This window comes from Mytilus galloprovincialis, chromosome 8, assembly GCF_965363235.1.
Source record: "Mytilus galloprovincialis chromosome 8, xbMytGall1.hap1.1, whole genome shotgun sequence".
Classification (NCBI taxonomy): domain Eukaryota; kingdom Metazoa; phylum Mollusca; class Bivalvia; order Mytilida; family Mytilidae; genus Mytilus; species Mytilus galloprovincialis.
This window is the reverse complement of record NC_134845.1, coordinates 83588770-83732948: the sequence shown is the minus strand read 5'-3', so window position 1 is coordinate 83732948 and position 144179 is coordinate 83588770. Positions and strand designations below refer to the sequence as shown.

The 144179-nt window shown below is 31.5% G+C and overlaps 1 protein-coding gene and 6 long non-coding RNA genes across 8 annotated transcripts; 3 read left to right on the top strand and 4 right to left on the bottom strand.

Annotated features, from left to right (window-relative positions):
- The first annotated feature begins 26435 nt into the window (after positions 1–26435).
- Positions 26436–42110, top strand: LOC143043596 (uncharacterized). Its single transcript, XM_076215829.1, has 6 exons — positions 26436–26569; positions 34988–35269; positions 38180–38218; positions 40159–40227; positions 40991–41089; positions 41789–42110. Exons 1-6 carry the CDS (start codon positions 26521–26523, stop codon positions 41839–41841), a joined length of 591 nt encoding a protein of 196 aa, XP_076071944.1. The 5' UTR covers positions 26436–26520; the 3' UTR covers positions 41842–42110.
- Positions 42111–51690: 9580 nt separating this feature from the next.
- On the bottom strand, positions 51691–53833 carry LOC143043595 (uncharacterized). The gene is made up of 3 exons (XR_012968492.1): positions 53696–53833; positions 52998–53288; positions 51691–51807 (listed from the first exon to the last, which is right to left on the bottom strand). It is a non-coding gene; the product is annotated as an uncharacterized LOC143043595 (long non-coding RNA).
- A 9047-nt stretch (positions 53834–62880) lies between these two features.
- Positions 62881–75358, top strand: LOC143042699 (uncharacterized). The gene is made up of 7 exons (XR_012968095.1): positions 62881–63081; positions 66134–66256; positions 66805–67095; positions 68468–68577; positions 69672–69855; positions 71734–71880; positions 73302–75358. It is a non-coding gene; the product is annotated as an uncharacterized LOC143042699 (long non-coding RNA).
- A 3480-nt stretch (positions 75359–78838) lies between these two features.
- On the bottom strand, positions 78839–86661 carry LOC143043594 (uncharacterized). Its single transcript, XR_012968491.1, has 6 exons — positions 86535–86661; positions 85423–85713; positions 84886–84998; positions 83742–83922; positions 80851–81008; positions 78839–79619 (listed from the first exon to the last, which is right to left on the bottom strand). It is a non-coding gene; the product is annotated as an uncharacterized LOC143043594 (long non-coding RNA).
- A 5475-nt stretch (positions 86662–92136) lies between these two features.
- LOC143043593 (uncharacterized) lies at positions 92137–98074 on the bottom strand. Its single transcript, XR_012968490.1, has 7 exons — positions 97968–98074; positions 97377–97493; positions 95567–95857; positions 94991–95112; positions 94156–94339; positions 93425–93579; positions 92137–92405 (listed from the first exon to the last, which is right to left on the bottom strand). It is a non-coding gene; the product is annotated as an uncharacterized LOC143043593 (long non-coding RNA).
- Positions 98075–109023: 10949 nt separating this feature from the next.
- Positions 109024–112117, top strand: LOC143042697 (uncharacterized). Its single transcript, XR_012968094.1, has 3 exons — positions 109024–109139; positions 110864–110925; positions 111664–112117. It is a non-coding gene; the product is annotated as an uncharacterized LOC143042697 (long non-coding RNA).
- A 22018-nt stretch (positions 112118–134135) lies between these two features.
- LOC143043592 (uncharacterized) lies at positions 134136–140535 on the bottom strand. Of its 2 annotated transcripts, none has more exons than XR_012968489.1 (4): positions 140385–140535; positions 138649–138761; positions 137939–138093; positions 134136–134372 (listed from the first exon to the last, which is right to left on the bottom strand). It is a non-coding gene; the product is annotated as an uncharacterized LOC143043592 (long non-coding RNA). The 2 variants fall into 2 exon arrangements; XR_012968488.1 differs by lacking the exon at positions 140385–140535 and adding an exon at positions 139069–139217 and having other exon boundaries at positions 134213–134372.
- Between the last annotated feature and the right edge of the window lie 3644 nt (positions 140536–144179).

Here is a 144179-nt window from a genome sequence, read left to right as displayed (position 1 = left end):
TGCATTGTCAAGATGAAGCAATGAATTCAAGTGTGGTGTTTAGGAAGTATCATTATATTATATAACATATTGGATTTTTTTAGTCTTTCCGACTTGTCATTCAACTAGTCTTCATATTCCCCTCTGAAAAATCGGGACCAAATCGTTAAACCTTACGCGCGGTTTTGAACTTCTTTTTTTTCTAAAACCGATAGCAAAAATCGTTATCGTGTTCATTTTATCTGACTTTAAAACAAAAAGACTAATAATTTACCTCTGATCAGTACTGTTCATAAATGTGTATGTTGTGTTTAGTTATTACAACAAGCGGATACGAATTTAATGTTTAGGTTGTAAACAAAGCGAATACAGTGGAATAAAACATCCATTCCCCTTGGCTTCGGTAGATATAAAGATACGAAGATTTGCTCACCCTCGACAAATCATAGTTTCCTCGGGCACATTCGTCGGGAAATTTAAAAAGACTAATAATTTACCTCTGATCTGTACTGTTAAAATATATGTGTATGTTGAGTTTAGTTATAAAAGCAAACGGATAAGAAAAAAATGTATGGAAACTTATATTTTATGTTTAGGTTGTAAAAAATGTTTAGCGTTTGAATAAAACATTCATTCCCTTTGGCCTCGGGAGATATGAAGATTTGCTCACTCTTGACAAATCATATTTTCCTCAGGCACATCAGTCGTGAAATTTTAATATTCGTGGTTTATCTGACTTTAAAACAAAAAGACTAATAATTTAACTCTGATCTGTACTGTTAAAATATATGTGTACGTTGAGTTTAGTTATAAAAGCAAACGGATAAGAAAAAAATGTATGGAAACTTATATTTTATGTTTAGGTTGTAAAAAATGCTTAGCGTTTGAATAAAACATTCATTCCCTTTGGCCTCGGGAGATATGAAGATTTGCTCACTCTTGACAAATCATATTTTCCTCAGGCACATCAGTCGTGAAATTTTAATATTCGTGGTTTATCTGACTTTAAAACAAAAAGACTAATAATTTAACTCTGATCTGTACTGTTAAAATATATGTGTATGTTGTGTTGAGTGATAAAAACAAGCGCATAGAAAAATGCTTTATAATTATTTTGATGTGAGCGTCTCTGATGAGGTTATGTAGACGAAACACGCGTCTGGTGTATCAAATTATAATCTTCGATCCTTTGATAACTATTTACACCACTGGGTCGATGCCATAAGTGGTGGACGTCTCATCCCTGAGAATTTCACCAGTCCAGTAGTCAGCTCTTCGGTGTTGACATAAAAACGAGTTATATGGTCATTTCTAAAAATTTCGTGAAACAAAACTTTGAATTTTTTTGAAAAACGTAGTATTTTCTTATCACAGGAATATATTACCTTAGCCGTATTTGGCACAACTTTTGAGATTTTGAATCCTGAGTACTCTTCAACTTTGTGCTTGTTTTGGCTTTATAACTATTTTTATCTGAGTGTCACTGTTGAGTCTTTTGTGGACGAAACGCGCATCTGGCGTATCAACTTATAATCCTGGTACCTTTGATTGCTGTTTGAACAGCTAATGTGTACGTATGTTAATGACGTTATGCAAATTATCGTTTTTATTGTGTGTCTTTTTTCTCATTTATTTTTGGTGTAATACTTTTCTCTTTTTGTTGTCGATGTATTTTTTAAGGAAATTTTGTTGAATATTTTAATCGATAAAGGTTAGCAACGGGAATAGCAGCGATATGTTTTGTATAAAATCAAGGAGACGTTTTAAAGGTATTTGCGCTAATACTTGACAGTTTAATCAGTCTCAACTGTCAGTCGATACAATGACTTATCTATTCTGAAGACACGGCTTTTACCCTCGGTATAAATGTTTTATAATCACTGTAAACATCTATTATGATGATAAATCATGATTGCAACCACATCAAAGGTCAGTAATTGTATAATAGCAAATGATGAATTTTGTTACAGGGTATGAAACTGTTAACAAAACAACATCACTCTTTTAGTATAAAAGATGTATTGTACCATGGCACATTAAACATAACGTCACGTACTCAAGACAAAATATGTGAACGGAACTTGGCCGTTTTATGTGATTTTGGAAGTTCATATGCTGATGTTATTGCGACTTCTATTCTCCAGAACTGTAACGGTAAATATACTGCCTACGAATGTTTGTACATAACCGATTAAAATGTTCACTCTGTTCTAAAACAAAACATGAACCCATCAAATACGTGTGATAAACAAGACAGCAATTGCGTTAAATGACTATAACAAAACACAACTCTCCGTACTAAACAATTTTCAAATGATCAACTTTATGGCCTACATCATTTGAATACTTACAACATGTACAAGTAAGACATGTTTTAGATGAGCAACTCATAGGTTAATGTTCAGTCTTCCACAAAACACACTTAGTCTAGTGTACAACATTGCAAACTCTACAAGTTCTTACAAACGTGAAGATACCAATAACAAATAATTTCAATGTCATCATATTTCACGGTCACAACTTCAAGTACCGAAAGTTGTTAGAATGTCATATCTAACTGTAAAGTATTACCAATATGTGTTCAACTACCTAAATAACTAGGAAATAGACAATATGAATATGTCTTACTGTTTTTTTAGTTGACATTAGTCAGAACATCGTCATGATGTTATTCAGACTTTTGCACAATATAAACAGTATTATATACAAGGCGTAGAGCTACAACTGAAGATTACATTTTAAAAAGTTAATTAACAAAAACGCATTAATCCATGGAAAATTCAAAACGGAAAGTCCCTTATCAAATTGAATGGCAAAAACAAAATATATTACACATAGTTTGTTTTTCGTTTGTAAAAGTGGGACGAAAGACACCAGAGGGACAGTCAAACTCATAAATCGAAAATAAACTGACAACGCCTGGCTAAACATGAAAAAGACAAACAGACAAACAATAGTACACATGACACAACATAGAAAACTAAAGAATAAGCAACACGAACCCCTCAAAAAGTTGATAGTTTAAAAATATTTTAATAGGAATGGTATTGTTAATACATCAAACATTGACATCAGATAACTGCTAATAATGTTTCGATGTGAAAATCCACTCAATCAGATCTAGGACCTTCGTTTGTTTAATGAGTATATAACCCATTTTGTGACATGCGTTTTTGTAATATATACACTGCACCTTTTTTTTAAATTCAGTAACACATGAGGAGTCTAATGATGATTGTAAGTAGACACATACATATTAATTAAAACTGTTCCACGATAGTATCAAACTTTATTGTGTAATTTGAATCAGCGAAGTATCTACAATGGTGGGTATTTTCAGACACAAAAGTAATGCACATGTACATAATTTTATTTACGGAATGGCTGTAATATTTGTTTGTCTATGAATAAATAACATCGCAAACGTGAATAACTCGCGTAGAGGAATTTTAAAGAGGGTGATTTGCGTTTTTAATGTTATTTCGTATATACCGAAAAAAAGCACAATAGGAAATAAAAGCATGCTGAACGTTTTGTTTGTATTCAGTCATAACAGTTCAAAGGATAGAGTAAAGGCACCGATCAACCTTCTTCGAAATGGTTCGTGGACATGGTGTATTGTGTTATATATCTCTTTATTATATACTTTAAAGTAAATACATGTAAATTGCATGGGTTTTACAGTCAACGGCAACCGTGCTGTATCAGCTATCCGTAATGATATCGATACGTAAACGCCTGAAATGGCTTTATCACAGAATCACTTTTTATCAAAACGTAAAAGTCATAATCTGGATGACGTCATGCATATAAAAACATCTACGTGAGGTATATAATAAAGTGAATATACTAGGGTTTTTTTCAATATCACACACCTTACCAACCTTCAACCAATATAATCCATTGAGCCAAGCTGTTGGGTTTATACTGGTGTCCCGGGTTGATACGGATGTGATTTTGAAAAAACCGTATAATATTCTTTGTCTACTGATTCTTCAAGACATAAAGATAATTATCAAAATCTTTTAGTTTTCATAAACTTTTCGAAAAGCAATAAAGCTTGTTTGCTTTCTAATTCTTCTCTGACTTAGTTATGTGATACTAGTTAGTGAGGTACTGTCTACATATCGTTTGTAAAATTATTTTCTTATGTTTTTTCTAACGCAGGTATCGGCTTTCAAATCTCTCTGTGAAAAATGTCTATTAACGATCATATATACCAAAAAGTCGATATATTTAATAACGCAATGTTTACAGCAAAAGTGCTTAGCGTAACAAAATTCCCAAAACTATCGTCATATATTTATTCAATTGCAAGCTAGACGTACTTCACAGTATTATATGTGTCTGCTAAATGATGTATAAGTTACTCGCGTTACTGTAAATATAAAGATAAAATGTCTCAAAAAGAAAAAAAGAAAATTACAAATATATTCTTCGTATGATTCAATTTGGTTAATGTTACTTAAATATACCTCCACAAAAGAGTAGTTATATCGTTGAATAAAAGTTTCATTGTATTCTGATAATTTATTGAGAACTTGTGTCAGATTCATAGTCAAAGAAATACGATTGTTTATTATAAAAGAACATACAGTTATTATACTGAAAAACTTAATTAAAAAGAAAACACTTCTCACAAAATAACTGTTGCAATATTTAATGTTTTTCTTTATTCTAGATATTGAACATGTTCGGATTATTACTGGAGCATTTGTTTCGTTTATTTTCCTATTTATTATCACTGCTGTTTGCTTGAGTTGTATATGTTCTATCAAGAAAAATGGTAAGTGTGAAAAAGTCAAAGATAACAATTAACTGCTGCATTTTTAAGACAAATGTTGATTTTTTTATAATTTGATTTTGCTAGTGACATATGTCTTAAAATATAAGACATTTATCCTGTATAATTATAGTGATGGTTCACCAGTGGTAATGTAGTAACAGCGATATATATGTCGTTATGTAGAGATTATTCTAAAGTTTCAGTGTTTGCGTCCGTAATGTGTTAATTTCCCCCCATTGAATACGACTTTAAATGATATTTTCCTACTCCATATAATAAATTAAAAAAATGTCATAGCAAACATAAGAATACAAACATGGACATTATAATTGGAAATAATGCACGGGCAGATACATATATATATATATATATATATAGAGAGAGAGAGAGAGAATACTAATAAATCCAACATTCCCGGTATGAATAGTTCTAATTCACTAGTACTTTCATGTTTTAAAAATAACAATCTTTAGGTGAAACTATACATGATTAACGTACCCATGTAACGGTAGGTATGTAACGTCATAGTTGTCGTTGAGTATCTAAAGGGAGATAAATCGTATTACACTTAGTCTATATATGTATATATATATAGAAGTATGGAACGTCATGATTACACAATAGAAAATGCATAGTTTGCATTCAATCGTGATTTAAATTTTAAAATAAAATGTTTTTCCTTGACTTCTCGTGTAATGTCACAGCCCATATTCATTTTATAAAATGGGAATATTTAAAAGAAATCCCCCGCCACATTCGTCTAAATGTTTGCTAAGGGGGATTTTTCTGTATTGTGGCTGCCGTATCTGTTGTCTATGAATGCTCACTATTTCCAAAATTGGAGTAGTTCACGGGGTTATTTTTTGACAGGGTATTTCCCATCTGCACTGATGGAAATGTATTTGCTCTATTTAATTTTATGATGTCGAATACAGCAACACAGAGAAGAAAATCTCAATATATAAACAATGTAATTGTGAAAAATTCGATTTCTCTTATTCAATCAAAATACAGCATTATAACATTAGTTGGAATTCAATTTCCTATTGATATTTTCAGGTGGAAGTGGACATTTTTTGTGTCGGAAAAATATATGTTTCATGCTATGTTGTCATTTTGAAAGTCATCGCTGTAATGAAGTTTGTAGAATGATTGGTTTGTTTCCTGGAAAATATACTGCTACAGAAAGATCAGAGAGAAGTGAAAGTAATTCGGAGTTTGGAGGATGAAGAACAGAACGAAATCGAAAACAAAAATCTGAAAAACATGTAGACAACAAAAGTATTATCATTACCAGATCAAAAGAAGTGTGAAGCTGTTGATATTAAATAGTACATATTGTTTCAACGGGTGTGTTAACCACTGGTGTTTCCAATGGATAACATAAGCAAAGTCAACTCGGATCTATACTTAAAAATAGTACCTTGAAGTTCATGATAATTCACCACATACTTATCAAGTAGCTTATTGTCACCATGTTAAAAAAAATATACATCAATGCGACAATTTATCACTTGATGACAAATCGTTCTATTGATTTTACACGTTATTTTTTTCTGTTCACTAACTATATTGAATATTTGCCACTGGATGTTTCGCAATAAATAGTCCATCAATTAATCGATCATTACCTTAGTTGATGTTTTGAAAAATTAAATACTTTTACAATTATTTTTGTTAGATGTTTACTGCTGTCTTTTTTGCATTGAAACTACGCAACTTAATATAAATGGCCATCGAACAAAATTTCGCAACTACATGAATTTAAAGCATGTGTATTTAAAGTATAAAATTGAAAATGGAAATTGGGAATGTGTCAAAGAGACAAGAACCCGACCAAACACCAGACAACAGCCGAATGCCACCTATGGATTTTCAATGCAGCGAGAAACTCCCGCACCAGGCGGCGTGCTTCAGCTGGCCCTTAAACAAATACGAATACTAGTTCAGTGCTAATGAACACCATACTAAATTGAAATTGTTATACCAAAGTCCAAGGTCAGGGGGAGTGTTGAGATCCCGCTAACATGTTAAACCCCACTGCATTCTGTATGTACAGTGGAGATCACTTCTAACCTCTCATTAGAACTGTCAGAATATTCTGTCATAGAACTGTTCTAACCTGTCCTAGAACAGTTCTACCTAGAACAGTTCTACCCTAGAACTGTTCTAAGTAGAACTGTCAGAATCAGTTCTAGGTAGAACTGACTAAATCAGTTCTAGGTAGAACTGTCAGGATCAGTTCTAGTGTAGAACTGTCTAAATCAGTTCTAGGTAGAACTGTCCACATCACTTCTAGCGGTAGAACTGTCAGCAGAACTTACTAAATCAGTCAGGACTGTAGAACAGTTCTAAATGACGTCACTGCAGTAAGGGCACTTTAGAATTTAGAAGAAATAAATCACTTCCAATTACTTTGCTATATATTAAATAGCAGATTTTCTATATTTTTTACTGATCAAACGACTTTTATTACGTTACATGTACAAATATCGAAGTGAATATAGAAGGTTACCCAACTCATCGGAGGAATATTTTTATAAGATTGCATACGGAAACATCATTGTTTACGTTTCTTCGTTCCCCGTTTTTAACAGTCTCTTCCTAAATAAAATTCTGCATTTAATTCGTGGAATTTTAATCGTAATTTACCTTGTTTGCCTTGGATTTACATTCATTTAAGATTCTGTTTTGACAAATGTTCAAACGAAAATTGTACAGTGGATGAATTATGGGATATTAATGAAAACAGTGTTGTACAACGTAAAAAAACTATATATGAGACAATATCTGCAAAAGTCTAATTTCCATGTCCCGCACTTCACCAGCAATTATTTTTTTATTCAACCATCTTTTTTGAAAATTTGAAGTTTCAGTATAAACTAAATTATATAATGCACCATGGCCTGCCAATTAAACACTCATTCTTATATTTCTTCCAATAAAATATTGTAATTTAAATGTTCAACCCCCCCCCCTAAAATCATGTTGTCCCCTGTGTTTTTTTGAAAACTAAATCATTCAAATAATATCCAAATTAATTAAACAGGCATCTGATTCTCACATATATGATATATTATATAATAAACTTGCCCCTAATTTGTCTTTTTATATTATAACTATAGCATGTAATAAAATTTTGAAAATTTTAAGAGAAAAAAAATTTGTCCCCAGGGGTGATTTCCTTCCTGTTACCACTGGGTTTTTTTTACCTGTGGAAACGTTTACAAGACCAAGAGTTATTTTCCCATTTTGTATTGTGAAGAGCATCATTTCCTGAATGCATTAGTACAAAGAAATAGTTGGAAAGGAGGCCAGGTTTGAAAATTCAAGCCCATCCAAGTTAAGAATTTATAGAAAAATACTTATTGGTGTTCTATCCTGTTACAGCCTTTTCTTACACTTTCTGAGAATATTTTTAAGTGTGCACCACAGCATTAAGTGTGTTTTTATATCATCTTTTTAAAATTTATATGTCACAGGAAATACACTTGCATTTAATGTGATAAAAAGGACAAAAACTATCGCGTAATTCCTTTCTGTTACGTTCTGTCATGTTACCTGATAAAAAGTAACAGCATAACCATCATCAGTAACAGGAAGGATGTTCAAGACAATTTCACTGAAGAATCGAAAAGTTAATCTACTATATGCCAACCATTTTATTTAATATAAGTTATCACCACCATATTAAATAAATTTCTAAATAATATACAGTATATTTAATAAAAAAAATAGGTTTTTTGCTTTTGATAACACAATGTAACAGCAGAGAACATTGTGCAATTCTAGTTTAGTAGATAGTAACAGAAAGGAATTTATTTTAGAATTTTTCCTTACCTAGGCAGATTTTTCATCTTGCAAATACAGTTTCAAAGGATAAATGACATTGTTTGCTGTTATCTTCTAATTGTGACCAATTTAAACTGATGTATTTTTCTTAAACTTTAAAATAAAGCAGAAAAATCCTTTCTGTTACCAACTCTGTCCTGTTACCGTTGTGCTGTTACTCAAGATTCATTCATGTTACCGACATATCTGACTATATTTAAGTATATTTCTAAACCTTTTGTATTGCAAATGCTAAAATAAATAATTGGCATTTGATAAACTATTGCAGGATATACTAGTAAACCACAAATATTGCCTTAAACTTATTCCTTATTCCCATTAGAAACTTTTTAAAATTGATTCACTTTGGTAACAGGAAAGAACTGGATTTGTTTTGTACCATTTTTAAAATAGCCATTGTTTCCTTTTTAAACAATTGTTTGAATTACAGACAACAGTTCCTAGATCCCCAATGTGTGTTCTTCGATTTGTGCTATTAAAAAACTGGGTCTAAAAAAAAAAAATTGTTTTTTCTTATTTCCAAAAATTAGACTTTTTCAGATATTGTCTCATATATACATTTGCACCATCTCGGCAATTTAGCCAGACTTATCATGCTTATCCATAACGATTATAAATGATATCTGGGAGTCTGCAACTCAGAAAAATATACTGGATCTGAACATGAATGAAACATTTGCCCCTAGACGTTCGGCTACAAACAAAATCATGCATTTTTCTTTGCCTTCTTCAAATTATATTAACAGTATACTATTCCAAGAAGAGAACTTCCCATACATGTACTTTTTATTTTATTTTTAAAATAAAGTATATGAATCAGTCATGTGAGTGTTGGATGATGCCATTAAATAGTTTTGTTTAAAAAAAAACCATCACAAACTACTGACTTAAACATGTTAAAAAGTCACTTTAGCATGTTTAATGACGGTTCATTATTATGGATACAGAGAGGAAATAACGGCGCGCTAAATTCTTAGATATGGTGTAAATACACCTTGTCGCTATTTGTCTGCCATTACTGGATATCACACAGGTTCCCGTAAAATTTTGATGTCATAAAACAAAATATCCCACTCCACAATGGAAAAGTCATTGTTGTATGCTTCAAAAGTTCAAGAGGCCGGGTCAGCCAGGATAAGCGATAAAGTGTATTGTGTTTCAAAGTTGGTGTCATTTTTATCATATGATCCGTCCTCAAATAGAAATAATATTGGTTTAGCATGTTTACAATGAGGCCATATACATGTATATTTACATGATAAAGTGTAAATAAGTTCAGTTTTGTTTGATGCGGTCAAATAATTTTTATAAAACAACTCTCACTCAGTCGAAACCACTGAAATGTGTTTACAATTCAGTATTTTGAATAAAAAGAGGACTTGTTGATATTCTAAATTGATGTGGAAATTTTTTTGTACCCAATGTGTTCCAATATTCATTGATATTGCTGTTATTTGAATTATACAATCCATCGTAATATGTATTACTATAAGTGATTTAGTATGCGGCTATATATATATTAAGATTTACATAACAAAGTGTAATTATGGTCAGTTTTGGTTGATGCTGTCACATATGGTCAGTTTTGGTTGATGCTGTCAAATATGGTCAGTTTTGGTTGATGCGGACAAATAATTTTGTTATAATCATGAGTCAGTCTGAGATAGCAAAAATACTGAAATTAGTTCAATACATGTAGTTTACGATTCAAAATTTTGATGAAAAAGAGGACATGCTGGCACTATAAACTGATGTGTGCATAATTTTATTTTCCAATATTGCTTTCATTTATATTAAACAATCCATCCTGATATAAAAATATACGTGATTTACTTTGCGGCTATTAAGATTGACATCATGTACATAATAAAGTGTAAATATGGTCAGTTTTGGTTGATGCAGACAAATTATTTTGTTATACCAGTCAGTCTGAGGTATGAAAACTACTGATATTTGTTTATTATGCAATATTTTGAATAAAAAGAGGACATGCTGGCATTCTAAATTGATGCAAATGAAATTAGGCAGCATTGTGTTCCAATATTTCTATTATTTGTATTTTCATGATTGTACAATCCACCCTTACATAAAAATATTACAGATTTACTATGCGACTATAAGAGTTACATAAAAAAGAGCAAATATGGTCAGTTTTGGTTGATACGGTCAAATATGGTCAGTTTTTGGTTGATGCAGTCAAATATGGTCAGTTTTGGTTGATGCTGTCAAATATGTTCAGTTTTGATTGATGCAGACAAATAATTTTGTTACATGATTCCATGTTACTGTCAGTCTGAGGTATGAAAACTACTGATATTTGTTTCTGATGCGATATTTTGAATAAAAAAAGGAAATGCTGGCACTCTCAATTGATGCGAGAAAAAAAATGGTTGTCATTGATTTCCAATATTGTAGTTATTTATTTACTACAGTCCCTCTTGACCTAAAATTATAACTGAACTACTGTGCAGCTATTTAGATTTACATTAAAAAAAAGCAAATACGGTAAGTTTTGGTTGATGCGGTCAAAAGATTTTATTATACGACTCAGTCTGAAGTATGAAAACTACTGATCTTTGTTTATGATTCCATATTTTGAATAAAAAGAGGACATGCACATTGGCAGATCGAAGGGGGGGGGGGGGGGTTCAGGATTTGGAACCCCCTTTTTTTTTGACAATCAATGCATTTTAATGTGAACATATAGTTGGACCCCCCCCCTTTTAAAATGGCTGGATCTGCCCCTGCATGCTGGCACTATAAATTCGAACAAAATTGTTTTCCAATATTGCTGTAACTTGTATAGTACAGTCCCTCTTGACCTAAAATTAAAACTGAAGTACTGTGCAGCTATATAGATTTGCAGAAAGAAAGAGCAAATAATGTCAGTTTAGATTGATGTGGTCAAAAGATTTTTGTTAAACAGGTCCGTCAGAGGTATGAAAACTACTCGTAAACAGATATTACATTTGGTTTATGAGGTCAGATAATTTTTTAATGTGATAACGAGCCATCCTGACTGCCAGAATAACAAATGTAAAACAATTCAAATAATAACCCCCCCCCCTATAATACCAATTAACGGCCTAATTTATGTTCAAAAAATGAAAGAAAAACAAATATTTTATGTTACACATCAACAAAAGAAAATCACTGAATTACGGGCTCCTAACTTGGAACAGGCACATACATGCAGAATATGGCGGGGTTAAACATGTTCTCTTGCCGATTATAAATCTGAAATAAAACCGGCAAAATAGCAAAACTCTATATAATATTAATCGCTATTTTGCCGAAGCCTTTATATTAAGACAAATATTTCTTAAAACTTATAAATCAATTTTAGCCGTAGAATTTATAAATTAATTCTGGCCGTAGAATTTATAAATCAATTATAGCCGTAGAATTTGAAATCAATTCTAACCGTAGAACTGTTCTAGGGTAGAACTGTCAGGATCAATTCTAGCTAGAACTGTCCAAATCAGTTCTAGGTAGAACTGACCAAATCAGTTCTAGCTAGAACAGTTCTGACCTAGCTAGAACTGACTAAAAGGTGTCAGGCTGACAGTTCTACATACTGTTCTAGAACAGTTCTCCTGACAGATTCTGACAGAATTTATGAGAGGTTAGAACTGATCTCCACTGTATGTGCCTGTCCCAAGTCAGGAGCCTGTTATTCAGTGGTTGTCGTTTATTTATGTATTACATATTAGTGTTTCCTTCATTTTATACATATATTAGGCCGTCGGTATTCTCGATTGAATTGTTTTACATTGTCAATTCGGGCCTTTTTATAGCTGGCTATGCAGTAAGGGTTTTGCTCATTGTTGAAGGCCGTACGATGATCTATAACTGTTATTTTATGTGTCATTTTGTTCTCTTGTAGAGATTTGTCTCATTGGCAATCATACCACATATTCTTTTGTTGTAACTCCGAAATATACACAAGAAACTAAAATTAAAAATTCATACAAGACTAACAAAGGGCAGATGCTCCTGACTTGGGAAAGGCGCAAAAATGCGGCAGAGTTAAACATGTATTTTGATATCTCAACCATCCCTCTATAACTCTAACCAATGTAGAAAAAACAAACACACAACAATGCGTCGACATAAACATGTTTTCGAGTGTGAACATCTTACATTACGAATTTTATGTACTAACTTTTGATTTGCAAAGTCCTAATGTAAATGCCTGCGTGTATTAGGATTATTCGCTTCAGGAATAGTTACAAAACAGAGATCAAATTCATAATAAAATCAGAATAATTATTGTATTCATGAAACCCATTGTTAACCATTGGACATCATTTCATATTTAACAGTGAACGCGTTCTTGAAATAAAAAAAAAGTTTAAATGCCCCCAGGCACCCATAATGTTTATTTAAAAATAAAACCAACATCCGGAAACATGCCCGAAGTTCAACCGGAGTCTGGCGTGAAGTATTTGGCCTTTTCTACAACCAGTATTATAATATGTAGGGACTTTCTTAGTATCTCGATTTATGTAATTTTTAAGTGTAAATTTTGATGGATTACATCTAACGTCTTGTGGAAGCCTGTTCCATTCACGAATAACAGATGGTAGGAAAGAGTTTAGATAAAAGGTAGTTCTACAGTTCATATTTTGGACATTAAATGCACTTCTAATATATTAGTCATAGACTTGATATAGTTGTTGAGGTACGAGACTACAAAGATAATTAGGAGCTTGATCATGAAACATTTCGTGAAATTTAATAATTTTATGTCTGGATCTTCTTTCACTCAGAGATACCCAACCAGTATCATTATAAAGATTAGATTTAGAGCAAAGCTTAGTGGCACCTGTGACTATACGAGCCGCTTCTATTTTAATGCTCTTTAGTTTGTCCTTTAAATAAATTGGTATATTATCCCACACAGTATCCGCATATTAAAGAATAGGCCTGATAAAACTGATATATATAACTTGTAGATTGTTACGCGATAGCTTAAACTTTAAACTCCTCATAAGATTTAAGCGAGGCGTAGCTTTATCAATAATATAGTTTACATGACTTTCCCAACAACCGTTTTCTTGAAAAATTAACCCTAAATGTTTATGTTCTTCAACCTCTTGTATCAGTGTATCATTCATATATATTGGTGGAATATGGGGTTTTGCTCTTTTTCTAGATATGGTCATGGTTTCAGTTTTTCTTGGATTAAAATTAACAAGCCATTGTTGAGACCATTGGTGAATTTTTTCTATATCATAATTCATCAATTCAGATGTAGCATACTCGTACTCAACAACTATATATAATGACGTATCGTCATCAAAATGTCTGATGTTGCATGATATGTCACATACAATATCGTTTATGAATAGTAAAAATAATACAGGTCCTAAAATTGAGCCCTGGGGGACACCTGCTTTAATGCTATACACATCAGAGGTCTGTCCTCCTATGACAACTCTTTGTCTTCTTTCAGATAAATAACTTTTAAACCATTTTAATAAGTTCCCTAGCTCACTACAAAAGTCAAAAAGTCTGAAAAGACCAGTTTTTGTCTGAATTTGCATGAATTTTTACTCGACATTCTTAATTTGTCTAAATAATTTTTAAAAATTCTTGACATTGTATGAATTTGTCTCATAAAGTTCTTGATATTTCTTGACAAGTGTCTTGACAGTATGAACCTTGTCTTAAAATTTCTCAACACTTCCTGTATCATCTAATAAGAGTCTGGATTAGTCTCGACCAATTCTTGACTGTCTTAAATTTGTCTCGATCTGTCTTGACATATTCTTGACATTCTTGATAATGTCTGAATAAGTCTTGACATATTCTTGACATTCTAAATAATGTCTAAATATGTCTCGACACATTCTTGACAGTCTTAAATATGTCTTGACACTATCTCAACAGTATAAATTTCGCCTTAAAATGTGAACAGACTTATTCTGCACTGTTTGTGACATTCTTTTGCTGTTATATACTTATCATGGCTAAACTTTTTCGTTCATTTTTTTACATGAATAAGGCCGTTAGTTTTTTCGTTTGAATTGTTTTACATTGTCTTATCGGGGCCTATTATAGCTGACTGTGCGGTATGGGCTTTGCTCAGTGTTGAAGGCCGTACGGTGACCTATAGTTGTTGATGTCTGTGTCATTTTGGTCTTTTGTGGATAGTTGTCTCATTGGCTATCATACCACATCTTCTTTTTTCTATAAACTTTGAAGAATCAAGGATTAATTTTGTGTAGTAAGATACCCTTTTGGTGCAACTTAGTTGGAATACCCTGAATAATCCCCCATGTAGCTTAATTTTGATTTATTTTTTATTAAACATTTAATTAATTGCTTTCACTTGGAATATAAGTTGAAGTTGCTGACAACCAGCATTTAGATTTTTGCCGTTCGAAAAACTGCCAGTCAAATTTGCCTTACTAAAATAGGTGTCTATAAGGCAGTTTTAAAATGTGACCATGCGTCTCTTTTGGACCCCAAAATTCATCTTTTGGGTTCGTGTGGCTAAAATAGGAAGGGGGGGGGGGGGGGGGGCTTTCGTGAAGGTCAAAGAATTTGTTCCCATCTTGATTTAAAAACCTTATTCATGTTTTAGGACAACCAAAAAACATTATTTATTCCAATTTGAGTGTTGAATTTTATAATTTTTTAACAAAAATAAATATTTTTGATAACTCCTTCCGGAAAAGAAAAAATGTTTCTATCTATATATATAATATTATACATGTCTGTTTGGGATCCATTTCATAAGACCAATGATTTTTATAGAAAATGGACCCATTATAAATACATTTTTTTTATTATTCCTGGGGTAGATAATACTTTCCTTTTAATCTTTCGGAAATATTCAATTTTCAATTCATTTTTTTCATCAAAATGATGATTTTCATTTTCGTCTATGAACAAACTTTTTAAATTGTAGTGGCATGGTTGGTCAACTGATAAGTTGTATGGCTTATTACAGGTAAAGCAGTAATTTCTATCTGACAGTTGCGTGTACTCTGGGGGTGTGGAATACCTTAATTTTATTGGGAACATGCTGTCCATGTGTAATACTTAATATATATTCCAACAGATGACATTACACAATTTTTCTTCTTTTAAATGAATGATTTGTATATCATCATAATTTGTTGTTAATGTATAAACCACATTTTTGTACAATTATTAACATTGAATATTATAAATGTAGAATGAAATATGTCTACAGTATGATTGGTTTTAATCATTTAATTTATAAGATTTAGGAATCAAAATTTGTAATTATTTAAAAAGTCAATTTTAAATTGTTTTATATCAACACATCCACATTAAATTTATTTTAAACATTAGATTTAAACTCAGAACTATCAAGTAAATTTAAGACACAATTCAAAATGTTTAAAATATGTCAAGCCACACTGAGAAAAAATAAGAATGTCGAGAAATTTCAAGACAGTATTTAAATGTCAAGAATTTGTCAAGAAATTTTAAGACCATTTTCAGAATGTCAAGAATATGTCAAGTAAATTTCATACAAATTTGATATAAATGAGAATTTGTCAAGAACAATTAAGACACAAGTCATACTTTTGGAGAATGTCGAGTAAAAGTTCATGGATAAAGGTACGGCCTTCACACTGAACAGCTAGTTATAAAGGGCCCAATAAATTACTGGTGTAAAACCATTTAAACGGGAAACCAAAGGTCTAATCTACATAAAAACGAGAAGCATGGTTGAGCCGTTAGAGCAAATGCATAATTACATTCAGACAAACAAAATCTAGGGAGCTTTTTTATATATTTTATGTGAAAATGACAATTAGTATGATGGTCGTAGTGTGAACGTAGTCAGGTCGTAAAAAGAGCGTGATGAGGACAGCAAGGGCGTGTCAGAGTCGTACTATGGTCGTGAAAGCGTGGTATAGTCGTAGTGGAAGCGTAGTTGAGTCGTGGTGAGAACGTGATAGTCGTAGTGAGGTCGTGATAACGTCGCTGTGAGATCGTCGCGCAATATCTCCGAAAAGAATCACGCTTTCGCTACGCTCTCGCGACGATTGTACAACGACCTTTACCAACTTACTACGATCTTAGTGCGCTCTCACTACGCTTCTACTACGACCTGATTTCATCACGACCGCACCACGATTCATTTGAACATGTTTAAAGGTGGCCACGCTCTGATACGACCTTACTGCGATCTACACGATCGTACTACGATCATCAAAATTTGCATTTTTTCACAGATCGTAGTGCGATCGTGGCCTAGTGGGACTGCGGTATTAGGTAAGCAATTTGTGAGCTTTATTATTCAAATAATGCAAGCGCAAATTGAGATCCACATTGATCAAATATCAAATTATTGAATATACTTTTATATATTTTATTTATAGTAATAGTAATAGTAAATTTTAATTTTGTATGATGATGTATTGTTAAACTGTTCATACTTCTTTCCGGCTGCCATTGTAGAGCCATCAATGTATATACACGTATGTTCAAGAATTTATCATTAAAGTCTTTCCTTTTTCAGAACTTTGACAAAGTTAGCAGTCTTAACCGTAAGACGTGTCGCTTTCATGTTCACACTTTGTATCGGTGTCATGAATACCTATCCGGAACTTACCCTGTGAGTCGAAATATTTTGTCATTTCAGAGTAATCCCTCCGAAACCCAAAAACCTTGTTATCGTTCCAACACCGTAACCGTAATAGGTAGAAAACAAACAAAGGGTGAAATTTGTTCAGGACCAGACCCTGGTTTTTCATTACATTTGGATCGAAAAGATTCAACGACTCATCGGTAGGGTTATGCCCCTATTAAAATTAACCGGTGTCGGCCATGTCGGCTGGCCACCAAAACTCAGAAACCGTAAGTCGAAGACACATAGGATCTTCACCATTCATCATCAATTCATGTGACTTTGAAAAATACCTCAAGGTCAAATGTGTATGTTGACCTTGACCTTTGACCTAACACCTTGTTATGGGAAAATCTCAGCAACCTTAATACTTTCAGAAGTGTTGTATAGTGGAAAATGTTTGGGTCATTAAGGCGCGTATGGGGTCTTCAGCAATGACATTGGGGACAAATTACCTTGACAAAGGTCAAAAGGTCAAGGTCATGTCCCATAGAGCGAATTATGTGTTTTTGACCTTATTTAAAGGATTTTCAGTGTTTTTTAAAGCTTTTTAAGGTTGACCTTACAACTTTTTAGTCGATATCTCAAAAACGATTGTACTTACAGAAATAATAAATAGTGAAAAACGTTGATGAGGCGCAACTTTTTTACATTTGACAGAAGAGATTTGACCTTTCTGTAAGGGGCATAACCTGTGTAAGAACTTTTCAATACATTCTACGTCTATTGGAACAGGTATTTTACATTACAAAAGGAAAGACCTCTCAATTGTTCAAGAACAATTGACATTTTAATTGTCATTTCATTTTGAAATTCACAGTATAAATATATCATCAGGTTTTTGATAAACACATCATTATATAAGAAAAAATGATTATCTGAAATTTGAAAACAAAAGTGTTCCAAAAATTATGTTTACATCTTTTTAATGTTGCTATATTTCGTTATCTAATGACGGTACTATTTTATAGCATATCCGTAACAAAACAAAACCATAACAAAAAGAAACAACTGAAAATATGCTGAATGTGAGAGAGATGCCTATCTTTCATAGGTGTGCTATGTATATACAAAAGTGATTTGATGTAAATAATTAAAACCTAAATAGCAACTACTAGTGAGACAATTTTTCATTTTATTGTACAGATAATGAAGAGGAAACACAGTCACTTCATCAAACGGAGTCGCCTTGAAATAGTTTTCAAACAAATGCAAAGATACATGGCAATTATATGCACACATTAAGATGTAGCATATTTGTTGTTATAAGACAAAAATTAACCGTAAGACCAATTCTCAATGAAATTATATGTAACGTTTTTTTAGAAAGGATTATATTTAGTCTGTTAACTTGAAACTGCTTTAACATGATCAATTGGATTAAATAAAAGTCCGAATGAAATATCTGCTGAGAATTTTACTCAGAGAAAACTATATAGCTAGTGGCCTTGTAAGTGGTGCCTGTTTTTGGAACGTTTGATAAACCTTCTACAATGTTATATTTGTAATGCAAAACTGGGTCTATACCACTGTCCAGCTTACATGTTTAACCTCGCCACATTATTAATGTGTGTGCCTGTCCCAAGTCAGAAGCCTGTAATTCAGTGGTTGTCGTTTGTTTATGTGTTACATATTTGTTTTTCGTTCATTTTTTTACATGAATAAGGCCGTTAGTTTTCTCGTTTGAATTGTATTACATTGTCTTATCGGGGCCTTTTATAGCTGACTATGCGGTATAGGCTTTGTTCATTGTGGAAGGCCGTACGGTGACCTATAGTTGTTAATGTCTGTGTCATTTTGGTCTTTTGTGGATAGTTGTCTCATTTGCACATCTTCGTTTTTATATTATCTATACTAGCTCTTTAGCTGTTTCTTTTATTATTTATCCTCGGCTTATAATATTCCCCTTTGAACGTTCCTGATGAAGAGAAATCCAGAAAGTGCTTCGAACGCATGAAATTTACCAAGAATTGTTCAAGGTTATTTTCCACATTGATTTAAATTCACCTTAGAAGTTTCAGACAATATTTAGCACTTTTAAAATAAGTTGATGCAAAAGAATAAAAAGCACTCGGACATTGTAACTGTAATAAAGTATTAATATTTAGTTTCAACAGGCGAGAAAGAGATATTATAAATTTTTGTTTTGTATTGTCTTCACAGGATGAAAACGAGACAGTACACACTTGGAGACAGAATATCACAAAGAAATGTTACAACTTTTGTTTTGAAAAAAAGCAATGAGCCTAGCTGAAATGATTGTGATCTCGTTTAATAATCATACATTTATGTTTTGCATTTCTTAAAAATACCAATACGTTCACCTATATCTTGATAAGACATTGTATCATGTAGGTGTCACTTTACAGGTATTTTGACAAATATGGCCCACCGATAAATCATAGAAGTAGCCACCAGCCACACTAAATAATAGAATTTACAAATGAAGCAAATTGTGTCCACTGGAAGAATCTATAACAATAATTATATAACTATCCTAATTATAATGTAGACACGAAAAGGGAAAACAACCATATAATTTGCTTTGATTTAGTTTGCATGTTTTGTTTATATTGTAATGATTAACACATCTCGAGTCGTTGATACATATACATGTTATACCTTACTGATGTCATTATGATTGTGCTGAAAAACATATTACAGGTTAAGATACTGGAACAATTTATTTATTGCCAAACATTCAAATTATGATGTACTTGATATTTTACGACGCAATTACTGAAGAAAGCTATCAAATTGTATGTTTTAAATACACATGAAATATATAAAATTAAATATTGTGTTACCTATTTTACAAAATTACATGAACTATTATTAACATTTATAAAACTACTAACTAAATTACGGACATGTAAATATACCCTTGAATTATTCTCAGCTTGTATATTTGTTATTGTTATGCTACATGTATTTATTGTATTACATTTGTTTTCTTTTTAGCTACCTCAAACTGTATTATTTGTTTGAGTCATATGAAATTAACTTTAAAAAAAAAAAATGTTGCGTGTTTTTTTTTTATATCTTAATGGCTAGTTTTTAATATAAAACTTAGAAGACATTTACTTTTTTAATTGTTTGCTTCCAGTAAACAATATGCCTAGAAGTATATATTTTTCGTATGTTGAGAACTCAGCGTGACCTTTCTCGTAAAAATACGATGATCGCAAAACATATGGATCTGCCATTGAAATAAACTATTATCGTATTGTTCATGCTATACACGAACTCAATATTCAAGCTTCTCTGTTGATTGTTTACTATAAAGGTGACAATTGGTAAACTACGGCTTCAAAACACGACAATTAATTAGCTGCCATATTTTCGCATTATAAAAAAAGACAGAAAAATGACGAATATGCAATATGGATGCGTACACAGGTAAAATAGCTACGGACGATTCACGGATGTGGTAATAAACGTTCGTAAAACATCAATCCGTATTACGGATGAAACAGTTACGTCCATAAAACGTCTGTAATAATACATTAATAAAACGTACGTGTAAAACCTGATGTAAAACGGATAAAATCGTACACACAAGACCAAATTTATGATATATACATGCATTGGTTCAATGATACGATAAATGATAGGTTTAACCATTCGCTTGTTTCATTTTACTCTAAATGCAAATGAAATGTCACATTCAATTGTGAGTGTTTCTCGTTTCTTCTTTGTTGTCACTGCCTTATTGGTTTAATGTTTGTCGCGTTGTACGTTTTTGAAACCATTTTTGGTAAACGAAAAGGACGATATTAATGGGACATTAAACAAACGTGACTAGGAAGACTTATTACCTCATGGTAAAAGATCACGAAAAGACAAACACGTTTACAATTCACAAAACACTATGTGTACATAGAGAAAACTAATAATTAAAAACCCCAACACACAGTATGGGATAAATCGTCAACAGATTAGTCATGTATTCAATTGTCTTTATAATCGAAAAGAACCGTTTTATTTTACAAAATATTAAAATCATGTACCTTTCCCAGTAAAAGCACTTCCATCTACCACTACTATAATACCCATATAGAAACGACTATGTCAATTTTTTTTTCTAAAGAAAAACACGTTATGGTACCGGTGCAGTTCAGACGGAAACAGATAGACGAAACAGTCCTTATTGTTCTTGTATTTTGAATCTCTTCTTCCAGACTTCAACTTTTCATTCGCAATAAGCAATCGATATATTTCATCGATATAAAATAAAAAGATGATGTATAAATAATTGTCAATGAGACAGCTCCTCACAAGAGACCAAATGACAAAAAAAATATAGGTTAGCGTATGACCTTCAAAAATTAGCAAAACCCATAACGCGTAGTCAGCTACAAAGAACACAAAAATGACAACGTGAAACTTTTCTAACGAGAAAATTATCGGCCTGATTTATGTACAATATAATGAACGATATACAGCAATACAAGACAATCACTGATGTACATGGGACAGTGGTTCAACAGTTCACCAAGAACAAACTACATAAATGTATAACAATCAGTTGAAAGGATTTAACTTATGGAAAATGATACAAAGAAGAAAGACAGACCGGACGTGACGGGGTATTTAGACATACTTACAACAACAACAAAAAAAAAACCCCACTAAGAACAGATTTTGGAAAATTGCAATTACTGATACAAGTTCCAAACCAAATCAAAAGATAACAAGAATGTGTCCATAGTACACGGATGCCCAACTCGCACTATCATTTTACATGTTCACGGGACCGTGAAATTGGGGTCAATACTTTAATTTGGCATTACAATTAGAAAGATCATATCATAGTTAACATGTGTACTAAGTTTCAAGTTGATTGGACTTCAACTTCATCAAAAACTACCTTGACCAAACACTTTAACCTGAGCTTCACACTATCTTCTTCTTTGTTCAGTGGACCATGGAATTGGAGTCAATACTTTAATTTGACAATACAATTAGAAAGATCATATCATAGGGAACATGTGTACTAAGTTTCAAATTGATTGGACTTCAACTTCATCAAAAACTTCCTCGACCAAAAACTTTAACCTGAAGCTGGACGAACGAACGAACGGACGAACGGACGAACAGACGAACGGAGGCACAGATCAGAAAACATAATGCCCCTCTACTATCGTAGGTGGGACATAAAAACAATCGTGCATCAAAAACGAAAATTCAATCATTAAACATCCAACATCCAATGGATTTGGTGTAAAGACATTATTTAACAGTCAGAGTAAAGCATGATATTGTGCAATGCCAAGGTACAGGTATCAACAGATTGTGATATGTGCTCCATGGTTGAGATGGCCACTTAAGTCAAACAAAGAAAAAAAGGTTATATGTCGTATGATAATGTATTTCATCGTATTCTAATGGTTATCATTGATGTAAGCGCATCAAACTTGCATGACTTTCATATAAAAGTAAGTTGATATGTATTTGTTCAATTTTTAATCGTAAAAACTTATGAACATATACAGTACTATTTTTTATGCTTTGTTCAAATTTGGATGAAATCTACTTTTTTTAATTATATACTTCCAGTAAACATATGAAGTCAATCTGATCAGTTAAGCAAAGCGTCATCAAAATCAAACAACCTTGCACGGAGAGCTATCTGAATGGGTTTCTCATAGATATCAATTCAAGCACACATACTGACAATATTTGACATGAACATTTTTCATGCATTGTATCCTATGAACAACACTTTCACATTGTACCATATATTAGCACAACAGTAAACCGTATTGAAGGAATAAACATATCATTAAGGACAGTGCCAAAACGTGTCCCTCCTATTTTTTTTTAATATCCTAAGGCTTGGAGTCTAAACGATATATAAAATTGAGAATGGAAATTGGGAAAGTGTCAATTGTTACATTGTATCAAAGGTACCAGGATTATATAATTTAGTACGCCAGACGCGCGATTCGTCTAAATAAGACTTATCAGTGACGCTCATAGCAAAGCGAATACAACCCGACCATAGAGCAGATATGTATTGTTGTGTATATACATTTTTTACGGAAATAAGAAGGTATGATATGAGCGCCAAAAGAGACAACTCTTTAGCCAAGTCATAATGTGTAACAAGTAAACAATTATAGAAATGTATAGGTCAAAATACGGCATTCAACGCGACACATGGGCTCACACCGAACAGTTGGCTAAAGCATAAAGGGCCACTTCTGTTGTCTGTTGTAAACCAATTCTTACAGGAAAACCAACGGTATTATCCGTATTAAAAACGAGAAGCAAGTAAAACAAGTGATAATTGATTTTCTAATTATAAGGTAAAAAACTGAACTGCGATCCTGTCATTTCATAAAAGTTAATTAACCAGATACTGAAATTTCAAGACAAAGTTCATTCGGGACACTGAAAGAAAAAGATGATATATAATTAACTAGGGATGTCAACGAGTACTTGCGTACTCAAGTATGGTTCGATAGAACCGAATATCGATTCCCGAAATCATACTCGACTTATCGGTTTCCTGTTAGAATGTTGTTGCTTTCTTAAGATAAAACAAAACAGATTTGTATTGAGAGCAACTCCCGGCATATATTATATACTATTTTCATCTGCAGGACAAAAAACAATAAACGACGTGGTGAATGAAGTGTTCAATGCACCCACTTTCTGTTAATCATTCTACCTGCTATTGTTTGAAACAATGGATGACACATTACATAGGTCAAAACTGAAAATTGTTAACAAGGAAATAATACAAATTATTTTCGATGTTTACAACTGTAAATTAAATCTATCATTTGAGTATTATTTAATCGTGGTAGATATATTGATTGAGGTAAAAACAAACCAGTAATATAATGATAGATTTAATTTATAGTTGTAAACATCGAAAATAATTTGTATTATTTCCTTGCTCACAATGTTTTCTGTCTGTAAATAATAACACTAAAACTAACTTTCGTTTTACTAGGAGGTACACATATCATGTCTTCAAAATGATGAATGTGAGCAGTATTTTCATTATTATTCTTTCGCTATGCAAAGGTATGTATAATATTATATCTATGAACTTATGTACTTCGAAGCGGACCTATTATCGGCGTTCGAAAGGTATCAATTTTGATTTGACGAAGTCAAAACGTTATAAAGAATCAACCGTTTCACGATTAGATATTAAACAAATACATATCAATTTACCTTTAGAATTATTTAATTTGATTTCTTAGCCAGCACATGAACAAAGATGTGCATTTTGATTTCTATGTTGTTAAAACATAACTTACAAAAAGTAAAATCACAAAAATACTGAACTTAGAGGAAGATCAATTGGGAAAGTCCATAATCACATGGCAAAATCAAATAACAAAACGCATAAAAAACGAATGGACAAGAACTGTCATATTCCTGACTTGGTACAGGCATTTTCAAAATGATGGAAATTATTATAAATTAAGGAATGTATCTCCCTCATGCAAAGCTCTGATTCCTTTCACGGATTTGGCTATACTTTTTGGACCTTTTGGATTAAAGCTCTTCATCTTTTATATAAGCTTTGGATTTCAAATATTTTGGCCACGAGCATCACTGAAGAGACATGTATTGTCGAAATGCGCATCTGGTGCAACAAAATTGGTACCGTTAATTTTATTACTACCACTGGGTCGATGCCTCTGCTGGTGGACTATTAGTCCCCGAGGGTATCACCAGCCCAGTAGCCAGTACTTCGGTACTGGCATGAAAATACGGATTTTTTGTGTTATTAAAATTTGCTGTTACAAAATGATGGAAATTATTATAAATTAAGGAATGTATCTCCCTCATGCAAAGCTCTGATTCCTTTCACGGATTTGGCTATACTTTTTGGACCTTTTGGATTAAAGCTCTTCATCTTTTATATAAGCTTTGGATTTCAAATATTTTGGCCACGAGCATCACTGAAGAGACATGTATTGTCGAAATGCGCATCTGGTGCAACAAAATTGGTACCGTTAATTTTATTACTACCACTGGGTCGATGCCTCTGCTGGTGGACTATTAGTCCCCGAGGGTATCACCAGCCCAGTAGCCAGTACTTCGGTACTGGCATGAAAATACGGATTTTTTGTGTTATTAAAATTTGCTGTTACAAAATGATGGAAATTATTATAAATTAAGGAATGTATCTCCCTCATGCAAAGCTCTGATTCCTTTCACGGATTTGGCTATACTTTTTGGACCTTTTGGATTAAAGCTCTTCATCTTTTATATAAGCTTTGGATTTCAAATATTTTGGCCACGAGCATCACTGAAGAGACATGTATTGTCGAAATGCGCATCTGGTGCAACAAAATTGGTACCGTTAATTTTATTACTACCACTGGGTCGATGCCTCTGCTGGTGGACTATTAGTCCCCGAGGGTATCACCAGCCCAGTAGCCAGTACTTCGGTACTGGCATGAAAATACGGATTTTTTGTGTTATTAAAATTTGCTGTTACAAAATGATGGAAATTATTATAAATTAAGGAATGTATCTCCCTCATGCAAAGCTCTGATTCCTTTCACGGATTTGGCTATACTTTTTGGACCTTTTGGATTAAAGCTCTTCATCTTTTATATAAGCTTTGGATTTCAAATATTTTGGCCACGAGCATCACTGAAGAGACATGTATTGTCGAAATGCGCATCTGGTGCAACAAAATTGGTACCGTTAATTTTATTACTACCACTGGGTCGATGCCTCTGCTGGTGGACTATTAGTCCCCGAGGGTATCACCAGCCCAGTAGCCAGTACTTCGGTACTGGCATGAAAATACGGATTTTTTGTGTTATTAAAATTTGCTGTTACAAAATGATGGAAATTATTATAAATTAAGGAATGTATCTCCCTCATGCAAAGCTCTGATTCCTTTCACGGATTTGGCTATACTTTTTGGACCTTTTGGATTAAAGCTCTTCATCTTTTATATAAGCTTTGGATTTCAAATATTTTGGCCACGAGCATCACTGAAGAGACATGTATTGTCGAAATGCGCATCTGGTGCAACAAAATTGGTACCGTTAATTTTATTACATTGTAATTGTGTCAAACACGTGTAGACCATGCTTTGATGGAATTACATGCTATTGTTTGAAACAATAGATGACACATTACATAGGTCAAAACTGAAAATTGTTAACAAGGAAATAATACAAATTATTTTCGATGTTTACAATTTGTATTATTTCCTTGTTCACAATGTTTTCTGTCTGTAAATAATAACACTAAAACTAACTTTCGTTTTACTAGGAGGTACACATATCATGTCTTCAAAATGATGAATGTGAGCAGTATTTTCATTATTATTCTTTCGCTATGCAAAGGTATGTATAATATTATATCTATGCACTTTTGTACTTCGAAGTGGACCTATTATCGGCGTTCGAAAGGTATCAATTTTGATTTGACGAAGTCAAAACGTTATAAAGAATCAACCGTTTCACGATTAGAAATTAAACATTATACATATCAACTTACCTTTAGAATTATTTAATTTGATTTCTTAGCGAGCAAATGAACAAAGATGTGCATTCTGATTTCTATGTTGTTAAAACATAACTTACATTGTAATTGTGCCAAACACGTGTAGACCATGCTTTCATGGAATTACATCATGGCGTGTATTTCTAAGCCAAAGAAGAACTTCACATTATAGTTCAAAGTCCTTTTGGATTAAGAAACACAGTTGCGTCCTCATACAAATGTATTTTTAGAAAAACTCCTTTATATCCCATCCGCTTTGATCATTTGTCAGAGCATTTACTGTCTTATCGACAAGTTAGACGACTGGTGGTCTACACTTTAATGAGTGTTATTCCACCACTGCTTCTTGATTGGAAATGGTTTACATGTATAGATATATATGTAGTAGAAGTGTCTAAATACAGCACAAACAACATTTTCCAAAAGACCAAAAAAAGGTGAAAAAGTATATTTAAACAAAACGCATTTGACTTACAGGTCGAACAACTGATGTTCTTTAGCCCTGCTGACTGCCATTGGCGATTGCCAAATAAAATTGATCACAAGATGGAACAAAATGGATCTTATTTTAAATTTAATACTAAACAGAAAAATATAAACTTGTGGTCAAGATGTTATGCCACAAACATAAGGTGACAATATCTTTTTTGTACACCAGATCTGGTTTTCAACACGAATGTCTCTTCAGTGATGTTAGGGATCGAAACGGTATTCGGAAGGCCATATAATTTACCCACAATTTTAGATAGACTCTTGAATTTTAAGAGTCAATTTAGGATGAACGGATCATATAAACTGGAGGGAAAATATGATACAAGCCCAAACAAAAAAATACAAAGTTTGAACATAGTTTTCAATTTAGACTCGTTTATATTTTTTCGTTTAGGCTAGTATCATATTTTCCCTCCGATTTAAATACTTTTCACTTTTTATGGTCTTTTGGAAAATGTTGTGTGTGCTGTATTTAGATCCTTCTACAACGAAACTTGTTCTACATGCACACGTATAAAAATTGGGGTTTTTAACCAACGCAATCATAGGTTTGAACGTAGTTTTCAATTAAGACCTGTTTATATTTTTTTCGTTTGGGCTTGTATCATATTTTCCCTTCGAATAACATCAGTTGTTCGACCTGTTAGTCAAATGTGTTTTGTTTAAATATACTTTTTCACTTTTTTGGTCTTTTGGAAAATGTTGTTTGTGCTGTTTTTAGACCCTTCTACAACGGAATTTGTTTTACATGCACACGTATAAAAATTACGGTTTTTATCCAACGCAATCATAGGTTTGAACGTAGTTTTCAATTTAGACTCGTATATATATATATATATATATATATATATATATATATATGTATATATGGATTTATGCATTAGACACAAGTTTAAACTATTTTGAATATCAGATATATTTATCTATCTAATTCTTAGACGATTTATCATTGTGATGCCCCATTTGTGGGCATTATGTTTTCTTGTCCGTGCGTCCGTTCATCCGTCCGGGCGTACGTCCCGCTTCAGGTTAAAGTTTTTGGTCGAGGTAGTTTTTGTTGAAGTTGAAGTCTAAATCAACATGAAACTTAGTAGACATGTTTCCTATTATAAGATCTTTCTAATTCTAATGCCCAATTGGAGATTCCATTTAACATAGAAAATGATAGACTAAGTGTTGGTGGGGGATCCGTGTACTGGGGACACAGTCTTGTTCTTACCTATTGATCATATGATCATTTTCTTTTCATGAACGGATGGGTCGTTTGATGTCTGTATTTTATTAATCAAAATTCAATTATGATGCCGAAAGTTCTTGCTTTGCTCAGAATTACTAGAGGGACATCGCGAAAAAACAACGATCATTCGTGATGATGTTACATAGAACACAAACATATCTTTTTTTTCGATCATTGGAATAAAGGCTCCAAATTGTGTTCGGTTCGTCTAAAAATCATTATTCTCTGCGAGAGAATTTTATGCAGTATGTTATTTCTCCACATTCGACAGTACAATGTTTAATACTCTAAATGTTACCGTCTTAAATAGAGAAATATCGTATCGCGATCAATTCATTAGAAGAATATCTGAATATTTTTTTTTAATAGATATGCATATACATGTATTTTGTTATAGTGATATGTTTATTATTTTTCATTAGGTTTTCTCATTCGATAGGTTTTGTTGAAAACAAGCAGTTATCAATTAGACTCAAAACAAATAATGAATTTAGAACGCCACAGCTGTCTTATGTGGAATTCTGATACTACTTTATGTTGTTTTATTATAACTTAATGATATTTTGTCTTTGATAAATATGGTTTGGACATTATGTAAAGATGTTTTAATATGACTTAATATGGAATAGTCATTACTTAATGATATTTCGATATTACACGATATGGTTTCGTATTTACTTGATAAAGTGTTGTCATTACTCAATATGGTTTTGTCATTACTAGATGTGGTTTCACCATTATTCAATATAGTTGTGTCATTAGTCAATGCGGTTTTAACATTTTTTGATGTGTATGTAACTTAACGAAATGTAGTTGTTTCATTAAATGATGTGGTTTTGTTATTTCGTAATGATGATTTGTCTATTCTTTATATGGTTTTAACATTACGGGATGATGTTTCAAAATTTGACGATTTTACACTACTTGTTGTGTTTGTTACATTATTTGATGCGGTCTTGTCATTCTTTGATGTGGTCATGTCATTCTTTGATGTGGTTATCCTATTACTTGATGAAGTAAAACCACGTGACCAATTCTAAAAAACCTGTTTTATTTTAAGATACATTTCAATATTGTATGTACCGTGAGTGTGTGTGGCCATCCATTGAATTAGTTCATTCGAATTAAAGTTCGAGTTACTGTTTTAGTTAAACTTTGAGTTAGTTTTCGAATTCAAGTCATGCTTAGAATTAAAGTTCTTGTTAGCATTGAGTTTCGAGTTGGACTTAGAGTTTGAATCACATTTAAAGGCAGAGTTCTAGTTACAACTTTGAATTTGAGTCACTTCTTCAGGTAGAGTTTGAAAAAGATTCGAGTTTAAGTCTCATTTTGATTAATTAAGATTTCAAGTGTTGAAATTCGAGCTATTTGTATATTTCTTTTTGAGGTCGTAATTAAATTTTCTATCGCGGAACAAGCGCTTTTGCTCGGGTTTCAGAAAAGACGTCTCCGGGGTATGCGTACTAATTAACAATGTTACAGTATACAAAACGCAACATAGGAGTTGAAATAAAGTACTGTTAGGTGTGGTGTGATTGCCAATGAGACAACTATCCACCAGAGCTTAAATGCAGTGGATGTAAGAAATCATATATATAGTCAGCTACAAAAGGCCACCATGCACTATGTGAAAAAACAATCAAACGAAAAAACTAACGGTCTAATTTACAAAAAGACAAATATAACACATATATATATACAACGACAACAAATGAACTTCATGCTCCTGACTTGGAACAGGTACATGAAGAAAATGCACGTGGCGGAGTTTAACATGTATGTGAGCGATAAATCATAACCTAACATCGGCCTGTAACAGTAGTCTAAAAGCACAACACGAGAAAAAAAATGTAAACTAGACAAAGTGATGCCCCCGCAATCCATTGATTTATCCGCTTATACCCCAAAAGGACAAAGTTCAACTTTTCTCCCAAAAGAGGAAAAAAAAGAAAAAGAAAAAAACCCTAACAATATGCACACCTTCAATACATGAACACATAGCCAGTAGAGGGATAAATATCTAGCATTCAAACTGTAGGAGGATTTGTGTAAAAACGCCATTCTTATGCAAGTTTTCCCAAAAAATGACAAAGTTCAACTTTCTCCCAAAAGAGCAAATATTAATAAAATATGACCACATGCATCATACCTTCAATATATGTACAAAAAGACAGTAAAGAGAAAACTTCCTAGCATTCAATTGTTTCAAAAGTTTCAATTGGCTGACTCGATAGATCGGTATTGCTGGTTGATTTTCGTATATATGTTCAAATGATCATTCACGCTAAACAAAATCGGAGAATTCTTATTTTATAGTATTGATGCTTTGTCACTTAGTCCGAGCCCCCTGCCCCGATTTTCCTGTAACTAAAGTGTGAGTTGGTTTGAATTGTTTCATTTGTTCAAAATAAAGTATTAATCTTTTGATGTGTGACGAGCCTGCGACATCAATGTAGTGGCAGTGAGACACAACAACATCGTCGATAATGGCGTTATAGTTTACTATGGGTATGGGTTTTGCTCAATGTTGAAAACCATACAGTTTTGTTTAGTTAAATAAAACCGAATTAAACTATTTTGACATGATAAATTTATAACCTCCATGAAGTGTTTTAAAACTTGTATAGGAGTTGTTCCTAAATATCAAGAAAAAGCATCTACAGAAAAATATTTTTTTTACCCATGAATGTACAGACGATCAAGATTACGCTTTTACATCGAAAGCAGCAATATCAGGCTAGACAGAACGTTCCATGGAATATTTTACAAATTTATTATAATGCTGCTTCTATTTCAGAACTTCGGATGAAATAACAGGACAAAGTGGTTTGAGATATCCAAATTATGTCCGAAATACTGTAATTTGTTTAGAATTGTTTTTATTATTATTGTCTGCCGTTCCCCTTTTTCATATCAAATAACTATGAACAACCACTCGAACTTTAATTTGAACTTTAACTGTGGCGATACCCATCCAAAGAATATTAAACAAACGACATATTCAAGTCTGTTAAAAAATAGAACATATTTTTTTTCGAATTGTGTGAAAGTATGTCAATCGAATCGTGTGTTTTTATTTTTTATTATTCGTATATCGTTTCCGTGTTATAAAAAAAAAAAGTTGTTTAGCATATTTTATTGTTCAACATAGTAAATAGACCAGACACAAGTTTTGAAACTTAGTAGCGTCTTCTCCAAAAACAGTAGCAATACATTTTGTCATTTAACTAAGAGAGATCGCATATTTGCGAAATATAAATCGTCTTGACAAACATATATGTATTGTGTTTTTCGACTTTTGATAACAAAACAGAATTTCCCGCAGATAATGCTATCAAAATAGTATTTAAATGCAATAAATATCCAATTACAGTACTTGACCATTGTTACTTGTTGTCTCACGAGTATTTCATTCTTGATACAAAAACAGTCTTGTTTTACAATTAAAAAAAAAAAAATTATTTTCAAATTTATTTTATTTTTTAGTTTTTGATTTTTTTAAAGAAACACAAGCTGCAATTTAAACAAACAATAACAAAAGGGGAATTTTGAAAAATAATTTTGTTTCGAGCAGTCACTTATGTACAATTTTGTAAAATACAAACAAGTGTTTATGTGCAGCTGTACATAAGCATCCAACAATCAACCGGTCATTCGAATATGTATTCATGCGACCTTGAATTTAACCATTAGCCGGAGATCTGCTTTGTATGTTTTGTAATTTGAAAAGAATGTCAACATTGAAAATGAAATAAGGGGGAACCATTTCGTTTAATTATTTGACAGACAAACAAAATCATTCTTGTACACGTTTAAACTACGATTTATATATCATATAAATCCTTGACGTGTAATTACATAGAGCAAAACAAATCGGCATGATGCTACTGCACGTGTTTTTCTGTATATTTATATTTATAGCTACTATGGTTATATTGGACCACATACTATCAGCATTTTTCAGCAGTCCTCTCGATGATACAAAACTATGGTTTATATACTAATTAACCCATTTCTCTGACGTCAGTCTATTGTTCTAACAGTGGATTATTTTTCAAGAATCCACTGACCACCGTGCTAACTTAATATAACTTATATCATAACTTTAAACTTTTAACTTACGACATGATATCCTCTCAAAAACGAGTGACTAATGAAAGGTACGAACTCGCGCGTATTTTCGACAGTATAGTCTGTAGTCTGTGCATGATACTACTAGACCACGAGTGCTGATATAATTTATCATTTGAATATCATTCTTATAGCGTATATATGTCAATGCATGTCAATAAACTTTCTATCTTTTTCTTATCTAATAAATTATGTAAACACTATAAAACCAAGGAATTGTAAATAGTACTTATTAGTACAATTCCTTGATAAAATAAATATCCATGTACACATTACACTTATCACTTTTGACGTACACGGCCTTTCCCTTTTTATAATAGTAAATGCTTACTTTTGGTTAAAGGATTATAATGATATCATACTATGATCACTTAGTTTTTATTTGTTTGGTTATTAATAGTCCAAATATACATCAACATTTAACTGACATTTATTGTGAATAAAGTGTGATAAGCTACGACTGTAGAACTACTGATATGACGGTAAAACCAGAAAAAAACTTTATAGTAAAAATGAAATATAGATACTCCTAGTAGAGAAAAACATTACAAAAAAAAATCATTCCAGGTACTAGGCACTGTTAATATCACATGTATTTCTTTCGGTACCAACGACTAGACGATCACGGCTATGAACAGCTTACATGATACATTGAAAAATTGACATAATTATATATTGTACATTTAATTTGTAACAAAAGCAATTATGCTTGGGTTTCAAAATGCGTACCACAAATAATACTAGTTCATTAACTGATTGAAGATGAATGCCAAATATAATAAGGTTAAAGGGAAAACGGTACTATTTATTCTGCCATAGGCGACAATACTAACATTTTCTAATTTTACCACTTTTTATAATAAAAATCTGGATAAAACAGTTATGTGTGGTGTTAGTAATTTATTACTCTGTTTTAAAAAATTGAAGCCAAATGGTATCATGACCAATTCCAACGGAGCTTGTTTATGTTATCCATGCCCATCGTCATTTTGCAGCAAATTTATAAAATTTTGAAAGCCTTTTCGAATAATTCTCTAGAAAATATTTCAATAGGTTTTAAAATTTATATTGTAAATATAAACACTGCAGTTGTTAATAGATACATAAAAAAATATATTGTACCCTTACATCCAATCGGCGCTCGTAATTTGACTTCCTTCACTTGTCTTCGGTACACAAAAGGCCAACCTAATGCTGGGAAAATGTAAAAGTACCGTTTTCCCTATAATAATCAAAACACAATGAAAGGGAACCAGTTTACACAAAATTTGAATATAATTTTTCAGTTATCATTGTATCTATTTTTCCAGCAACTGGTGTCCAGTGAAGTGGTATTGTTGTGTTTTAGTCAATTTGTATGTATGTTGTAATTTAAATTATACGGGAGATATTCTCGACATATACTTGCTCATTAGGTTACTAAATACTATATCTGTAAATATCAAAGGTTTCTAATTGCTGGTAATAATATTTTTTTAACTTTCCAAAAAAGATTAAAAAAATTCCATATATCACAGTGTATCAATTATATGTCTTTTTGAATACAATTATAAATACTAAGATCTAATCAATATAAATTATTTGTATTGATTAAACACTGAATGAAATAATTATTTATAAATATAAAATCTGGTAATAAAAAGGGGAGATAACAACAAATTTAAGTTAAATTGAATTTGTAATAAGTTAAATATAAATGTGAACCGTGAGGATCTAATCATTTCCAGCTTTTATATAATAACAAAGACCAAATACGAAATTTCTTTCATGAAATTCCGTTGATTCATTGTCAGATCATGAAATAGATAGTCGTTTTACGAGAAATGGGTTAAGCTAGAGAATTGATAAGAAGTAGTGGATTCTCGTTTACGAATCCACTACTGCTAATCAATTTTCTACTACAAAAATGATGTCGATACATTAAAAAGATTATTTTTGTTTGATGTTTAAATGGTTACTAGATTTGATTAAAATTGTTGCAAAACTTTTTTGAACATATGCTAAAAGTATTTGTAAATGTTTGATATTGAATGTTATGAAACAACAGATTTGCAGAAATGCACATACACTTTTCATTGTTGTCCACGACATATTTAGATTTAAGTATCCTAGTCTAGCACCGTATATTAAGTATATCAAATAGACAATAAATGAAGAGCGAATATTTGGTATTATTTTCTCGAGGTTATTTAGTGATTGATAAAATGTATAGACATCTGTCTTTTGTTTAACACCTTGTGTTGCCCTTTAAATCTCCCTTGGTTGTTTATGTCTTTGGTTTGATGATTCATTTACGTTTATTGTTTCAATTTATTTGCATTCAAAGTAATAGAAATATATTTTCACAACAAAAAATACGTATACAACTGCATCATTTTTATTCATATCTATATTTTAGTAGACATGACACTTAATGAAATAAAGCATTACTACCCTGGAGAAGATGTCATTTTACAATGTAAACGTAACACGGCGAGCACTACATTCAAGTGGTTATTTAAAAATGAAGTTGTTTCGGATGGATACAAATTAAACACAAAAGGAAATAATTCATCAAAATATGAAATTACAAAAGAAAAGCATCTTCGAATACAAAATGGAAGCATTTCGGATGAAGGAAAGTATACATGCTTATCTATCCCACCGTTTGAAGGAGGAATACACACTGTCATACTAAAAAGTAGGTATTAAATTTATCTGTTGAAAAGAGGCAAAAAATATTATCAAACTAATAAGTCGAAATGAAAATGACGAGGCATTGAACAAAAAAAAGGAAGAAAAAAAAACGACAAAAGACAATAAGTAGTACACACAAGTAAATATTGAGCAAAACTAACTCCGCCAACACCGAAACTGATAGTATTTGTTCCTGGAAGGGTAAACAAGTCTTATTCAACCTGTGACACCAGTGGTGTTACTGTTATATGTTTATTTTATAAGTTATATGAAGTAATTAGGTATCACTCAATAGCGGATTTGAAATTGACTCTTATCTATCTATAAGACTTCACCTAACAGTATGAATCTAATCAGTTTAACTATGTTCCCGCGAAAATGAAAAACGATATACAGTTCAGTAAGTTCGTAATACTTAATAGTTTTTTTTCAGTAAATGTCATAGTATATATCAAAGTCATAAGTTCATATGTTTTTGTCCTAATTAGAAAAAAGATAGTATACATGTAGTGTATCCCGTTTTGAAATACCATCCAGTATGCCAGGATTTATGTTTTACGAACGAAGGGGAATCAATGTAATTTTTAAATAATTGTGAGTTATGCTTATAAAACTTGTCTTTCAACGAATGCAGTGTGTTGATCTTCGACTGAACGAACATAATTTCTTGTTGTAGTTGGATTAAGTACATACTCAAATACAATTCAGGGTGTTATTATCAAACTATATTTTATTATACTATTTCATTGATAGTCTGATAAATCAATAATCCAAGGCCATGCCCCCTTCCCCCCGAACAAAAAAGAAAATCCTGATGAAAGCGACCCAGATTCATTAATTTCTGTTAGTGTCTTGGCTGTTTGGAAACATTTTCAATTTTATTTAATTTGGATAATCTATAAGAAAAATGTCATACGTGGTTATTAGAAAACTTCAAAGCTCCATGTTGAAGGTTGTACCTTGACCTATAATGATCTGCTTACCCTTCTGTAGCACCTGGGGTCACCCCCAGTTTGTGGTGGTGTTGTGTAGCTTAGTTTTTAGTTTTCTATGTTGTGTCCTCTGTGCTATCATTTGTCTGTTTGTCATTTTTTTTTAAGCCATAACGTTGTCAGTTTATATTCAATCTATGAGTTTGACTCTCCCTCTGGTTTCTTTTGTCCCTCCTTTTTCTATACCTATAATGATTTACTTTTATAAATTGCTACTTGGATTGAGAGTTGTGTCTTTGTCACTCATGCCACATCTTCCTATAGCTAAGAAATAGGGAAGGCAAACACAGGAAATGGGATATATAAAGTGGTTTACAACAGAACATCCCTTTATTTTTGAAGGTTTAATATGATTATGGTTAAATGCAACATTAAGCATAGATCACAGATTTAATTTTCAATAGAAAAAAGTTCTTCATCGTTAAAGAAACCGCGTTATTCGGATTTTGTATCAAGACCTTATATGCAGGACTGATGTACTTTTGCACATAATCGTTATATTTGGAATGCGTCTGAAATTTTTGCGTTTAACTGGTCATTTTAAAATTGTTACGACAGAGTATTGTTAAATGTATTGAAGTCGTTTTACAAAAAAGAGAAGGTATCGTTACAATTCACAATTAGAAATATATATAAACATATAAAACAACAAGAAAATAGAAAAGCATTGTGAAGCAAACAATCCTGTTTTGTTTTTCTTACTTGTCTTATTGAACTTAAAATGTTTGTTTTTCGAAGAACATATATAATATTGATAAAAAAAATAAACAAATATCTATATCATTAAACGACTTTCTTGTTTAAGAAATATGTATAAACATGATTTAATCTATTTTCCAAAAATGTTATTGTAAAGGTGTAAACATCTTCAAAGTTTCTAAACGAAACATTATAAGCCTTCAGTTTAAGATTGCTAATCTCGTATTTTTTATTTTCTTTTATTGAAATAAGGAGATGTGGTATGATCACCAATGAGAAAATTATTCACTGCAGTGCAAAGGAAGTGGATGCAAGCAATTATATGGCCTATAACACAGAGAAAAACACTCACTGTATAGTTGCACCCGACATGAAAATAATAAAACAATTCAATTGAGAAAGCAAACGCTCTAATTTATAATATTTTACAAAAAAAAATATAACAGTTGTCTCATTGGCAATCATGCCACATCTTCTTATATATATATATATATATGAACAAACGACAACAACTGACCTACAGGCCTGACTTTGGACAGGTTTATTAAGAACGTGGTGGGGGTAAATGTGTTTGAAAGCCATAAACCGTCCATCTTACCTGGGAAAGTGGTGTAACAGCAAAACACAAGAAAAACTATTAAAATCATCAAATAGCTGTACAACGTAGACTATAGGAATCGAACCAGAGTCTACATCATAATAATAGAAAGTTATACCATAGCTACATGTATATATGGTATAAATTTTACAATTATATCGGAACAGATTTTACGCGGACCACAGGGTCAATCTGCAGGTTTTGTACTAGCCGACATAAATGAATGTCTTGGGTAAAACAAATTGTAAATAAGCCAAATATACTAAAACTGTGGAAATATGTCTTCTGAATTTTTTCAGTAAGTATATATTGGTTGCCTGAATTTTCCTACACAGATTGCATTTCAACAGGCTAAGGGTTAAAATAGTTATTATATTAATATAATTTCTAATACACTACGGACATCTCGACCGTGAAGAGATTGCGTAAAAAGGTAATAATAATGTGAACCGTTAAATTAAGATAGGTTCAACTTACCGTAAACGAATTCCAAATCTTATACGCCTTTCTACTCCGCATATAACTGATCGTGACCATTTAAAAAAAAAGTTATGTATGTGTACAGAACAGTATTTTATCAAATTTATTTCTGACTATACCATTATTTTTTTTTCTTATTTTTCAGTTCAACACCGCATAACAATTGTGCAAACACCAATGGCAGGTAGGCAATTATTTGTTCTCTTCTTGTTTTAAAATCTTTAAATAAAATAAGTTTCCCTCCGGATCACCTGAGATCACCTCCAGTTTTTTGGGAAGTACACCATTAATTCATGGTCCTATAACTTTCTATGTTAAATTTGGTGCAGTCTTTTCAATATTTAAAATTAAAAGTCCGAAAGTGTTCTACAATGATCACCAGTCCTTCAGCCAAAAATACCTAAATATCCTACATATTTTGAATGTTACACTCATGCGTATGAGGATGAAAGGCGACTGCTCACTAAGTTCAGAGTCAGTGCACATAAATTAGAAATTGAAAGAGGCAGATATGTGGGGCTTCGAGTGGAGGATAGAATATGTAAATTATGTAACACTGAAGTTGAAGATGAAATTCATTTTCTCCTTCAGTGTCCTGTTTTAGAAAATAAAAGATCTGAATATATAGATTACTTAAATAAGGTTAACAAAAAACCTCCCAAATAAATCAAAATTAATATGGTTAATGTCATCTGAGGATAATGTTATAATTTAAAAAGTAAGTTTATTATTGTGTACTTTATTCAAAGAGAGAAAGTTAATTCTAGATACAGTTTAGTCACCGGTAGTTTGTCCATCTATATTATATTGCAAAACTATATATATATATATATATATATATATATATATATATATATATATATATATATATATATATATATATATATCTTTTCTGCAGAATTTATTTGGTTGAAAAAGACTTGACTTGGTTTAATTGTTAAATAATCAATGTAATCAATATGTAATCACTTGTATGAAATTGAACTTAATTGTACTGTTCAAATTATTGGGCGTCATAATTGACAATAAAAAACTTTGTATTGTATTGTATTGCGTAGGAATTATTTTGTGTTAAATGTGTATTGCTTTCTGGCTGACCCCGAATTAGTGGTGTTCGTGTTGCCCAGTCTTTGGTGTTTTGTTTTGTTTTGTGAGTCGTTTTTGTGTTGAATTTTTCTGTTTTAGCCATGGATTTGTCATTATTTTTGACTTATAAGTTTCTTATTGGGTATTTCATACTTAAAGGTCATTTTTTGAAAGAAAAGTTTTAGATCCTCCTTTTAATTTGAAAACAAAATGTGTGGACGTGCAGCCTTATATCATTCTTATATTATTCCTTCCATTTTTCACTGATAGAGACCAAATATGTACCTCCCTCAGGCATAATTGATCTAATTGATATTATGTTTATGTTCATTTGGGTAAAATTTGTTCTACCGTGTTAAAGTATTAAATAGAGTCGTGGCTATAAAATGTATGGTTTTGATTGTTCTTCGTGAAAGAAGATCCAAAAAATGATTTGATCGCATGATATTTTTTAATCGTGTATTAATAATTCGGTATGGCCAGTGCAGTAGTGTTTTATTAAGTTTTGATAGACATTTAGTTATCCATTTAACTGTCAAGTTATTGTATGCGTACCTGTTTACCGGATTTACTGATTTTGCTATTTTTGTTGTTTTATTTTGGTACTCTTGAATTTTTCCAAACAGGCAAATTTGTTCATACCGGCAATACCTTTTTTTTTTGGTAATACCACTTGCGTGCACTGAAATGGTTATCACGAGTTACACTCATACAGAAACAGGACGTAGGCTGTAGAAAATCAATTTCAATCAACTAAAAACATTGTTATACAATTAAGACAAGTTTTTTTTTTAATTTCTGGAAAAAATATTGTAGGCAATTACCATTTTTTTTAGTAATTAATGTTAATATTTAATGGATTTTAAAGTTGTTTGTGTAAATGTAAACGTATGATGTTAATATTATTTGATAAAGCGTAAGACATTAGTTGTTTCAAAATGCAAAAGTACAGACAAAAGCATGATAGTTTTATTCTGTTTTTTTGCGTAGTACATTTATTCATGTTTGATTACTGATTACATTTCTTCCTCTTTCCAGAGAGAAAAGACACTACTGCAGAGATCGAGGTAAACAAAATTCAGAATACAACCAATAAAGATGTCAAGGGTAAGTCAGTCGAATATACTTTTGTCTCTTTACCGTTGTAAACATAACTTCACAATTTCGTTAAAAAGGGGAGTCGCAAGAAAAAAAAATATAAATCAATAGAAAAGTTTGCAAAATTCTACAAAAGAAACACACACAATAAGTAACTCAATCAATGAAACGGGACTAACTGCCATTGATGACTTTAATTCGTTGCTGTTAGGGAAAACATACGACCTGTATGAATGAAATAAAGATCATGCACCATTGCATTCATGTATACTAAGTTTTTATTTATCGGACGATACAATTTTATGTGTAATAATATGTTATCCTAACAAATGTTTTCAGGATTTGATGTCAAAAACTGAAGACCTTTTATATGTTAAAATAATAGCAATTCATTATATATTATACTAATACTGGATTTCCAAAAGGCAACAACAATTAAATATTGGAACCCATTAGCATCAAAACATCGGAACCCATTACCAAATTGGTTTCTACAAATAAGCAGCTAAAATGTTTTGTTCGTATATAACCTGGTATTTTTAGGCGTTACTTATGCTGTAAAATTATAACTCTATAACAAAAAAAAAAAAAATCCAATGATTTGGGCATTTTGAATTTTAATTTGAAAAACATGATGAAAAGTTTAATTATGTACCATGAAACCATAAGTTTTTTTTAAACATCAATCTACAGTTTCATAATAAACGCTACATTCTATTTACAAAACACAACCAAGTTGAATTAACATAACGTAAATACTATTTTTTTCTAGCCCAAAACATATCATATGTCTGTATATACATTGTTTGCTGTTGTGGTTGCAGCTTAATGTTTTGTGCGAGTGGTTTCGTCTTTCAGGAATGGAAAAGAGGTAAACATCCTAAATACATTACCTAAGCTGTATTTGACAAAAATTTTCAGAATATTGGGTCCTAAATGCTCTTCAAATTTGTTATCATTTGGTCTTTTTAACTTTTTCGAACTTCACTGATGAGTCTTTTGTATACGAAGAACGCCTGGCGTACACAATTTAATTCTGGTATCTGTGATGAGTTTGTTTAAAACTACTGAATCGAAGAAACTCCTGGTGAAGACTTCCTGTCCTGGGGTATCACCAGTTCAGTAGACTGTTAACCATCATTACACATTAAGATGATCAATGTTATAAATTAATTTTTTATTCAAAAAAATATGGTTTTTCTACACTCAGGAATGGGTTACCATAGCCCTCTCTTTCAAAACCTTTCGGAATTGTTGGTGCTCGATGCTCTTTAACTTCGAATTTTATTTGTCCTCTTCATTTTTTTAGCGTCACTGATAAATCTTTTGTAGACGAAAAGCGAGTACGGCTTACAAAATTTAGTTCTTGTATCCATTATGAGTTTATTATCAACAAGACCTTTCAAATTTTGCCTGGAACAATATTACTTTGGTGTTTTAAATTTTGTAGTTATTTCTTACTGCCATCCATGCAATGTTCTTTAGATTTTAAAAAATATATGGTCCTTAAATCGCCTTAATCTTGTACTAAAAAGACGTCACATCTGCCTTTATGTTTTCTTATCCGCAGTTAAAGAACGAGACAACACCCGGAAGAAAGTACAGATGATGGTAGAAAAGTAAGGAAATCCATCAACAGATAAAGTATAAAAAAAAACTATTCTTCCATTTTGTGTTTCTCGAGATTTGTTGAAATATGAAAGTCAATCGTTTGATATTCCTGTTGAATGTTTTTGTTTTCTTTTCACTTCGTTCATGTATTTTTTTATCCTGTAGTTACAAGTTAAGTTCTCCTCTTTTAGAGGTATTTCCTTATATAACATTTTTGGTTCGTGATCTTGCATTAATTTCTTATCATAATGTTTTTATTTTGAATAAAATATTTATAGCAACACTTTGTTACTCTTTGACAAACCTATTAACATCATTGCGATTGAAATGTATTGTATGAGTCAATATTGTTATTGAGAAATCTAAAGAAATAAGTAAAAAAAAGACTTTTTTTTCACTGACAACAGAATGTACTAGGCACTGAAAAATGAAAAACTTGAAGTAGAAACAGCACAATTTCGTTTGTTTAGAGTACGATAATTTTGTTCTGTTTTTCTTGTTCAAAAGTGTGGCGCTGATTCTGTTCTACTGATACCCTCTCACGTACAAAAAAACAACCAATTATGTCTAACATATCATCAACCAATTGTTATGAGATGATGGTAAGCATATGCAATTGATCATGTTCATGTAAATACATGTTTCAATGATATTGAGCCTGTTTTGTGTTTATTGTTTCTACAGTCACAAATTATCGTTTCCCTTTTTTATTTGACTAAAAAGTACTTATTATTTTTTTTCTAATTTTATATTACTTTGTAACTTAATTTATGCTTGTGATCTTTCACAAGAAAAAGGCGAACGATACAACGGACATTCAACGTCATAAGTCAAACATTACCTGACAACGCTATTCTTTTTTATATCTTTTTTTTTTACATCATCTACATACTACTATAAGGTAATCTATTTTGTATTTGACATTGGTAATGAGCCAAAATTATCGATTGATAACATTAATCCTGATATAATTTTTCTTTATTCTTTTGGTGTTATTCTCTTGTAAATCTTTTATTAAAGCGCACCTTGTTACGTAGCTTTTTGAGATCATGCGATTACGTCATACTTATATATTTTGAAAGGATACGCATATTTAAACATCAGTTAACTATGTTATTTTTAAATCAGATATAATACAGTAGTGATGTTTGTGTATTCCGCTTACTGTATATCAAACAGTTGATCAAAATTCAAGGTGCATATATTTCATGTTCGATGTATGTCTTATTCATGATATATATATATATACATTTGTAGGATCCTTTACTATAGATAATTTAGCTGATCTGTAGCAATAACATCTTCATGCCTTATATATCATGTACTGTAGTACGCCGCTAGATTAAAACTGACGAGGAAAGGTAACACATGGCCAGCGAAAGCTCTATTTTCGAGAGCCCATGTGGTCGTGTGGTCTAGCGGGACGGCTGCAGTGCAGGCGATTTGGTGTCACGATATCACAGTAGCATGGGTTCGAATCCCGGCGAGGTAAGAACCAAAAATTTCCGAAAGCAAATTTACAGATCTAACATTGTTGGGTTGATGTTTAGACGAGTTGTATTTACAGATCTAACATTGTTGGGTTGATGTTTAGACGAGTTGTATTTACAGATCTAACATTGTTGGGTTGATGTTTAGACGAGTTGTATCTACATTATGTACACAGCCGTGTATCACCATCATTGATGGCGATCCGATGGATACATCTGTTGTAGAGTTGTCACTGACTCAGACGTACTTATAAATATATAAATATATATATGGAATATATAGAAAATACATGACAAACCCCGTGTCGCAGGATGTATCACCACAAGGACCCAATATCCTCACTAGGGGATTTCTCGGAGGGTATCACCAGCCTAGTAGTCAGCACTTTTTGTGCTGACATGAATTATCATTGATATGATTATATGTATGCGTCTGGCGTATATACAAAATTGAGTCCTGGTTTCTATGATGAGTTTATTTACTATCACGGAGTCAATGTCACTGCTGGTGGAGATTAATTTCCCCGAGAGTATCACCAGCCCGTGCTGACATGAATTATCATTGATATGGTTATATTTATAAATTAACTGTTTACCAAATTTAGAATTTTTGAAATACTAAGGCTTTTCTACCTCAGGCATAGATTACCTTAGCTGTATTTGGCAAAACGTTTACGAGTTTTGGTCCTCAATGCTCTTAAATTTCTTACTTTGTTTAACTTTTTTTTTTTGGATTCGAGCGCCACTGATGAGTCTTTTGTAGACGAAACGCGCGTCTGGCGTTTATACAAAATTGAGTCCTGGTATCTATGGTGAGTTTATTTACTACCACTGTGCGATGCCACTGCTGGTGGAGATTAATTTCCCCGAGGGTATCACCGGCCCGGAAGTCAGCACTTTTTGTACTGACATGAATTATCATTGATATGGTTATATTTATAAATTAATGTTTTCAAAATTTAGAATTTTTGAAATACTAAGGCTTTTTACCTCAGGCATAGATGAACTTAGCTGGATTTGGCAAGATATTAGGAATTTTGGTCCTCAATGCTCTTCAACTTTGTACTTTATTTGGCTTTTTAAATTTTTTTGGATTCGAGCGTCACTGGTGAGTCTTTTGTAGTCGAAACGCGCGTCTTGCGTTTACATAAAATTGAGTCCTGGTATCTATGATGAGTTTATTTACTACCACTGGGTCGAGATTAATTTCCCCGAGGGTATCACAAGCCCGGTAGTCAGCACTTTTTGTACCTCGGGCATACATTTGTAGATTACCTTAGTTGGATTAGGCAAAACTTTAAGAAATTTTGGTCCTCAATGCTCTTCAACTTTGTACTTGTTTGGCTCTATAAATATTATGATATGAGCGTCACTGATGAGTCTTATGTAGATGAAACGCGCGTTTGGCGTGCTAAATTATAATCCTGGTACCTTTGATAACTATTAGGGATGTTGGTCCTCAATGCTCTTCAACTTGGTAGTACTTTTTTTGGCTTTTTTTACATTTTGGGATACGAACGTCACTGATGAGTCTTTTGTAGACGAAACGCCTTCTGACGTATATACAAAATTGAGTCCTGGTATCTATGATGAGTTTGTTTACGGTTGCGAATGAGTAGTTGACACAAGGAAAACAGTGTTTGGGGCGATAATTCCCTCAAAGAAAAGTATTCGGTTACACAGGGTAAATTTCAAAATCGCATAAACTGTTCGATATCATATACCAAATATCTAAGCGACATATTGCGAAACAAATATTTATCGCAAAAACAAAATTAGGCGGAAGAAAAAAAAATCAGAAGAAAAACAGTAGGTCTTTCCTCAGAAAACTGGAAAAACCTAATTACGAGTCAACCAGTTTATTTATTTATTCGATAATTATCAATGGTCTTTTTGTAGTTGTAAAAGTAAACTATATATAAACAAGTGGTCTATTAAACGTGTTCTTTAAAAATATAATGCCCTACGTTAAAAAAAAACAGACAGCATATAAGTACGTGTTCGTTAATAAAAAGGGACACTGTTTTCAGCAGGTAGTTTCATGATAACATGATATACACTTTATTATAAAACAACAACATAAATGATACAGTTGATTACTGACAATTGTATACGTATATAAGTCTAAATGTTTTTTTGCAATATTAACATGCTTAATAACAATCATTAAATTTCATTACTAAAATTCAAATATACGATTTCTAAACGATTTTCAATAGAAGATGTTCATGCTAAGAGCTTTTATGTAGTTGTTGTCCTTAAATATTGGAAGATAATAGCAAGCAAAATCGAGGGAATTGTGCAAATGATGATACGAACACGAAAATAAGCACGATGCATAATTATTATATACTTTTTAAGAAAAAAACTGCTGGCCATGTATATAATATCTCCGACTAGAATAAGGTTTGTTTTATTTAAACAAAAATCTTCATAATTTCACATACCAGCTAAATAACAGAGCTCTATAAATATATTCTGCGGTAGTACTTTTTGTTTCATTACTCTAATCAAAAGTAGGTGTTGACTGATACAGTTCCTAAATTTCATTCCTTAGTCATGTTTCATCTTTGATATTAAATACTAACACAAGTTCACTGGTTTTCCACTGATTGTTTTCTGATATATTCACGAGAATATACGAGGTTGAGAAAGACTTTCTAAGCTTCATGGAGTATGTTCTAAAAATGTGGTTGTCTCCATCCTTTCTGAATTCTTTAATGTTTGTATTTCCTATTATGAGATGTAAAAAAAAATATATATATATATACATATATACAAGTACACACCCGTGATATCGCGGGTCCGTGACTGAATTAAAGTATATAACTATGCCTAAGCCTTATTTTAGTAATTGGTATTGTCATCTGATAAAGTCATGTCGATTATAAGATACACAGTTTTCTCTGCTTTCGAATCTTTCTGTTTGAACCCGTCGACCTGGAACTTAGCAATTATTGGAAATATTAATTATTTGGAAAACAAAAGGTCCAGGCTATAAAGGAATGGGGTATTTTTTAATCAACAGCATTGTCCTATATTAGTTATCTTAGAAAGTCTTGCTGATTGCTGAATAAAGCTACAATAGGGAACAGTTTGACAATGATTGAATTTAGTAGTGTCAGCACTTTGATTGTGACCCGTGTATATAGCAAAATCCTAAATACACCGTTTAGGGGTGCGCCTGTCAAATGCGGAACGTACAGATAAGGTAATAGCTAACAGGTGAATACACTATTGGTATCGGTATCGGTTTAGACCCGGAACTTGTTAATTATTGGCAATATTAATTATGTGGAAAACAAAAGGGTCTGGAGTGGTGTAATATTTAATCTACACCATTGTCCTATATTAGTTATATATAGAGTTGAATTCTTTGATGTGTCGTTTTTACCCGATGACGGCTGACAAATTGGACCTCGTAATTTTAGTATTATAGATATGAGTATGATACGTAGTAAAAACGTGTTAGATGTACAATCTTTTGGTTCAAAATGTGCGATTATTTCTTTAGCAGGATCTAAAAAAGGGTTATGTAACATTCTTGTAACACTAAATGCACTGTGTTAAACACCCTAGACTATTTGAAGAATCCAGGGAGAAGAGAAGCCAGGATGCAAATTGTAAAAAAGGGAATTTGAAACGTAGTTCTACATCGCATCAATACAAATGAGTATTTAAGACGTTGTTATCTTTCATCAATTTGATAGCTTGATATATATTATAGTCGATAATGTGTTTCTACATGTTTCACTACCATATATAATGAAACTAAACTTCAGTGAACTTTGTATTCACTAAAGAACATGTATCGGGGTAAATCTTTTTAAATGAAGAAACATGTTATTTAAAATTAGACTTTCGACGGAATACACGAATAATTGAAAAAGCATTGTTCACCACACGCAAACACATCTTTGTCATCGAGTACAACAATACGATTTCAGTAGAACTGTATTATATACTATTGTTAAGCACATATTCACGTACATGTAGCTATATACGTTTCAATATAAATAAAACGACCTTTCCTTTCATGAAGTACACAACGCTAATTGGTTTTACTGTCTTTTGAAAAGTGGATATTCACAGAAGTCTAGTAAGGTGGTACCCAATACTTTAACTAAAATTAATTTGGCTCGTTTAATTTTCATAAAAGTTTGACAAAGTATTTACTTTGACCCATTAATAAAAATATAAAAAATTCCGAAAAATTTGAACAAACTGTTTTATCAGAAAAATTACACTGGTTATATAAAAGTTTGACAAACACTTATTTTGATCATTGAGAAGCTTAATATTCCCTTTACAACACAACGTAATTAAAACGTTTACCTGATTTTACAGAGTTATCTCCCTGTAGTGTTAGGTACCACCTTAAATTAAATATTTATTAGTTTTGTCAAATCGTACACTTTTGGCTAACCGTTTACTCGGATAATCGTTCGTTGTTGCTTGCAGGCCTTATCTTTAGTATCCTACACATAGATATAAGAAGATGTGGTATTAGTGTCAATGTTACGGCCTTTCATCCATTTACGTTTTTATAATACGATGAATTTAAGTTTGTTCTTTGGTATTATAAATCTTGTCTATGAAGATTCCAGGCGAAGTTTGACAAATACACCGTATTAACTGTGGCGTTTGTACTAACTTCAAATCTTTAACAAAACAAACTTATTGATCAAGTAGAATTTAATATTGTCTGAAACCCATGATTCTTTGACTTTCTCTTGTTGTCCCCGAAAATAATGTGGAGTGTTTCAATTTGAAATCATTAAGTACTCGTACTTTCAAGTATACACTGGTTACATTCACATTGGTTTGCATTTCACAATTGTTGAGTAAGCATTTCGTTTAAAGTATGACAAATCCTTGCACGACTGAGATTGCACATTCAGATGAAGGTCTACACAATATTAGATCAAAAATGAACTAATGAAGTAAATCGTAAAATTAAATCGTATTACAGATTTAAAGTTTCTGTTAAAAAAACAGGTATACTAATTAAGTTTCCTTAATATCCTGCCCCGAGCTGAAAGACAAGTTCTAATTATCTTTATATTTTTTATTAGCAAAAGCAATCAATATACCGGACAATTGATCTGTCAAATAAATTACGACGACGATGATTTTAACAGAAAACATAAATATGATTTCAATACAATTTTATATCAAATCTATAAAAATTGAAAAATAATCCGGTTAACCGGTTAGCTTTTTTTGTATTCGGTATTCGGTCGTTCAAACGGTTAACCGGTTAACCGATTAATCGTTGACAACACTAATATTTAGTGAAACTTGGTAGATATAGGAAGATGTGGTGTGAGTGCCAATGAGAGAACTCTCAATTCAAATAACAATTTATAAAAGTAAACCATTATAGTTATTATAGACTACTTGGCAAATCCAGGGAGGAAAGAAGTCAAGAGACAATTTATAAAAAAAATAATTCTACGTAGGTCTTAATCGCAAAGATATTAATAGAAAGGAGTACTTAAGCCGTGGTTATATCTCATCAATGTGATAGCTGGATATATATTATTATAGTACATAATGCGGGTATACATGTTTGGCCACCATATACAATGAAACTAAACAGCAGTGAACTTTGTATTCACTAAATAACATGTATCAGGGTAAATCTTTTAAAAGAAGAAACATGTTAATTAGAATAAGACTTTCGACGGAATACACGAATAATGGAAAAGGCATTGTTCTCCACAGACATTATTGGTTACATAGTGTGCTAGTGACCTAATACGGTATATATGGGGTCAGTAAATTTCATATGGGGTGAGAGCGAAGCTCGAATCCCCATATGAAATTTACTGACCCCATATATACCGTATTAGGTCACTAGCATACTATGTAACGAATTTATCTTACCGACTATCTTAACGTGTGAATTTTAGACCTATCAAAATGAGCAAGTCCTCAATACTGTGAGCATTAAGAAACTACTTCCATTGATCCTACAAAAACAGATACCAAAAATAAAAACTTGTGAGGGTTAAATGTGTTAGATGAATTTATTTCAATCTTAATCATCAATTTCTTCGTCTGTTGAAACCTTTACGATTTTTTTCTCAGTACCGTTTTGTTTTTATAAAGGGACGTAACACCACTACTAACTGTGTATGAAATAAGCCCCGCCTCCCTACTACCTTATATGGAATATAAAGGGACGTAACTCCACTACTAACCGTGTATGAGATAAGCCCCGCCTCCCTACTAACCTAATATCAAATATACACGGTCTCCACGAGGGCGCTTTTAACCAATCACATTCATAGAAATGTATAGGAGGTAAGATAAATACATATATGACCACGAGGACAACAATATGGTATCAGAAGAAATATATATATATATACTATTGTTAAGCACATATTCACATACCTGTTGCTATATACGTTTCAACTTAAATAATATACATTGTAAAACGACTTTTCCTTTCATTAAATACACTACGCTAATTGGTTTTCACAGAAGTCTATCAAATTACATATTTAGTGAAACAAAAAACAGTTATCATTTTGTTCCATATCTTAAGGCAAAGCCTTGTATTTAAAAAACCGAAATGTACGTCAAGCATTCACCATTATTATACATGTAAAAAACACGTGAGTTTAACGGTATAATTCTTTCAGGTTAATTGCTGTTTTATAAGTAACCATGCGTTTCCTATACAAAAAGGGAGATGATAAAGCATTGCCCTCAACGAAAGAACAAATGCGTTGTGTAGTTCCGGTGATATAGGCGACGGATTTCATTATTGATTTTGCTGGTCACATTGGAAGAACAATATTATTTCTACCAACTTAATTTTCGCATAGTTGAAATAAAATGTCAATTTGTTCACTGTTTAATGCTAAAACAATCAGATTTAAGAAAACTGTGTTTATCTATTTTAAAAGTGTATTAATTTAATAAAAAAAAAGTTAGTCCTTTCATGTAAATGTAACCGCATAAGCATCGTTCTGATTGTTTTTTTTTTATCTATCATGTTTTATACAAAATCCAATTCATAAATTAAAAACATTTTAAAAATAATACCAAAATGAAAAATAGTAAGAATCGGTTAAAATACTATGTTAACAGATAAGCTATCAGAAGGATGGATTAAGATGAATAACTAAGATTTTACACCAACAGTACCACATGATATCCTATGTTATTTTGAAAATGTAAGAAATAAAAAAAAAAGGTTTAATCAACTTGCTAGATATATTTGATGCATCAAATATCTATAATGAAGTAATTGTTATCTAACAAAGATGCCAAGATAGAGATAATAAATAGATTATCCTTCAAATTATGAAATGTTGTTTGGTTATGTACTTTTCAATTGGGTAGGACTAAGGTTAAAAAATAAAGATATTTCAAATAATTAAATAATTAATACTGTTACATTTGTACCTTCAAATACATTATAATTTGTCTTACCTGCTTTCGATGTGTAAGAAACGTAGATGCAACATCTATGAGTGTACTCATATCGCATTCTATAATTCTGCGTAGAACGCAATGCAATAACACCAATACTAGGATCCCGAGAACAATGAGTAGAACTGTATGATAGTTCTTTTCTTTCGAATCTACAATTTCAAAAAATAATTAGATAAGTGAAAATAAAATTTAAACAAGTCATACTAATATTCAAAAAGGTAAATAACTAATTGATATATTTTATAAAACTGACCATTACAGACTGGTAGAGCACGTTTTTTTCCAACTGAAATCGTCTGATTGTTCAAACTGCATAGTATGTTTAAGTATCCATCACATAACTCCAATTGATAAGGGATTACAAAAGATACGCTTACATTGAAGTAGTAGCCATCTCGTTCACTTGTTGTCGTTGGTGTTTGTAATATGCTGGTTCCCTAAACGATATAAGCACTTACAAATAAAATAATATCAAATTATGAATTAAAAAAGAAAACTAAATGCTTAAAACAATTTTTGATGTTTTCCCTACCGTGGTGAAGGGGACAGGTAGTGTTATCCTAGTCCATCCGTACGTCCCAAAACTAGTTCCCGTTCTTTCACTATTTTGCCTCAGCAAATTATATTAATCCAATACACATTATGTTTGCCATTCTTGTTGAATTATGTCTAATTAAAACGTTATATGCAATCTATGAAATCATCTTTGGCTCCTGGACACATTCTCTATTTTCATTACCTTTTTTGGAGAAAGAGGTGTATGTGTGTGACGTATTATTCTTTTTTTTTTTGGGGGGGGGGGGGGGGGCATTTATTGTATGATTGATTGCATCAATTAATAGTATAAAGCACAAATCAGAAATATGATTTTTTTTAAGTACATAATAGATTTTATATTTCTTTCAATAGATTTGGCCACTTACCTTGTGAAATATTTGGCAATGTGGTATTGGGAAAATCCGCGAAAAGTATATTCTAAGAAGTTTTCTTGATTTTAAATTCCATGAAATGTGTACATCATTGTCATTTGGTAAAACTATAAATAGAACATTGATATATACAATTAAGTTGTTAAACATATATGTGATCCATTTCAATTTTGAACAATACAATATGTTTTATCTAACTACTGTATTAAACACCCTAGACTAATCGGCAAAACCACACAAGAGAAAAGCAAAATGACAATTTATTAAAAATAGAGCTTCAGACATTGGTCCAAATTGAATCAATAGAAATGAGTAATTCGACCGTAGTAATTATCTTTCATCAATTTTATGACATGATATATTATAACAATTTTTTTATACCACAATATACAATTAAAATAAACATCAGTAAAATCACGTTGTACTAATAGACTTATATGACCAAAGACAAGGTAAATCTTTTAAAAGAAGAAACCTGTAGATTTTCGACCAAATACTAAACCGTAAATATAACTCTCAGGTCGTTATTTTTTCACTCTTTGCGGAACATAAGGTTAATTTCAATCTGAAATACATTTCAACACCAAATCAGAAAATGACATACGAATTTGTAAAAACATTTTTTTAATCTGATTGCAAAAATGTCTAAAAAAGTTACTGATCAAGTATATATTACCTCGTAGATGAGTTTCTGAACAGAACTACATTAACCGAAAGAGCATGAACATGCAAATATTGGAAGTTTTAATTCGCATTGAGGTACGTTGAGACATTTATTTTGAGATTTGGTCAGTACTTTACCAAAATCAAAACGCATTTTACTACAAAATGAATTTTACATTAATCGATGTGAATGTGTGTAAAGTATCATATGGGTAAACCTCTTGATCATAGATATAAGAAGTACGGCCTACAACACGGAGTCTAGGTTCATACCGAACAGCAAGATATAAAGGCCTCAAAAATGACTAGTGTAATACCATTCAAACAGCAAAATCCAACGGTTTAATCTATGTAAAAAAAAACAGAAACGAGAAACACTTATGAATCACATCAACAAACGATAAACACTGAACAACTGGTTCCTGACTTATATCTTAAGCAAAACCTTTTAATTGCGTGAAACGGCCTTCTAGGTAAAATATCTAATTTTCAAATTTCAACATGTAATGGACATCATCAGTGATCTTTCTACAGTACATAATTACAACTTGATCATTAAGTAATACTATTAACACAATACTGAAAGACTTCAACACGTTTTTATCTCTTATAAAGCATACTCATGATGATTTACCTGAAACATTCAATACATCAAGATCCAGCATCGAATTAAACGAGAATATGTCAGCTATGCAAGTATATGACACACCAAAATCACTTTCATTAGCATTCATAATTGTCAAAAAAGAACCTTCGCTTACAGAAACTTCTGCAAACTTAGATCTGTGAAATACTAGACCATGATGGACAATAACGTCCGATTTCCTCATCCACGTAACCTTTCTTCCGGGAACAGATGTTGTATTACAGAACAGAGTAACATTTCCTCCAGAAGTGATTGCTAGGTCTTTAATTTCCCAGAAAACTGTAATGAAAGTATTGTCAAATCACACACATTGTTAAATACTAATTTGATGTATATGTATTAGCCCGTGTTAGTTCTTTTTTGTCTATATATATATAACAGTTTCCGTTTTAACAAATATATGAAAAGTTGTTTAAAGAGTTTAAAAACAAATAGAATGTAAGTGATATCTATCATTGAGGCATTACTCTTATATGTTATTATAAGTCTTATTAATGATTCAAACACTACAATACTCATTTAAAGATTTCGTCATCAACTATAAACCAAGAGAACGATTTTTAATTAAAAAAAAAAAAACGTATCAAACGCATAAACGTATATCTTCGCATTTAATATGCTTGTATCGATTGCTTTTTTAAAATCAGGGGGAACGACATTACTTCCGTTTATAATGTGAAAATTACCTTTTTGAGAGGAAATTCCCCCACTGCATACACACCATAATAATAAACACCAGATCATATAATGCTCTGTTTCCGATATCTTAATAATTGTACAGCTAAAACCTGTGTGTAAATATAAATGTATGTTGATCGTTTAACACTTTCTTCAACGAATGATAAAACAACTTTTTAAGTATTTATATTTATTTACATTATTGTGAAATATGTAGACAGATAGGTTATATAGAACGATTTAAAATAATGTTTAGATCATATCTACAAATAGAAAATGTAAATCAATACTATTGTAGCAACATGTGTATTCTTTAAATAGCTGTGACGTAGGTGATTTGTATATTGGTTAACATGTTTTGTTTGCAATGTTATGTTAAATAAAGTACAATATACGAAATATGACACAAACACACACATAAGGAAAAAAAAGCTAATTCATTCAAATAAAATATATACGTTTGTTATACCCACAACATGTTTTTAATTATACTAGTATACACATGTACATGATGTATAATACCGAGTATTATATAAATAGATTTGAGATTCAGTCATGAAAATGATGACTTATAATCTGAATTTAAACGATTTAGTTTTAAAGATGATATTAGAAACTTAACACGATCTTACCTAATTAAGAATGTTATGAGAATATTCTTCAGGAAAATGTGTGTATTTATATCGAGTTAATGTTTCGATACGTCATATAAACATTTAACTTTTGATTAAATTTTAAAATTAAATGGGATTTTCTAGTAAAGCTTAGTATCTGAACTGATTTTTTTGGGGGAAATTCCGTATTTTTTTTTGTTTTTGGAAAGAGCTCCTATCAGGTACTGCCGCACTGAACATATAATACAAACGATATATAATCGTGACTCGAATTAATAAAACAAAGTTTATTATGTGTACATTATTCATATGGTGTATTCTAAGATTTGATTAAGAGTAGAGCAAGGTTTGAATGACCATGTCTGTATTTTAAGAAACTCCTGTATACAGACAAAGTGTAATGTTTTGATTTCTGACCCTGATGTGTTTTCGCTCAATCGATTAATGATTATTGAACAGTGATAAACTATTCTTGCCTTTATCTAACTATAAACGCACAATAATGTTATTCCTATTTTGTGTTGTCAAAAGAGGTCAACAATGGAAGTCGAAGCAGTTAAAACAGTCTATTTTGTTATTTTCCTTAACGAAATTATTGTACAAGGAAAATCTGATTGAAAATAAAAAAAAATGCTCTTACCGAATGATTATCATTTTGCAATTCATGCATTTTTATGAAGTCAGAAGGAAAAGCCAAGTAGACTTGCATTTATATTGTACTTAGACTAGAACAAACGACAATAAGAATAGTGTTTTATTATGTTAACAATTCAATATGACATCAGTATTTTATGGATTCCAATAAATTGTTTGATTTCGAACTTCTATTAAAAAAATTTTTTTTTTATTTCAGACAAGACCAGAAGATGAGGTGTTTTCACACACCGTACCACTTTGTGTTTGCCATTTTTTTTCACCACACACGTTTTATAAATGTTATAAAAAGTTATTAAAATTATTACCAGGATTATAATTTAGTACGCCATATAAACGTCACAAGAGAAAATGTTTGATTCTAAAAAGGAAAACTGAGTGTTGTATGATGGCAACAGTTCAAGTGTCGCTGATTTTCGAATAGTGATAATGTCTATTGTAAATAATGGGAAAAATAAACAGAATGTTATTCCTGTCTGTAAAGGATATGGAATAGTTTAGTTTTGATTAAAATCAATAAATAATATTGTCCCAAGTCAACAACGTATGCTTCCTTCATCACTTCAAGCCTCTTAAATAGAATGGTCAGTGTCGAAAATAAGCCATGTGTTGCAACAGTTTTTATATGATGGATATCTAAGTTAATATTTTTCTAAGTAGAAAAGTACTATAAAAAAATGAAATTAGAAAAAATGTATCATTACATTAAAAGATCAAGTAATTCCAATTTGTGTTTAAATTTAAAATGTTTTGTCATATAATCTCAGTTTCAAATCCCGTCATGAGAGTAGTCCAGCTTTTGGAAGAAGTCATTGTTAGAGTTTTTGTTGACAAGATGTAGGGTTGTTATATTTTTAGACTAATGAACTATTGAAAAATCTTTCAAATGTGTAAACCTGAATGCTGACTGACAAACTTAACATTAAAGTACTTGTATTCAGACTAAATTGTCCCAAATTTATGTATTGATGTAGCGAAATGAAGATTAACAAATATTTACCTTTTCACAAATGCTTAACCAAAGACAAGACATAAATTAGCATAAGGGAACATGTTAACGTCATCATGCTTCTAATGGTATTTATTGGCATTATGTCATTTAGTAAATATAGTTAAAAAAAAGTGCTTCCCCTTTCTCATTGAAAATCCGTTTTTTCTACTGTTATACAGGGATACACTTCAACTTTGAATTCTAACAAGTACTATTATTTACTACACAAAACAATTAGATATTTAATTTAACGTATCATATGTATTGCTTATTGTTTAACAAGGAAGAAGGAACTATCGGTTTATTATTTAATACAGTTATTTTTTTTTTAGATCAAGTCCTGTTATTATAAATACATTAAACCACACCAGATCACGTTGCAAATTTTTATACTGTAACAACTAAGGCCGTGTTCACACCAAACACCATGTAGGGTAAACATATTTACAATTAGTTTTATGTAATGTACACTGGTCATGCTGGTATCACATTAAATGTGTTCACATCTATACACCTTGTTTAATTACCTGTACATAAGATTTTTTCACACTTTTAGACTATATGTCATTTAAATGTCCACTACGCAGAACTGAATGCAAAATTTTCGGAGAACTTTTCTAGCAGTCAGGGAACGACCATTTGACTCCAAAAAAAAGTGGGGAATGAATTTTTTCTTGACAAATATTATGACCCCTAATTTGATAAAAAAAAAATATTTTGGTCATACAGATAAAAAAAAATATTCTGAATCCGGAGTTTCCCTAATCATTATTATAATGTAAAGGAAGTTCGCTTGTCATGTTTTGGGATTTCTGTCAGATTTTCAGAATCCTCTGGTTTTATCAATTTGAATGCCTAAACAAAAATTGCCTATTAACCCCCATTTTTCTTTTTATGAAACTTTTACATGTATGATGATAAGCCATTTGTAAAAGTCTTATAAAATTTTAATTAATTTTTGATAGTTTCTATGAACTTAAACCTGTTAGTGATAAAGACAATAACAATCAAAACCAAGGAGTAAACAAAGACTCATAAAACCAAAGGACATTTACATCAACAGTTATAAATAAAAATTAATAAACAACACTCTCCACTAAAAACCGAGAGAGACATCAGGTGCTCCTGAAGGGTTGTTGACATAATAAAACACTATTCTTATTGTATTTTCTTCTAGTGTAAGTACAATATAAATGAGGTCAACTTGGAAAGTCAAGATAGAACATTTTCCCGCCAAAAGTTCAATGGCTAATATCTCGAAATCAAGCACATTGACCAATATATTTTTTTTTCTCTTTTGATTTCTTTATTAATCCCTTATCAATATAAACAGTTGTTTGAAAAGTTAATTATTTTGAAACTGAGAAGCGAACTCCCTTAAATATTAAAAATAAATAATTGCTAGCATCGAAAAAACTGAATAAAAAAGTTCGCGCGAAAAAAAGTCTGACTCGATCAGAAAAAAAAATATAACCACCCCCTTTTTTTAACTTAAGTGGTTGCTCCTTTATGACAGCAATTTTGATGATTTGCAGTAGTTTTAAGATCCTAAAGATGCTTGATTACGCATTAGAAAACGTAGGCAGCAGCAGCGTGTTAAAGACGAAGAAAAAAGATTGAGATGTTAATGATCACTACATTTCTATCTTTCTGTTTGGTTAGAACGGCATTTATTCTCTAAGGATAATTAGCAATGGGAGGTGGTATTGTTTTATTTTTTTTTAATTTCTAAGTATATTTTAATGGATCTGAGATACTAGACAAACAATACAATTTACCTTACACATTGTTACTATTGCATTTATGAGAGAATCGTTGTTTAAGTAAAGATCAGTGGCAAATGTTTTCTTGTACGTCCAGTCGATTCGGGAAGACCTTGTCAAATGAATTATGTGTTCGGCAATGATGATTCTTTTAGTCTTCAAAAGGGGATAATACAGCTTCCTAACGTTTTTTCTATTATAAATTAGTATATTTTAGTCAAAGTTTAGTCAAATATTACTGTAAAGAACTTTATTAATAATTGTTATAGATATCAATCTTATTCAAAAATGCTTCCTTCCTTTTAAAAAACATGGTAAAATTAATGTTCTAACTGCCTAGTTTTATATACACTTAACCTACACAAAGATTACATAGACTTCTGACTGCATGTAGACTAAACATGATTTACACTATATGTAAACATTGAGTTTTATCAATGAGAACATAATTGTGTTTAGTTTACGTGTGAGTTACACTAACAAAACACCGACTTTAGGTCAATATAAACACGGCCTAAGGTAAGGATACGTTTTCTTAAATAAAATATATATTACAAAATAGTTATCTGTAAATTCATTATACAATTTCACATCACGTGTTAATTATTGATAAACTAGAGATAAAAAGAACCCAAACAAGAAAATTAGATAAAACCTCTTTAAACAATATTGAATATATATTCGAAAACTTTTCTTAGGTTGGAGGATATTTCTATTCTATACTTTTTTCGTTCTTCATATTACTAAGATATATTTTTACTTCGTACATAACTGTACAGTGGCAACTATATAATTTACATCTTGCATATAAACTAATAATGGTTTATTGATTGAGTTAAGCCATTTCAAATGATATTTTATAGTATGTCTTTCTATGTTGTAATATAATACAATTATGTGAGGGTTGGGTGAAGGTTGGTGCTTATTATATCGTTTAAACCCACTGTATTTGTTTGCACCTGTCTTAAGTCAGGAACCTGATCTTCATTTTCGTTTTTCGGTTTTCGTTTGTTGATGAGGTTCATAAGTGTTTCTTGTTTGTCGTTTTTCATATAGATGTCCGTGTTGAAAGCCGTACTTTGACCTATAACGGTTTTACTTTTGCAAATTTTGACTTGGATGGAGAGTTGTCTCATTGGCACTCATGCCACGTCTTTCTATGTTTAATTGTCACTAGTTCGTTTACAGGGAACAGTAAAACCTAGACCAGCACATCACTTGCGATTCAAAATCAAACAGAACAGTTTGGAAGCAAAATCAAATAAGTTTTAGAATAGGATACACAGCCGAAAATTCTAAAATGTGCCAAATACGACTAAGACGTTTTAAATTAACAATTCATGTTTAGTTTATTTACATAAACTTTAAAATTCTTCGAAGTTGGACGAAAGAGCTTCAGAACTAAAACATTCGGAGTTTGGTGAAATAACTGGTACTCACATTGACTTGAAAACACTTTTGTTTGGTTTATAACTATTTTGATATGAGCGTCACTGATGAATCTTATGCAGACGAAACGCGCGTCTGGCGTACTACATTATAATCCTGGTACCTTTGATAACTATTGTTTGATAAGTTTGTATAGAGCATTCGACTATTTAGATATGGTTGCATTTTGTTGTGTTGTTTTTCAATTTGAATGAAGTTGAGTGATTTTTAGTTTCTTTTTGTACCTATTGATCTTATTTGACTAATCTCGCTATAACACAGAAAACAGAAAAGTCTGCATAAATATAGTCTACATATTCGGACTATTTATAACTGTACACATACAATATTAAGGTGTATTTGGTTATGTCATTTTCGAGACAACTGGATCGAATTATTTCATTTTGTTTGTCCGTATAGAGTTAAGACAACGGGTAACCAAATAATAATAAGGTTCTTCAACTTTGGACTAGTAGACTTAAACATTAACATTAATCTTTGGAATACTTGATTAAATGGCTTCACTGCAAAAAGTGACACATGATAGATAAAGAAAAATCGGAAAATTCGTTTTAACTGATACATACCTTTAAAGTAGGTGCTGTGCATATATATTAAATAAGTTGTATATAAATTTACATAAAGAATTCTATGTATTACCCACTTTAATAGGTCTTTTATTATATACCATTATATGTATTACGGATCAAGATTTAATACAAACTTATATCAACTGTGGTTGTTTTGTATTTCTAACAAATTTTCGAGATCATAGATTTTCTCAGAAATACAAAATTCGTAGTAAGAAAATTTAAAGAATTTGATTAACAACCTAATTTAATGGGTCTTGTTTTTTAAATACCCATTATATTTATTACGGATCGATATTTGATACGAATTTATTTTAGTTGTGGGTGTTTTATATTTCTGAGAATTTTCCGAGATCACAGATTTTTTCGGAAAATTGAATGATTGGGTCAGTCGAGACAATGTGTTTCCTTCTTTATTTTATGACGTTAACAGTTTGTTATTTCAAATATAACACTGTTTTCAAATTCCAAGAACACTCTGGGTGCGCTTTCGCAAAAGTTAACGGATTTTTATGTTTAACATTGGACAGTACTTATATAGTAATAAATAATGTGAATGGCATTACATAATATTATTTAAAGTATGTGTATAAACTCTTCAAGTTATGAAAAACTTAAACATGAGGCAAACTGGCCTACATGTAAATAATACATCTGAAAGAAATAAATACTTTGTATTTAGTCGTCTTGTTATATTATCGGAGGTACATATATTAAATGTATTTATGTCATCGTTTCAATATTGAAAGATATAAGTGTCAATTCGGCCTTGTCAGTGGCCTATTATACAATTTTCCTTTTTGTACACAAGCCAAGATATCATGATTTCCTTCAGTTGGCTGAGCAATTCTAAACACCACTGTTTGAATTAAAGCACAATGTACATGCATACACAATACAAGAGGATGCTAAATTCAAATTGGATGCTTTTCGAAATTTCGAAATAAATAGAAATTTGATTGCTTCAATATGAATAAGAATACTTTCATTATTTTTATAACGATTCGATTATGCGCAAAATATTCATATACACTTCATCCAATGTATTTGGAGAAAGGCACCAAAATGAAGACTTTAAACCTACTACAATGAAAACAACAACATCACTCTACTAGATAAAGATATGCAGTCCTACTAATCATTCCACACTAATAGGTTAAAGACATTGGTGAAACTGAAAACATCCCAGACACTATGCTACTCGTGTTTAAAACACACAATACATTTTATACTTCATTGACTTTTTTATATTTTCATATTCACTACACCTCTGTGGCAGACCTGGTGCATATCCAGTATTAAAATGACATGAAATTGATACAATAGAGCTTTATATAACACACTTTAAAACTCAGCTGGCCTTAAAGATCGTGCGAGCTTTTGCCATGACTTGACGTATGTCAAACGCTACAAACTGTACAATACCGGAATGATTCTTGGTGATGTGATGATATTTGGACTTTCAAATACTAATTAACTAATAGCATTATTGAATGGTGAAATACAAAACAGATCAAGGTTATTTAAAAAAAAATCAGAAAACCTGACACTCACATGCATTTCAAGTGAATTTAAATATCACTTCAAACGACTTTTTCACTTTTTTGGTCTTTTGGAAAATGTTGTTTTTGCTGTTTTTAGACCCTTCTTCAACGAAATTTGTTGTACATGCACACGTATAAAAATTGCGGTTTTTATCTAACACAATCATAGGTTTGAACGTTGTTTTCAATTTAGACTCGTGTTTATTTTTTCGTTTGGGCTTGTATCATATTTTCCCTGTGGTTTATATGATCCGTTCACCTATATTGACTCTTAAAATTCAAGAGTATCTAAAAATGAGGGTACTTTTTATAGGCCTTCCAAATACCGTTTCGATCCCTTACATCACTGAAGAGACATTTATTGTCGAAATCCGGATCTGGTGTACTAAAAAAATATTGACACCGTATGTTTGTGGCATAACATCGTGGCCACAAGTTAATTTTTTTTTTCTATTTAGTATTAAATTTATTTAAAGATCCATTTTTTTACATCTTGTGATCAATTTTATTTGGCAATCGCCAATGGCAGTCAGCACGGTTAAAGAACATCAGTTGTTCGACCTGTTAGTCAGATGCGTTTTGTTTAAATATACTTTTTCACTTTTTTAGTCTTTTGAAAAATGTTGTTTGTGCTGTTTTTAGACCCTTCTACAACGAAATTTGTTTTACATGCACACGTATAAAAAATGCGGTTTTTATCCAACGCAATCATAGGTGTGAACGTAGTTTTCAAGTTAGACTCGTTTATATATATATATATATATATATATATATATATATATATATATATATATATATATATATATATATATATAATATCTCCATGCCTTATATATCATGTACTGTAGTACGACGCTAGATTAAAACTGACGAGGAAAGGTAACACATGGCCACCGAAAGCTTTATTATTGTGAAGCCCGGGTGGTCGTGTGGTCTAGCAGGACGGCTACAGTGCAGGCGATTTGGTGTCACGATATCTCAATGGCATGGGTTCGAATCCCGGCGAGGGAAGAACAAAAAATTTACGAAAGCAAATTTACATATCTAACATTGTAAAGTTGATGTTTAGACGAGTTGTATACATATATAATATATATACAACTCGTCTCAACATTAACACAACAATGTTAGATCTGTAAATTTGCTATATGTATAAAGAGATATAAGCAAATGATAATTTTCTGATAAATAGAATTTGTACGTTTTGTTTATTTTCATTGTTTGCTATATACATTGTTTGCTATAACCATGTTATATGTATGGTTATATACCATTTGTGCATAGAGGCGCTACGCACTTGTTTAATAAGGAATTAATGTTATGTTTAAAATTTGTGTTTTGTTGCTTTAATTATCGTACCACACACATTTTATGTTATATTTGTTGATAAAAATCTCGAGTGTTATATGTATACTTAATTTGCACTAATATAAAGTTTTAAACAGGATAAGGTTATTACGATCAAGGGCATTTATTTTTAAAATAAAATTACTATTTATGTCCGATTACTTAGAATAAAACCACGGTGGTCCATGTGGGAAACATGTTATCTCGAACTTAAGTTTGATTCTTTTAAACATGAATATAAAAAGTAAACAGCAATCAAAAACTAAGGAGATATCAAGTTTGACAGATTTATTTTAGATTTTAAAGGAAAATATTTGCTATTAAGTTCACTTGATCAAAAGCTTATATTGCAATTGCATTACGTCCGTCTATGTAAACTTAATTTTTCGTCGCCAACTTTGGGAAAAGAAATCCTTAAAGCAAGTGGATTATCTTTCACAAGGCTTCAATCGGGATTAAAAAGGTAATCCAGTAGATGTTTAGCTATTTTATAAAATTTGTCAATGTTACTAGATGTGGTCATCATCATGATCAAGACTGAAAATGAAATAAACGGATAAAATATATTTGAAGGGGCACTAGCAACGCGATATATAAAATAAATTATTTAAGTATGATTTTTTTGTTCAATAATTAATGAAAGTGAAATAGTGAAACATTAATTCGCTTTTAGAAACAAGTATGGTTCAATTTAGTTAAAATAAGCTAGGAAACATTGATGATGAATTTTTCAGTTGGAGGTGAATTATTCGACCTCACTGAATCCGTGTTCATGTGACCTTCAATTTAACCCATTAGCTAGAGATGGCTTACGCATGAATTATGCATGTTTAGTTATTCAAAGGAAAAGAATTTCAACATTGAAAGAGAAGCAAAGGTAAATAATTTAATTGACTGATTCCATCCACAAAAACTTATTCTTGTATAGGTAAGAACGATGATTACATATAATTTTAGCCTATAATATGAAACTAAACAGACCTAGAAGAATCCAATTGCACATGTTTGCTATCTATTTATGTCTAGATTTATGTTTAGATCACATATATGACCGTCTGCAGTGTTTGGAAGTCAACTCGATAGGTAATGAGATGGTGTCTAGAATAAAATTTAAATGGAGCGATGATACATATTATCGAGCCCATGCCTTGTGAATTGTTTATTTTAGACTTTTTTTTAATTTGGATGAACATTTTAGTGTGTTAGAAATCAAATATGAGTATTTGAGTTAAATCAGTGAACACGACTTCGACAGCCAATGCTCCTTTAATGTAATGTTGTCATATCTTGAAAATTACCATAAATTCAAATATCAGACAGGTAACATCAATAGATTATCGAGGTCAGCATTGGATCTAAAATTTTACAATTTTTCTCATGCATGGTTCTGGATCAAGGTCGATTATCAGCAACCTGAGGAACAACGTGTATATTATCTTTTGTTAGAACGTCACGCTATTTGTACGCGAAATACTGCACGCAAAAAGTCTCGGAACAGTTTTTACAGTAACGTATTTGAAGACGTACAGTGGCAGCCCATAATTCGGGCCCTTAATTCCTGGTTGACCAACGTTCAAGAACTTATCTCTTCGATTTCTTGTTGATTTTTCGCTTAATGGTTGTTAGAACTATTTGTCACTGTTCAGAATTTCCAACATTGTCTCTCGTGAAGAGGGACACGTAAAATGTACAAACGCGGAAATTATTGTTAATTAGACATCGAAACACATGAATCGAATGCAAGACATGTCCCTACGTAATTTAAAAAAAAAATGTTTTTCATTTATCATTTGAAACTGAAAATAGCCTTAAGAAAACAAAACATGTAGTTCTAATAAAATATCGTACATGAAGATTTAAAATTATACTGGTATTTTCCTCTTTTTGGTCTTTTTGTCTATTTTTTAGGACTAGACCATACTATTTAGGCCCGTTTTATACTAGTACATGTTCATGGAGAAATACAACTTAAATATTAGCACACAAACTCGTCAATATCATATCTGTAACAAAAAGTATGTGTCATAACGAATGAGATTTGATATAAACTCGAGTTTAATGTTTTTATAAAAACAACAAGCCTTAGACTGATTATGATTATTATTTAGATTTACAAGAGTTAACATCAAGCGCTACCCAATTCTCCTGAAGGGCCACGGTGATTGAGAGATCTAAGTAGTCGATAAACTGTGTACATGTAACTAGCCTGTCAACACTGAGGTTTTTGCGCTCGATTCCAACTTTAATTAACGAGGATTGCCACATTCCTTACCGAAAGTCAATGATTCTATCCGGGCACTCCAACAATAAAACTGACTGCCACGATACAGTACACTAGGGCTGCAAGTGGCGTTTAAAACCAATCAATCCATCAATCCATTGTCACGAGCTGTAAATCTTTTCGTCTTACCAATGCTCATGGTAAACATTGTCATTATATTCTGCGACTTGTTGATCAAGTCTATTGCGCATACCAGTAACATTGTTCCGGTGTCTTCTAGTTTCGTACCAGACATTTAAAACCTTTTAAAAGAAATTTAACAGTAATTGTTTTCTTTGTGTTATTTTCATATTCTTGGACAAATCACATATCTCCGTTGCCATCAAAGAAATGTACATAGCACTTCAAACTCTTTTTTGTAAGGGTAAGCAGCTGAGGCTGAGGCTCTTAGTATAATATATTTTGAATAACAAAAAACACATACCCTATGATATATGAGGGTCTGGAAAGTATTCTGAATTTCTTTAAGCTATATTTTTTTATTTTTTATTTATCTCATATTATTCTAAATTCGTACTATCTTTGCCCTCTCTATTCTCTATTGTTTAATTGTTTGGCCTTCTATTTCATTAGGAGATACATGTAAATATATAAATTAGACAAACAAATCAATTTGAAACATTTACGACAATAGTTGTAATCGTTTCTGTGACGTTACATCGACAACTGATTAGTTTCAGAACTTATCACGATTTACTCAGAATCTTTATCATATATTCATCTTTTTTTTCTCGACCCCTCCTTTTTTTTTCGATGTGAAACGAACAATTTCTCTCCATGCAAGAGGTAAGCATTAGGTCACCATTAGGAAGTATTTAATAGTACTTATATTGAAATTCTATAAAGTGTGAATATTAGAAAAGCAGTTAGAAGACAAGTTTTTACAATGATAGTTATCTTTTTTTATGAAAAGAATGTAACAATATATAATTCAAACCAACAATATACACCACTCCTGAAAGAAAGGCAGCTGCTTAGTTGGCTATACTGTCACTATAGTAAGAAAGATAATTATGATAACAAAATACGTTAGTGTAAAATGAATTGACATTTGCTTACATTGAATTTCGCGTACGTAATTCTGTTTTTTTTAGGTTTTGAAACACGTTTTTTTTTTTACAATTGCAGGACCATACGAAGAATGTTATTGTTGTTTATACTTTATGAGAGTAGTGTGATTTTTTAGACTGAACAACATTTGATTTTAATGAACATTGTTCTTACTAATGTTTAGATATTGGTGATTTCTAACTCATGTTCCACCACCTTCCAAGGAGTTGCACATGATAAATGAATCGGATATTAGTCATCCTGTACTGTTTGCAAACTGTCGTGCTGACTGGATTGTTGAACAAAAGTAAGCGTAAATTGAACAAAAGTAAGCGTAAATTGATGTTATTTATAGGAGGACTCATTATTTTGACTTAAACGTTAAAAGTAAGCTTGTTTTGAGTGTGTCTATGAGCTGTTGTTAAACTTATCCGTGGTTTTTACTTAAATTGACTAAAGTATCATACAAAGCATATAAGAGCTCAACAAATGAAAACCAAGCTATTGTGTTTTGTCCCGTCAAAACGGAATATCCTTTAACTTCAAAATACTGCTCCAAAACAATGGATTTCGAACGAAAAAAGTATGGTATTCACCTCAACAAATCAATTTAAAGAATAAAGATGAATTTTTCTTCAACTTTATTATGTTTTAAATTGAGTCAATCGAAGCAGATATTTACAAGTTTCGTTTAAAAGATAAATTAAAGTGTTGACCTGTATAGTCTACTTGAATTATTTCAAATATTCCTATTGATTGAGAACGTTGAAGCCGAGTTATTTAGAACTAAATAAATAAAGGTTCTCTTTAAATATTCAATGTAGCAATTAATTTTGCAACTCTAATTATTTTTAGTTTATTGGACGATTGAAGACCTTCCGTTTATTTATGGAAGAAATATGTCATTTTTCTGCAATACATCAGCAGTAGGTTCACAGAAAACTACATGGATGAAACAATCTGATGTTATTCTCCATCAAGGCCTCTCCTTTTATCCAGATAAATACTATGGAAAGGAAGTAGCTGAAGGTTCCTTTCTCACAATACAGAATATCTCAGAATCAGATTTGAATACATCATACACCTGTTTATCAGATGTTTATTCGTACGCAGCATTTGTGATGATAAACAGTTCTAATTTTATTTGTAAGCGATGTACTGTACAATGTTTTTTGCTATACAATAACTGTTTCGTGTTTCGTCTGTTGCTTTCAACACTAAATGTGTTTTTTTTTTAAATATTTCAAGGCAAAGTTTAAAAAACATTTTTACCAGTCACCAGTAACTGATAAACAAAACGAGCTTTTAAAAAAGTATTTTTAAGACCAGCTTTGTTATTCCACATAACTACATAATGTCATATGACAGCAAAGATACATCTGAATATGCAACATATACAACTTTACAATGCCATGTCCTGGTGTTTTAATGTCTATTGAAAAAACTAAAATGTTTTCACTTGAAACTTAAATCTTTGAATTCAAATGGACTCTGTTTCATTTTTAGGGAAAACATAGTATATCATGCCCCACTTGCAAACGAAATGAAAACCGGGGAACTGTGTAATCTTAATCCATCAGCTGAACTTGTGAACTGAGTCAATATTTATATTTGTATTTAGTTCCAAGTTGATGTGACCAAATACATGAAATACCTTCACCTGAAACTTTGATTTCACTTAAACCAAAACTTTATCCTGCAATGAGACTGACAAACTAACATAAACCTTTGATATTGATTTTTTTTAAAAGCTGAAAAGATGTGTGGATCCGAGAGTGCTTCCAACGCAATTTTTTCATAGAATTTACATTTCAAAAAATATTTGATAGACACTTTTTTCGAACTCTTACAGAAGTTAATTTGTATACACCCTTTGCATTAGTTTCATAAAAAAAAATGTGTCTATGAATGAGGAACTAAGTGAGCTTACAGCACAACTTTCCATGAAACATCCATTTCCAATGGCAATTATTCCTTTGTTTTTAAATAATTAATAAGCGCTAAATTCCAAATTTTCTAAGGGTAGTGCAAACCTTATGTTTGTTAAACATTTCTTTAAATCCTTGATGCAATGAAGGCAATGCCATTTGCAATTCAATTTTTATATTCAAGGAGTAATTCTCCTTTAGAAATAAAGGATCGACACTAGTATTCGAGTTTTAAAGAGCCAATGCTGAAAGAAAAAAAACCTTGATATGAGTTTCGTCTAGTCTGGCAAAAAATTGTGCATGTGAGAGCGCTTGCAAGACCTGCAATTATATGTCTCTGCCCCTCGTGGCATCGAGAGACACTAAGTTAACTAGAGATGACTTGTATTGTTTGAGATAAAATATGTGAATGCTGATTTACTCAAAGACTTTTTTAAAAGTTCATCAAAACTATCAGTGAGGGTACAATTCTAATCATTTTGTTGCAATTAAGTAATCATATTTCACATCTGAAGATTGGTTTTTTACTAGTTATCTGTTACGATTGTTGGTATTATTATAAGTAACTTGTATTTTTTCTTCTATGTAAGGTTTGCCGCAAAATATAGACATTACGTGGAACATAAGTGGTAGAAATGTCATTGCACATTTAGATATAGAAAGATTCTTTCCAGTGCCAAAATGCCGAACAATGTTTAATGTGAGTAAAACAAAATAAAGTGAAATGATTACATGGTAAGATATTTACTATTTTTATCAATGCACATGCAGAATTGGTTCTGAAGGCGGGTTATCGTGGATTTAGTTAACACAACGGATTTCAGTAATCATATGGATCATTTTAATTTTTACGCTTAGCAGCATTCTCACAAAAAAAAATTATTCTTATCAACAAAGGTGAAACATATTAAATGTATTAAATACAACTTGTAGTCGAAGATAAACTGACATGCATGCATCGTTTAAAGACGCACAAGTGCACACACATTACTTAAAAGGTCAAGATTGAGCAACATAAAACCAATAAAAAACGGTGTGTTATATCAGGAACTCCAGAAAACTCCTTTTCAACTAGAGGCACCTGTCATGTTGCTTGTGGTAAGTAGAATGTTATAGTCAAAGAAAAAAAGACGGAAGGCCGAATACGACAATACAAAGATAATGTAGTAATCTGTGACCCAAATATACAACAAGAGTCAACTGCAGCAAATGCATTAAACAGAATGTCAATCAAAATAACCCGAATGTGTGGAACCTTATTCCTTCATGGCATTTTTTTTCAAAATCTATTGTGTTTGGGTTTTTTTCTCACAATTTATTGATACATGGGCCTTGATTTTATTGCTCAGTTTTTATGAACGTACAGGTACATGCATTTGTTTACATCTGTATCAAGTAGTCGTCTGTAATGAATTGATGTTTAGTTGGTATTTAACCTCATCTTCTTAATTTTATATACATTTGTAGAAAGGCAAACAAGATTTGTAATTTTTAAGTAAGAACACATGTATGTTCAATTGATGACACAATACTCGTAATCATAAATAACACACCACTTCTTCCAATATAAAGAAGTTTCATAATTTCATGGTTTTTAACATTTGTAAAAAAATCTAGTATATCATATGCATGACCTTGAAATAGATTTAATGTTTTTAGAGCAATTTTCGTGTACTTGTTGAGCAAGAGGATTTGTATCGAAAAATCGAAAAAATCAAATGTGTTAAATTAAATATCTGCGTTTTTGGTACTAATTTTTTGTTGTTATTTCCGTCTTGTTACCATGTGTTACAGGGAGAAATTCTTAGTACAAACCAACAAGACTTAAATTATCTGCAAGGTGATTTCTTTCATGGAAAAACAAATATAACATCACAGTCTGATGCTGACCTCTGTGGTGGTAATTTGACAGTTGTTTGTATGTATGGTGGTTATTATATTGATGTTATTGGAACTAAAAACCTGCAAGATTGCAATGGTAATATTCTGTTGTAAGAAATTGTCTACGAACAACTTAAATGGTACACTGAGAAAAGAATATCAATATTAATCAATATAAGTAATTTGAAAATTCTGACTACGTTTTTGCCGTAACGTGTGGCATCATCCTAGATCAGTTCCATTCGTGACCACAATGAAACCAGAAATAGTTTTACAAATGTAGAAGTGAAACACAAATTCGTTTTTCGATTTCATTCAATATTTTTCTTACATAGTAAGCACTCATCAAATAAACTAGTCTTATATTTTGATACGGTATGCACGCTTTGCATACATTAAAACAGTGGCGCTCGAATCAAAGCGGTATTAAACCATAAATATAGCAAACAAACCTCTATTGGGTTATTATAAGGTCAAACAATTGTCCTTAATGTACATTCTAAAAGAAAGCAAAACAAAGCGCCATTCATAAACCAAATTGAATGATTGTTCATTTGAGTTTGCAAGATGTATAGACTCGACATCAAAACAAGTCGGTATTGTTAATTCAATCATTAAGAGATAGATGTTCATAGTTTGACAAAAAGCGACGCTTTCCTGTTGTAATGAACCACTGCGCTGACTCTGGTTGATGAGTAGGTGGAACGTTTTAAAAACAATGTTTGCCCTGATTCATGATATCATTGTATCCAAAAGCAGATCACATATCCTATCCTTATCCCGGTTGATTTGTATTGCAGGACCCATTTGTGTAATAATAGGAAATCTGTATTTGTCACTAGACGTAAATGTCAATCAATGAATTAACAGACATGCAGTAGCATTCACTTACCTGTCGACTGGATTTACTCTGTTTCTGGTTAATCAACCAGTCTTTGTGGCAAATTGCCAATACTCTTGTGAATACTCTTTTAAGGACAAAAAAATAAAAGTTATATGTCAGCCTAAAAAAATAAATGTTGCCTTCTTGACTGGCTAAAATTATTGTCCAGAGAGGAACATACCTACACATTACTTCAATTTCCCAAACTAAATATATCTTAAGACATTCCATATTGAAATTATTCATCAATATTCATTCTTAATATCCATATCGCTGTCATACATGCATTATAAACATGTTCTCTTATAATAAACTGGAGTACCGGCCTACTTGGTGCTTGTAGAGCTAAAATTTCCAAGGTCTGTTACGTAGTCAGGAATATGAAAGTTCTTGTCCATTCGTTTTTGATGTGGTTGGTCATTTGATTTTGCCATGTGATTATGGACTTTCCGATTATATTTTCCTCTAAGTTCAGTATTTTTGTGATTTTACTTTTCAGTACAATATAAGGACAACTAAGGATTTGAAGACTTCCAAATCACAAACTTCTAAATGTAGCCACATTGAATTTCGCTTTTTGACCAACTGATCCAAAATTGATTACCATTTTCTACGTTTCTACTTTAAACTATCTGTACAAGTTGATTATATTCGAACATGTCTTCCTCGTAATATCAATTTGTTACTATATTTTCAGTACATTTTTTTCTCAGAAGTTACTAGTAGCAGTGACCATGACTAATGACCTATATGACGTTTCGTTATTATTCTATATTTGCAATATGTGATTTAACAATCAGACAAAGATAAAGTCAAGAAGTTATTAGATAAAAAAAAAACAACTTAAAAGTCTCATATTCAGAAAGGGATCTTTCACTTTAACCTAGATTCAATATGTAGTCACTCTACTGTATTTTTCACCAAAAAAAATTCATTCAAATCAAGTAATGGAAACTGAAATGACCTCTCCCTCTCTCTCTCACCTTCGGAAACTATTTTATACACAGCTTCTTTTTGCCCGGAAACCATATTTCTGGAAGAAATTAAATTATTATAATAATACTAGTAGTATATGTTTTTTTATTATTATAGATAGAATCTCATTTCTACAAAGATCAGACTATTCTGACCTTGTCTTCGGTGCCAAAGGTGCCGTCATTAGTATATCCATTCTGTTTGTGATCCTGTGTTTGGTGGTCGTATTTCAATGCAAGAATAAGAAAAAAATGGTAATGAAAGGCAAGTATTAATGCTACAAAAAATGCAAACTCTTTAACTACGCCTTTAAACCGGCAGTTATACGAACATGTTCAGTTCAATTACAAAGTACCAAAGCCCTACATTGTATACCATCCAGACAAAAAGAATAATAACGACTTTATAAAACAAACACGTGCGTTTATGATAGGGAAAAAAGGCAATCGTGAAAATAATACTGACAATATGGGTAACGATATCGTAAGTTAAAAGCAGTTATCATTTCATCATTTCATAAATCGTACTGATTCAGTGAATTAAATATGAAAAAAGTCAGATATAAAAGAGAAGATGTGATATGATTGCCAATGGGACAAATGTCCACAAGAGACCAAAATAACACAGACATTAACAACTGTAGGTCACCGTACGGCCTTCAACAATGAGCAAAGCCCATACTGCATAGTCAGTTATAAAAGGTCCCGATATGCCGATGTAAAAAAATTCAAACGAGAAAACTAACGGCCTTCTTTATATATAAATAAAAAAAAAAAAAAAAAACCAAACACAAATATGTAACACATAAACAAACGACAACCACTTAATTACAGGCTCCTGACTTATAATAGGCACATACCTGAATAATGCGGCGGGTTAAACAGGTTAGCGGGACCCCAACCCTCCCTCTAACCATGGACATTGGTATAACAGTACAACATAAGAACGAACTTTAAAAATCAGTTGAAAAAGGCTTAACTCATTAGATGGACAATAATACAAGTGAACGTGGCCGGGTACTGGTACATCCCGACAAAAAAAAAGACACCATAAACCGATCTGATAGTACTCGCAGTTATCTGACAGCTAGTTCAAAGCCACTAACAACTAATAAAAAAACATCATGCATCTAAGGATGCCTAGTTTAACGGTATTGTACATGTATATGTTAATATACATGGTAATTGCCAATTAATTTGAGTCGGGGTCTACCTCTATGTATTTACCGTAAATGTAATAAGGTATTATTATTGGGTTTCATGTTCATCCCGTTTCATTTTCTGACCTTTAATTACATTTTAATTTGTGTTTCCTTTTTGCAAACGTTGTCTAATTTCCTTGAAGTTTTTTCTTAAACGTGTTTGCTTTTGATAGGTCGGATTGTTGATTGTGCTATGTCATCATTTATCTCGTTGGCAATGTTTAGAAAAACGACAGGACCAAGTTAATCACCTTGTGATACTTCATATGTAATGCCAACTCCATCTGAATAATTATTTGTAAATACAACTGCCCGAGTCCTGCTGTCTATAGAGGCTGGGATCCATTTATTATGTTTACCTATTTTCCCAAAGTGTAAGTTTGTGTAGCAGACATTAATTGTTAACTATACTAAATGCTTTAGCAAAGTACATTTTTGATCATGCGTCATTAAATATCAAAAAGTTCTGTATTTCACTGCACAGCTAGTTCCGAAGAAGTCCAGCCTCTGAAAGAAACAGATCTACAGGGGAAAAGTCCTGAAGACAACACGAATGTACTACATAACATATGATTACAGTTATGGAAAGGATTAAAAGGCTGAATTTTGCAAACATTCCTAAGAGTTCATCTAAACGTTATACAGTAAATAAGACCTTAAGCATGATATGATGCGAATATGTTCTTTAATAATAACAGCATTGATTATTGTAAACGTAAACAAAATTGCTAACAATCATCAAAAAGATATATCTCAAGTTGTTTTTATTAAGATATGCTATCAAAATGAAGTTTACCAATTTTAAGTAACTATAACATTATTCTATTTTTAATTAAACATGTAAAATTAAATTTCATGAATTCGATATTTCATTTCTTGAGTGCAAAATATGGGACACGTTAATTTTGATAACTCAACTCAGTACTGTTGGCTTAAATGTAAGCAATCTATTGTGGTGTAAACTAGCAATAAACCAGTGTGTTTAATATTTCGTTTTAAAGCAAAACGGAGACACTGAAACAACATTAAGCTTTTGTTAAAAATCAAATCTGTCAGTAATTTGTTTATACTTTTATTTGCAGTTAGGTAAGACCAGCAAGTCTGGTAAGAATACGTTCAATCTTAAGTCAAGTGTCAAAATGATGTATCTTTTAATAATTAAACAAAGTAAGTAATTTTTAGAACCATTCTCTGTAAGGACCAAGATAAGTGTTTAAATTTATGTTACAGATTTGTATCATTCACTTTACACACACTTCATATTTACTTATATACCTTTTATCTAGAAAGTGTAGACATTTAGGAAAATATTTGACATTTTGTTTAATTTCGCCATTTTATCTCAAAATCATATAAGTCAACCTCTGACGTTTTATTATAACTGTTTTGTAGTCAACAATTAAAATATCGCAAGGTTTAGAGTCAGGTATAGAAATGTTAAATTATCGATAATAGACTTGTAACAACCTTTTCAACTATTTGTTACTGTCTATTTGTTATGTGTTTCATTTGATTCTAAAAAGCCATTAACACGCCCTTTTTGTAGAAGGAAATGTTGATTGACTGTTTTTAAATGTCTTTACTATGTTTAGTTCATAAATTGCATTAAATGCATCATATCACTGAGGTGATAAACAGTATTTCCTTTGTTGTTGTTATAAATGAACTAAATCTTAGACAAGGTTATAAGAATTAAGTTAAATCAAGATTTGTTTATATCCAATGTTGTTAAATGTTTATCAGTAGTTAAACTCTCAGTTTCTGACTAATAAATAAAAATAGAAGTATTACTATAATTTTAAACAAAAGTCTTAAGTTCAAAGTTGATAATTTGTTGTTTATTGTTTAGATTGAAAATAAAGACAAATTTCGGAAACTATGGACAATAACAAATGTTGTCTATATATTTATAATTTTTCAGAATAAATAATACTTCTTTGATAATTGGACACTTAAGCAGGACATGCAGTACTTAATTTTACATTTACATGTTTGGTTTAATTTCTCCTAATATAAAAAAAAACCGAGACCACAGCAACATATCTTATCATAAATATAGCATGAATGTTACATTTGACGAAACATTTCACTTGTATAATTGATTGAGTGTCGAGTACTTAACGTCCAGCTGCAACTATCTCAGACGTGAACATCTTAACAACACATACAACAGGTAGGTCCGATCATAGAAGTATACTGGGTTGCATAAATTTGGACTGCCAATTGGAAAACAGGTATATTGGAATCATTTCAGCCTTGCCAAATGCTTTTTTAGTGATATTACCCCATGGCTATGTTCTTCAATTCACGGTTGTGGCGTGATCGTCACTTTGCAAAGTAGTCCACTCAAATTCATGCTAGAGACCGTCAAATCTATAAAGCCATAACAATGATTTTAAATAGATAATTTTATTATAATTTCCATGTACATGACATTTTAAATTTTACAAAATTAAAAACCAAATTTATGGCAAGTAAACATATTTTTTTTTTTTATTACTAGTCATATATATTTTATTTATTCTATTGTTATGTTTGTATTTCCTGTTTTATATTGTCACGTGTATATATTATGATTACCTTGTTTATTATTAAACACGAGTTTTATTTATTTGTTTTAAATGTTCCTTTTTTCTTCTCGGTTATTGCTACCTTGTTATTTTTGTTCAGAGACGCATGGAATAAGAGAAATCATTCTAACGAACTAAAGTATCAGATAAATCAATCAAATTCATAATGTGTACTACATGTATGAAAGACAACTCTTCATAAAAAAGACGTTAAAAGTACAGTGTTTGATTTGCATGTTTTACGACATAAAATGCAGTTTATCTTACTAAAAAGGCACAATGAAATTCATGTTGTCTTTTGCATTGATTGTTTAATACAGTTTTCTGTTATTTTTAGTTTGTTCATGTTTTTGCTGTTATGTCACTGATCTATGTTAGAAGAGGGGTGGTATCCAAAAAAAAAAATGCTTATTCTTATCATATTCTGAACGTGTCTGTCCCTAATCCCAATTCAGGAATTTGCCTTTAATTGCTATGTGGCATACTTGAGGGCGTTGATGCGATTTACAAATAGAGAATAGATAGCACCAAAAAAGATAGGAGATAAAATATATTAATACAAAAAAAGAATAGAACACAACGTTGTTCTTTATGATAAAAAAAACCAATGGTCCAAAATAATCTGAAATATAGATAAAATGGCGAATACAAACTGTATAAATTACATTTACTCTGATAAAAAAGGATGTCTAGTATAATTGCATAATAAAACAACACTTTACCAGAGGACAAATTACATAGACAGACAAACAACAGATCAACGTACGGACTTCCTTTGTACATATACCAGGTTGGTTTCACATAGAAATTGGTTAACACTTTCTCATTTCAGAGGACTTGTATAATTGACTATACAATATGAGTTTTATTCAATGTTGTAGGGCGCAAGGTTATCCGAAGCTGCTTACTTACAATGCATTTGGGTCACCCCCTTTTTTGAAAAGTTGTTTGATTTGTAATTAAACCACATCTAATTATTTTCATAGTGGTGCAGTGTTTTTTTTCATATAGTTTAATAGTCACTGTGTTTTGTTTTGTTTTTTTCCGATATGAATTGGTTTTGTCTTGCTTTAAATTGTGCTTTTATAGCTTGCACAAGGCAATTTTGTTATATATATCACTATGTATAAGACAACAAAAAAAAAAAGGTTTATGACACAACCGCTCCCCCTCCCAATACACATATAGCTCAATAGTAGTCATGAGGTAAACGTTCCAATGAAATTCAATTTCCATACTGCTTCCTATAAAATTGACAAAAATATGTAATTATGTTAATATTGTCATGTGCACATGTATGTTCTTATACATGTACATAAAATCGGAAGCCATTTCATTTTACTGATGTATATATACAAAAGTAAATGATAAACAATGATCAGCTCCCCAAAGAAGACAAAATGACACAGAAATTACAACAGTTGTGTCAGTTTAGTAAGGTTAATTTTACCTAGGCAATATCCTCATCAGTGTCTTAGCCTTACCAAACATGATAACAATAAATGAAAATTCTAGGGCACGACACTCGATGAATCATTCTTCTGTTTACCTAATATTAAATTGTGAATATTGAGATATAGCATAATCTGCTATACTTGTTTTCTTTTTAAGTTTAGAAGATGATTAATATTATCTTAACCTCTTGTGTTTATAGTATGCAGTTATGGGTGGTTTTGTAAAAAGTTGGTTTGTTGTGCTATCATTCGAAATTAAGTGCCAGGGTTTTCTTAAAGTTTTTCACAGTTGTTTAACACTATATATATTTTTTTATAAAGCATAGTTTTTATAAAGGTAGTGATTTCTTTTTATTCATTGCGTTGTACCGTAGTGTCTATCAATTGTTCTTATCGTGGTTGTCGTTATCATGGGATCAATTTCGTCTGTAACATAACCTCGTTTCTGGAATTTGTCTCTGAATAATTTAATATGTGATTATATGTCCTCTTCATTATTATATGACCGACTAAATGTTATAATTTCTCCTGTAATAAAACCATTGAATATAGGTAATTATCTGTTGGTTTTTTCGATAATATTTCATGTATTTAATATCTAAGATTTTATGTGTAATAAATCTTGTTCCTATGTACACTGTTACATCTATTGAAAAATTGAATTTAATGAGTGTATAACGTTGAAAATCTTCATAGAGTGCATTTTTTTGTAATTAATGTGTTCCATCGTTGAGCTAACGCTTGTTTAACATACTACTTTTTTATCGATAATCACTGTATATGAGTTTTTATCAGCTTTTGTAATTACTGTAATTTCTATATTTTGTCTTACTCTGGATAACCTATAATTTACGTGGTCATAAAAGATTACAGACCTCTAACCTCTATATACAAATAAGAAGATATGTTATGATTAACAATGACATAACTATACGCCAACCGGTTCCAATGAAGCAGATGAAATCCAAATAGACAACGTACAACCTTCAAAACTCAATTTTGTAAAGTCAGCTATAAACAGCCGAAACATGAAAAATATGAAACAATCCGATTCTGCGAAAAAAAAACGGACTGGCCTGGTCGTCTCAGAATTGACAAATATGTCTATCGTGACACCTCAAACAGTTGATCACTATATACATTGAAACCTAAGTGACTCTAAGTTGTATATTAAAACATCTTATTCTCGATGCTGCAATGAATATTATTATACCTTACATATAGTACAAACTATTATATTAGAGATCACTTTATCATGTGACATGGAATAATTCAGTTTATTTTCATTTAATTGCAAGGGAGGACGATTAACCCTTCAAATTTACACCAGCGATGAATAACTCTATTATTCACCGGTGAATAACCTTTTGAGTGTCTAGATTTGCACTCGAGTTATCTCCTATGAAAATGACGTCACAGACGTAGATAACATAAATTGCAGCGCTCACGTTGTAAGCACAGACGGCTCATCAAGAGACGAGAAAATAAGGCTTTTGAAAATATTAGAGTGTCAGCAGCCGATAATTTCTCTTATAAATGGTCGTTTTTAGGGCCATCAATATTTTACAAAAAGATTCTACCTTTTTTTTTACATTCGAGAAATTCCAGAAGATAAATGTATTTTCCTGAGGTGTTTTCAAATTTCAGCTTGTGTTTGTTATGTAAAAAATAAATTAAGTGTTCAAATTGCCCTTCCATTGTAAGTTCGGTATAATAAAACAATTGTGGCCCCTTATAATCGATGAATATCTAAAATTGTCAACCCTTAAAAGTTATTTCACTTCGGGCTACGCCCTCATTTGAATAACCTTCTCGTGTTGACAATTTTGGATAATCACCTTTTCAACGGACCATAATTGTATATTTTAAACCTGAAAACTGACGCATTGTTCATGTTGTTATTTATATTTTTTTGGCGCAAATGAATTATAGCATTGTGTCGAAAATAAAAGATCGGATGTTTGTCAAAATTGGCGCAAATGCAATGTGCTCAAAATTATATTCAATAACAAAGAAAAATATATACGGGAAATGCAAACGTCATAATTAGTAAATTTTTCATGTTTTTATTGTTAACGTCAATATCTATGTAAACAAAGAAATGTCACCTTCACTGGTTGTTATGTTATTATTATGAAAACTATTCTACACCAAATCAAAGAAATCGTTCCTTACAAATAAATCTCCTTTAATATATTAGGAAAGTTTTTCCAGCCGTTATTACCAGCCCGTGTAGTCAACACTTCGGTGTTGACATGAATATCAATAATGTGGTCATTTTTATAAATTTCCTGTATACAAAACTTTGATTTTTTTGAAAAAAACTAAGTATTTTCTTATCCCAGGCATAGATTACCTTAGCCGTATTTTTGCACAACTTTTTGGAATTTTGGATGCTCTTTTTCTTTTTCTTTGTACTTGTTTGGGTTTATAAATATTTTTGATTTGAGCGTCACTGAGGAGTCTTATATAGACGAAACGCGCGTCTGGCGTACTAAATTATAATCCTGGTACCTTTGATAACTGTTTCCATGAAACATGTAAAACAATTTTAAAATGATTTCTTATTTTCAAAATCGTATGTTGAAGTCTGCATTTCAGACGTTTTTAACCTTTAACAATAGTTATTCCGAAGAACCAAGCGAGAAATGATCACATACAATATAATTCTGTTACATGTCTATCAAGGAATACAGCCAAACCGATGACAATAAATATTATTCAGCATATCTTGAGAGCGAAATTTTATTGTTATGTATGTTGTAAACTCAGCAAAACCTATAAAAGATGTAATATTTATAATTATTTCACAAAACAGTTTTTCCTTTATACAATGGTCAACTACGTTTTTATACAGGTTTCTGTGTTTTTTGTTTGTAATAGTTTTATTATGGTGTTAACGCTTCATGATATTGTATTTTCCCTTACTAATACTTATTGTGTATTCATATTTTATACTGCATAAAATAAATCAATTCAACAATTTCTTCTGTATACCAATAACAATTAAGGAGGTCAAATAGTAAACCATTCAAACGCGATATAATCATACATAATACAAGTTCATATCTGTCTAGAACAGTTACTGTTTTGGCAAGGTTTACGTTACTTTCAAACTTCGAGAAAGATGTCCACGTCCAACATATATAGTATATTTAAATTGCAGTCATGTGTCTAAGATCATACTGTGTATATTTCATTGTTGCATGCTTAATGTGTTGTCATTTATATAAGTAATATACTGTTATTTGTGTAACTATTTTTTATCATTTTGTTGTATTTTGTTAAGACGGTAACAAGATATTAGAAATAATACAAATACAATTGTTTTCTAGTGAAACACGTATTTGTTTTGAGCAGTCATCTTTAAGTTTCTCAAAACATTGCGGATGAATTATTCACATGCAAGTCAATAATTCGACTTAGTTGAATCCATATGCATGTGACCTATAATTTAATTTCTTAGCTAGTAATGGGCTACGCATATTTTCATCTGTTAAAAGGAAAATAATGTCAAAATCTAAAGTTAAGCAAGGATGAACAATTTCGTTGAAAGATTCGATCCATGAACACATCATTCATATAGCCTTCAGGTAAAAAGGACGATAAACATTTTATTAAATTTAACATATATAATCTCAACAAATCTATTAGTTTATATTCAAATCACCGTCGGCCGTCTTGGAGTCCTCCAGATTGTTAATTAGATGCTTTCAAGACACAAATAATTATCTATAATTCACCCTATACCGAATAAGACTATTTACCGGATGTTTTCTTAACATGAGAAAAACGACAGCTGCCTCATATGGAACAGAATATTTTAGCAGCTGTACATATTGAACCTGTTTCTATCTCACGGTCAGTTATAGGTCGTATGCATACTATTGACCACAGTAATGCCTTGCAAGATAAAAATATATCAGTGATGTTAAATATATGTCTTTATCTATTTGATTGTTTTTGTCAAGATGAAAACTTCTTTTTTTTCCAAAACACATTATTATACCTGCATATCACAGATGTCTTTATGTTCCTGGAAGAACGCATGTTGTTGTATGCAGTAGACGAAGCACCATGTTACTCCATTACAAATAATCAAGGAAACAGTGATCAACAGCAAGGGAATAAGTATGTTACTAGTATACTGAACTCTTAAATGGTGTTCTGCAGCAACAAAAAATGTGTAATTAGCAAAGTATAATGAAGAAATGGGGAGAAAAATACAGAAAAACATTAAAGACAAAATCAAAGTGGACTTACTGTGCACTTACAATTGTGTGCCTGTTTCTGTATTGTTATGAGCTACAATGTATAACTAAAATCAGCAAAGGCCAAACGAAACAACATCTAATTTTAAAAAATTCAAAACACTTTTAGATATTTTGATACCATATTGGCCCTCAATAATGACAAAATCAGTATAAACACTTAAGAGATTTATCGCGCTGAACTGACTTAAAAAAAGTAGTACTATCAATTAACACTGCCCTTTCCAGGATCTTGATATTTGAATTTAATGGAAATCTGTATTCAAAAATTAAAGATAAAGAGACAATTTTTCATTTCCAATGGTTCATTTTTAGATGTACATGTAGACGTATCTTTGTCACCATCCTATATATCTCACTTCGTTCGATTCGTGTGGGTACTATCCTTGTGCCGATGATAACATTTAGAAACGTTTTCGGTTTGATTGTAATATCGAAAACCTTGGTGTAATAATTTTTCAGTAACACAGAGATTTCTTTCTTTAAAATCAAATAGGTGATAACATACCCACACGAATCGAACGAAGTGAGACACCTATTTGATTTTAAAGAAAGAAATCTCTGTATTACTGAAAAATTATTACACCAAGGTTTTCGATATTACAATCAAACCGAAAACGTTTCTAAATGTTATCATCGGCACAATGATAGCATTCCTAAATATAAATCAACATGCAGATATCGTATACGTTCAGATACTTCACATTAAATCTTTTATGGTAATATTATCTACAAAACACACCAATGTTGACATTTACCTCAAAAGCGAACAAAACTTTTAACAGATTTATTCAGAAGGCCTTTAGTCATGACACTGTTGTAAGGTCATTAAAGATGGCATATGTTGGTATTTATATTGATTCACTCATAGGGTCTTTGCGTCGAAAATAGACACGTTTATTCGGAAACCAGTTGTTGGCATTATACAAGTTATGTTATTCACATATATTTTATCTGCGGTATGATATTAAATCCTTCACGGGAGGGATTATGCTTGATTTTCATATGATGAAGATAATGTATTTAATCAGTATAGTTTAGGTATGGAGCTGGCTTGTCAATAACTGTTAGAAGTCCTTTGTTAATTAATTATCATTTTCATTTTCCTTATTTCTTTAGTAACCATTTCTGAAATTCTGATTTTCTCTGTGTGTTTTTGTTTGTTCTACGTTTGATAGAGGTAAGATATCTCTTAAATAAAATTAAGAATGGAAATAGGGAATGTGTCAAAGGGGACAACAACCCGACCAAGTAGCCGACAACAGCTGAAAGCCACCAATGGATCTTCAATGCAGAAAGGAATTCCTGCATCCGGAGTCGTGCTTCAGCTGGCCCTTGAACAAAAATGTATACTAATTCAGGGACAATGGACTCAATATTAAACTATATTAAAATATTAAAATGTACACAAAAAACTGAAATTAATATGTAACAAGACTAACAAACGACAGAGGCTACTGATTTGAGACATGTTTGACTCGACCGCAAAGACGCGCCTTTCCCATGTCAAGTATCTAGCTCTTGTTAGTCTTGTTTTTTTTTAATTTTAGTTTAGTTCATGTATATGTTTGGAGTAAATATTTATCAAAAGTTTTAGGATGATAATTAAGTACGCCAGACGCGCGTTTCGTCAACATCAGACTCATCAGTGACGCTCATATCAAAATATTTATAAAACCAAACAAGTACAAAGTTAAAGAGCATTGAGGATTCAAAATTCCAAAAGGTTGTGCCAAATACGGCTAAGGTAATCTATGTGACGTCCATTTGCATGAACTAGTGCACATTTTGTTTAGGGGCAAGCTGAATCCTGCCTCTGGGAACGGGATTTTCTCGTTGTGTTGAAGACCTATTAGTTTTAGGATGTTTTCTGACTTTTGGTCAGGTTGTTGTTTCGTCGACACATGCTCGATTTCCATTGTCAATTTTTATGGGGTTTTTTTTCACAAAAAAATCTAAAGATTCTTTGTTACAATTTATTAACGATATTCACAGGTATATGAACAGCAAATTTGTTGTTTATATATGAACTTATTGTAAAAGTATGTGTACGTTCTGTATTTAAAATCATATCTCATTCAAGGGTTAAAAAACAAAAAATCCAGGGTCCGATACAGGATTTAACCTCTTTTAGAACAATAGTACGATGTAAAGTTGTATTGACAATGTAAAAATGGTCTACCGAAAACTGACATATGTTGATGTAAGTAATTATAAATAGAATAAAAAACGTATTGTAAGGTTAAAACGATCCCAGACGGATAAAATGGAACAATCATGACGGGAAAGAAAAAAAAGAAATAAAAATAATTAGTTTACATTTGTCATTTCGGGGTCTGTTATAACTGAGTACGCGGGATCGGCTTTGCGCATTGTTGAAAGTTGTCCGCTGACCTATATCTGAATATTTCTGCGTCATTTGGTCTCTTTTGGAGAGTTTACTTATTGACAATCTTACCCCATTTTCTTTTTTATAATTGGCAGACAGCAACTAGTGTTGACATGGGAACACTTTTTTTACTTAAGGTAATGTATGAACTATGCTGTGTTGCAGAGGTTACTATTCTGAAACGCGTTTTAAAAAGGACATATAGTAGACTAGTTTTGTTACCATCAAAGCAATATTTACCTTTACACGGCCCCAATGCACGTGAACTGCCAATAGCTAAACTTATATTCATCAAAGTACATCTTAGTTCTAAACTGCCCCCACATATTTTTGAATGGTTAATTAATGATATATTTGCATCCTTGTAGACTATGCCTTTCCTCTTGCTATCGCTGATACAGGTCGTTGAAAAAATTCGTTTCTTGAAAAAAAATGCAATGAAAAAACATGGCATTGTATTAAAATTGTTCCGAGAAAAAAAAACATTAACATAATACAGTCTTTTGTTAACGGGAAACGAGATGATTTCAGTTTGACGTCTGCTAACTTTCTGTTAACCTGTAACAACCTTCCGAAAGGTTTTATTTCACAGCAAGTCAGATATTCCATAGATATTATTTCGTATCATGATTTCATGGAAAAATAAACTTTTGATTCCGAGTTCTGAGTTTTAAAGCAGAAGTCATATCTTTGTTAGTTTCACGGTGTAGCACAATTGTCAAAAAATATGTTCCAATTGTCGGCTTCATAATCCCGTCTTTTTTCCACAATGTGAAATTATTGACTTAGACTCATTACCAAAGTGTACATACACAATCAAAGCGATTGGTGCCACAGTTTTAGCAAGGTCTTCCTACCTCTCCGAAACACATAACATTACCATCGCTTTTCAGTGAACATCATGTCTTTAATTTACCATGTAAACTGTTGTTTGCCTATTCGTTTATATTTATGTTGTTGAAATGGCTTTTTGAGGTTGTCTTATCAATTTAAAAGTCCCTGCATCTACAAATTCGATTTGGTAAACACTTGTCATGTACAAATTGTCAGACCAGCACGTATTTCAATAAACAAATCTATAAAAACGTAATTCCTCTTTCCATTAACTGGATGATTCAAAAAGCGTCAGTTATATTTTTCAAATGCTACAATTAAATAAAAGTAAATAGGAGGTTAAAGCTCGATGCGTTAGATAATTTCAGTAAGACTATCTTTAAGTTTTAAACAGTTACCAGTTATTGACAATTGACATCTCTGTTTTCACATAAAGACGTCTAGAAAATACAACATATAAATCTAAAATTACTATAATATTAACTGACATAACATAGTTTGTATATCACACAACTCAATAGTAGGACAAACTTTCCTTATTGTATCTTACATTATGGAGTAATTCACACTTTGGCATTGGGTAGACATGTTGGACGTAAATACTAACACCAGTGTTTTTCTCTAAACTCCATGTAATGGTTGTATTTTTCAGATTTGGTATAACTACAAAGAAGATTTCGAAACTTTGATTTATAGCAACTATCAATGTAAAATGCCTAAGAGTTTTGCAGCGAAAAAAAATACAAAGTTATTAAAGACAACTATATAGATTGTACGGGTGTATGTTATGATTTATTGACCCTTGTAATCAATACAGAGTTTAAAATGTATAACTTAATGTCTTTAAAAGTAACACGATAATTTAGAATGAAGTTATAAGACCGTAGTAAAATTTAAACTATCATAAAAGATATTATAGCTTTAAATTAACATTTCTTTTTTTCTTGTTGCTCTTTTTCTCAAGTTACGGAACAGTATCAATAACCTGATCTTTACACCTAAACAATTTTTGTTCTTAAGAGTTTGAAGGATTGTATCTAATTATATGAAACAAAAATATCTGTATTATATGTTTATCTTATATTACCTATATAATTTGCCTGTTTTAATTTCAATTCAGCGTTGTAGGAAAACACATCTGAGATACAAGTATACGAAACGTTGATATCGTTAATATCTGTATGTATTATGGTCAGGAAGGAACCATTTAGAGTAGAACATTCTGTATATTTCGAAGAATAAAATACAAGACCATGGTGAACAATGACGTCCGATTCTTTCATCCACGTGACTTTGGTATCATTGACAGATGTTGTATTGCAGAACAATGTAACATTTCCTCCAATGATTATCGGTAGTCTTTCAACAGACCAAAACACTATAAGTAAATTTGTAAGAATTAAAATACAAATGTATAAAAATTGAATATTATTGAATCTATAATACATGCATCTATAGTCGTTTGTTTATATCTAAATTTGACACTGCTTTTATCAAATTTCCGTTGAATACGCATAGTTTTTTGTGAAATATGGATCAGGCATAGCTATCATATTCTAAACTTAGAATCATAGACCTGGCTATTAAAGTGAAAGTTTAGATGTAGTCTTTTTAATGGAATCTACATTACATACGTTTCAATTATCATGACATAATATGTCTTTAGTTTTATATGAACTGATAATGCGTATAGAATTGAGAATGGAAATGGGGAATGTGTCAAAGAGACAACAACCCGACCATAGAACGGACAACAGAAGATGGTCACCAATAGGTCGTCAATGCAGCGGGAAATTCCCGCACCCGGTGGTGTTCTTCAGCTGGCCCCGAAACAAACACATGCACTAGGTCAGTGATAATGAACGCCATATAAACTTCAAATTATACACAAGAAACTAAAATTTAAAAATAATAAAAGACTAACAAAGGACAGCGGCTCTTTTTGTTTGTTGTACGTATGTTCTAAAACGACATTTTAAGATAAAATAAGGACATCCTGTGTCGTATGAGTACATATGATGTCTTAAGAACGACACATGTTGTAGTTATAACACCATAATTCTTTTACGAATTCGACGTTGATTTTTTAAAAGTTAAATTGTTTAATGGTTAAGACACATTTGTAGAGTCTTAACTTGACCCTGATGTACAATTTACTGGTAGGTATGACTAATTATATATATAAACTATAATACTTACAGTTATCAGAAACAACCACATTCCATGTAGAAAAGCCTACTATGATTAAATTCCAATTCATCAATTAAAAAAGTACTATTCCCCTTTAATGCAAAATCAAAATGATATAAAACTTCTACCTATCAACATGTACAACATATTATTATGATAAACTTACACGTTCAACATATTAACTGTTTAGTCAGATATAAATAATGTTTAGTGAACGTGACTTTGCAATTTGTATACAATATACAATTATGACCCATTGAAAAGTGAAAATTGTCAACTCGAGAAAGTTAAATAACTTTTAAGGGTTGACACTTTTAAATATTCATCGCTTTTACGGGGCCACACTTTTTTTTTATACCGAACTCGCAATAGAAAGGCCTTTTGAAGCATTGAAAACACGCGTACCTTACATTATCAAACACAGGTGTAAGTTCAAGTTGACGTTGAATATACATTTGTCTTAGAAAATCCTGTTTGTACAACAAAGGTAGAATCTGTTTTTGTAAAATATTAATGGTCCTGGAAAGGACCATGTATGAGAGATTATATCATTGTCAGCAGATGCATGTCCAAAGCCTTATTTCTTCGTCTCTCGATGGTTTCATGTACCGTGAACGTTTCCATTTTGTTTATTTACTATGAGTCTGTGACATCATTTTCATGGTGGTAACTCGTTTGCAAGACAAGCAAATCAAAAGGTTAATCGCCGATGAATAATAGGGTTATTCAACGCTGGTGTAAATTTTTTGGGTTATTTGTCTTTCATTGCAATTAAATGAAAATGAACTGAATTATTCCATGTCACGTGGTAACGTGTTACCCAATAGAATTGCTTGTGATATATGTAAGGTATAACTGCGCTCTCAGTGAAATAACCTTCTCGTGTTGCCAATTTTGGATATTCATGGACTCTGTTTTATTATACCAAACTAACGGTGGAAGCTAGGGCTCTTCAAACACTTAGACTTCTATATTCTTTAGTAAAATTAACAAACACAAGCTGATGTTTGAAAATACCATTGTGTTCTAGAATTTCTCGTATTACAAAAAAGGTAGGATCTTTTTGTAAAATGATGGCCCTAAAAGGACCGTTTATGAGAGATGCAGTTTATTGGCTGCTGGAACTAGATTCAGTTCCAAAACCTTATTTCCTCGTCTCTTGATGGGCTTCAAAAGGAACGTGAACGCTGCCAATTTGTTTATTTACGTATATGACGTCATTTTCATAGGAGATAACTCATGTACAAATTTAGAAACTCAAAAGGTTATTCGCCCTCGATTAATAGAAATTCTCCCCGTTGTGTGAATTTTAACGGATATTCGTCTCTCCATGCATATAGATAAAAAATGGACTGAATTATTCCATGTCACGTGATAACGTGTTACTCAATTGAATTGTTTGTAATATATGTAAGGTATAATAATAGCAAATGTAGGTAATTATGACCTTGAATGTAGATTAAAAAAATGGCCGTGATGCTCCCAAGACACATAAAAGCATGCACACGAAGTTAGATAGGCATTTTGAAAGTAATGGTTGACAAAAATTTGTGTTTACATATAACACTTTGTAAATGTATCATATTTTTTTTATAATTTGTAAGGGTCATTAAACTAGACTGATTAAGATTGGTTTGCAGTTGTTGATGAACGTCCAGAATAAAAATGTTATATGCATTGTCAGAGCGAGAACATATAAACAATTAATATGATATTAAGCAAGATTTCAAAATGTTTGTTTAACTAAAACATGCATATAACTAAAAATATTTTTTTGTTTTGATTGCTATTGATCGATTTTGACAGGTGTTTTTTTTAAATACAAATTTACTGACAAGCCTTCAAAAAGCGTTCGGAATTCGGTGTTGACAGATTTCGGGTTTTGAAGTTAGATTAAAGTTAATTATAAGGAAAATTTTGTGGGACTTCGAAAATTGTTCGGTTTAAACTGAAATTCGGTTTTATCCGGATTCGGTTTATCCAGGTTTCACTGTATCATATTTTTCTTTATAATTTGTAAGGGTCATGAAACTGGATTGATTAAGATTGGTTTGCATTTGTTGAACGTGCAGAATAAAAATGTACTACATGTATGCATTTTCAGAGCGAGAACATATTAACAATAAATATGATATTAAACAAGATGTTAAAAAAAGTCCACATTTCTTAGAAATGTATTAGATTTTGGCTGCTATTTTAAAACACAAATATATAAAACCACTTTGATCCTTTGAAATTGATAACGTGCTGTTTTTATTTATTACAGCACTTGGACGATACCACTGCTGGATGACAATCATTCTTCGATGGTATCATTATCTCAATAGTAAAAACTTAAATATTGACATGATTTATAACATAACTTTCTAAAATTATTCGTTAATAGAGTTGGAAATTATTTATAAAAAGACTAAGATAACAACTCCGTCAGGCAAAATTGACAGACGATTGCTGAAGCTGTTATTGTTAGATTCGTTTAGCTTTTTCACTATTTTAGTTTTGAAACATCTGGATGAAGGCAAGTTCAGAAAATAGCTTCGGAGGCCATGTATTTTTAAAACTTTTTGTTTTCATATTTTATGATAAAGGGCGACATTTTGCTTAACATCAGACAGACTCATCAAGACATTGTTCCTACGTTTTTTTTCGCTCAGAGAATAAACCAACCTGTCAACATGCAACATACGATTTAATGTTCCCGTTCTGAATGGGCAATACTAAGGCAATACATTTGCAGGTACAGTTTGAATTTTCCTCGGAGTTCAGTATTTTTGTTATTTTACTTTTTGCTGTTGATAGATATCATCGGTGTGTTATAATTTTGGGTGCCTACTATTTTTTTCACAATGATCATCAAGTAAGGTTCACTTATGGCACAAAATGGCCTAAAATATCAAATTTATCATCAATCACCGCAAAGGTCTCAGTTTGGTTCGGAAATGGGTCTATTTCAAAAGTCTAAATGCTAAATATATCAGTTCTTTTCATAAGAGAACGTAATATTCTACAAAGTAAGCCCATTTGGGACATTTTGTCACAATATATGATGATTTTGTGCATTTTCTAGACCTGAAAGCTATAAAAATACCTTGGCCGCCTCCTACGATCCAAAATGTGTTGTAACCAAAAGATGCCAATTTTGATATAAACTTCATCAATATAAACACATTTTGCATCGTAGATGGTGGCCAAAGTTGTTTATGCCAAAAACAATTAAGAATTATGGAAAAAAGTAGCAAGTTGACCCTTTAATACAAATGATGTTTATTTAAGATGTCATAGCTCCATAAATTGTAAAGGAAAGTGCTAGAAAATTTTTGTTTGTCTTAATAGTATTATCACAAGTATTTCTATGTGAAATTTGTAATATTTTGGCCCGATTTAAAAAACATAAAAAAAACAGTTCCAATTTAAGCCTTCCTGAACTTTCTCATTTCTTTAATGTGAATAGACTGAATTAATGATGGTTGTATACAATTATGAAAACTGGCAACCAATGCACATCTTGAACGTACACAAACTTGTATTAATGGATTTCGTGGCTACATGTTTTTAGTTTAGCATACAATGGTGAAGTAATAGAGTGAGTGGTGAATTTTGGAGTTACAGGAACATTAAGTAATGAAAAATGCATTCAGAAAAAGATAATGTGGTGGATACCTCATTTCAAGTATAATCGAATGACCGGGCAAGAAACGATGAATAATATATCACAAGTCTGCCACCAATAGCTATCCACAATTTTTAGAATTTCACAATGTCTTCGTGTTTTTACCTTTTTGCATGAATTTAGTATACTATAGTAAGTATGCAATAAGCGAGTGTTTGATTCCAACGAATCTATGTCGGCAATCAACTAATATCAACAGGTTAATGCATTTACTAAAACCCTAATAATATACTTGAAAGATGCTAAAATTATTCATTCAAGTTTATAAACATGTAGTCTTCTATGTCATGTTGTTTTAAAAAAAACATTTGTTAGGGGAAATTCGGTAGGAAGTTACATATTTGATGTTTCCAAATTTGTTAATTACTGAAATCCATTAAAAACAACCCTTTTAAACATCGGAAACTAGACAGTAAATCAAAAGCTAGCTTGTGTGTAAAAAGATTTAGTATCGATGTAAGATATGCCTTATATTAAGCTGGTTTCGTGTTTAAATTACGAAAGTTGAACTAATTAACTACATTAAGGAGATCATAAAGCATTTACAAATCGGATAATCGTTTTATTTGTTATGCATTGACATGGGTGCTGATTGTAATTTATAATTTATTTATAAAGTAATTGCTGTATAACACGCAACAGCAATCGTAAAGCGTATTCATGAAGATAACAACATACGAAAAAACATAATTTTAATAAATTTTTATCAAAGGGTGATTTAGTATCGTAATATAGCCACTATACGTCTTTTTGACCGGCAGTAAAACCTTTGCCAATGACTGGTGTGCGTTTGTCTATGTGGGATGTACAAGTACGCATACAAGAACGTTCAAAATGATAACGTTAAATCTGATGCAGAAACAGTGACTAGTTCTTTGCACTTTAAGAACCTCTGTAACAACAATGTCTCAAGAGGTGGCCTGTTGCCTGTGACAGTCAACTTTTCCGACCTTCATCAGTATGTCATATATTACTAGACCTACCTATTTGGTTTTCATAATCCTTATTTTTGCACGATTCGGTGTGACTAACGATCTTGATGTAAAATCATTGTAAATTGTGATAATCAATGTTTGAATTGTTTGCCAACATTTCCTTCAATAGTATTACTTTATGACTCATTTATTGAACCCACTTATGGCATTAGACTAAGTTTACAAAGCCGTTTTATGACACCGGTGTTAGGGTGAGTCCTAAACTTGTAGTGATATAGACAATGCTTGCTCCAGTTGAAAGGCTTCATTGTTAAGAAAATCTATTAATAGTTGTTGCTTAGATTTTTGAGTTTTTTTCTGTGGACAGACATTTGTCATTAAAAATACGGTTATGTAATTGAAAAGTATGCATCCAAAAGTATTATATTACAATAAAGATAGTCATCACGGAAGATTTGATAAATAATATAGTTCCTGCTCACATGTTTAACCCTGTCAGGAACCCGTAATTCAGTGTTTGTGGTTTGTTTATGTATTATATTTTTGTATTAAGTTCACTTTTTTGTACATAAATTAGGCCATAGTTTTCTCGTTTGAATTGTTTTACATTGTCGTTTTAGGACCTTTTATAGCTGACTATGCGGTATAGGCTTTGTTCATTGTTGAAGGCCCTCCGATGACCTATAGTTGTTAATTTCTGTGTCATATCTTCTTTTTTTTCCTTTTAAACATATCCGTTGAAAACCTTTTACAAACACAAAAAAATAATACTGGAATGACAGCAAAGTTTTTTTTTTATATATGTTAAGGTCATCTGTTGTTAAGTTGACGGTCGTAGCAGTAATTAATCGAGAAAGTACACAGATTTGAACGACCTTTAGATGAAAAGAAATGATACCACTAAATCTTTACATAAAGTATTGATACATGCTTAAGCTTTATAATCCGTTTAAAGTAAACACAGCTAGATAAAACATATAAAACCAGTCACACTGTGTCCGTGCTTATGTGTCTACTAACTGATTATCAATCATTTGACAAATGGATGTTAAGTTAGACTTATTGTTTAACATAGTAAATGAAACTCAAATTGCATTTAAGCAAGGCTTGTATATTTGTTTTTATCATAAACATGTTGCACTTTCTAATAAACACATGAATCCCTTTTATATAACAGAAGAACGAAGTAATAAAAAGGATTTAACTGTTTGTTTTCGATGTTGTTGACGATAATTTCAAATCAACAGTTTCAACCCTTGGTAATCTTAAAGGTTCCTGTAAAAGTAAAAATACATCTTAGTGGAATAAAATTGAATACATATATTAGTACATACAATTATCTGAAGTTTTTGGCAAAAGAAAGAAATAATACATCGACAAAAAACCAATGAAGATTGCATTTATACAGGTCTTGATAGTACTATTGAAATCTTATGTATATTTTCCACTAAGCTTCCATAACAACGGAATCGTTGTTCATTCACGGACTAAATATTTTGCATTGATGACATAAACATGTTAAAAGCAGGGTTTTCCAATCATTTTTCTGTAATTAAGTATTTAATTTGCACTGTGCGGTGTATATCATAGTTCTTGTTTACGATGTTTTTATAAACAGTGAACAACAATACAATATATCCATGATCAAAATTACTAAAATATATCAAAGTCAGAACTTGATAGCGGCAACTAAGGGATTTCTTAACATGGAATTTAAATTTAAGAAATAAAAAACATTCTTTTCAATGAAACAGAATATGCTATTCGCTTCATTTGCTTACCTGTCATTAACAAAAACTATTCTAGTAGGGCCTGAAGGATTGAACATTGTGTTGAGTATGCCTTGTTCAATAATCAAAATTACACCTTCGTACCGGAACTTATCGAAATATGAATTAAACTTTGCTTAAAAATTCATGAATGATTTCAATAGTTTATATCTAGGCTTTTATTCCGGTATTTGTTTTCCTGTTTTTAAGATTCAGTGAGATACTTTTTTGAATACACAAGCATAGATTACTTTAGATGTATTTGGCAAAACTTTAGGAATTTTGGTCCTCAATGCTCTTCAACTTCGTACTTTATTTGGTCTTTTTATCTTTTTTTGGATTTGAGCGTCACTGATGAGTCTTATGTAGACGAAACGTGCGTCTGGCGTATATACTAAATTTAGTCCTGGTATCTATGATGAGTTTACTTAGTAAAATGACGTTTGTAAACTGATCGTTAATTATTTTTTTTACTGCTGAAAACTTGTATTCGGTGTCTAAAACATAAATCCTGGATTCTTTTACCTGATCCTCATAGTTGTCGTTATATTCCTGATGTGACTGAGCTTTTCTGTTTTTGTACAAAAAAGAACCAACTATTGCAATGACAGCAAGTACGGAAACTGTGACAATTGATGCAAAAAGAATGTATCTATCCGATTGTGTCTCTGAGCTCTTTCCTGAAACAAAATCAATCTCATACATATAGTATGTCAATACTGTAAGTTATAAATGCACTTGTAATGGCGAATAAATCAAAAATAGATTACTTTGGTACTTTGTGTCACATAGGTGTCAAAATCAACACTCATATACATTCACACATATCTTCTTTTGTTACGTTTAATTTAGTTCAGATGTTGTGATATACTTTGTTCATATTTAATTCCAAAACTATTAACACATGAACTGGGATATAGTAGTTACTTTCTCTACAGAGTGTGCACAACAACAAAGATGGTTGTTTAAATATTGTTTGTTAACGCTAGAGAAAGAGTATTCATTTTCCTTAATAGCGCCCTTATTTTAAACAAAATTACTCATGTATGACTGTGAACGCCTTTTTTTTGGTAATTAAATCATATCGATCTTTCAAGAACAGAGAAGTTAAGAACATAAAGTAGATAGTTAGAAGAATGTCATTAGGGAACAACATTTCCTATAAAAAGTGGAAACTAAAGGTTATTGCGTTATTCACGCTTTGGATAACACACGTGTTTGATAGTCGCATTGTCATTATTTCTACACTAGATTACCTGGACATTGTTGCAAGTGTTGTCTACCTCCACAAAATTGCAATGTTGCTTGTAAGGTGCATGACAGTTCTAAGTACCCTCCGCATATATTAGAAAGTTGAAGGTTCGCCAAAGAGATCGTTGCGTAGTAATATATGCCTTTTAAATTACTGTTTATACTTTGTGTAGTTAAAATGGTCCTATTCTGAAAAAAAATATAATCAGATGTTATATACAACAAAGGATGTGGGGAATCAAGCCATGACATAAAATTAGTAAATGCATACAATTATACAATTTCCTTTCGATCTAGAATTTATATCAACGTATATTTCATACAGTATTCGAACTGCACCTCGTGATAACGTAAACTATAAACAGTACATTTAATATACTTTTGCAAATTGTCGAGGGGAAATCTTTGGTTGTTTTTGGTATCTATCAATACCTTAACTTCTTTGTTTAATTTCATGCGGGGAACACCTTCCTAATTCAATTAAAACTATTTTATTTTTTTTTGTGTCCACCTTTGGCATTTGATAACTAGGTACATTCCCAAACATGTTATAGCTTATACTAATCTTTTGCACGGCTCTATGCTGATCTTTTTCGCTTACATTCTAGTAATTCTTGTATTTGCTTGATAGGTATCTCATTGATAATCATACTTTCTTTCTCTTTAATGCATTACTAAAAAATTCTTTTAACAAACACATATTTCAACAATATTTATGTTAACGACTCCAGCCTTCTTGTAAACCTTTTCTAATAATTCATTATCGTAGGTTTTGTTACCTTCGTACTGATTTGATCATTTCCTGTACAGTCAATTATGTTAATTTATAACGTTTCTTACGTTATGTCTTAGTTCACATTTAGGAATCGGATATATACGTTGAAAGGAAATGTTCACACAATTGTTATTGGTTGAACATGTTGAACTCCATGAAATATTTGTCTCTCCCTCGGTTGGAAAAACTACCAATAGAAAATAGACATTATGCATACATATATAGTAAATTCTTTCTCACGGCTTTTTGCAACTTATAATTAAGAGCAGCAATTTTAAAACAATTAAATGTGTTTTTTTAAATATTCTTATCGTTACAACTGATTGACCTTTACCTGAGTTCATATGAATTATTATCAAATTAAATCCAATATCTTAAGCCACCAATTTTGCTTCAGTGTAGCAAACGTATATTTTATAATTTAGACAATCATGATTGTATCGTGATGCTTTCTATTTTTCCATCGATATCAACATTTATTTTGAAAAAAAAATCAAGCTATAATAGCATAATCGACTGACAGAAAAGATAAAATGATGTATGCTTGTTTTGACTGAGGACTTTTAATTGAAAGTAGTTTGAATTGATGCATTTGACGCTGTTTGAGCCGATTTGAATGTAATAGAAAAAAACAACATTACCTATATAATTTGATTCTCTTAATTCTAAAACTCTTTCATAAGAAAATATGTCAGATATGCAGGTGTATGATACGTCGAGATCGCTGACATTTGTATCCATGATAGTCAGAAAAGAACCATCATTTGTTGAATACTCTGCATACTTGTACCGATAAAAAACAAGACCTTGATGAGCAATGACATCCGATTCTTTCATCCATGTGGCCTCACTGTTGTTTATTGTAGTGGTATTGCAATACAATGTAAAATTACGACCAAAAACAATTGGTAATTCTAGAGGACGCCATATCACTGTAACAAACATAAAAAATATAACGTTTTCTTGACTTGGCCAACAGTTTCACCCGAATAAGTTTATCATTCTCAAATTCAAAAACTATAATATAAATCTTAATGAATAACTAAAAATATGTAGGAGCGTTGACGTTTTGCCCAATAATTTTATTTGCAGATATTAGCCAGGTATGCTATACACATTTAATTTTTGAGTGGAATTGATTCACAAATGTTCAACAAAAGCACATTATAATGGATGATAAAACTACGCAACTGTTCCTTTCGAATTAGCAATAATTTCTGATTTTACATTTACCGATCAAAAACAGTTTTTTCTGTGTACCATTTTTTGATAAATTAATTACGAAGAGTTAAGCAAGCGTGAATTATAGAAAGCTGATACAAATGTGTGACGTGATATATACAAATACAGATACCAATATTTTGATACTAAAATTTACTTTAAAAAGATGATTTTGTATTAATCATCTTTTCAAGAAAGAAAATTAAGAATGATGTGGTAACTTTGGTGTTCCTTTCTTTGAATTCTTGACTTGTTATATTGGATGAAAGTAGATATTACATGTACTAGGAATTTTACACAAACACCGTTTATAATACCGTTTATACTGTTTACAATCATATAAACTTATACAATTTAAAGGTGGTACATAAAAACTTACGGGAGTAAACTTTCAAAAGTCAACTAAGCAGTTTTTATCACAAAATTCAAGATGAGGAGAAGCTTCTCAATGATCAAAATAAAAGTTTGTCAAACTGATATCTTGCTATTGTAATAAAACCTGTAAATTTTGTCGTTCAAATTTCATAATATTTATATTTCTGTTATGTTATGCTTTAATTGAAGCAGTATATTTATCATTCACAGCGCAAAGTTTGGCTAGCTACAAAAAAAACGTACACAATATGCACTCCTTTGTTTGTATTTGTAAGCTAAATTTGATTTTGTCAATCAATTCATGACTTTTAAACAACAATATACTATTGCTGCCTGTATTCAACAGGTCAATGGTTTCTTTTTTTCTTGGGGGGGGGGGGACTACTCAAATTATATTTTAATAAAAGTTTTGGTTGTATCCCTAATCCTGATCTGGAAACATGTAAATATGGCAGCACCAGTTAAATATTATCAATTTGTGTAAATGACAGCCACCTAGAATTTTGTTTTTTTGAAAATGCAAAAAGAAAAATTGTAATATTGAACTTCGGTTATGAGTTAATTTGAAAATAATATATATTTGCATATCGATATTTTATAAATAAATCGATTTCCCAATCGTAACATTCGAACCGTCCAGGCACTGGAGCACATCATTTTGTTGTTCCGTCTTTAGTATTGTATTTTGCATTTTTGCACTATTTTTCGTATTTTGTTTACATTTTTCAAATGCAAATTAAGATATAACATGACATACATGAGGCGGTCTGAAGAATGGACACAACAAAATTGGATTACAGATTATCAAATTGCTTATATGTTTTCAAATGCAAATTAAGATATAACATGATATACCTGAGGCATTGCAACATAACATCTGTCCGAAAAATGCACACAACAAAATTGGATTACAGATCATCAAATTGACTCTATCTTGTTTTGACTGCAGATTCAAGGCGGGTCTTCTTTATTCTACATTTGTTGAAAAATGAAATACATTTAATTAAAAATTGAATACAGCAGTTGTCATGAACTTTGTATATGCGATAACTAAATTCCGCTTAAAGTAGCTTAAAGTAAGCTGTTTGGCAAAATTAAAATTTAAAATAAACACATCAGCCGACATGTCCAGATAGCTTTACTAAAATCTCTATATGTAAAAAGTAAAAGTTATAATAAATCTGCTACAAATAGTTGATAAATGTAAACTTTAGTGGACTATCAGCTTTTGTTCAACCTATCTCTTTAATAGGACCAGGAGTTATTTTTTATTGAACACGTTGAAAAGTTTTTTCTATGATATTTTTTAAGAGCATTTGTAAATATGTGTACTGCATTCATTTTTGTTATTTGGGAAAGTACATAATAGGCAGATGGAAACGTTGATAAAAACTAATTAGCTACTGACCATAAATGAAATAACGAAAACGTATTTGATTGCCTTACTTTAATATCTGGGGAATTTATATCCTTCTGCACAAATATCACTTCATATTAATTTTTTATAAACATTCATAAAAAAAACCGCTAACATTCTTTATCTGATAATTAACCGTTATACAAGGAAGTACATAACTTCCCGGTTGATAATGTAAACCAATTATGTTCAAACTGGTCATATTACGTTTTATTATAAAATGGCCTATATGTAAAGGGTCTTCACGAATACACGTCAATTTACACCAGGAAATGTCTTTACCAAATCAGGAATATGACGGTTGTCATGTCTAATCGTTTGATGCATTGTAGTTTTTGACTTTGCCCTTTGATTAGAACTTTTCCGTTTTAAAATTCCTCGGATTTCGGTATTTTTGTTATTTAAATTCTTAAGGTAAACCATCTTTTGTTATCGTTATTTGTATTAGTATCATGATGGAATTACCTTCTTGTACCTGTTCTAGTTTTTATTTATATGACATGTTGGGTTTTTTCGGTATACACCAACCTTAAATAATAGCTATTAAAGGTACCAGGATTAAAATTAAGTACGCCAGACGCGCGTTTCGTCTCCATAAGACTCATCAGTGACGCTCATATCAAAATGTTTATAAAGCCAAACAAGTACAAAGTTGAAGAGCATTGAGGATAAAAAATTCCAACAAGTTGTGCCAATACGGCTAATGTTTTCTATGCCTGGGATAAGAAAATCTTTAGTTTTTTCGAAAAATTCAAGTTTTGTAAACAAGAAATTTATAAAAATTACCACATTATTGATATTCATGTCAGCATCGAAGTATTTACTACTGGGCTGGTGATACTTTCGGGGACGAAACGTCCTCCAGCAGTGGCATCGATCCAGTGGTGAAAATATTTATCATAGGTACCAGGATTAATTTTTAGTACGCCTTACGCGCGTTTCGTCTACATAAAACTCATCCGTAACGCCCATAACAAAATATTTATAAAGCCAAACAAGTTCAAAGTTTAACAGCATTGAGGATCCTAATTTCCAAAAAGTTGGGCCAAATTCGGCTAGAAATCTATGCCTGGGATAAAACAAATCCTTAGTTTTTTTTGAAAAATTCAAAGTTTTGTAAACAGGAAATTTATGAAAATGACCACATTTTTTATATTCATGTCAACACCGAAGTGTTGACTACTGGGCTGGTGATACCTTCGGGGACGAAACGTCCACGAGCAGTGGCATCGACCCGGTGGTGAAAATTGTTTATCAAATTAAAGGTACTATGATTATAATTTAGTACGCCAGACGCGCGTTTCGTCTACATAAGAACTCATCGTCCTACAATAGTCCTACAATAGTCAAAAGGACTGTTTTGAAATCAAAGATAAAAATTTCAGTAATGCTTAAATAAAACTTAATTTAAACTAGTAATACATCAAGTAAATGCATAAGGAAGAGCATAAAGATATAATAAGGATATTCAAATGTTTAGGACAAAGAAAAATTGATAATTTGTTTACAAAAAGAAGAAAAACGACGAAAGTTAAATTACAGTATAAAATGTATACAAGTTTTGTTTAATTAATGTTGTTATGTTATCAAGTTACCTAATGTGAACGGTAATGCTAAATTAATGCACCAACCAAGCACTAATAGAAAATTAAGATCCGAAAAAAGCAAATATAATTAACAATAATGTAAACTGCCTGTTTAAGTCCTCTCATGTACCATTCATTTCTTTTTGACGCTTTAATAACATTAACTTATACAAAGAAACAAATACCTACTAAAGTAATAGTAAAATGTGATATAATGTTGCTTCCCTCTTTTGAAATTTACACACAAATTTTATGTGAAGTACTCTTTCTAAATATTTTTAACTTTCAAGTTTAGGTTGGATGATCAAAATTTCTACAGATTGTTGAACTGGTGTTTTATAGTATTTATATTCGAATTTTATAATCGTATGTTGCAAATATCTTTCCAGTATACCAAACATATATTAACCGCAATAGCAAGAAATCTGCAATTACACATTATTGTGCAATAGCAAGACATTTTCAATTGTACAGTATTGTGCAATAGCAAGAACTCTTCAATTACACAGTATTGCGCAATAGCAAGAAATATCTAATTGCACAATATTGCGCAATAGCAAGAAATTTTCAATTGCTCAGTTTTGCTCAATAGCAAGAAATATTCAATTGCAGAGTATTGTCCCGTTTTCAAATTGGTCTATACTAAGGTCCAAAGGGTCAAAATTTAAACTTGTTTGATTTCAACAAAAATTAAATGTATGGGGTTCTTCAATATGCTGAATCTAATCATGTATTTAGATTTTCAATATTTAGGCCCGGTTATCAATATGAAAAAGAAGATGTGGTATGATTGTCAATGAAACAACTATCGACAAAAGACCAAAATGACACAGACATTAACAACTATAGGTCACCGTACTGCCTTCAAAAATGAGCAAAGCCCATACCGCATAAGACAATGTAAAACAATTCAAACGAGAAAACTAACGGCCTTTTTTATGTAAAAAATTGAACGAAAAACAAATATGTAACACATTAACAAACGACAACCACTGAATTTACAGGCTCCTGACTTTGGACAGGCACATACATAAATAATGAGGCGGGGTTTAACATGTTACCGGGATCCCAATCCTCCCCTAACCTGGGACAGTTGTATAACAGTACAACATAAGAACGAACTATAGAAATCAAATTGGTTCACATTGAGGTCTAAAGTGTCTAAAATTGAACATTATTTGAATTCATCAAAAATTAAACTCTTGGGGTTCTATGAAATCTGAATCTAACCATGTATTTAGATTTTGAATATTAGACCATAATAGGTAAATGCTAAAATTTTAAAGTTTTTAAGTTTAAGTTCTTAGACCACATTCATTCTGTGTCAGAAACCTATGTTGTGTCATCTATTTAATCACAATGCAAATTCAGAGCTGTATCAAGCTTAAATGTTGTGTCCATACTTGTCCCAACTGTTCAGGGTTCGACCTCTGCGATCGTATAAAGCTGCGCCCTGCGGAGCATCTGGTTTCTGAATCATGAAGTTTGTGAAATTGACAAAATTTCTCATGTGTTTTTTTTTTTTATTGAAAAGTGCAAATAAGTAAAGCATTATAGCTAGCATTGTAGTAACAAAGTTTAAATAATACTTGAACAAAATAAATAGAATATTGCGTGGGTCTCTCTTGAACTTTATCACCATATTGACGTATCCCTTGGAAGCTTTATTATCCTTTATGAAAATACATAGAAGCATATATATACTCTAAATCTATACTACAACGGTTAAGTATTATTACAACAGTTATCATGGTAACGAATATTACCCATAAAAACATCCAATCAAAAGATATATAATATAATTTTAATAATATGGGGAGGAGTGGAGTTATGGTAGTTTTTGTTTGAATATTTCATAAATCCTTGTAAGGAAAATTGAGAGGTTTAGCTATAAATCAAGGTTCAATATACCAATGCCTGTACCAAGTCAGTAATATATAACAGTTTTTATCCATTCGTTTGATGTGTCTGAGCTTTTTGCTTAGAGACTTTCTGTTTAGAATTATCCTCAGTGTTCTGTATATTAGGTATTTTACTTTTTTCTACAACATTTGGTTTCAATCTGGTAATCTATAATTATTCATGGAATGTTAATAACAGATAATGGCCTTCATGGGGATTGCAAAAGCACATTCTGGCTTTTCTCAAGGTCCATATAATATTTGTAAGTATTGCTCGGATTTACCTAGCGAAATAACTTCCACAAATTTCTAACAGCAAGAAGCCCAACTTAAAATCTCACTTATAAATATAAGCTTACAAACCGATAATAGAAACATTTGGTTTAAGCATTTCCAAACTGAAACTGAAGTGACAAACACAGGCAGATGGATTGACTAAAAGAAAACATATAAAGTCATAGTCTTTTAAGAACACCCCACACATAACAAAGGTAAAATTTCTTTGTTATTACTGTGCTTCAATCAGGATAATGCAATGCTAAGGTGTACAACAACTACCTCAGATATACTGCACAGTTCAAATGTACTCATACCTGTAGGGCTGATCCTAGACTTTGAAAGTGGTGTAATTCCATAAAACAAAAAATAACAGCTGCAGCATGAGCGCATGTTATGCCCGTCGTTTTTTCAGATAATAAATTTCAATAACTTCTCAATGTCATATCACAAAACCATGAAAAGCTAAGATATAAACCAGCACCAAAGTTCAGCTTGTTTTTCATTGTCATTTCGGGACCTTTTACAGCTGACTATGCGGCATAAGCTTTGCTCATTGTTGAAGGACGTATGGTAACCTATAGTTAATAATTTATGTGTCATGATGGTCTCTTGTATAGAGTTGTCTCATGAACAATTATACCATATCTTCTTTTTTAAATTAACAGAAAAGATAAAAAAATAAATCTATATGAAAATCAAAAAATATAATATTGTCTGTATGACAGAAAAAAAGGCGTCAGAAAGGTTCTCCTAAGATTAAATGATCACTTTAAAAAAAATTCTAGTTAACCAGGTCATTTTAGGGAAAATATACAGTTGACATTGATACCAACACAATTCAAACTTGATCTCTGTATTGTGTTAATACGCATTGTGTATATATGTTTCATAAGGTTTGGTTAGGGCAAACTTAAATTAGAAAATGGAAACCAACTTTGTGACTACTAATGTATTGATGGACATGGGTTATATCTATTACAACACATCCCACCACCCTCGCCCCCCAATTGCGGTGCGGTCATAAAAGTGTTTATTTTATTTTTTGCCCTTGTACTTAAATCGATAAAATGTGTGCAATGCGCGGGACTTTGTAAATTCATTCAATATGATAATTTTGCCGGTAAAAGCATATGTTTTTTACCGGGATTAGCACAATTCCAACTTAGCATATGTATTTTATTTTTCTATCTCGGAGATCCTGAATTCCAATTGCAGGATAATAGTTCAACAAAGGAGTTATTAATGATATGTCAATAGCTACATGTATATATTAAGAGGATTCCATTATACTAGACTTCTGATATTGGCGATTACCAATTGAGTATTACCATTTTTTCAAGTCACCACCAACTTAAAATGTGTTCAATTTTCCTGTCCGGCTATCCGTCCGTCCTTCACACTTCAGTTTCAGTCTAGAAATGCTTTGACCAAATGATTCTGTTATTGGTTTGTACAGCTTAATATTATGTTACAGGTTAATTTTGTGATTTATGCTGGTGGAATAACATTTCAGACGGGTGGGTACCCTACGAAATTAAGATTTTTTTTACATCGTTAGGACCATATCCATCTTGCCTTACCATAAGCCAGGTTGGCCCGGTTATTGCAATCCCATGAAGTTCATCATCTGTTAACTTTCAAAAATTGATTATCAGATGATGAACTCAAAACAAAGTCCAACCAAACGCAATTATCTTTTCAAGTATCTACTTGTATGCAACATTTAAAAAAATCAACATACCCCCCCCCCCCCCCCACCCCCCACCCCACCCCACCACCAACCCAATTTTACATTATATATGACATTTATTGAACAATCTGAAGATAAAAACCCAGACGAGACTGTGAGTGAAGCAAAGAATGAATTTATATTCAAATTTGTAAATAAACACCCTCTTGTTATGTATTGTTTTACATAATTTTCTATCGGTGCAGTTTTTGAGTGGATGTTGCTATGATTAATATCTGTTTCCGTGGTAACAAAGGAAGTCAACAACACTTGACGATAGTAATTGAAAGATTGCGTTAGGTTTTATGTATTTTCTTATCGGTAATGAAACAATTCAGGACATTTAAGCTCTTAAACAGCAATATTCTGCAAAACAAAACTCTGATTCCAAGTTAAACATCGGTACTATGGTGACAAAACTAAAGAAAATCCCACGCATTGTTCTATTTTATTTTGTAAAGTAGTATCTAAACTTCATAACTACAGTGCTAATCATTCTGTACACATTTGGACTTTTCTGAAAAACACCAGAGAAAATTTGATAATTTCGTAAAAATCCATAAAAGACCCAATCAATCCAAAAATATCAAAAGGAAATTTACTTTAACATGAGATACAAATATTAGAGCTTCGTTTTCGGAATAGGACTTATCGTTATTTTTTTTAGGCCTATCGATATTCATGATATACAGTCTGTAAAGGTGAATATATTTTTTTGGAATTAAATTGAATGAAGTATTTTTAAACTTAAAATTTATAATCTATTTTTAGGTTTAAAATTTCCATTCCCTACATTTAAAGTAATACGTTATTTTTCCTTGACCTAGAAAATATGTTATTCTTGTGCAGTTTTGCAAGGATCATTTCAATAATTAAAAAAAGAGACACTGAGGAACCTACTTTTTTCACCGACTTGTGTATCGACTGACTACACATACATGTATAGCATACAATATTGAAAATATCAAAAAATGTAACACATTAACAAACGACAACCACTGAATTTACAGGCTCCTGACTTTGGACAGGCACATACATAAATAATGAGGCGGGGTTTAACATGTTACCGGGATCCCAATCCTCCCCTTACCTGGGACAGTTGTATAACAGTACAACATAAGAACGAACTATAGAAATCAAATTGGTTCACATTGAGGTCTAAAGTGTCTAAAATTGAACATTATTTGAATTCATCAAAAATTAAACTCTTGGGGTTCTATGAAATCTGAATCTAACCATGTATTTAGATTTTGAATATTAGACCATAATAGGTAAATGCTAAAATTTTAAAGTTTTTAAGTTTAAGTTCTTAGACCACATTCATTCTGTGTCAGAAACCTATGTTGTGTCATCTATTTAATCACAATGCAAATTCAGAGCTGTATCAAGCTTAAATGTTGTGTCCATACTTGTCCCAACTGTTCAGGGTTCGACCTCTGCGATCGTATAAAGCTGCGCCCTGCGGAGCATCTGGTTTCTGAATCATGAAGTTTGTGAAATTGACAAAATTTCTCATGTGTTTTTTTTTTTATTGAAAAGTGCAAATAAGTAAAGCATTATAGCTAGCATTGTAGTAACAAAGTTTAAATAATACTTGAACAAAATAAATAGAATATTGCGTGGGTCTCTCTTGAACTTTATCACCATATTGACGTATCCCTTGGAAGCTTTATTATCCTTTATGAAAATACATAGAAGCATATATATACTCTAAATCTATACTACAACGGTTAAGTATTATTACAACAGTTATCATGGTAACGAATATTACCCATAAAAACATCCAATCAAAAGATATATAATATAATTTTAATAATATGGGGAGGAGTGGAGTTTTGGTAGTTTTTGTTTGAATATTTCATAAATCCTTGTAAGGAAAATTGAGAGGTTTAGCTATAAATCAAGGTTCAATATACCAATGCCTGTACCAAGTCAGTAATATATAACAGTTTTTATCCATTCGTTTGATGTGTCTGAGCTTTTTGCTTAGAGACTTTCTGTTTAGAATTATCCTCAGTGTTCTGTATATTAGGTATTTTACTTTTTTCTACAACATTTGGTTTCAATCTGGTAATCTATAATTATTCATGGAATGTTACTAACAGATAATGGCCTTCATGGGGATTGCAAAAGCACATTCTAGCTTTTCTCAAGGTCCATATAATATTTGTAAGTATTGCTCGGATTTACCTAGCGAAATAACTTCCACAAATTTCTAACAGCAAGAAGCCCAACTTAAAATCTCACTTATAAATATAAGCTTACAAACCGATAATAGAAACATTTGGTTTAAGCATTTCCAAACTGAAACTGAAGTGACAAACACAGGCAGATGGATTGACTAAAAGAAAACATATAAAGTCATAGTCTTTTAAGAACACTCCACACATAACAAAGGTAAAATTTCTTTGTTATTACTGTGCTTCAATCAGGATAATGCAATGCTAAGGTGTACAACAACTACCTCAGATATACTGCACAGTTCAAATGTACTCATACCTGTAGGGCTGATCCTAGACTTTGAAAGTGGTGTAATTCCATAAAACAAAAAATAACAGCTGCAGCATGAGCGCATGTTACGCCCGTCGTTTTTTCAGATAATAAATTTCAATAACTTCTCAATGTCATATCACAAAACCATGAAAAGCTAAGATATAAACCAGCACCAAAGTTCAGCTTGTTTTTCATTGTCATTTCGGGACCTTTTACAGCTGACTATGCGGCATAAGCTTTGCTCATTGTTGAAGGACGTATGGTAACCTATAGTTAATAATTTATGTGTCATGATGGTCTCTTGTATAGAGTTGTCTCATGAACAATTATACCATATCTTCTTTTTTAAATTAACAGAAAAGATAAAAAAATAAATCTATATGAAAATCAAAAAATATAATATTGTCTGTATGACAGAAAAAAAGGCTTCAGAAAGGTTCTCCTAAGATTAAATGATCACTTTAAAAAAAATTCTAGTTAACCAGGTCATTTTAGGGAAAATATACAGTTGACATTGATACCAACACAATTCAAACTTGATCTCTGTATTGTGTTAATACGCATTGTGTATATATGTTTCATAAGGTTTGGTTAGGGCAAACTTAAATTAGAAAATGGAAACCAACTTTGTGACTACTAATGTATTGATGGACATGGGTTATATCTATTACAACACATCCCACCACCCTCGCCCCCCAATTGCGGTGCGGTCATAAAAGTGTTTATTTTATTTTTTGCCCTTGTACTTAAATCGATAAAATGTGTGCAATGCGCGGGACTTTGTAAATTCATTCAATATGATAATTTTGCCGGTAAAAGCATATGTTTTTTACCGGGATTAGCACAATTCCAACTTAGCATATGTATTTTATTTTTCTATCTCGGAGATCCTGAATTCCAATTGCAGGATAATAGTTCAACAAAGGAGTTATTAATGATATGTCAATAGCTACATGTATATATTAAGAGGATTCCATTATACTAGACTTCTGATATTGGCGATTACCAATTGAGTATTACCATTTTTTCAAGTCACCACCAACTTAAAATGTGTTCAATTTTCCTGTCCGGCTATCCGTCCGTCCTTCACACTTCAGTTTCAGTCTAGAAATGCTTTGACCAAATGATTCTGTTATTGGTTTGTACAGCTTAATATTATGTTACAGGTTAATTTTGTGATTTATGCTGGTGGAATAACATTTCAGACGGGTGGGTACCCTACGAAATTAAGATTTTTTTTACATCGTTAGGACCATATCCATCTTGCCTTACCATAAGCCAGGTTGGCCCGGTTATTGCAATCCCATGAAGTTCATCATCTGTTAACTTTCAAAAATTGATTATCAGATGATGAACTCAAAACAAAGTCCAACCAAACGCAATTATCTTTTCAAGTATCTACTTGTATGCAACATTTAAAAAAATCAACATACCCCCCCCCCCCACCCCACCCCACCACCAACCCAATTTTACATTATATATGACATTTATTGAACAATCTGAAGATAAAAACCCAGACGAGACTGTGAGTGAAGCAAAGAATGAATTTATATTCAAATTTGTAAATAAACACCCTCTTGTTATGTATTGTTTTACATAATTTTCTATCGGTGCAGTTTTTGAGTGGATGTTGCTATGATTAATATCTGTTTCCGTGGTAACAAAGGAAGTCAACAACACTTGACGATAGTAATTGAAAGATTGCGTTAGGTTTTATGTATTTTCTTATCGGTAATGAAACAATTCAGGACATTTAAGCTCTTAAACAGCAATATTCTGCAAAACAAAACTCTGATTCCAAGTTAAACATCGGTACTATGGTGACAAAACTAAAGAAAATCCCACGCATTGTTCTATTTTATTTTGTAAAGTAGTATCTAAACTTCATAACTACAGTGCTAATCATTCTGTACACATTTGGACTTTTCTGAAAAACACCAGAGAAAATTTGATAATTTCGTAAAAATCCATAAAAGACCCAATCAATCCAAAAATATCAAAAGGAAATTTACTTTAACATGAGATACAAATATTAGAGCTTCGTTTTCGGAATAGGACTTATCGTTATTTTTTTTAGGCCTATCGATATTCATGATATACAGTCTGTAAAGGTGAATATATTTTTTTGGAATTAAATTGAATGAAGTATTTTTAAACTTAAAATTTATAATCTATTTTTAGGTTTAAAATTTCCATTCCCTACATTTAAAGTAATACGTTATTTTTCCTTGACCTAGAAAATATGTTATTCTTGTGCAGTTTTGCAAGGATCATTTCAATAATTAAAAAAAGAGACAATGAGGAACCTACTTTTTTCACCGACTTGTGTATCGACTGACTACACATACATGTATAGCATACAATATTGAAAATATCAAAAAATGTAGCCTCTATTAAAACGAATTTATAACACGATGTCAACAAACTAGAAATATAATACTTATGATTTTTTTAAAATCTGAAATACTTGTTTTTGTTTTGAATATGTTTAAAATCTAAGTTATACATAAATAATACCACCTTACACTTTGACCTTTACATTTCACTATTCGGTAATCAGACTTTACATGTTCAAAAAAGAGGGGGAAAGGAAGAGGACATCTGCTCTTCTAGTGTAAGGTCATTTCCTTCTTTGAATCTATTGACCAATTACTGAGTAGACGCCTTATGGTGAAGTATTATTCGGATGCACATTTTTATCATTTGGAAAACAAAAGTTTCACAGGACAAACCTCGACAAAATCTATGTGAATGGATTTCTAATCGAAAAATACGCATGAATTGAACACAAATATAAAATGTTGACGGTTTAAAATAGCAACAACACGATTTTTTGGAAATCAAATCATCGAGAATGAGGTTGTAGACGTGACATATAAAGTTAATCATTCTCTTTATATTAAACATGTTATATACTTTTAAGTTATAAAATAATTTCTTTAAGAGTTTAAGAAAAGAAACCTTGAAATAATTAGGTTGTCTAGTCTTTAACAATTAGTTGCTAACAACAAGTCAATAACAGTCGGTGCACGTGACAGTTTATATTATGTAACCAATATACTCATGCTAAAAATAGAGAAAAAAACCCGATAATAGGTATAAATACAAATTTGTCGGTATAATCCTAAACACACCTCCAGCATACCTAAGTTACTTTACTTGGTAAAGTTTTTACAGTTATTTCTGTTATTTTTTCAGACGCATTTTGTAACGGTAAGGCAATTATATAATGAACAAAATATTGTATTTAATAATTGTCACGTCATCCGTCATTCAAATGTAAAATTACATTTAAGACTAATAATTAAATATATATGCAGATAGCATTGAGGTACGCCGCAAGTTTTAAACGGACAAATACTCAGTCATGATTATACTTCTTTTAAAATTATTGTTTAAGAAAAGATAATAAATTGTTAACATGTGAATGATGAATTTTATATTATATAGCGGGCATTCAGCCACACATTACATTATGATCGAAATATAGTATTTTTAGTTTAAAACATATGGTTCGTAAAAGTTATGCATCATTTGCATTTTTAACGTGCGACAGTAAGCTATATATTTATAAGTAATGTATGCTTCTTATCTAGAAGCGTAAAGTTAATCACTTGCGAAGGATCATTGTAAATGTCGTTCCAATAGACTACCATGCAAATATTTATACCTTTAAAATAACAACAACTTTACCTAAGTTGAATAATGGACCATTTAAATGATTAATTCTAAATCTATAGTTCATAGAAATGTCAACTGTTTAGTTTCACCATTTATACAGCTGACATTTACGTATAAGTATGGTAAAAGATTATTCATTCAAAATGTTAATTAGTAACGTAGGTTTCGAATGCTATGCATTACATCCATATGGTTTAAATTATAAAAAAAAACACAAGTTATTTAGAATGCATGATTGATGTTTTATTTCTTTTCGAGGTTTATTGATAAATATATCTTGCTGCTTGTTCTGAAATATGTGTCGTCCGGGGATGAAAGACGACACATTTGGACTGACTCTTACAAATAAGGGTAAATCAGATAAGGGCCAACATTCCGTTTCCCTTACTGAGTTGTTATAAAGGGTCGTAGCGTGTAAGCAATAATCATTCCATCATGTTATCTAACATTTATATCTTGATTAATGTCCCTATTCTGAATGGACGAAGTGCATATTTCTACTTCTAACGTACTAGTCACTTTGGCATAGTTTTAACAGTCCATATGACGACCGATATAGTGACCATATATGGTTCCCCCGTTCATTCTTGCGAAAAACAATTATTGAGAAAAATCTAATATAATAGTATAAACTGTATATTTCGGAAAACTGTATACCTACTACTGTGGATTCAATTATTATTCGTTAGATATCAATTTTCGTGGGGTTCGTGGTAACATGTGAACCACAAATTCAAATATCCAACGATTTTCTGTAGGTTTGTATGCAGAGATTGACAAAACCACGAAATCAAATATCATCGACAATGCAAGTCTTCAGCTATCTACGTAAATTGTTACCTACGAAAATAAATGAATCAACAGTATCCTAGTTATATAGTTACTTAAAATGAACAAAAGTCAGACACCGAAAAGGAATCAGAGTTATATTTTGACTATTTTATTAATTGTGACTGTTTATTTAACGCATCGTGTAAATGTAGCGGAATTTGATAAGACTGTTATTAAAGTGAGAGGGTTAGCGCTATAGAACCAGGTTTAATCCACCATTTTCTACATTTAAAAATGCTTGTACCAAGTCAGGAATATGACAGTTCTTGTCCATTCGTTTTTGATGCGTTTTGTTTTTTGATTTTGCCATGTGATTATGGACTTTCCAAATTGATTTTCCTCTGAGATCAGTATTTTTGTGATTTTACTTTTTACATTAATTAAATAAAATAAACAAACCCTTCATATTTTTTTCTTTCTTACAGAATAAACTCAACATGTATAAACAATAAAGAATAAGATGATTGATCAGCCATTCAAAGCCAAGGTAAGTTATACACGTTAGGACGTATTTAAATGGAGTATTCAAATTCACGAGGTCAAAGACATTCGACTTCGACATGGCAAACCACAAAAATTGACAAATAACTTACATCATCATAATAGACACAGAAAGCCGTTATGTTTAATCTTGTTATTACTCATTTGTACAGAAAATGATTCTTTAAAACAATATATTTCCTTACTCACCTGCATGTCAGTATCCAGATCCTTTATATTTCTTTTGGTACACATTTTATAAGAAGCACATATATCATAAAATTTAATGTGCTTCCGTATAGATGTCGAAATATCACATTATAAAAAAGAAACTACAAAATAGAAAAAAATCAAAATAAATACCACGATTGCAATTTAATTTTTGCGCCAGACTCGCGTTTCGATCTACAAAAGACTCGTCAGTGATACTCGATTAAAAAATTGTAAAAGGCAAATAAAGTACGAAGTTGAAGAGCATTGAGGACCAATTAATCCTTACAGTTTTGCCAAATAAAGCTAGTGGTATCTCTTCCCGAGGTAGAAAAGCATTATTATTTTTTCAAAATTCTAGTTTTGTCAACAGTTAATTTATAATTATGAACATATCAATGATAACTCAAGTCAACACGGAAGTGCTGACTACTGCAGAATCTCATTTTTAAAACATAGACAAAAAGATGAATAACGTTTATATATGTATACCAAACTCTATTCAAATATTTACTTCTTCGAACATTTTTTGTAGATTGCTTTAGAGCATAGTGGATTTTGGTCCTGATGGGGGACGTTAAATTCCATTATTGTAACAACGGTCGCCTAGTGGAAGAACGACGTCTAATTATAAGAAGAAATATTTAGAAAATACTTTCACGTTTCACAAGTGTCTATTGAAACTTTCAAAGACTTGCTTGGTATTTCACTCTTTTTGGCCTTCCATTACGTGAATGAGGAGTTGTTGTTATTTCCGTTCAACATTTATTGTGCTCTTTTAAATTATCTTGAACTTTGATGATAAGTTAAATTGCTTTGGATAGTCTTTTGAAATTTAACGTTGTAAACGTAAACCAAAATGAACTTGCTTTCAGACATATGTAACGAATTAAGAAATGTTTCTTTACTGACGTATGTTCAAATATATATATATATGCATAGATTGGTTGAAATGCAGCAATACAACACTTTTGGCTCTGTTTCAAGAATGTGTTAATACTTATTTATTATACTGATCAACTCAAAATCGTCAACTTTACCTGTTGTAACATGAATAGAAATCGCAAACACATTTACCAAAACTAACACTTCAAAACTAAAGCACGAAAATACGTACATCTGCTTGCGGCACAATAGAATGAAAAATAATTTATCATGTGGTCGTAATTTGAAAACAATCGTTTTTTTTTTTTTTTTTTTTTTTTTTAATGTTGTTTATAAAGATTTTGGCGCTTGACATTGAACATTTAATACTCTTTCCTTTGGACCTGTGTAATCGTATTCCTCTTATAATGTAGAGATTATCTACACTTTGATTCCCTTTAGAATTTGAATTATGAATCCTGCATATACCCCTATAATACCCCGGAAAGACGAGATTTGAAAAATTAAAAATCCTAACATTTCGCAGTTTATATTATTTTTTAAAAAGGACTTTGAGACGCATTCACGAAATTGTGATAAATAAGGCAAATAGTAGTAAACCGCTGTTTAAATGTCATACATCGATTCAGAGGAAACAAATACGCGTTACAAACTAAAACAGGGTAAAACACAACTACTTTAAGAGAAAAACAACAAAACAATAGAAACACTGAATGTCAACCAAAAAAAAAAAACGGCATTGCCACATAAATAGAAACGAACTTTTGTTATAACAACTGCCGTATTTCTAACTTGGTACATGACATTTTAAGAAAAATGGTGGGTGAACCTAGTTTTTGAGGCTAGCCAAACATCGCGCTTGATGGCTTTATTAAATACATCTCTTAATGACAATATAACATCACCGGAATACAATACAAATAAAACACTCTAAGAAATACATTAATAAATGATCAAAAAAGGCTTAGTATGATGCAATAAAAGTTTTAAAGGGGCACTTGCTACGAGATATATGAAAAACCTAATATATTATTTTTTTTGCTCAATCAGTAATGAAAAACAAATAGTGTAATTATAGTTCCTTTTTAGTAGCCAATAAGGTTAAATTTTATCAAAAAGCAAAAGATCATTGATTATGAGTTATACACTTGCAAGTGAATAATTTCGACCTCATTGAATCCGTATTCATGTGAACTTTAATTTAGCCCTTTAGCTTGAGATGGATAACACTTGAATAGTATGTGTAAAATTATTTAAAGGAAGATATTGTCAAAATTGAAAGTAAAACAAACAAATGCATGCATTCCATATACTATGAAAGAGAACTCTAGAAAAGATCTGATATAACTTTGAAGAATACAGTTAGTATGTAACTTATTATTCTTCTCTCAGTATGCAGTGTGTATAACTGCGACAAAATGTCGAGGGGCAAAATAATGTACCCTTATCTCTCAGTCCGTCTATTCGTCTGTCCGGATATAGATATATTATATGTCCGGCTTTCTCCTAAAGTTTTTGAGCTACAACCTTAATACTTTGCAGGTTCTTTTTACATATGATACAAGTATGAATGTTTAAAAGACTTTAGTTTTTGTCAATATTCTAAAAAAAGGCAGGTATTAGAACTTTGTCATTTTTTTTGGATTTAGCATCCTGCATAAAGAAACTATTGTTTGTCCGGCTATTTTCTCCTAGAGTTTTTGAGCTACGCCTTGCATGCATATTTTGTAGGTTGTGTGTACATGCCAGGGATCACGGGTTCAATTGTTGTCCTTGGTTGCTGTCTCTCCTACTTGAGGGCATCAACAAGGTTTACATAATAGGGAATATTTCTAAAATGAAGAATACAGAAATATGATATTGAAAACAAATAATAATTGGCTTAAGCAAAAATAAAGAGCCGAAGTACCCCATGCATACTTATTTTTTGTTTATTATCTGTATATAAATAGTGGTCCAACAAATGCGAGACGTCGAGTGCATACTCATGCAGTTACCCCGTTCCCTTCATAGTTGTCTAGTACTTTATACGTATTGTTAAAGACCACTCAACGTGAAATGTAGGCTTACGAATTTTACCGTTCAAATTAAACAAACAAAATAATCAATCAATTATTAAACAAGAAATCACTCATGTTTTTTTCCAATTCTAAAAATACTTTTTCTTAAAACATGTAATAACATGTATTGTATTATTTACAAATGTCTTGAACATACAACTTAATTTTGAAGCAAGATATACGTTTTAGTTGATCTAAGTCAAGTGACAACTAGTTCATGGATATACAGGACAAGACAAACTAAATAATTGAAGTACTTTGACTAAGATAAATCGCATCAGGGGTTTTCAAATATATCTTTTGTATTTTTTCCGCATTTTGACATATTGACATGGTGTTCCCTTTTTTTCAAATAGTATTGACTCCATGTTACTAAGAATAGTAACATCCAGTCAATATTATTTCCAAAATACTAGGAACATTGAATCAATAACAGTTTCAAACTTACATTATTTACATTTGTTATATATAACTTAACCACTTTCACTTAGTCAATAAGTTATGTATGGACCTGTTAGATTGTATTAAATCTCAGACTTCGTCCTCGATCAATATAGTCTGACCAAGTCCATATATAACGTATGGATCTCGTCAAAAGCTACTAATTTAAAAATGATAATATACTAGTCAACAAAAGAAACGATACACGACTTTGAAATAAAATTTATCAAAAAGTATTAAATATAAAACAAAATGAGATACACTATTTTAAAAAGCTTTCATTTGCAATGTATGCACATGTGATAATGAAAATCAAAACTTGTCGGAAAGTTTCTAAATTCCGTGTAAACGATCATAGGGTGCAAATTAGTTATGCGGAAAGTTGAATAAAAAATCGACACATAATTTTCTAAGTACTAACTCAAATTTCAAATTTGTTAAAAAATATTCAATATGCTAATCAAGTTATGTTCATGTTGTAACTAATGGGTTGAAATATTGTTTTTTTTTCAAATTTTTGGGAAAAAAAGTGTTTTTTGAAATCTCAAAAAATGCACAACATTTTATTTTATTTTCGTCTCAAATCAATGCTTTAGATATGAAAACAACACACAGTAAATCTGAAACCTTTTGGATTTCTTTTAAGATTGTTACCGCTTTTTGAATATCACATTACACATACTGTCTATGGTAAATCATGTATACATTTGACCGATTTCTCGTGGGGCCGAACTTTGCTTAACAAATAAACAAAGAAATTGTATGATTTTTAAAAGCAAATTGATGGCAAACACTATCTTTACCTTCAAATGAGAGGTTGGCATCATTAGTTTGAACTTCTGTTTTTAAAATTGTCGTTGTATGTAAATTTTGTAAAAAAAACAAAAATCGCGAAAAACGTCACTAAAGCAAAAAAAAAAAATTTTTTTAAACGGATTTATATTTCCATAATGATTTAGTATTACTACCTTCAATATTGGTCCAATGAACAGAAAACTTTATCTTTAATTTGAAAAAAAGTCTTGTTTCGTTTCTTTTGTTGACTAGTATAGATGTCTGTGTATTGTATTTTAATTTTAGAATTATGATCAACCTTGCGATAATATCACATTTATACGCGTTTTGATCGAGCCTCTCAACTTGATGTTAAATTTAGGCTATCGATACGATTTTGTTTCATTGAAGTTGATAGGAATAAACTCATCATAGATACCCGGACTAATTTTTTTTTATATACGCCAGACGCGCGTTTCGTCTACAAAAAAGACTCATCAGTGACGCTCGAATACAAAAAATTCCTAAAAGTTTTGCCAAATCCAGCTAAGGTAATCTATGCCTGAGGTAGAAAAGCCTTAGGATTTCAAAAATTCAAAATTTTGTAAACAGTTAATTTATAAATATAACCATATCAATGAAAAAGTGCTGACTACCGGGCTGGTGATACCCTCGGGGAATAGTTTTTTTTATTTAGAAACATCATTTAATTGGACTGAACAGACTACATTACTTATTGTTCATTTGCATGTAACGATGTGTAGGAAAATTGTGGAACAAAATAAGAAAAACTTACATTTACCTGAATAATGTGAGAGACCTCATGCATGACGCCTGTTCGATTAGAAGTTTTGGGACAATCTACTTAAATAATTAATTGTTCAAAGAGTTTACTTACTGTTTTCATATGGTCATTCATTTTATAAAACTACACTATGGTGTTATTTTTTTGTTAAACAACATATGATAAAATAAAAAAAACTAAATGATGAACTGCTATATTTAATCGGTCCGTTTCCAATGCTCTCTTGCAGCTCATGAATAACATCTGGGAATCTGGTGATTTACCATCAATCTGGAAGCTTGCAACCGTCGTGCCTATTCCAAAACCAAGTAAAGATCATACGGATCCTATTAATTATCGACCAATTGCTCTTACCAGTTGTGTCTGTAAAACACTCGAACGGATGGTCAATGATCGCCTTGTTTGGTTCTTGGAATCCAATGGGCTATTAGCCAATATCCAGTGTGGATTCCGACAGGGCCGCAGTACTCTTGATCATCTTGTTCGATTCGAATCATTTGTCCGTAATGGTTTTGCGAAAAATGAACATGTGGTGTCGGTCTTTTTCGACCTTGAGAAGGCCTATGATACTGCATGGAAATATGGTATTTTAAAAGATCTATTTGATATGGGGTTGAAAGGCAATATGCCTAATTTTATTTCTAATTTTCTCTCTAACAGACAATTTAATGTTAGAGTTAATTCGACCATGTCTGATCTGTATGATCAAGAGATGGGTGTCCCTCAGGGCAGTATTTTATCTGTTATTTAGTCTTAAAATCAACAGCCTTGTTGAAGTTTTAAAAAATAATATCGAAGGTTCATTGTACGTTGATGATTTTTTAATATGTTACAATGGCAAAAATATGAATAACATAGAAAGACAATTACAATTATGTCTTGGAAGAATTGAAAAATGGGCCTCGGAAAATGGTTTTAAATTTTCCACGTCAAAAACGGTCGGGATGCATTTTTGTAACAAAAGGAAATTGCATCTTGATCCAGAACTCACTTTGTACGGCAACCCAATCAAAATGGTTGATGAAACCAAATTTCTTAGGTTAATTTTCGATAAAAAGTTGACCTTTCTACCCCATATCAAAATGGTAAAATCGAGATGTTTAAAAGCTTTAGATATTTTAAAAGTTGTCGGCAGCACTGACTGGGGTGCTGATCGCAACATTTTACTTAATTTATATAGATCTCTAGTTAGATCTAAACTAGATTATGGCTCTATAGTGTATGGCTCTGCAAGGAAGTCCTACATACAGATTCTTGATGCTGTGCATCACCAGGGTTTGCGTCTCTGTCTTGGCGCATTTAAAACCTCACCAGTTGAGAGTCTGTATGTAGAGGCTGATGAGCAATCACTCTCTAACAGACGTTTGAAGCTTGGACTTCAATATGCTGTCAAACTAAAAGCCTATTCAGATAATCCTGCCTACAGCTGTGTTTTTAATCCGATTTATGAAGATATTTTTGCAAAACATGAAAATAAAATTCCTCCGTTAGGTATACGTTTAAAACCACATTTAGCTTCTTTTGATTTAAAATCTGTTGCTCAAGTTAAAATTTGCAAATGTCCTCCATGGGAACTTCCCAAACCAAAAATGATATTTGATCTCCGTGAACACAATAAAAATAAAACAAATCCTCTTTTAATTCAGCAACACTATGCTGAAATTAAAGCCAATTATCCAGATTTTTCAACTGTCTATACTGATGGATCAAAAGATGGCGACAGAGTTGCATCTGCTGCGGTCTTCAGGGACAGAGCTGCAACTCTCCGTTTGCCATCTGATGCATCCATCTTTACTGCTGAAGCAGAAGCAATAATTTTGGCTTTGAAATTTATTGCTTCTTCAGATAAATCCAAATTTATTATATGTTCTGATTCACTTTCATGCTTACAAGCTATACAAAATACTAAAATTAAAAACCCAACAATTCTCCAAATTTTATATGTAATTAGGAATTTGAAAATTCTTCTGAAAGAAATAATATTTCTATGGGTTCCGAGTCATGTTGGAATCCTTGGAAACACAGCTGTAGACCTTGAGGCAAAGCATGCCCTGGGTGACCCTTTATCTAACTGTGATATACCATATACTGATTTTAAATCTAATATTAGAGAATATGTGTTTAATATTTTAAAAAATGAATGGAGTAAAAAAGATGATAATAAATTACATGAAATTAAACCAAATATAGGTAAACCTTTTAATAATTTTATGTGCAGAAAAGATCAGTGTATTATTACTAGATGTCGTATTGGTCATACTAGAATAACACACGAGTATCTTTTAAAAAATGAAGATGAACCACAATGTGTACCTTGCAACTGCAAGTATACTATTAAACATGTTTTAATAAATTGTATTGACTTTGCTGATATTCGTAAGAAGCATTTCAATGTCAATAATATGTATGATTTATTTAATAATGTTCCATTTACAAATATTGTTGCATTTTTAAAAGAAATTGGAATTTATTATAGAATATAAAAATGTTATTATATTTAAGTCGTTTTTAATTTTTATCACGTTATTTTACTCATATTGATTTTTATTTGTAAATAATCAATTTGCTTTAGTCTAGAGTTTTAGTATATTGAAGGACTTTTTGTCTTATTTTAAAAATATACTTTAAATTGTAAAAATATTCGAATTAGCTCTCGCCGCGATATAGCCTTTTTGTGCTAATGCGGCGTAAAGCAATCAACAATCAATCAATCAATCCAATGCAATTTAGTAACTGTTACTTGTATATATGTTTCAGACCGTATGAGTATTTGGACCATACGCGTATGGTCTGGACCGTTTGCGTACTTTTTCAAAATACTCATACGGTCGGACCGTACGTGTACGGTCTGACTAATATTAAGAATATATTAGATACAAATGCATATAACAGATCAGCACAACTTAACTCTAAAATTAATATAAAAAGTTCAATTCTAATTGAAATACAAACTTTAGATTTTAATTACTTAAAAAAGCACGCTAATTAAATATGTCAATCTTTCTGTATTAAATTATGCTCACTGAAATTGAAGATATCGGAAGTAAGCATAATGTGGGAGACAATTGTTTTATAATATTACAAAAAAAAAATGCAAAGCTTAGGAAAATGCATGCACTGCAAACATGTAAATGTAAAAAAAATATTACGTTACTTGTGGTAGCAATTGTCACCTATTACGAGAGAACAAAAATGGGATTCAGATGTACAGTCCAACAAATATTTAATTTCAAATGTTCGCTTGTTCATTTTATCCATCTAATTGTAATAATAACAATTTGTAAAACTAAAAATAAAGATTTCGATAAATGTTGAAATTTAACCCATTTGATTCAATAACATGTCTTGCCAGCTGGACCGTATGCGTATACTCATACGGTCCGACCGTATGCGTATGGTCGGACCGTACGGGTATACGTATACGGTCCGGACCATACACGTACGGTACAAATACTCATATGGTCTTGAACTTATATCAGGGTTTTTTTGGTACGATTTAATTAAATTTGATGCTGAAAATCTGACGACTTGGAAAATTAGTCTATTTTCAGCATATTTGTTGATGGTTTTGAGGGTTTTTAAGTCAGATAAAGTTCAATAATAACATATAAGTAGATAGAAAAATGGAAATCACAATTTGAAAGGTGAAATCTTCTCCTTCGCGTAAAAGTTTGTTTCAACATGTCAGGAATAACCACCAATTGGTGGATTATACCTCAATTGACGTATAATCCACCAATTGAGGTATATTTGTATAGACCAATTGACGTATAATGTAAGTTTTTTGTAATAAAATGCTAGTGTGAGATAGGTGCATGATTTTGCAACTTGCAATCTATTTTATGACCCTTATTGAGTCCTCCAAAAGTTTCAGTTTTGTCAAAGCCTGCTGCATCTCTTGGGAATGCATGTGTACAACAATTCTTTTGTTAAAACATTTGTACTATTGACCATGATTGAACTTTTGATAATGAAAGTCAAGTATTTACAAAGAGCTCCATTCACCTGTGGAGTTGTACTCATGAGTACACGACTGCAGTCAGTATTGACGTCCATTGACAGGTGATTAAACTTTAAGGTAAATTTGCCAATCAAGAATTGACAAGACAACAATAGAAGAAACTGCAAATACAATTATTGATTATATGCAATATGTTATGTCACTATACTAAACTAGGACTGTTTGACAAGTTTTCATACCATAATATGGTTTTAAGAAAACAATGCTCCATTTTGGTAGTAAAATATGCTTTGAAAAACAAAGAATTATACACCAATTGGTCTATACCATTATATGTCAATTGGTGGATTATACGTCAATTGAGGTATAATCCACCAATTGATCGTTAATCCTGACCTGTTCAAACCAACCCTAATTGTCAGTTTGTAGATGTATGCAAGATGTTAGAGGGACTTCACTGTATTAGTTGTATCATTTTTTATTGGATAAATGCGGTAAACATAACTAGTCTTTAAATCTTGAATTATTTGATGACAGGGCATCATCTGTATAGCGTAAAATAAAGTTAAAGAATAATAGTAAATTCTTTTGTGTTTCGATGAAGCAATAATGGTGATTATAATTCGTCTGTCTTTTTGTGATCAATATCTAATGATCAAATCAACATACATCGGCAAAGACTATAAATCAGATAAAGTATTTATCGACCAATAACGGAGTGGACACAATTTTATAATATCCCCGAATTTAAAAAGCACATGCGCCAATTAAAAAAACAAAATTACTTGATGCATCCCCTGTATGACACTAAAAAAAACAACACCTATAATATAACAAGGACTTTTCAATTATGTGTATCTTAAAGACCTACTTTTTACTGCTATCTAACAGACAACCACATGCTATGTTTAACGGCTATCTCAATACAAGAAGATTCAAGGGAATTGGTAATCAATACAATTCAATAGAAAAGATTAAATTTAATAGTTAATCTTTAGTCAGGAAGTCAAGTTTAAATTGAATTTGGTAGATTGTGAAACATATACGGATGTAGAACAATCGGCTAAATGAGATTTTAATCAGTAACACTTTAAACACGTGAAGTTCCTCATAAAATTCATCTTTCTTTGTGAGTTGATCCTTTGAAATTCAACAGGGTAAATGTTATTGGTTTATATTATATAACAAAAGATATGTAAACAATACAAGTACGCAATCTTTACGCACAGTTAACTCTATTACGATAAGAAACTTTTGGCATTCGGAGGTGTTTAAATGGTCTGTAATACGACTGGTTTTTATCTTGTACAGTTAACCGGACAGAAACAGATCAAACTATGCTATATTGAAGTACTTAGATATTACTTCTCAATACCTCTGAATTAGAATTACAAAGGAATATACATGGATATAGCAATCAATATGATATTATTCTTCATAAAGGTCTATCTTACTATCCAGACGAATACACAGGAAAAGATGTGATTGATCATAGTGAATGTATCTGTTACGGATTTTAATACATCGTATACATGTACCTGCTTGTCTGGAAAAGTAAAATAATAAAAATATCGATCTCCGAGGAAAACCCCAAACGGAAAGTCCGTTATCAAAGTGATAAAAAAGGGTTCTTATGATAAAATGTGGCGAAAGCTCTAATTTCATTTTATGGCGTATTAATATTAAACAAGTCTACCATTCACTATTATTCTACCAAAGGTCAAATGATAAATAACGGTACTTGCGTTGTTATGCTGTTAAAAGGACAGTGCTATTGTGTTCATGTTGAAACGTACCAATATAATTGTCAAAGATAAGTTCATTCATATTCGAAAAAAAAAATGTTATACTTTTCTCTGCAATGAACCAATTGATATATTTATTAATCATACATTATGTATCGATTGTGCAGATGAGGTCACAATAATTAATTCAAAAGCTAATGAAGGTTTCCATATATCATTATGAAAATTTCTTCTTTCTTTCAACTAAACGCAAGCTTCTTCATTTAGTTAATTACATAAAATAAGTCTATTTAAAAGTTTATTACGATAAAAACATTATTTTGAAAGTAAACAATTGTTAATAAAAGACTATGGTTCGTCGGTACAACAATATAATTGTTTCCAAAAAGACAGCAGTCGGTATGCAATTCTTTATTTCCATTAATTGCATGTTACATTGTCTTCAACAAGTCATAGCTCCTTGTACATGTTGTAAATATAATGTATTGATATACAAGTTTCATTTAGTTTCATGCATCTAAGTGAATGAATATCGAAGGTACAATACAGAAATTGGACCAAAATGACATCGAAACATATTTATGTGACAAATCACCTTTAACATATAACAGTATTGGTAAACCGTAAGAACTGGTTTGGCCACAACATCACAAAGTTTATTTACAATGTACACAATGTGTATATGTTAAGTATGATTAAATGAAGATATGTTTCCATAGTTTGATAAAATTGAGAAAGGAAATGGTGAATATGTCAAAGCGACAACCACCCGACCATAGAGCAAACAACAGCCGAAGGCAACCAATGGGTCTTCAATGTAGCGAGAATTCCCGCACCCGTAGGTGTCCTTCAGCTGGCCCCTAAAATATGCATAATAGTACAGTGATAATGGACGTCATACTAAACTCCGAATTATACACAAGAAACTAAAATTTAAAATCATACAAGACTAACAAAGGCCAGAGGCTCCTGACTCGGGACAGGCGCAAAATTGCGGCGGGGTTAAACATGTTTATGAGATCTCAACCCTCCCCCTATACCTCTAGCCAATGTAGAAAAGTAAAAGAATAACAATTCGCACATTAAAATTCAGTTCAAGAGAATTCCGAGTCCGATGTCAAAAGATGCAACAAAAGAAAATAAATAAAATGACAATAATACATAAATAACAACAGACTACTAGCAGTTAACTGACATGCCAGGTCCAGACCTCAATTAAACTGATTGAAAGATTATGTCTTAATCATATGAATATCAGGTACAATCCCTCCCGTTAGGGGTTTAGTATCATACTATCATAAAATATTATATGAGACTATATTCTTTATAGGTTGAGATATACAGGCAAAGTTTAGATGTACACATGCAATTTTTTCCAACGTGTGTTTAACGTTTGGGGAAATTTTTGTTTGACAGATTTGCAGACAATATTAATCATATGAGAACTTGTCGTGCAAAATGTGTATTGGTAGTTTCTAAACGGAAGTCTGCTCTATGTTGGACTATGGTTTGAAACAACGCAGAACATAAATTTCACGATTTTATTACAGATGTTGTTGAATTTGATCGTCTTCAACATTTCTTTTTATCTGGTTCAGACAAAGACAGTGTTTTTGCTCAATTCCAATTCATCAGTAACGTCCTTGTTTTTAAACTTGATTGTTCATCGTAGGACGTCACATTCCTTTGTACGGTTCAAAGCACAATTTCACTATCGGGTGTATTTTTTTACTACAATGTGAAATACATTCAAAAAATAAATGAAAAAATAAGTCATAATTTTTGTTATTTTTTCTTACAGGAAGAATATTCACCATATCTAATAAACAATAAAGAAAAGAAAAAGATGTTTGATCAGTCAATCAAAGCAAAGGTAAGTTATAAAAAGAAGACCGATTTAAATGGAGTATTCAAATTACAAGATCATAGGCAAATTGAATGCGACATGGCGAAACAGAAAAAAAACAAAAACTGACACACTGACAAACGCACACTAATGTAATAGACACATACATGTACAAGCAAAGTGGATATATTTTTCTCGTTATTATTATTTTGGGCAGACAGAATTGATTCAGAAAATGAGTTTATGAACAATACATGGTATTTTCATCTACTGATTGATACAATCAGTTTTTTGTGCTCATTTTATAAGTATTACAGATTTTCTCAAGTTTAATGTGCCTCCGTATATATATCGAAATATCATATTTAAAAGAAAAACAAAACTACAAGATATAATATCATGCCTCGATATGTTCCAGACCATGCGAGTATTTGGACAGTACGCGTACGGTCCGGACCGTATGCGTATACTCGTACGGTCCGACCATACGCGTACGGTCGGACCGTACGAGTATACTCATATGGTCTAGTACGAGCTGGACCATACCGGTATTTGGACCGTATGGGTTTATTTTAGACAAACATTTATCAAAAAACTTTTATTGAGTTTTACAAATTAACATTAATTTATTACAATTAGATAAATAAAGTGAATAAGTGAACATTAAATTGAATTGAATAATTCTGAAATTAATTGTCTATCGAAATCCTGTTTTGGCACTCTCGGCCCGGGTGACACTTGCTGCCACGAGGAACGTCTGATTTCTTACATTTGCATGTCTTGTTCATGCATGTTCCTTTACATTTGCATCTCTTACTTGCAAGAAGAAAACTTGCTTGTTTTGCGGCCGCATGCAAGGAAATTCCGTTTGTACTCTAATGCTCAGTTTCAATTTTACTTGTCAAAAGTTCAATATCACCCATATCATAACATGAGTTCAATAAACCAAATTCACATGATAGCTTGTACAAACTTGCATCTTTACCGATGATATCATCAACCCTACATAATAATCTGGGAAGATCCCCCGATGCCCTATCAACAACTGGTATTCGCACAGTGACAAAGCTACCTTTTTCAATTTTTGCATTAGTTTTTGACACTTATTTATTACATTTTCTCATTGTATTTTCGACAGATTTTTTATAATTTTTGTCAAGTATCTTTCGTATTCTGTCGTGAGTAGTCATTTGTCCGTCGTCCGTTGCTATGGTACAGTTGTTGTCCTCAGGAGAGTCAGTTATAATGTCATTCAGAATCATAAAATCATCAACTGCCATGAGTTTGTCCTGTGTCGGTCTGTAGTCTGTACCATCGTATTTCTCTGTAGATATTTCTGACGTTTCAGTTCGTCGTCGTTTTCGGGCAGCTTGAACAGTTTCTGTCTGTAAGTCGGTCTCAGCATCTGTCTGTGAGTCGGTCTCAGCTTCAGTCTGTGAGTCAGTCTCGTTTTCCTTCTGTGAGTCAGTCTTGTTTTCCGTCTGTGAGTCAGTCTCGTTTTCTGTCTGTGAGTCAGTCTCGTTTTCTTTCTGTGAGTCAGTCTCGTAGAATAGTAGTGTGTTCCCTCCTTTTGATTAAAACAAGTTTAAACGATAGATATCGGTGCCAAATTGGATGGTGATGATGATGATAATGATGTAGAGGCGGATGATGCTGATAAGAATGAGTATTATGATGGTTGATAGGTCGGATTCATATTCAGCACGCTAAGTAACCATTTCACCACTGAACGAAAGTTGATATTAGGATGATAGGAGAAAACACAAGGAGTTGATAAGATTATATGTAAGGCAAACTAAATAAAGATTATTCTTAAACCTCACCTCATTTGCGGGAATCATAGTTCGTTTTCCATTCCAAATTCAGGACAATTGATCAATGCGAATTGCTTCTCCTTAACATATTGTCGGAATCTCGCTGAATCACTTTTTTCCCATTTATCAAAACACTTCTAATTCTCTCAGTTTTCTCACAAGTAAACAGCTGGTTTGACGGTTTTTCTAGTAAAGTTCCTAAATATTCTAAAAACTTTTCTTCCCACATTTTTTTTACTTCTAAATAATCTAATAACTTCAATTCTGTGAGCAATATTCAATTTGTTGTACATGTATTTCTGACATGCTAAATACATGATATTAAATGATTAAATTAACCCGACTTTTTTGAATAATTAAAATATTATGTTTTTATTCCAATTACTATTTAAGATTTTATATTGATTCGAGATTTCAGTTATGTTGACCTGTAATATACATTCGTATCTAATGAACTTGATCTACGCGTACGGTCCAAATACTCATACGGTCTGGAACAGATACATAGACACACGAAAAGCCTAACTTTTATATGTTTTATTCAATTCTATTTAAATTCCATTTACATCTTCGAATATTTTTGTAGAGCATAGTAGAGCTAAGTAGAGCATAGTGGATTTGGGTCCTGATGGGGATGTTAAATTCCATTATTGTAACAACAGCTGCCTAGTGGAAGAACGACATATATTTATAAGAAGAAATTTCACAAGTGTCTATTGGTACTTTCAAAGACTTGCTTGGTATTTCACTCTTTCTTCAGTTTTTTGTATTTGTCTTCCTTTATATACAGTTTTTGTTGTTATTGTATTTTGTTGCTTTTAACATTTATTGTGCTTTTTGGAAAATTATCTTAAACTTTAATGATCAGCTTAATTGCTTTGGATAGTCTTTTCAAACCTTATGGTGTAAATGTAAAGAAAAATGAACATGTTGTCATAAAGATAAATGTACCAAATTAAGAAATGTTGCTTTACTGCTGTATGTTATAATGAATATGCATACATTGTAGTTTGGCAGAAATCTAGCAAAAATTTATTTTTACTTTCTTTATATAAAGTGTCAGTACTTACTTATTTGGCTGATAAACATTAAACATTTATCATATCTACTTACTTGGGTTTTACTGTTACTGATACAGGAAATAGAGTTCCACTTCATCAGTCTTAATATCTAAATTTTCTCCTCTTCCGGTGATTGTTGATTTATAGTCTTCATATACCATTGTTTGGTTCATCCAGTATTTGTCTAGTCTATTATGAAATGTATTTCTGGTTGGTGATGTCTACGGATAGTGTATTCCATGTTCTCATCCCTCATAGAGCAAGGGCATTCCTCCTTAATTCTGTTCTTGCTCTCTGTGGAAATATTTTCAGACTGTTGCCTGTTCTTGTAGTCATATCCTTCAATAGTTTAATAAATTGTGCCGCCTCTTTATCATATTTTCCGTTTAATATTTTATATAATTCAATCATGTCACGTCGGTCCCGTCTAAAATTTAGAGATGATAGTTTCATTTTCGCAGTCTCTCTGAGTATGTTAAATTCGTACATCCTCGTATTTGTTTAGTTGCACGGCGCTGCACATTCTCAATTATGTCGATATATATATATAAACATGGATGCCATACTGATCTTCCAAACTCTAAATATCTTCGTGCGAGTGTCTTGTATAGTGGTACAAAGGTATCTGTATCTTTATACTGGAAAGCTCTTCTCAGTAGTGCAAGCATGGAATTTGCTTTATTAACTTTCTCACTTAAATGTTTTTCGAAATTTAATTCAGAGTCAATAAACAATCCAACGTATTTTTTTTTCAGTAATTTTTTGTAGTATTGTCGATTTCAGTGTACATCTTGAGTCTGATTCCGGTCCCGGTTTACCTTAATGCATATGTTTGCACTTGTCGGGTGAAACTTTAATAGCCAGGAATCACTCCATTGCGATAGTTAATTTAAGTCACTTTGTAATTGAGTTTTATTCTCTTTCTGACTAATGTGTTAAAAAATTTAGTATCATCTGTAAAGAGGTAAAAGTCGGAATCGACCAGTTTTGGTCGGTCATTTTGGAAAATAACAAAAAGTAGAGGCACAAGCTCAGATCCTTGGGGCATACTTTTCACCATGTTGATGTTCTATATATTGTTTATTGAAATGTGTTGTATTATGTCACTTAGAAAACATCGACTTAATTCTGAACTGAAAGTTCAGTGCCATATTCTCTGAGTTTGTTCCTTAGTCTTTTGTGCGGAACAGCATGAACAGTGTCTAGTGCTTTCATGTAAATAACATCGATAGATTTCCTATTATCAAAGGCTTCTAGCCATTTGTCCAATACATTTAAAATTGAAGAGATGTAGATCTGCCTAATATAAATCATTATTGACGATCAGTAAAGAATTTGTTGCTTTTCATATGTTTGACAATATGTTCACGTACCGATTACTTTACACACCACTATAGTTACTAGTAATATATTGTTTTCCTTTTTTTTAAATAGAGATAATGTGTGCTTCTTTCCATCTACTTGGAACAGTACTGTTTCTTATTGATTGGTTGAATATTATGCATAATGGTGTTGATATTGTTTCTCCTAACTCTTTGAGTATTCCTGGTGTATCCTATCTGTTGTAACATTAATAAAAAGAGCCAACACAAATACAAATTATAACAATTAAAGCAATTAAAGCAAAAAAGTTATTCCACCATGCACTTTTAGAAGATATCTTTCATTTTGTTTCGAAAGATTTTTGCACATGATATAAAACATTGAATGCACTTTCACGGTTGAATCTGTGTTATCATACACTTTTAAATGAGGGGTTTATCTTCCTTCCGATACCCCAAAGCATTTTTAATTCACAGTATTACTCTGTATTTTGCACATACCCCTACATTACACCAGAAAGAGAGAAATTAAAAAAAAAATAACAAATCCTTATTTTTGGTAGTTAGTATTAAAAATGTAAACGACACTGATACGTCTTTAATGCGTGATAAACGAAATTTTTACAAAAATGATACTCGCCCGTCAATATAGTCGACTGACAGCTTTAAAACGACGCTGGTTATATCAGTCGTTTCTAGAGTACGAGATTGCATTCATAAATATTCAGTTTAGATTTATTCCCCAGCATTTTCAATCAGATCTGGATTTTTAATATTTTTAAGATCTATATCAAATACAATTTGAAGTCCTTACAGTTTGCAATTATATTTAAACCTTTGAAAATTGGTGACGGTAGATACACATTCCTCATTATTAAGAATGCTAAGAATCTTACATTATGATATACACTGATGATTCCCACAGAAATACACCTCAGCAGAAAATTGTTTTATCAATGGGTAGTAATTATGCATCACAACTGTCCACTGATTTTTAATTTACAAAAAGCTAAATTATAATTTGTTGAATGTAGTTTCGCGAAGGGTTCTTAGTGTACCAAGTATGGCTCTTTGTGGTGTATATTCTTTTGTCTCATATTCAATTTGTTACTTTTATTTTCCCCTAATTTATTCATTCACGAAGTATGAAACATGTAGTGTGCCGTTAACACGAATGCATATAACTTAATATGTAATTCCGTTCTTATCAATTATATCATTTTGGTTAAAAGTGGACATTCTTTCAAAACTTATTTGCCATCTACATGAACTTATATACGATATACATGAGTAAACACAAAATTTCAAAACAAATGTGATATCCCTTTATTGTATGTACAAATAGTTGTGATGCAATAAACACTCCGTTGTTCATAGATTGAATCGTGTTAATCCTCACATTTCCTGGAATTTGCTTTCTTAGAATTTAACGAACTAATTATAGATTGACACTGCATTCCTTTTAAATATCACTACATTGTATTGCTACTTTACATGTTGATAAGTGTGAATACTTGTAGATAACATACGCAATACTTAAAGAAATCCTAGTTTCCTAGTTTGATCTGCATGATTTTTTGGAGTTATTTTAAAATTATATCAACTTATAGGGTACGCGTTATTTTACATGGTTAATTTTTCTTAACAAATAAAGAAATATACTTAAAATACAATATATGGATATCATCAACATAAACGTAGCCGTTTTCACCAGTGATGTGTATATAACAGTTTCTAATAAGGTAAAGTGAAAACTGAACTATTTATCATTTCCAGATTAAACTGGTGTAGCAATATTTCCCATTTGTCGAACGTTTGTATTGTTGATAGTTTAGGGGGCTCGCGGGTCTAAATCATTTTTTTTATTTATTATAGGATTTCTCTATATTTTTCTATAAATGAACTTTATCTTATACTTAATAAAAAAATGAAATAAAAAATGGGGTCACCGTTCATTTACGCTCACAATATGCCTTTAACAGTAGCAGACATTTTCGTTAATGTCCTGTTTTTCTGTTGAACTAATAGGAGAAATAGCGGTAATATGGAAATAAAAAACAACTTAATTACAGAAATCGCTTAAATTTTACAATTATTTTGTTTATGTACAGCTAATTTGAAAGCAATAATAAAAAATTATTTATCATTTTGAGTACACTCTTATTTATCAGTGGCTGTCCATATACGGTCATTTTGGTCTTCTTCCAACCTGCAGTATTCCACCATACTTTACATTTGATATTGCCTGTACCAAGTCTGGAATATAACAGTTGTTGTCTATTCGGTTGCTGTATCTTAACATTTGAGTTTGCCTTTTGATTAGATATTTTCCATTCTAAATTTCCCTGAGAGGTCAGTATTTGTTTTATTTCACTTTTTCCAAAGAGAGGTATCCGTTTGGCAGTGCCTGTTGAATCAAGAATGCAGCCATTCCTTTTTAGAATAGGGATGTTAGATTCGATGCTTTTTGTACAGAGAATACCACGCTCTTTGCACGTTAAGAACCCGTGCAAAAAGTCTTGGGGTGGGTCTATCCCTTTCCAATATACCTTATTTTCGATTGGCAGTCCAACTTTCCCCGACCATCATCCCGGGTGGCCTCTATTACAAGACTTACGTATTATATTTATTGTTATATTTTTCTTGTTCTGAAAATCTAAAAAAATGTTGCTACTGAACGTTAAGCAATCAACAATCAATTGATCAATCTACGTGTCGTGTCGGCAGCTTGTGTGTTTCATTTTTCAACTATGTTTTAGTTTATTGCGCCGTCGGGCGCCTGTCCTAATTTAGGGAAGGTGTCCGCAAACATGATTAGTACTGGCATGTTTGTATTTTTATATGCCTGTTTTAAGGCAGTAGTGTTTAAGTGGCTGCATAAGTTGTTGATTTACATTATCTTTTACTTGTATATCAGTTTGTACATAATCAGACCGTTTTTTTTTTTTTGTTTTTTTTTTGGGGGGGGGGGGTTCTTTTTAATTATCCTGCATGCATCATGAAACGGCTTTTTATAGGCTACTATGTGATATGAGATTCGCTTATTATTGTTGAAGGCTGTACAGTGACCTATAATTGATTTCGTTTTCGTTATTTAGTAACGGGGGAAATAATGACTGATGAAATAAAATATCTGCCTGAAAAGAATTATCTACAAAAGATATTTCATAGACATTTTACTTAGTCTTCAAAGTGCTTTCCATTTCTATATATGAACCTTTTGACATATACCGGTTGTAATATTTCGCATATGTAAAATTACAAAGAATGTTAATCTCATTTAGCAGTTTGGTGTTTCTGCTGTTCAGTTGTTTTCCTTTTGTAGTAAAGAACTTTCCTCCGTTTTAGAAAGTAATGCCCCGAATTATTTTTGACTATTCAACAGTGCTAGCGGTAAATTTAACTAATATTGCCTTCAAAAGTATTTCTGAAATAAAAGTCCTATCTTATCACTTATTTCAAACTCCAGAAAAAATCAAAGCTCTAAACGAATAATTTTAATAATGCTTTAAATGTAACAAATACCTTTATTTTTTATTACGAAGCGAAGCACACATTTGTGGAATCTCTATTGAAATAAGTGTTTTGAATGACTGCAATGTTTTAAAAACACCTGTTCAAGTACTATTAATGTACAAGTGACAATCTATATTACAATCTACCCAGTAGTCGAGCGTTATAGGTGCAGTTGGTGCCCATTAAAAAAAGATATACAATGAAACTGTGTTCCGTAGGCTTCAGGAAAAAAGAGAACAAAAGGTCATTTTTTTATTCCTTTTTTATTTTGAAGATGACATTCTGTAAGGGCCTACAAATTAATTCGTAACAAAACAATTGCCTCGTACAGTTTATTTTTTTGTTAATGAACAGCGATTTCCGATTTAGAGTATGTATCAAAACTTCAACAAAAATATTGTTTAGCGTAATCATCATTCTGCAAACGAACAGATTGTGATTGATTTATTTCCCTTTGAATAGTCTGTACTGTTACAAAAATATTTCTTTTTTTAAAAGAATGAAATAAAACTTTCCAGGACAAACTAATACTATTCTTTTTTTACTTTCGAAATACATAAGTATCTGATATATACGTGTTAAGACTGCTATATGTACGTTGATTTGTATCCAAGTCCTCATAGTCTCAATTAACTTTGAAAGAATGTATATATTTGTAGTATCCAAATGTGATCGTAAAAACTAATACAAACTATACAGGATCTTTAACATAGTAACCTATATTTACGAAATTTAGGAACTAGGCTGTTGGTTTCTCCAGCAGACTAAAAATCGTCTTACATATTTTCTTACTATGATGCATTCAATAAAGATCTAGTGTTTGATACTAGTAAGTATCGTAGGATATATGCTTAGTTTCCAAGTGAAGTAGTGTACATGTACATTTAAAACTTTCAAATAAAACACGTGGTTTAACAGCGCAAAAACGCTTCTGGACAGATGTAATCTTTCACACCTAACTGAAAACAACTCCTCTATCTCAACAAGATTCATACTAGACTCTGTAAAAAGTAAACAGGTAGCAGACTTCAAAGACAAGTGGTTTAACGAAATAAACAATATGCCAAAGTTTAGGACATATAAACATTTAAAAACCGAATTTTATGCCGAGCCATACGTACAAAAGCATTTAACAAGGACACAAGATCTACAATCGCTAGAATTCGCTGTGGTACTTTCCCACTAGAAGTCGAACGAGGACGCTATAGAAACATTCAAATCGAACAACAAGTATGTTAAATGTGCAATTCTGGATCTATAGAAGATAAGCAACACTTCATCTTATACTGTGATTGTTACTCTGTTTTGAGAAATAAACTATTTACTGCAATATAACCAGATGTTGCTTATCCTCTACGCATAAATGAACTTCCTCCAAATGCTGCCTTAAATGAACTGTCATCTAACAACAACAAAAGTAAAGCGAACTTTATCTTGGACTGTGATCGTATCAGAAGAGAAATTGTTCAACTATTTTACTTGAACTGTTGAATTTTTAATAATTTAGACATTCGTTCAAAACTATGTGTTATCTATTTTTCAGAATTTTGAACTTTAATTTGTCAATGCAGCGTAAGCCTATCTGGTCTATCTGGCTGGCTGTAGTGTAATATCGTATTGATATGTATCTATTGTATATATACAGGTTGCACTATAATAAATCAAAATCATTCAAATCATATAGTATGCTACTTTACATAAATTTTGCAGCTCAATGTCTATGTTGCACTTAGATTAAGCTGCCTTAAAAATAAGAAAATTTTGCAGCTCTAAGTATATGTTGCTCATAGATTTAGCTACCTTGAAAATACATAATTGGTAGTTGAAGTTAGCAACATCTATTTGACAATATTACTGGATAAAAAGGACGATGCTTTGTTTTAAATTAATCTGTTTCTTTCCTGTATCTTTTCTCGTCTTTTTCGTTAAGACAGTGTGAAGTTGGTGGATCCGAAAGTTTTCTCTTCTCCTTCCAGTAGCACGCATTAAATATGTTAAAGATATACATTATGTACATGATATCTTGATATGTAAGAAAAAAATGTGATATGGTTGCCAATGCAACAAATTTCAACTAGAAAACAAATGGCATGGAAGTTTATACCTATAGGTCACCTTTATGCCTTCAACAATGAAAACACCCAAAAAGGCATCGCAAACAAAAAAGGCCCCCAATGACCAATCATTGTTATAAATTAAGAATCTAACTTAAAGACAACATTTAAAAGAATATGTAGCGTTTAATTGATGGTTTATTTGTAACAATAAATAAAGTAATATAAAGTGTTTCATATATGAGAGGGGCATAAACTAGTACCATAAACATATAAAATGTAAATCTACTGTTTTCCTAGGAAACAACGTGATTGTTTCTAAAAAAAAAGTATTGATATTACAATATATAAACTAGGATGGTTATAATGCACTTGTTACATGATATTTATTATATAATGCTACTTTATGTAATTGTTGACCAATTATAACCAATCTATAACTACAGTTAAGTGACCTTTTATAAATCATTCATAAAGGCATATTCAACAGAAGATTTCAATATTACGAGTTATCATGCAGTTGTTTTTCCTGAAAAAGTACTGTTCTCGACCTTATAGCACAGCTTTTGATTGTTTATTTTTTTGTCCTCCGAAACACTTGTTAGTGCTGGCTTCATATTCAATAACATTCTTGTCTTTATCATAGAATTATCTAGGCATCCCAATTTTCAATTAAATGATCTGACGCACACTTTTAGATCGTGCAATAATTGAAGTATGGTGCCACACAAGTTAGGTACTATTTCATAATGTAATTTCTTGTAAAGTCATAGAATATCAAAGCTAGGGGTGCGCACTGCTTAATCCATAGTTGTGCTACTCAATTAAACTCCCCGTATCCAGCATACCGCAATCCTGTTAACGATTATAAAATGAAAAGTTGGCAGGTGGAAACAACTTTCATTATTCTAGAAACTTTTCTGTCTCGATCCTATTTTGCACTTGTAATGGTAATATTTCCTATTATAAAATACAAAACGGATTATAAACATGTGTTTATGAAATTCAATGTTTGGTGCGCTTATATTAAAAACCGAATCCGTGTTTTTGCCAGCGAGATATCAAACCCATGCCTCGGTGATATTTATACAACACCCTATGCATCGTGTCAGGGGCCCTTAATCCTCCGCAAAATACAGAGAGGTTGAACTCGCTGCAAAATGCTTAAATAATACAGTTAAAAACGTTGTTACAAAATGGGTTTAGTTCAAAATGGATCATGCAGTGTGTAAGCAACATCAACCGGTTGTGTTTTAATTACAATTGTTCAGATACTCAGTCCCGTCTATTGTTAATTTCAGATATTCATAACCTAGAACATTTTAAAAGCATGCCAATTCTTAACATTTTGCATGCTAATTTCGAGTTTTATTTGAATCACTTTCCAAATGTTTTGGTAAATCAGCATATAAAGACGTCACTTTATATCAGGCTGCTCATATGGATACGTCCATCCAATATATTTATTTATTTTGTATATGCATGTTTACTATTTCTCAGATTAAGTCAAACAATTTTTGATTCATAAATTTGCGTTTGTACACTTTAGGTCTTCCCACAGCGGGATTCGACCCCCGCAATCTGAAACATCGTGCTAACACTCCCGGCACTGTGTTCAACTCCATAGACCACTCAACAATCTAGATCAATTTAACGATATATTTCACATATATCAAAACAGTAGATTACAGATATGTAGAAAAAGTCCTAGTACAAAGTCTATATTACTAGTTTACACGACAACATATGCATGAAGAAAAAAAGTAATCGACAACCGTGTGTAAATTCAAATTCTCTTAACACCAGTTCTGCGTTTATCAAAGTCAATTGTTATCAATTTGTTTTAAGCATTTACATGAAACAGATTTGAAATCATCAATATAGTGCAAGCAGCTAAGAATTCGTAAATAAAAATGGAGGACATAAGCGTACCGATGATTTTAAGAGATATTGCTCTTAACAAAGGTCTACCTTCTTACACAAAGGATCAAAATAAACCAATTGAAAATAGAAACCTGGTGATCAACTGATTAATTGCATCGTTGACAATAATCGTACTCCATAGAAATATTTGAAAAATATTGAATTTTTCCTCAAACATTTGGAAGGCATGAAGTGTGGTATGAGATTATTATAAACTAGATACAATGGTCAGCTAACCTTTCTTGACTTGACACTTCATAATTGCGTACCATTCAATTTCCATTTTTCACTCTAGGAAATTATTAAACAAACAACATGCACCAACAACAATCAATAAAATTAAGAATGGAAATTGGGAATGTGTCAAAGAAACAACAACCCGACCATAGTGCAGACAACAGCCGAAGGCCAACAATGTGTCTTCAAAGTAGGCAGAAACTCCCGCACCCGAAGGTGTCCTCCAGCTGCTCCCTTATCAAATATGTATACTAGTTCAGTAATAATGGACGTCATACTAAACTCCAAATTATATACATTACTTAAATTAAAAATCATACAAGACTAACAAAGGTCAGAGGCTCCTGACTTCGGACAGGCGCAAACTTGCGGCGGGGTTAGATGTATTTTTGTGAGATCTCAACCCTCCTACTATACTTTTAGCCAATGTAGAAAAACAAACGCGCAACAATACGCACAGTAAAACTCAGTTTAAGATACGTCCGAGTCCGATGACAGAATATGAAACAATAGAAAATAAAGAAAATGACAATGATACATAAATAACAACAGACTACTAGTAGTAACTGACATGCCAGCTCCAGACAACACTTAAACTGATTGAAAGATCACATGAATATAAAGTAGAAGCCCTCTTGTTAGGGGTTAGTATTATACCATCATTAAATATATGAGAAGAACATAACCCGTGTCATGCCAACAATTAGTTTTAGAATAACTGTGTTTAATTCCGACGCAAAGATCTTATAAGTGAATCAATATCAAATCCAAAGTATGCAATCTTAAATGACCTGACAATATTATTGTTTCTATGTCTGTGTTTAAGTCTGTTCAAAGGTTTTATTATATTTAGAGGGGAATACTGACATGTTTGTGCTTTGTAAATAATATTATCATAAAAATCTGATATGTTGATACATATAAGAGCGAATCATACAAGTCGAGATATATAAACACCATAAAATTGTAACAAGGGAGCATCACCATCTAAAAATTGATACTAAACAATAGGAAATGCAAAATCATCTCTTTTATCATAAATTTCTGTTTTAGGCTTCCCGTTATTGATATAGATATCAAGGTCGAGGAAAGGGCAGTGGTCACTGTTAGTTTTAGCTTTATCTAAAGGAAGTTTAACATGATAAATTTCTTTAGTATACATACTGGAGTCGTCATAATTGAGAGACAATATATCATCCAAATATCTAAAAGCGTTGTTAAATTGTTGTATCAAATGTTGTTTCGATGGGTCTTTGCTGAATTTATTCATAATATGTATCTCATAACAATACAAATACAGGTCTGCAATAAGTGGTGCACAGAAAATCCCTATTAGAATTCAAATAACTTTACGACACACAGAATCCCCAAAGCGAACAAAAATATTATCATGAAAATATTCAAGCGCATGTATAATATCAAAGCATGTTCTATTGACATAGTTATTTTCTACACAAGTATCAACAAAGGTCAGTTACTGTACATTCTGAAATCTCGCGTAACAAAGTAAGTTTTGAACGGTCTCTGATGAGGTCGTGTGCTTTTCATTTATTTATCATGAATTTATCATCAGTGTCTTAATAATTTTATTTATTGTCATTGACATGATTAATGAGTTTTAATTTTAACGATTTATGTAATCTTGGCTTTGGTCTCTTAGATCCGTTTCGTTTTGATCTCATGTATTAGTCCAAATAATAATGACGTCTTTAAAGGCTAATATTATTTTTTCTTTGATGTCTTACGTAATAACGCCAAAATCATATTTGCCGTTAGACTTTGAGAGGGAATTAGCTGCTTTAATAAAACGTTTTGCTGATTTCTCCTCAATATGCTTCATTTTAGGAGTATAAAATACATGTTTGAACCAAACTCGGTAAAATGGATCTGAATTTCAGGATTATGTAAAACAAAGGTTCCGGATATTCAGGTCTGTCTAATTTTACCGAGTTTGGTGCATAACTTATTTTATAATCCCCTAAAAATAAATCAGATAAACGTTTTAAAATCAGCAGTCGACATGTTCCCGCCTTGGATGTAATTGTTACTTATTTTATTAGTACTGAAGGGATTAAATGGAAATATTTTGCACAAACAAACACATGAAAGATAGGAATTTTTATATATGCAAAAATGTTAAGTCTTCATGAAAATTCTATGGCTAAATTGGTTCTCAGAATTGAGAGCAAAATATGCTCTCAAAGTCCAACCGAAAATGGTGGTTTCAGCATTATGACGTCAATGTAATGGGTCAAAGAATTAAGAATATAGTAGCCTTTCAAGAACTCATAATTATTTGGACTATTGTGAAAAATGTATAATACTGTTATCATGGTTATATTCTTAATTATTGCTACTTTCATTACCTGCTTTGGATTCATTGTTGATATAGTTGCAATATGTGTTATTTTTTGTGCATCACAGGCTATAATAATTCTACCTATAATACAATGCAATAACACCAATGCTATGATCCCGAGAATAACCAGGAGGATTCTATAACTTCTCTTTTCCTTCAAATCTAAAATGTATAAACATATCAAACTAAGATCAATGTGGAATAAATTTAATTTTAAATTGTCATACTACTACGCAAAACAGTAAATATATAATAATTGTATTTTATTAAACGAACCGTAACAGGCTGGTAGAGCACTTTTATTTCCAACTGAAATCCTCTGATTGTTCAAACTGCATTGTACGTCTAAGTGTCCATCACATAACTTCAATTGATAAGGGCTAACAAATGATATGCTTACATTGTAGAAGTAGCCATCTCCTTCACTTATAGTTGTTGTTGTTAAAATTTTAATTTCCTACAAGCGTTACAATAAAAGGTTAAGAGCTTATTATAATGAAAACTAATACCTATTTAAGAAGACTGAATTTGGTCTATTTACACGATTTATGGAATGAATAATAAAAACGCTACAAACAACGTTCAAATTGTGTTTTTGGTATATCTCATTTTATTGTAAGAATTCAATTCAATTTTCTTTTTATTGGTTACATGTAAATGTATGCATCTCCAATAATGAATAATCTTCTATTTTCCTAAGTTGATTTTGTGACTTACATTATGAAATATTTGGCAATGTGGTATTGGAAAGATCCGCGCAAAGTAAATTATAAGAAGTCTTCTTGATGATAAATTCCATGAAGTGAATACATCATTGTCGCTTGGTACAACTATAAATAGAACAGATAAGTTAATCATAACGTGAAACACATTAACATAAGCATTCGTTAGATACCATATCGATTATTGTCTGAAACAGCATTGTGCCAAATAACATAACGTAATGAATATTAAGCAGTTACTCTACTAGGAGAAAATGAAAGGAAAATTTTTAAGCAGGGAAATCACCGTTTACAAGTTGTTGACAGAATAAGACATCTTTCAGCATTTAAGCTTTTTGAAAATCGCAATAATATAATTTTGAAAGGGTTAACTTTTTTGTTTCGTTTAGGGCCTCTACTACTATTGATTATTTACCTGAAACATTCAATACATCGGGGTCTAGTATCGAATCAAATGAAAATATGTCTGCTATGCAAGTATATGACGCACCAAAATCACTTTCATTAATATTCATGATTGTCAAAAAAGAACCTCCGATTACAGAAACTTCTGCAAACTTAGATTTGTAAAACACTAGACCATGATGAACAATTACGTCTGATTCCCTCATCCACGTAACCTTCTCCCCACAAATAGATGTTGTGTTACAAAACAGAGTGACATTTCTTCCTAAAGTGATTGATAACTCATTAATTTCCCAGAAAACTGCAACGAGATTAATAACAAAATCATATAAATTGTCATACACTAATGCATTGTAAATCTAACAATATCATAATATCTGGGGAGTGGGGGGGGGGGGGGGGGGACGGGAGCCAAATGAGGATACAAAAAACACTATAAGGTATTGTATTCACAAAAATCTTGATATCGGTAAAAATATAAATTTCGTTTTTGTACATCGTTTTGGAAAGCAAATACAAAATAAACAAAGAATAATGACTAAATTTGTATCTTTGAAAGATAGACAGTTAGATTAACTGTCACAAATTAAGGGGAACACATATTTCTGCCAGAACACAATTTCCAGTAAAAATTGAAAAGAAGCTGAAAAAATCTATATCCTGTGTTAAAGCAGGCGAAGAATGACCAAAAGAAAGCTGTATTGGTAAGAGATACACTGTTCATAGAAGGGATTATACGAACCAAGCGATGACAATGAACCAAAACAAACGGATAACAAAGAAACGTACAACAGAAATTTAACACCCAAAATCTTGAAGCAGACAGTTTATCTAATAAAAGTCCATTCATAAGTCCAACCAAACCCAGTGATTTCTACACATGGATACCAAAACAACGGAAAATTATGAAGCGAAACAGAAGTAATTCTGACGAACCTGATTCGTAAAGTCTGGCTAATATAAAATCAATGCGAAGTGCATGAACTCTATTAATATTGAGAATCTATCTTGCAAATTTTTTTCTACGCAAGTACTATCCTGAACTTATTTCACAAATACTGAAAACCTCTTTTTCGATAGACATTATCTTAGGTGTATATAAGTCAGATTATGTTGTAGATAAATCAAAAATTGAAAAAAGCATCCGCGGCCCTATGACCTTTATCAATACATTCTTTAACCTCTGCAAAGCTTAAATCTATGAACTCAAGATCATTTTCAAATGTCTGTATAGCCCAACAGACTTTCATAATATACATTATAAACATATTCTAGCATTTAGTCATTATGTTATGTTAAATACGACTGATTTAGAATAAAAATTACCTTTATGAGAGGAAATTCCCAAACTGCCCATACACACAAATATAAATAAACTCAGGATCATGTAATAATCTGTCACAGAAACCTTATTTATGTGAAATCAATAATTTTCTGTATATATAAAAGGATGTTCATCGTCAAACACTTTTTACAACTATTCATTTGATAATCATTCTTATATTTATACATTTGTATATGTATTTACATTTTTGTTGTTGGGGAAATACCATAAATAATAGAGAATTTACATATTAATAGAATTGTTAGTATGACGTCATTATCATGTGAATTGCATGACGGATATGTGTAATACACTATTATCTAAACAAAAACCACCAATATGTGTACTGTTTAAATACTTAACAGGAATACCCTTTATTGACTTTTGTTTTCGCAACGATCAGGTAATTTGCACATTGCAAAATAAGTTTCATAAATGGTTAAGTTTGTCGAAATTCGTCGTAGACAGAACAAAATGAGCATTACTGAACATTCTCCCCTAATTTATCTATCATAAAAATGTACAACATACGAAATGTAACACACACATAAAAAAGAAAAACAAAATTCTTTTATCGATCGCATTTACTATTTAAAATTAATCAAATTAAATAAACTCATCATAGATACCCGGACTAAATTTAGTATATACGCCAGACGCGCGTTTTGTCTACAAAAGACTCATCAGTGACGCTCGAATCCAAAAAAATAAAATGCCAAAAAAGTGCGAATTTGAAGAGCATTGAGGACCAAAATTCCTTAAAGTTTTGCCAAATACAGCTAAGGTAATCTATGCCTTAGGTAGAAAAGCCTTAGTATTTAAAAAAAAATCAAAAATTTGTAAACAGTATATTTATAAATATAACCATATCAATGACAATTCATGTCACCACAAAAAGTGCTGACTACTGGGTTTGTGATACCCTCCGGGAAATAAATCTCCACCGGCAGTGGCATCGACCAAGTGGTTGTAAATTGACTCATCATAGATACCAGGACTAAATTTAGTAAATACGCCAGATGCGCGTTTCGTTTACAAAAGACTCATCAGTGACGCTCGAAAAAAAAAAAGCCAAATAAAGTATGAAATTGAAGAGCATTGAGGACCAAAATTTCTAAAAGATAAAATGTTGCTTAAAAGGTTTGGAAATACACCTATTAGATGTTTCCTTACCCGGAATTTTACATTAGTCCACCTACATTTGACCAGAAAATAAATAAATTCCATTTTGTGTGTTTCAAAAAATAATGAGACCTTTTTTGTGAAGGAAGAGTTCATACAAACATAATTATGATAATATAACACAGACAAGGAGTGAGCTGTATCATTTTACTCGTAGATAGAAACGTATTTAATATAACTGTGTTTAATGAGTACATAACTATTATAGTTTCTGGTTTCCTTCAGGAATCATACAGTTGGTTTATCAACCTTAAACAAGAAGGTATTTCCAGGCTAACAATTATATCTATCAATTCGTCAAACAATTCATTTTCGCAACTCACACTAAAAACCTGGAAAAATATTATTTTTAGTGAACATTTTATTCGTTTTATAACACTAGCCACTTGGTGAATTTCCATCCCGTCATATTTAGGCGCACATATGTTTTCCAGGTGTATCCATGGTTTACACATTTGTTGTACCTGCAACATGTATTCGACTATTCAAATATAATAAAAGAATATCACAAATCCTGTTATAATTTCAAAATTGTAATTATAATGATTTTTAGATATTAACACAATTTTATCTATTCAAAATATGTATGCGATATTTTTATAGGCGGATGTACTTATTTACCTTGTTTGTTTTTGTGGGGATTTTTTGGTAGATTTATTATACAGGCATTTAAATAAACGGTTATTTGTGTTTAGAATTAAACTGATAAGGGAAATTTCCGATCATTAACTTCTATAAATAAACCAATGGCTATTTATTTATTACAAACAAAATAACCACTGTGAAAATAACAACATATATTGAAATTTAGCAGTGAATACAGATAAATTGTATGTGTAGTACGATCAATGACAAACGTGCTGTATCAGCCACCCGTGATGATATCGATATCAGCACGGTTGCAAAAGCTTTATCACACCTTTAATCTGTATGACTTTACGTCATTGATTGTAGTTACTGTTTCAAAGGCTTTATCAAAACCTTATCTGTATGACGTCATTTCAAACCTTATTTGTATGACGTTATGTCACATAAAAAAGCATATACTTGAAGTATATGTATATAATAAAGTGTATATGGTATAGCTTTTTTCAATATCACACACCGTATCAACCCTCAGAGCTCTTGGGATTATATGGGTGTATCGGATTGATACGGATGCGATATTAAAAACGCCATATGATATTCTTTATGTATGTTTTCATTCTCATAATTCACATATAACAATTACAAATACAGAACCTTATTCTTTAACATTGAAAGATGACGTATTTACTAAGAAATACTTTAATAATAAATTCGGGGTGAATTTATGTATTCCATATAGGCAGTTTGATTAACACTGTTTGTTTATCAGTATTATCTGTAAAAAAAAATTGCTCTTCCGAATAGTCCGGAAAATGGCCATTTTATATCAAAGTTCGTGTCTGTGTGTGTTACATTTTAGTCTTTTGTCGTAGTTCTCGTCTTATATTTGGTGTGTTTCCCTCACTTTTAGTTTGTAACCCGGAATTGTTTTTTTTTCCTCAATCGATTCATGGATTTCGAATAGAGGTATACTACTGTTGCCTTAAGCTTTATTTGTATTTAACAGACATTACATGGTGAATACATAACGCCTATATCAGTAAAAAACCAGATTTTTATCTCATTATAATGGTAAAGTTAAATCCGGAATAGAGATATATTTGGCTTTGTGTGGGTTATTTTCACACAAAAATTTAAAAATCTTCTTTTAGGGACTTTTTTATGATCTTTAAAATCAACATTTATTATCAATGAATGGATATATATATATATATATATATATATATATATATATATATATATATATATATATATATGTTTTATTCAGTTTTATTTTAATAGGCACTTGCATACATCATTATTTCTGAAAAAATAAAATACAATTCTTCTAAAAAAAACCTTCAAAAATCGCAATGTTGAGATAAACCACATTAAAAAAAACGGGATGGGCGATGTGTTTTTTCATTACATAATTGGGTACTCCTCCCTGAACAAAATAAGTCTCATATTGGTTTAACATCACAGAAAAAAAGTTATCATGCAAACCTAACCTTTATTAATGTCAAACTTAAATACCAAATTAAAATGCATTTAGAGTTATTTTCAAGAAATTCAATTAGAAGCGTTTCTTCAACCAAAAGATGCGAGACCGATTTTACGTGTTACGACATTCTGTCTGCAACAGTAGTTGAACAGCTGAGGTCTGGTGCTCACACTTTTCTGCCTCAGGCATATGTTACGTTAGCTGTATTTGGCAAAACTTTTAGGAATTTCGGTCCTCAGTGCTCTTCAACTTCGTACTTTATTTGGCCTTTCTACCTTTTTTGGATTCGAGTGTTACTGGTGAGTCTTGTGTAGTCGTAAAAAACGTCTGGCGTATACTGTCGATTCATTTATTTTCGTGGGTACCAATTTTCGTGGATTAAGAAAAACTTGCATATTCGCGGATATTTAATTACGTGGTTTTGCTGAAGTCTGGATACATACCTATAGAAAAATTATCATTTATTGAATATTTAGTTTCGTGGTTTGACTGTGCCCACGAAATCCACGAAAATTTGTATCCAACGAATAATAATGAATCCATA

What these genes read in the sequence shown, in the direction of transcription:
- LOC143043596 (XM_076215829.1), top strand. Translation starts at nt 26,521, where the DNA reads ATGATGAATGTGAGCAGTATTTTCATTATTATTCTTTCGCTATGCAAA. An exon ending in ACACACTGTCATACTAAAAA is followed by an intron (nt 35,270 to 38,179) that starts GTAGGTATTAAA and finishes CTTATTTTTCAG; the next exon opens with TTCAACACCGCATAACAATT. An exon ending in AACCAATAAAGATGTCAAGG is followed by an intron (nt 40,228 to 40,990) that starts GTAAGTCAGTCG and finishes ATTTTTTTCTAG; the next exon opens with CCCAAAACATATCATATGTC.